Here is a 144179-nt window from a genome sequence, read left to right as displayed (position 1 = left end):
TTGGAAAGGTTTAAGACATATAGATTAGAGATGAGCGAGTATACTCGCTAAGGCACATTACTCGAGTGAGTAGTGCCTTAGCCGAGTATCTCCCCGCTCGTCTCTAAAGATTCGGGGGCAGGCGCCGGTGACAGGTGAGTTGCGGCGGGGAGCAGGGGGGAGAGAGGGAGAGAGAGATCTCCCCTCTGTTCCTCCCCGCTCTCCCCCGCCGGCCCCCGAATCTTTAGAGACGAGCGGGTAGATACTCGGCTAAGGCACTACTCGCTCGAGTAATGTGCCTTAGTGAGTATACTCGCTCATCTCTAATATAGATGCCATCATGGCATGGGGGGCTCTCCTGCAAAAATAAGCAGTGGCTCCTGCTCTCTTAGGCCTCATGTCCACGGGCACACACGGCTTCCCCGTGCAGAATCCTGCAGCGGATTCCACCCGGCCCGCAGACATAAGGCCAGAAAATACATTATACTTACCTGTCCAGGCGCTGTGGGGCTCTCCTACGTGCAGGCCAGATCTTCTTTCTTCTGCATGGCAGACGAGTTCATGCATCGTGCCGTCTTTTTTATTTTTTAAACTCCTGCTTTCCCACGGTTCGCAGCACGGACGCGGTGACAGCTGCGTCCATGCTGCGAATCCTGACGGCTTCCATTGGCTTCATTGACATAACTGCCATCAGATTTGTGGAATCCACTTGGAAAAGCCGAAGGGCCATAGCAGGGAGCATCAAAGTTGCTGAGGAGCTGTTGGTGCTGCCTGGGACAGAGAGAAAGGCAGCTGGCAAAGCAGAGGGAGCTTGGAGTATTGTGCAGAGGACCCAGAGCCTGCATCCTGCGACTAGAGTCAAGCTGGAAAGAACAATGGTACCTGACAAGGAGCTGAGGACAGCCGTAGTCGAGTTGCGCTCCTCTTGCACATTGGAGTGTAAGTGAGGCTGGCCTCAGTAAACACCAGTGTACCTAGTAGGCCTGCAGTAGGCAATAATAAATCATGAAAGGGGCAGTGTACTTTGTGCATGAGATTATTGGAGTTCGAAATCATATTTCAGAGACTGTAACTGGGATTTGGGGAGCAAATTTGGAATTCGAACCAGGATTCATCCACTGAGATACTGTTTAAGGCTTCATTTACATGAGCGTATATTGGCCGTGCTTTCACGCCTGGACGATATATGCTGCCCTTCTGATGCATTGGTTTACAATGCCTCAGTTCAGATGGGCGTATTCCTGTGGCGTAAAAGCGCCTGGCTGGCCAAGATAGCGCATAGGAGCGCATTTTGGCCAGGAGCTTTTACGTCAGCCAGGAAAGATAGTTCAGGAACTATCTTCCTGGCCGGAATACGGCAGCGGCTCCCATAGACTCCTATGAGAGCCTATGGGAGCTGCCAGAGAAGGGATGTAGGAGGGAGTTTAGCAGCGTGTCTGCTATAGTTCCACCCCCTTCCCTCCTTCTCTCCGCCCCTTCCGCCGACAAGGGACGGAGAGGGAGCGGGAGCTTAGCACACTAGCTCTCGCCCCCTTCCTTTCCTGAGAGCCGGTGAGGAGGCGGAAAGGAGGAGGCAGTTTAGAAGAGCTAACCAGGGTCGACTGAATGGCCGCACAAACGGCAGATTTGTGCGCCTGTTCATGCCATTTTCGGTCACGCTGTGGCCATGACACAGCCTACTGAAAATAGCTACACTCGTGTGAAAGAGCCCTAAAGTAGAGATTGTGCAGACTTGCATCCCTATTTAGCCATGGTATCGAAAGAGTTAATGCATTAGAGGTCATAGAACATCAAAGTGTTAATTCTGATGTTTTACAAAATTTCATTCAACTATTTCACTCTTTTTTTCCGCATTCATAAATAAATATTCTTACATTTTGTTACTCCATCTGCTGCATCATATCCTGAACTTTGGATCTCAATACAACCACCCACAGTAGTTGCTATAAGGGTTCTATCATGAAAAGCTTTATCATGTATCAGTGACTGCTTCTCATCTTTATTGGAAGGTGAATGGTCACAGCTTTTATTAGAAATATTATTCATTAAATACAAGCTCAGTTTTACTATAACAGCAAAATAGCGGCCTTTCCCGTGCCCATAATGAAACATCCCCTTAAACTTCACCCACTGTGCTCAATCCACCAATCACAGCCTACTGTCCAACCCAAAATTAACCTCTGCCTGCCCAGTCATGTAAAGACCACACTATGCCCAACTTGTACCTCACTCCATGCTCATGTTATACTACTAAGTATTACTCATAGTGGCAGACCATGCGGCTGCTATAGCGCATCTGGGGCAAGAGGAGGCCCAGACCATGTTGGCTGCCTCCCTTATTGGGTGGTGAGAACTTGGACAGTGATCCTCTATCCATGGTTCCTACAAACAAGAATCTGGCAAATTGGCTAAGGATCATTGCAAGAGATGGGAGGCAAACAAGCAGCAATAAGTTTTCCTGTCCCAACTAGTTATGGATGTGGAGAGATTACCCAGCATCATCTTAATATTTGCCCCCTTATCTATTCTTCATTTACACCTGCAGCTGCATTAAAGGGGTTGTCTGGTTACTGGACAACACCCCTTTAATAGAGCTGCCTATGGTAAAATAACAAACAAGCAAAATAGCCAGGGTCTGAGTTATCAGTGCCATGTCAGCTCTGTAATACATCCTGCAAGTGATGGCGCTGGCACAACTCCTATGCCCATGCCATCACTGTGTCGTACTAGTATGTCAGTTTGCAGAAATGACTTGCTAATTATGATGTGATAATATGTCACAAGGTAAGAGGGGATTAAAATGAATTACATAAATTTTGTATGTAATGGACAGATATAGAGAAGGGTATCCAGAATATGGGGTCCTGGAGGTCACAGCGCATGAGTTGGTCACGTCCGGTCTAGCAGTGACACAATACTGCTGTGATCACTGAGCAAAAGGAAGCAGAAATGGTCTTAGGAAACAGCAGTCCAGTGAGATCAGCAGTCGTGGGGGCGATAAAACCCAACCTGCAGCTATCAGGATCTTCTCTACTATTTGCACCTTAAAGTCCCAAAGCTTTCTTTACTGTTGTATCCAGCTGTCTCACATGGGTGACAATGATTGCAGCCATTATAGTGACCAACTTTCCATTAGCCCCAAATGCACAAAAACCTGTACTGTTGTGCTCCTCCTATCCCTAGTGCTATGCCTTTGTCAGTCTTCACTGTGCTTCTGTTATTCTATTCATAAGCCAGGAGATCAGAATGAACGGGGCTATAGGTCTCTCTTAGAAAGTGGATTGCAACACTTCATGGAATGTTGGGAGAATAGGTAACATTGCGATCATCATCTGTGCGGTATCCCTTTTGGTAGTGCTTTCTACTATAGGGTAATAGGAATAAAGTGATGAGGATCTATTCTCTGTGATCATGTGTTGTTCGGTCATTTTCCATGCCAAGAAGGGTAAGGCTACGTAGGAGGGAATCGCTGTGAATTTTACCTGTAGATCTGTGGAAGTAAAAAAACATACCATCACTGGCGTAACTATAGGGGATGCAGAGGATGCGGCCACTGGCATAACTATAGGGGATGCAGGGGATGCGGTTGCACCCGGGCCCAGGAGCCTTAGGGGGCCCATAAGGCCTCTCTTCTCTATATAGGGAGCGCAGTAATATGAATAAAACATTATAGTTGGGGGCCCTGTTACAGGTTTTGCATTGGGGCCCAGGAGCTTCAAGATACGCCTCTGCATACCATAGTAACATAGTATATAAAGCATGTGAAGGACATATGTCCATCAAGCCTATTACCCCCCAATGTTGATCCAGAGGAAGGCTAAAAAAAACCCTAATGAGGTAGAATACAGTAGCAGCAGGCATGTGGATGAGATTTTACACATGCTTATGCTGCAGGCATATTACTCAAGGAAATTCACTTGTGGAGCGGATTTTAACCCTTTCCAATCCAATTTGTATCCTGGTTTTCCTAGGGGGCTTACTCTTTTTCTGCCGTTATACAATGGCGCTATCTGCTGGCTGAACCCAGTACTGCATGAGGTGAAACGTTGGATAGACTCCGACAGCAGAGAGGCTGGCAATATACAGTAAGAAAACGCCGACGGACGTCTTCCAAAATCGGAGCTGTACAGCCTTAAAGGAGATGTCCCGCGCCGAAACGGGGTTTTTTTTTTTTAAACCCCCCCCCCCGTTCGGCGCGAGACAACCCCGATGCAGGGGTTAAAAAAACCACCCGCACAGCGCTTACCTGAATCCCGGCGGTCCGGCGTCTTCATACTCACCTGCTGAAGATGGCCGCCGGGATCCTCTGTCTTCATGGACCGCAGGGCTTCTGTGCGGTCCATTGCCGATTCCAGCCTCCTGATTGGCTGGAATCGGCACGTGACGGGGCGGAGCTACACAGAGCCCCATAGAGAAGAGGAGAAGACCCGGACTGCGCAAGCGCGGCTAATTTGGCCATCGGAGGGCGAAAATTAGTCGGCACCATGGAGACGAGGACGCTAGCAACGGAGCAGGTAAGTATAAAACTTTTTATAACTTCTGTATGGCTCATAATTAATGCACAATGTACATTACAAAGTGCATTATTATGGCCATACAGAAGTGTATAGACCCACTTGCTGCCTCGGGACATCTCCTTTAAATCATAATGTCTTAAGACGTCAGACAGTGGATTGGAAAGGGTTAAAATATACAGTAAATCAATTTCTAATGTGTATTTTCACTATGAATTTTTTCCCCCTTTGCAAGGGAATTAGTCATTTCCTATTTTTGTGCGCATTGGCGCAGCAAGGGTCCCTGTAGAAGTCTATGGGAAGTGTACAAAGCTGCACACTTAATGCATGCGCAAATGCAAAATTACATGAAAAGACATCTGGACCTCATTAGGCTAAATAGTCTGTTAAGGCCTAATTCACACGGGCGGATTTTTGCTGCGGAATCCAGAGCAGACGTTTGCTTTCAGATTCCGCAGCAATAACCCTCCATGGCATGCGGTGCAGAAAAGAATCTTCATGCACACGAGCGCAAACCAATTGCGGTTTCTGCTGGAGGATGAAGAAACGCAGCATGCGCCATTTTCCTGCATATTTCGTGTGGACGGCTTGCATTGAAATTAATGGAAGCCTTACGACCAGTAGCCCATCCGCAATTGACATATCGGACGGGCCGTGGATTCCGCAGCACACAATCTCCGCAGCTTGTGGTCGAAAGTTGGTAAAATCTTCATCCACTCGCCTGCTATTTCCAGCGCAATTCCACAGGTAAAAAACCCACAGCATTTCCGTCCCACGTGAATTTGTCCTCAAAGTCCAAAGGTATCTTTGCATCCTTTTGGGTTTTCACTTTTTAGAGTCAATCTTTTATGGTAATTTTGATGTAAAGATATATATTTTTATGCTACAGTTGTTTTTTGTGTGCTATTTCTGGGCATCAAATACAAATATATTACCGAAAGTCACATCATTAAAGGAACTGTAGTTTTCTGCTTATAGGCCCCCTGCACATGGGGCGGAAATTCCGCGGCGGGATTTCCCGCAGAATTTCTGCCCGTGGCCGCTGCCATAGGATTGCATTAGAAAACGCAATGCTAGGCAGACGGCCGCGATTTGTCTACGTGAAATCGCACGCGGAAATAAATCGCAGCATATTCTATTTCCGTGCGGGTCCTGCAGAGGCCCGCACAGAAATGTCACTCCCAGGCCACCGGCTCCACTCTGTGCATCTGATGGCTGGATGGCAGCCGGCACATCACAGAGCCAGAGCCGTGGGAGCAGGTGAGACCCACACTGGTCCCTGCAGGGGCGCAGGTCGGATCCCGCTGCGAGAATTGTCGTAGCAGGATCCGACCCGGCCGTCTACAGGCGGCCTATTTGTAGTTATTGATCTGGGAGGATGATACAAAATGAAACACTAGCCAAACTTTTCAATGAAACAGTGCCCCCAGTGGCCAGATTTATATGGGAAATAATAAGCATGTCCTTTATTCTTAAATTAATTTACACTGCATTGTAATTGATGAGATCAGGAAATCTGTTGTCTGCATTGTCAACTGTACTGTGAGCTGCGGTGTGCACCGCTTGGCAGAGGCTGCCCTTTTTGTACCTGCTTTAACCTGACCCTAATGGTATAGACGAAATGGGCCATAAACCAGTTCCATATTTGCTGTCAGATGGAATTATCTCACACTACTGCCTTCGTTCCAGCTACTGTTACTGATCTACCCTCTGCATCAGGGTCAACCAGGATGTGGAGTGACACATGCACAGTGCCCAAAGCATCTTGGCCAGTCACGATAGGGGGCACCATACTAAAACCTTCTATGTTGTTTCACTTTGTTTCCAGTTATATAAAAAAAAAATATTATCATTTGTATTGCTCCAACTTATTCCACAGAGCTTTCAGGTAATTTATTTGTTAACCCCCTCCAAGCTGGGTACTTATTTTACTGACCTCAGAGGAATGGACAGCTGAGTCAACCTTGAGCTGGCTACCAGAACCATGTGGGTATTTAACCTGCAACCTTCAGGTTGTGAGTGAGAGCTTACCACTCTGCACGACACAAGGCTTTTATGCTCTGTAAATTGCTGGTATTTCTGTTCATTGCTCTCTACTCATATTAGACCTAGCGCCCCCATCCCATCCAGTATAAGGGTGTCTACCCACTAGGGATATTTTTTCTAGCAATGCGAGATCGAGTGGGTAGGCGCCCTAACATTGGAGCCTACCTGCATTCTGCTGGTGTTTTGCAGATGAATGGAATCTGCCGATTTCAGCAGGAGTGGAGTACAGATGCCCCACGATTCTCCCCCAATGGCAGATCTTGGGGATATTAACCCCTTCCCGCCACCGGACGTAAGGTTACGTCATGGCAGGATGGTACTTAAGGCAACATTACATAACCTTATGTCATGTGGATCTCGTGGGATCTGAAGAGATCCCGCGGCATTCGGCAGCGGGAGTCAGCTATTACTGATAGTCGGCCTCCTGCTGCAACAGCGGGGTGCATCGGACCAGCGACCACCGCTGTTAAGCCTTTACACGCTGCAATCTATATAGCAATGTATGTAATCGCAGAGGGACGATGGGTTGTCATGGCAACAGGATGCCAGCTACAGGCATCCTGGTTTGACAATGCCTATGATCGCTATAACCAGCGATAAGGCATTGCAGGGCATACGTACTGCAATGTCTTACCATAGCGATCATAGGTGTTATGGTACAAGTTCCCTACAGGGACATAAATTGTGCAAAAAACTAAAGAAATAGTGTAAAAAAAACATAAAAAAATCTTTTTGCTAATTTTCCCCTATTTGTATGAAATAATTAAACATTTAAGCAAAACCCCACATATGTGGTATGTAACGACCTGTACAATAATTTGAGCACACTAATTATCCTGCGCAGCAAAAGACGTAAAAAAAAACGTAGGCAAAATTCATTTTACTTCTAAAAAGCGCAATAAAAAAAAATCAAAACAGCTATATGTAAACCCAAAATAGTACAAATAAAAACTACAGGTCGTGATGCAAAAAAGAAGGCCACGCAGAGCCACATCCATGGAAAAAAAGATATATTATGCGACTTTGAATGTAACGATGCAAAAATAATTATAATTTCCTAAAAAAAGGGTTTTTATTGTGCAAATTTGGAAAAACCTAACAAAATTATAATGTTTTTGGGATCGTTGTAATCGTACGGACCCACAGAAAAAAAATGTGTTGTGTCATTTATGCTGTTTGATTGACGCTGTAAAACAATAAAAATAAAACACAATGGTATTATTGATGTGTTTTCTCTCCTTGCTCTCAAAAAATACATAATAAACGTTTTACAATACATTATACATTATATGCACCCAAAAATGGTACTAATAAAAACTATACTTCACGACGCAAAAAACAAGCCCTTATACGGCCGTGTCGATGGAAAAATAAAAAAGTTATGGCTCTTGAAATATGGAAATGAAAATCCCCCAAAAATCATTGTGTCCTTAAGCCCAAAATAGGCCATGTCCGTAAGGGGTTAAGGATCAGGCAGTTGGCTTTCAACTCTCCTGTCCTTCTTGTTCTCAGCCGCTACCAGAAATGCCTAGTAGAAATTTTCTTCCCCTCTCCAACTCTCAAGCTGAGCATGTAATGTGTATGGGGGGACCAGGAGAGTAGTGTTGCTCATCGTGTTTAGCCAGGCCGATTTTTGCTAAATCGGATTGGATCATCCCAAAATATTGTCTGTCTTTTGAGTAGAGAGGACAGATGTATTAGCTGTGCACTGCTGCCTTGCAGTACTGGAGTTCCAGGTTTGAATCTGACCTTGATAGGGAATTGACCTTGAGACCTCTCCACTTCAAAACAACAGTGCTAACCACTGGGCCACAACCACCACCTGCATTGATGTTCAAGAAGGTCAAATTAGAGAACCCAATTTACTCTTATTGATTTTAATTGAAGTCGTAAATGGAATTCCCGATCTACAATTATTTTTTAAAATCAGGTCAGTCACTCCCTAATAGATTATTTCAAAAATTGCTCGACACGACAGGAAAAATAGCTATTGGATGAAAGAGCATTCTTGTACATGTTTTTAGTACATCTTAAATGACAGAGGCATAACTCTGATGACCTTGATGACCTTGAGCCCCAGTGCAAAATCCATTACACGTAGCGTCTTCTTATGTGGCACATGGGTCACCTAAAGCAACAGAGCCTGGGTGCAACTGCTACTTCTCCACCCCCTATGGCTATGCCCCTCATCCCAATGGAGTGTTCCTATATTCTTGAACCCTACAATAGACTCTACAAGAGCAAATAAAATGGGGTAATAGCTTTTAACAGAATTTCTTCCTTTGTTTGAGACAATGCCCCCTTCCATCATTAGTGTATATGTGAATCATGATACATCCCAGCTGACAGTATACATTTCACCAAGGGGTTCAGTTACAGTATAACTTACTAAAAACTGATTAACAAGTCCCTATCCACACTTGGCATAACTAATGAAACGGAACAGTGTAATGGATTCCTGTAAGCTAGTGCCATTGTGGGCAGAGCCTATTATATGCAAGTGAAACTAAAGAAGTTGTCAGTGTCATTACTTCCACCCACAGTTTATCTAATCTAGCCAGGTGACCTTTGATCAGAGTTATCTTCATGTGTTCCGTAGTATGTACAAAGATTTTATTCCCTGGCTTGACACGCCATGTTACAGAATGTATTAGGGAAGTACATAAACAGCAATGTCATAGGGAAACATAAAGGGGTTTCATGTATTGTACTATCCCTGTACATATGCCCTGTTGGGATATATGGATATAATGTGCTCTCTGGTAGTATTTGTGACTGGCCCATTGGTGGCAAGCCCAATGGCATCTGACCCTGAGGTATTTATAGGGCAGCATATGTGGCTGCTACACCCTATTCGGGGATTGCTGAGTAAAAAAGTAATGAGAAAAAGGTACTAGGCTTAAGGGAGCTATGCCAAGATGCATAACCCTTTTAAGAATACGGGCTTGCCCCAAGTCCCGCTCTTGGCACCCCAGCAATAGTTGATCATGACCAGGAAAGCTGAGGCCAGCCTCGTGTTTCCCCTGCGGGGTCCATTGCAGGAGAAATGTAGTATTATAGCATGACAGAAGATGCCGCTTTTACTGAGTGGCTCTTCGTTCTGGGACATAGAGGGGGATCCCATGCGGAGGATGTTCATATGCCTTAGTAGGGCATAGGAAAAGGGGATGATATCTTAGCACAACCTCTTTAATTCTGCTGGCCACGTTATTTCCACTGAATGTGAGAAGGGTGGTGGGCACTTATAATATTTTTGTGCTGTGCCAGCAAATGTGTTAAATTGGCTCCATACCACCTGTGTTCTGCAGGGATCTGAAGTTATAACCTGCCCCAGTTTCAGTAAGCATGTAGCTTTAAGTAATGTCTAGAGGCTAAAGAGATGTAAATCCAGCCCTGAATGTAGGTTATGTATTGCACTAGGACCAAGCAGGCATAATCGCATGTACCACGTAGTCTGTGCCACTCGTATGTCATGTTTATCCCCTTCAAAGAATAAACCAAAACTTTGAGGATCAAAACAATCATAGCTACAAGGTTAATAGTGTCCGTGTGGAATAATGAACTGTCCTTGCAGCGATTCCGAAGCTTAGCATCAAATGGCACTTATTTAGTACATGCTCTCACATACAAGTCCTTGAAGGGCGTTTATAAACCTTCTTGGGAATCTATTATTGTAGCTTAGTTTTTAAATGATTTTCAGTTGAATATAAGAGTCATTTTTCCTTCATAACTTTTATGTTATCAGTTCTATTTGTAATTATTAAATGCTAATAGGACATTTATCAATTATTCCATCTTAATTACCCAGCAATAACTATCTTATTGTATTTTAATTAAATTCTTAATTGTTGCTGAGAGTTCCAACAGTTCTGTGTTATAATCTTCAGGTTTCATTAGCTGAAGCATTAGCCTTTGGTAAAAAGGGCATGATTTGAAGATGTGTGCCGCAAAAAAAATTGGGTTGGATTATATTTGCTAAAAATAATTGAGTATGAGGGAAAAAAAATAAAGAAACTGTATTCCTAGAGAGGGGAGATATCTCTCGGGAGCAGAGAAGCAAGGAAAAGCAAGGGAATTTCATTAAAATCTTCGAAGTGAAACATAACTTTGCAAAGCCACAGATTGTACCCCATGAAGGGGATTAGTTGGAGGTATATATTGAAATGTTAGCAAACCTATCTTCTTGGTAAGCTTTGCTGACTTAGAAGCAACGTCAATGATTTTTCTTATTTGCAGGTCGTGATGTGGTTTAGTCCAGAACACCAAAATTTAGGTTTTAGGCACTTACATGGGGTCCACTTCTGCAACTGCAAAGTAAGCTATTAAGTTGGTGCCCCTTAGATATTCCATCTGCCATCGATCAACGCTAGGTTCAGGTTTTTAGAAACCTACTGTATACTGCTGTATTATTGCATTCAACAAATAAAGAGTATGCAGTAAGCTATTTAGCTCCCTCTAGTGGCAGTTGCAGGCAGACAGAATATTTTAAATCTGCATCTATGCACATGATCTAGAGCTGTGTATCAGAAAAACAAAGCTTTTACCACCATAAAAATATACAAGATAATAAGTCAGCACAGAAACAAGGGGTGGACATTAATTTCAAAGGATGGATTTGTTCATTCAGCCGCCAAGGAGGATGCAGACATGTGTAGAACATCTTCATAAATTCTACATAAGGTAGTATAAATGGAGATCTATGCAGGGAAGTATGTAGAACTCATGGGGTCCCATAGCGAAACTCAGAATTGTCTCCTCTCCTTGCCCTCCAATAAAATATATATATATATATATATATATATATATATATATATAAAATGCTGCAAAGTATGACTTTTATTCAGAAATAGAAGGCATCTGATTGACTCCAGATCTATTATGCAGCAGGACATACAGCCAATGTCATTAAGAACTATCTTCAGTGTAAAGAAGAACAAGGAGTCCTAGAAGGGATGATATGGCTTCCTCAAAGGCCTGATCTCATCATCATCCCGTCTGTCTAGGATTAAATGAAGAGACAGAAGAATTTGAGAAAGCCGAAATCCGCAGAAGAGCTCTGGTTAGTTCTCCAAGATCTTTGGAATAACTTCCCTGCCGAGTTCCTTCAAAAACTGTGTAAGTGTACCTAGAAGAACTGATGCTGTTTTGAAGACAAAGGGCGGCCACAGCCCAGGCCATTATGAGGACTTCAGTTTTCAACAATTTGTTTCCTATTATGATGTTACCCCAATGAACCTCTCAGTATCCCCCATAGTATATGTGTACCCTTGGGGGCGCCACAAAGTAACAGTGCGCCTTCTGTGGCCCTACTAAGTAATAATACTTTTTCTATGGTCCAACTTAGTCTTCATAATCCCTCTATGGCACCCAGAGTGTCCACTCTGTGCCCCAATTAGTAATAGTGCCTTCCCCTGGGCCCTAAAACTCAGACAGGCAGTACAACAATCTTTACTCTGTGTGCTCTTTGTTACCCAATTGCAGATTCTGTTAATCTACAAACCACCAACAGAATACAGATAAGCGCTGTCTACTGTTCTCAGAGTACACAGTAAATGCCAGAGGTAGAGGAGGAGTTGGGCAGCACAGGATATGTGGCATTAAGAGGTCCTTGATGAGCTAAGATAGTTGCACTGTCAGAGTTTCAGGAGCAGCTGCCTGACGAGAAGGACGGTGGGACGTCCAGCCCTGTGCCCCACAGCACCATTAGCCCCATAGCAGTTGCATGATCTACTGCCACTGGCGGCATGCCGCTGTCTATGAATACCAGTACAAATTTTTGGCCTGGGAAACCTTATCCATTTTATTACCCTGGACAACTGTCGGACACAGATGTCCCCGCAAAAATCGCTCCTATGCTTTTAGACAGGAGCGATCATCGCTTAGTGAATGGAGGCGGTGCGGGCCGGAGATCATTCCAACCTGCCCACCTTCATTCACAGTAAACAGGCAGTTGGCAGTTGTTCATAGATGAGCACATAATTTTCATGCATACAGGAACTGAAGACTGAACAATAAGCGAATGAGTTATCCTTCATCGTTCAGTCGATGTAAGCATTTACAGAATCGTCCAGATTACCACGATCCAGTGAGAATCTAAACATTTATCGATCGATATAAAAAGGCCCTAAGTCCATCTTAACTTAAATTAAACTCAATGCATAGGTAAGAAAAATTGACTTGATTCCTATTAGAACTCCCATATGTTGCTGCTTGGTTGAGGTGTGTATATTGGTCTTTCATGCTGTCACGTCTGTCTCCTGAGACCTGTGATGCTACAGGAGCTCTGGAGTTTTCCTGCTCAGGTGTTGTGCTGGCTGTGCGTGTGTGTGTCAGCCAATCACTCTCTGTCAGTACATATATAGTGGTCTTCCCAGGTGTTGGTGTGTTCAGCTGTCTCTGTTCTCATTCTCTCTCTGTGTGTTGTGTGAGCAGGCCCTATGTGTGGTGGCTGCAAGAAAGGTTTGTGTCTGTTTGGTTGTGTCGCTGCACTTCTAGTTAGTATAGGGACTAGCAGTATAGCCAGGAGCAATGAAGTGGCCCGCTAGCTTCCATATTTTGATCAAAATGTCAACTAATACCTGGTATTTATAGCATTAACATCTGCTACTAATGTTTGCATTTTGGCTGCTGTATGGTGTGATTCCGGCTCTGTGTGTCTTCTTTTTCTCTCCATTTGTCCCTATCAGTGGTGGCATCTGTATGTGTCCTATCCTGGGTGCGTGGTTTCTAGGAGCAGCAAGGACCTAGATCCAAAGACCGCTGGGCCACCCTTTATTGGAGCGATGTCCCCACTCAGGTAGGTTTGTGTCACTAACCTTGAGTAGTAGATAGGAAGAGGTGCAAATCTATTGTAGCCCACCTGGTGTTCCCCATTCTTTCTTGGTCACGTTCGTGTGGGTCCGGTGCTTATTTGCCCACATGAACATAACACATGCCTAATGGTACCAACAGCCGCTTAGACACCAAGTAGTTTGACATGAAGGTCACAAAGTGTTGAACACTTAAGGATAGGCCATCAATTTGGTAAATAGTCCTGTAGAACCTCTTTAAGTCCCCGCCAGGAAAGCATATAATAATATGATGTGCTAGGACACTCACACTCAGAAAGTCCATGTAACTATTATAGTACCAAAGGCAAGGCAAACCTTTGATAAAAAAATTTTTTGCCACTGGAGAAATCAACGGGATGTAGAGAATTTACAATTCGACAAGGAAAACCATAACATTTAGCACATATTGTAGCTGGATAACGATATACTTGGTTTTTCGAGTAGTGGGGTATTTTAATATTCTGTATACAACTCAGGAATAATTTAGTCATTTAGTCTGACCATAAGGAAAACGTCTTCCATATGACCAAATAACTGTTTATTAATTAAACAGATGGTGTGTGAGTCAGCCTGGAAGTCTTAGTCACCTCAGGCCCAGATGTAATGAGGTTGGATATATGATACTCAGCCAGTGACAATCACCCAGCACATTTCAACACTGTTACATTATTCTTCTTCCCCATATCCATGATACCATCTTCACCGAAACCAGGAGAGAAAGGGTCAAATATCCAACAAACAGCTATATAAAAGCTAAAGGTAATGTGATATTTATTCTGAAGCACAGACACATTTTCACCGATTGATACAATGATTGTATATCCGAGTTTATTTTTAATCTCCTATTTCAAGGCAGCACTTACAATGGTTGTTAAATACATCATTCAGATTCCTATGTGCCGATATTCCAGTAGGATCGCACCTGGTTCATTTTTTCACACTGTGCCTAAAAGATCAAAATTGTTTTTGACCCACTCACTCTCTGCCTCCAAGGCCCTTGCATTTCTCTAATGTTTCGATGGGTTATAATAGTAGGCAGCGTTCTACTTCAATGGCCTTGGAGACTGATCCAATCTATGAAGATTCTAACAGTTGGTGGCCTGGGGAGTCCAGTTCATAGTCTGGCTCAAGTGTCTTCACATGGAAGCAAATATTTTGGTTTTTGTTGTCTTTTCCACTGAACAATCACTGGATTAGGAACACCTACTCAACAACAGGTGGTCCACCATTTCGGGTGAGCACGGCTTTCAGACATTAAAAAACAGATTCCACAAGGTGGCAAACATTACTCATACTCAAGTCGACCCATACCCAGTAGCTCTATTAGTTGGTGTACATTTTGCAAATAAGTGGGGGTAGAGCTCTCAGCTCTGTCCTGCATATCCCAAACATATTTCTGGTGAGTTTGGGGGCCAAAGCTGTGTGGAGAATTCATTGCCGTGTTCCTCCAACCACTCCCTAGTGATCTGAGCTCAATGACACGGAGCAGTGTCCTGTTGAAAAATGGGACTGTGGTCGGGGAAGACTTCCTGAAGATATGGGTGCAGATGGTCATTTAACAGGTCCCTGTAGTATTCACCATTCAAGGATTGTGGTATGATGAACAATGGTCCTACACTATGCCAGGAAAATGCTCCCCAGAGCATGACACCACCAATACCGACCAGTTGGACCTTCTGCCATGTGTTCAAGGTCCATTGACGTCTTCCCTGGGCCCATGTGAGTCGTTTTTGTAGGCGACATGTGGTCATTAGAGGCACCCTTGTTGGTCTTTGGCTATTGAACCCTGTCGTTGCTGAGATACCAGATATCCACTATGTGTGGAGTACCGTTGTGTGATCTTCTGTTGGATGTCTGTCAAGGTTCAGCTAGTCTTGATACACTCTTGATATCATGGTTCAGGAACAGCCAACAAATGTGACTATTTCAGAAATATTGGCACCACACTGCTGGGTGCAAACAATCTGCCCACAGTCAATGTTACTTAAGTCACCACATTTACCCATGCCAGCAATATGTTGCCTTCTGCTACACAGAGGAGAGATCTCAAGAACAGATTGTGACGTGGCCATTATGTGGTACTCCGTGACTGATATAATTTTTAGATACATTTATTAATACTAAACTCTGAAAATGGCACAAATTTTGGTAAAAACGTTTGGGGTATATTTACTTACGCGCATTTGCCCTGTGCTTTTGCTGAAAGGGCATTGCATTTTTGCATGCGGAAGTGTGTTTTTTTTCCCCATACTTTCTGTACACGCACGTTGTGTGCAATTGTGTGCGCAAAAAAACGCAACGATGCTCTTAGCCAGTGGTGGCGAACCTATGGCTGCTGTGGGGTGTCACTATTACCACTGGGACCGTTGTGAGATGTCACTATTGCCACTGGGGCCACTGTGGGATGACACTATTACTGCTGAAGCCGCTGTGGGATGTAAATATTACCGCTGGGGCTGCTGTGGGATGTCACTATTACCGCTGGGGCTAATGTGGGATGTCACTATTACCGCTGGGACCGCCGTGGGGGTCACTATTACCGCTGAAGTATGTTTATACAAGGCAGAAATACTGCAGAATGTCCTCAGAAGAAATTTCCGTGACAAATTCTGCAGAATTTCCGCATCCAAAAAGCAGTCAAAATCTGTACCCTGTCTATTTTGAAACAGCACTTTCCTTTTTAGAATGACGGAGATAAAAATCATACGTCGTGATAAGCCCCGCCCCCTGACGTGTTGGCACTGTGCTTTAAATAAGTGGGTTTTGGATTGCAGTTTGGGCACTTGGTCTCTAAAAGGTTCGCCATCACTGGTCTAAGCCATTGAAACGGGCTATTAGATTAATACGTTCAATATGTGTTATTTCCCTTAGGAAATAACGCACGGGTGTATTTGCGTGTGCCATACTGAGTGAATGGAACCCATTGATTTCAATGGCTTTGCTCACATGCGTGTTTTTTCTAATATTAAAATCGCATCGCACAAAAATCGCAGAAGCGCAAACTTGCGATTTTTGTGCGATGCGATTTTAACATTAGAAAGTCCCATTGACATTTGCAGTTAAAAAATGCAGCCATATCGCAGCGTTAAAAAAACCCTAGTGGGTAAAAGCCCTTAAAGTGCCTAGAAAAGAGGGTTTGACCAGACAGTAGGTGGAAAATTAACTACGGCCCGTATTTGAATATACTTTCCATCGGCGCACAATGCACCCAATATATAGAGAGGAGTTCACCTTTTTCATATATTAGGCATATCGCGGCTCCTCGATCACAGGAATCTGTAACTGACATACACTTCATCCTATGGACTTTTAGAAAGGATTTCATAAAGCCGTATATGAAATTTACATGGATCCTGGAATTCTTTATTTTCTGGATGTCTATCATGATGCGCCAAATCTATCACACTGCTGTGATGAATTTGGCACACCTTCTATCTGTCTCCTCTAGGTGTATTTTAATTTTAGGCAGTTTTAATAAATCTGCCCCTGTGTATAAACAGTATGCACTTAGCTCCCCCTAGTGGTGGCTGCAGGTAGCCAGCATCATAACTACATCTGCTGTGTACAGGAGAGTTGGAGCTCCGACCCCTATAAAGTATACTGTAAATTCATCAACAGATTTTTGGACTTGGAGTCTTTCACCGGCACTCATTACGGACAATTTATCTGCCGTTGTACAAAGACCTTACGGGTTCTTTCACACGCAACTGTGTTGCAGAATATGCCGTCTCTGCATTCCGCACCAGAATCTATACGGCTGACTGCAGATTTTGATGTGGAATTGCCATCAGGATTCCGCTATTTTCAATTCTGCAGTGTTTTGCAAGAAAAACACATCACTGCAACATGCAAATTTTATGCGTGTTTTTCAAGCGCGTGAATATCGCATGTTGCTTCAATAGGAAGAAAAGGAAAATCACATCTACATGCAAGTGCGATGGGATTTTTTTAGTTGTTGCCATACGAAATAGTGGACGATTCTGAAACAGAATTGCCCAAAAGTAGGACATGCAGCGATTCTTCCATCTTGTACCATCGGTCCGAGAATAACGTCACTTGTGTGGATAAAAACACATTGAAAGTAATGTGAACTTTTCACGCGTGATATCTGACCATATTGCAATCATTCAGATATCGCACGTGACAATGGCCTGACTGAATGCAGCCTTAAGAGCTTCAATACACGGGCACATGCGCAGATATGCTCGCTGCTGTGTATTTGTGCATGAACAAGTCAAAAAAGCAGGAAGGTAGGTCGTGCCCTATCTTTTCTCGTCTACAGGCGAGAAAAATAGGGCAAGGCCTATTTTTTCTTGCATGTATTAAGATCGTGTGAGAATCACGCTAATCAATGGTTTCGTTAACATTTTGCGAGCAGGACGATCCCAACCCTCGGCCATCTGTTTAGGCCCTTAGGCTACCTACACGCAGGGGCGAGCGTGATATTGCGCTCCCCAACGTGCATTTTCCTGCTGATGCGAGGTGTTTTTCTGGCAAATGCACCTCCCATCACTTCTGGGAAGAAGCGATCCTCCAGCGCTGGTTGCCATTACTTCTGTGTGTCTTTTTACATTCACACAGCAGCGCCCCGTGTGAATAGCATTAAATACGCCAATTAAGATGAGAACTCAATCAGGTCAAAAATAACTCATGCGAATATACAGTGCGTATAGGCGAACGTATAAATGCATACAGTTGTGTGAAGGAGCCCCCAGACCGATATCACATATGCAAACCTGAAATGTTTTCTGTAAATGTGATGCGTTTTGCAAACGCATCAGTACAACATGCGATTTTCATGCGTGTTTGTATGTTGTTTCAATAGGAAAAAGTTAAATTGCATCACACTTGCATGAAAACTGCATCTACATTAAAGATGAGCCAGCATACTTGCTAAGGCAAACTACTCGAGCGAGTAGTGCCTTATTCGAGTACCTGCCCGCTCGTCTCAAAAGATTCGGCTGCCAGCGCGGGTGAGCGGTGAGTTGCGGGAGTGAGCACCGAATCAGCGACGTGTGAATGCACCCTAAGGCCTCATGTCCACGGGGAAAATCAGGCCCGCTCCGGATTCTCCATGGAGAATCTGCAGCGGGTCCCTCCTGCCCCGCGGACATGAGCGCTGAAAATCAGAATAAATCAGAATAAACCTACCTCTCGCACGCTCCGGATACTTCCTTCGCTGCGGCGTCATCTTCTCTGCGTCGCGGCCGGATCTTCATTCTTCGGCTCGGCGGATGTGCATGATGACGTCGGTGACGTGCCCGCGCATGCGCCGTCCCGAAGCAAAATGATCCGGCCGCGACTGAGAGAAGATGATGCGGCGGCGAAGAGAAGAAACGGAGCGGGTGAGTAAAATCTGATTTTTGTCTCCCGCGGATCCGGACGGCTTCCATAGGCTTCAATAGAAGCCCGCGGGAGCCGTCCCCGCGGGAGACCCGCATGAAAATGGAGCATGGTCCAGATTTTTTCATGCTCCATTTTTTTTTAAATCACTTTTATTGACCATCCGTGGGTATTTATCTACCCCGCGGGTGATCAATGCATCCCTATGGGGTGCGGATCCGCGGGCGGGAGAAGAGTTAAAATCTGCTGCGGATTTTAATTCTTCTTTTGCCCGTGGACATGAGCCCTAAGGCTCTGTTCACACTTGCATTTGGGGCTTCCTCTCAACATTCCTTTTATTTTTTAAGGCAATAGTACAATCCTTGCTTTCAAAAATACTAAAACCCTGGCAGAACCCACTGAAGTCAATGGGGTCCATCAGCACTCGCTGGCATCACTGTCGTAACTCCATTATAAAGACCAGTCATGATGCTACTATGACTTGAGTAGGTTTAGGCGTTTTGGGATTTCTGGCCGTATTGGATTAATGATGCAATCCTAAAGTATAACGATGCACAACTTCTTATCCATCAGTGACCAAAAGTGCCTGGATATCATGATGTAGAGTATATAGGAAAGCCGCCTGAGCGCGCCCCCTAGAGATCAGACGTGACCTTCTCCAGTGTCTCCATCTAATGAAGGTGTCATTAACAGGTTGGGTGATGTCTCCTGGAAGCTATTTGCATGTTGCCGTTCCTTCTCCCACATGCATAATGAATGGGATACAAAGACACAGATTAACGAGGGGGATGTCAGAAGGCGGCTCTGCTGGGACTTATGATCAGCAATAAGAAACATTGTTACCATGACTGCAAGCAGTGACCTGTGAACCCACTGACAGCGCCAGGCACAAAGGAAACACAATCATCTCCTTCTACAGGGACCACATTGTTGCTTTATAGGATATTCTGTATATATGGCATCTGCGTGTTTTATATCCCGCATTTACAGGAGCTGCCTCATGCCAGGCTGAAGCCACACTCCAAATATTACATAAACATTTACGGTTGGAGAATTGCTCGGCAAGTGAAAACTATTGTCCTGTTATTTCCATTCTGGGCTCCCTGGTGGGCTCTTTAATAGGCTTGCTGGCATGTCTGATCTGCATTGAAAAACATCTTCCAAGAATCACAGCTTTATCTCAAGAAGCTTTTTTTTTCTCTCCAGAAGCTTTTATTTTTCTTTTCAGTTTTTCAACAAGTTCTTAAGTTCTTAGAAAAATTACACTCATTGTCAAAAACAATCAAGCCCCTAGAAGGGATTGCCGGAATCGAGAGAAACTTTATTTGTGTGACTGTAACGTTGATATAAGTGAGCGGTTACAATATCAGAGCACAAGGATCATTTATTTTGGACAACTGCACCCTTGTAGGGAGGTTCAAGTACCCTGTTGTACCGCCTCTAGCTTGGATACAAGATATGATACTGGCGGGCATAGAGGCTCTAGTACCCCGTTGTACCGCCTCTAGCTTGGATACAAGATGTGATACAGTTGGTCATAGAGGCTCTAGTACCCCGTTGTACCGCCTCTATCTTGGATACAAGATGTGATACAAGCAGGCATGGAGGCTATAGTGCCCTGTTGTTCTGCCTCTAGCTTGGATACAAGATGTGATACAGTCAGGCATAGAGGCTCTAGTACCCCGTTGTACTGCCTCTAGCTTGGATACAAGATGTGATACGGGTGGGCATGAAGGCTACAGTGCACTGTTGTACTGCCTCTAGCTTGGATACAAGATGTGATACAGGAGGGCATGGAGGCTCTAGTAGATTGTTGTACCCTCTCTAGCTTGGATACAAGATATGATACGGGTGGGCATGACGGCTCTAGTACTCTGTTGTACCGCCTCTAGCTTGGATACAAGATGTGATACCGGCAGACATGGAGGATCTAGAACCCTGTTTTACCACCTCTAGCTTGGATACAAGATGTGATATGGGTGGGTATGGAGGCTCTGGTACCCTGTTGTACTACCTCTAGCTTGGATACAGGATGTGATATGGGCGGGCATGGAGAACTACAGGAGACCTTTCCTGTAACTGAGCCTCTAGATTATTCAAACTCGTAGGCTTACAAAGTTTGCATCCCGGATAGTCGCATACATGTTCCATTGGTGATAAATCTGGTGACTGGATGGCTATGGAAGTGTGGCAATGTTGTGGGGACATTCCTGTGACCCCCATGTGTGTGCGGCCGAGCATTGTCCTGGTGGAAAATACCTCTTGGAAGCCGCCATGAGAGGAACACATGTGGCTGCAGGATGTCCTGAACATATCACTGAGCTGTCATTGTCCCTCGCACCACTACTAGGGGTGACCAACAGTCGTATGTGATGGTCCTCCACAGCAAAGGCATCCTGCACCCAGTCGCCTTGTTTGCCTGCTCTCATGTATCCAACACCCCTCAACAGTCTGGAAAGAGCGGCCCAGATGATGGACAATTCGTTGATACGACAGTCCAGCTTTTCATATCCCAATAATGCATCCCTCTCAGACTCTGGTAACAGGGTAAATCTCTTCTCTGCATCGTAGAGACGTCTAGAAGAGTGATTACATGTAACTGTCGTCCCGTGTAAACATGGGACCCAACAAGGCAACTGAGCGAGAATCACCCATTTATTGGACTCGCATGATTTTTAGCTCAGAAAAAAACAATCAACTATCAGGCCGTGTAAACTGGCAGGCATTCATCTATAAATGACTGCCTGCTTACACTGAATGAAGGTGGGCAGCCAGAAGAGATCTCCAGAACGCTCCACATTCATTCAGTGAACAATCATCACTCCTGTGTGAAAGCACAAGAGTGATAAACTTAAGCGCCCAACAGTCATCCCATGTAAAGGGAACCAAAAAGTCCATGTACATAGCATTGCACATAACCTGTATGGGGACAGAAAGCACATACAGAATGGGAGGAATTGAGCTAAGCAGCACATATGAAAAAAAAGACTTGGGTATACTAATAGATCATAGACTGAACATGAGTCAACAATGTGATGCAGCAGCCAAAAAGGCAAACACAATTCTGGGATGTATTAAAGGGGTTGTCCCGAGAAAGCAAGTGGGGGTAAGCACTTCTGTATGGCCATATTAATGCACTTTGTAATATACATCGTGCATTAAATATGAGCCATACAGAAGTTATTCACTTACCTGCTCCGTTGCTGGCATCCCCGTCTCCATGGTGCCGTCTAATTTCAGCGTCTAATCTCCCGATTAGACGCGCTTGTGCAGAAGGGTCTTCTCCCTTCTCTTGGGTCTCGGCACGAGCGACGTTCTGGCTCCGCCCCTTCTACGCGTCATCACGTAGCTCCGCCCCGTCACGTGTGCCGATTCCAGCCAATCAGGAGGCTGGAATCTGCAATGGACCGCACAGAGCCCACGGTGCACCATGGGAGAAGACCCGCGGTGCATCGTGGGTGAAGATCCCGGCGGCCATCTTGGTAAGGTAAGTAAGAAGTCGCCGCAGAGCAGGGGTTCGGGTAAGTACTAAACTATTTTTTTTTTTACCCATCCCTTGTGTTTGCCTCGCGCCGAACGGGGGGCCTATTGAAAAAAAAAAAAAAAAAAGCCGTTTCGGCGCGGGACAACCCCTTTAAGAGAAGCATAGAGTCTAGATCACATGAGGTAATTATCCCCCTCTACTCTTCCTTCATCAGACCTCATCTTGAATACTGTGTCCAGTTCTGGGCACCGCACTTTAAAAAAGACATAGACAAACTGGTGTAAGTTCAGAGAAGAGTTACCAAGATGGTGAGCGGTCTGCAAATCATGTCCTATGGGGATTGGTTAAAGGATCTGAGAATGTTTAGCTTGCAAAAAAAGGCTGAGAGGAGACTTAATAGCTGTCTACAAATATCTGAAGGGCTGTCACAGTGCAGAGGGATCAGCCCTACTCTCATCTGCACAAGTAAAGACTAGAAGCAATGGGATGAAACGGAAAGGGAGGACATACAGGATAGATATTAGATGGTGAGGGTGATAAATGAGTGGAACAGGTTGCCACGGGAGGTGGTGAGTTCTCCTTCAATGGAAGTCTTCAAACAAAGTCTGGATAAATATCCGTCTGGGATGATTTAGTATTCCTGCATTGAGCAGGGGGTTGGACACGATGACCCTGGAGGTCCCTTCCAACTCTACCATTCTATGATTCTATGCTAGTGACTGGAGGCTGAGTGGGTCGGGGATCATTACGGCATGCGTGCCTCCATTCACAGTAAACAGGCAGTCGTTCATAAGTGATACTGCCTGTTTACACTGATTCATCATTTGGTTTTCTGCATGCAGAAGGCTAGTCAATAGCCGAAACGCGTTGCATGTTTTAATAAATCTTCTTTGAGGACACCATCGGGACTGGACCACTGTTCTTCCACTACCTAGCGACCTATATATATACAACGTTGGCTTGGACTAGGGGTGCACTCATCAGAGGCACACCTGTAAAGTCCTACATTATTCCTACTGGAAGTTTTTTGTTCACTGGAGCGCTGGGCCTTTTTTATAGCTCATGTACTGTATCTTTCCCCTTCCGATATACATGTATATTCGCAGTTCCCATATGACGCTTTCCTAGATGCGGATGTCGTAAGGATCAGTGATCCCTGGACTACCCACAATATACTACCATTTGGATGCACCTGAGCTCCCTGTCCCCAAGGGAGACTCCGGTACACTAGGAATTGGATTCCTATACAGAATAATTCACGGCCTACCTGGATCTTTGACATACCGGTTTTCCCTAGGGAAACCCAGGTATGTCAGGGTGAGTTAATAACAATTTATTCCCCCTACCAGTACATCTTTAATACATCTCCCTACTCTGGAGCGCTGTCTTCTGATTTTCTTTCCCATACTAGTTCCACTCAAGGACGAGTTTCTGCATAGAAAAATAGTTACTTTTGTGTCGCTGCGTTCAAAGAGCCACAAGTTTTTGTATATTTCCAATGATGCAACCATAAGTCGGTTTGTGATTTTGTGGGACCTATCATTTCAACTATACATTTGAAGTAATTCCACCGCTGTTTTTTGTGGCGTTCCTTTTTTGACATCGTTCCACCATGCAGTTTAAATAACATGTTACATTAATTATGGGTCAGTAGAGTTACAACAATACTATCTACATGTATTCGGCCAAGTAAAAGCATTTTTTATGCGGAAAATGGCTTTATTCTGTTTTATGTGAATTTTTTTTTCTTAATTAACTTTATTACATTTTATATATTTTTTAGATCCCACTGGGGTGCTTCACAATGCAATGCTCCAATAGCTGACATAAAGCTTTGGTAAGCTGCGTAAAAAACTGTCGCAGCCTACCGCTGCATTTACACGGCTAATTCTATCGTATGAGTTTTGTGCATTGCGAGATAGAAATAGAACCTATTATTTGCAATAGTTGTATTTACATGTGCGATTTTTCTCTTGTAACATGTCTTATTTTTGGGTGATATCGCCCATTAATTCCTATCAAGGCAAAAATTGCATTGCGTGTGCAAGTGCAATGCAAGTTTTACCATTACAAGTACTGAAGCAACATGCAAGTTTTTTTCTCACACATATAAAGTTCACATTTATAGCAATGCGATGCATTTTTCTTGCAAACTACATTTCACTTGCAGAAAAATTGCATGTTTGCAAGCTTCATATTGAACTCACCCATGTGCTTACAGCCTGAGGGCTCCTTCACACGGGCGCTACGATTTACGGCCACAGTGCGGCCGAAAATCACATGAACGAGAGGCAGCCATGACCAAGTCACGGCTGCATCTTCCATTTTAACGCCCTCCCACCTCCCTTTTCCAGCAGCTCTCATAGGCTCCTATAGGAGTCTATGGGACCAACCGGCGTATTCCGGCCGGAAGATAGGCCCAGACCTATCTTTTCCCGCCAGTGTAAAAGTGGTCAGCCGGAATGCACTGGAAAATCGCCCATTTGAACAGATGCATTGGAATTCAACGTATCAGATGGCCGCGATTTTCGGCCAGCGTTTTATCACGGCAAAATTGCCGCAATAAAACGCTCGTGTGAAGACAGCCTAATAGACATACAGCCATGGCAGGCCTGGAGCCTTTGTTAATTGCCTGACTGCCATAGTAACCCATTGGTATCTCATGAATGCGTCGCAGGGGGGCCAATGAGGAGATAGAGGGAGCACCCTCGTTCTACCTAACCGTCTAGATGCCACAGTCGCTAGTGAATTAGATGTCTGCTGTTGCAGCAGGATTCTGCTGTGATCACACAGCACAGCTCATATGTCTGTGTGATCATAATGACATACATGTATGGCATTCTGCTGCAACTATAACCCACAGATAGTACCAATTAAAAGTTTTAGAACACCTCAATTTCTCCATTTTCAATTGACATTTATACAGTTTAATTCTCAAATGTACTTTGAAATGAAAGTGTAGAACAAATAAACTAAGATGAATAAAAGTAGTGGATTAACTGTGTTTTACCAAATAAATCTAGATTTTTAATTCTCGAAAGTCGCCCCTTCTAGCTGAAATAACAGCTTTACACCATTGAGCTGTAAAGTTCAGATATTGTACAGTTGCGTACAGGTATTGTTCAGAAATTTCTTCCCACCATTGTTGCAGAAGTTCCCACAAATGTGCTGCACTTATAGGTTGCTTTGCTTTCACCCTTCTGTCCAGTTCATTCCAAACAAACTCAATGTCTGGAGACTGTGCAGGCCGTTCCATTCTTTGAAGCCTATCGGTTTCTTCTTGTTTTCTGAAAGAGACCCAATCACCTACTTTAGACTAATAAGATAAGCTTATGGGCTAGTAGAATTTTATACCATTCCTTTAAAACAAGTAGAACACCTCTGCTCTTTAGCAACATTTTTTGTAGTTCTACAGCTGTTTCCTGGAGCAGGTCTGTGCTTGAGTGTTGTGTTCTCCTGGCAAAATTTATGACATTGCTTCTAAAACAAGCAGTACACCCATTGTCTTTCCTGGTGCAATTTTTGATTTTGGAGATCCTTTGTGGGCCTTCTTTTGTTTCATTGATTCCCCTGTGCTGCAATTGACTCCTAAACCATTGTATACTATTTTTACCAATTTTTGGGAGGAGCATAGTGTTCCCCAGATGTGTGGCTGCATTCCTATGCAATTTGGGGGTGGGGGGTGGATGGTTGGCTCCATTGGGGACCTCCTAGAGGGCAAATTAGTGCACCTGATTTTTACTCCCATTGACTTTAATGGGAGTTGGAATCGACTATCCCGATACGGGAACAAACAGATTATTCCACTAATTGGGCATCACGACTTTTCATGTACTAATATAAAGACATATATTAACTTTTCTTTTCACTTGTGTAAGTTCTGCGTATAGCCTAATCCATGTACATTTATAGTCAATGGCCCTTTAAGTAAGTGATCTTCAAGGCAAATAAAATGAATTAGGATATTTAATAGAATCTGGCACAAGTCAAATGTGTAGAATAGCGTTACAACACAGAGTCCTTGTTCTGTATGAGGTAGCAAAGCTTTATATAAAGTGCACTGCTTTGTATAGATGTCATCCGCCTAGATATAATGATTATGGCATTTATACAGTGAGATGTGCTAGTACATCATTAAACGTGGAATGGGAAAATTGTGCAGATTTCTCTCAACCATGGGCAGGCTCGGACTGAATCTGCTGGTAGGCCTCTGAGCATTGTGCCCACCCCGAAGCTGTACATGGCACAGGACACTCATTGCACTACATACAGATGTACAGCAGAAGCATACAATCAACCCATATGCCCATACAATCAACGGGGTATTTTATTTAACAAACTACATAGTTTATTATTATATAGACCCACAGGCTGGTGAAGTGCACATGTAGAGCAGCGGCAGGCTGGTGGCATGGACATTGAAGCGCGGTGGCAGGTTGGTGGAGAGAATATTGAAGCGCAGCGGCAGGTTGATGGAGTGGACATTTAGGTGCAGCGGCAAGCCGACAAGTATTCTCCCTTCCTGGGTCATACCTGCCCTCCTCATCATCAATCATCTTGCACATTTTTGCCGAAGCATGTATCCCCAACTCACAGAGCCAAGAGGGCCCCTAGTCCATCATGACAAGGCCCAAGCTGCAGAATTTACTGTGGATTCTGGTGCAAATCTGCAGCAAATTTCAGCCTTTCAATTTGAATTCAATCGAAAGGGTGAAATCTGCTGCAGACCTGCACCAATATCTGCGACATGTGAACACATCCTTTGGATAAGTTCACACACAGAGGCCAAAGCGCAGCTGCAATGAAGCTGAGAAACAGCGCCGACATGCGGCTTTACTGCAAATTGACACTTTTTTCAAATTGTGTGTTAATGGCCACATAGTTTTGTGGGTAAATCTACTTGCCAGCAGAGAATTCAGACATGCTGTGGCTTGTACCAGAGGTGTAAATAGAAGCTTCTGGGCCCCAATGGAAAATCTGTAACAGGGCCCCCAAATATAATGCATTATTCATAGTACTGGGCTCCCTGTATAGAGACGAGAGGCCTTATGGGCCCCATAAGGCTCCTGGGCCCGGGTGTAACTACATCTTCTGCATCCCCTACAGTTACGCCATTAGCCCCTACATGTGCAGGGCCCCATATCCCAAAACCTTACAGAAAGGCGAAAAGGACATTTAAACAACTTTTTTTTCCCATTAAGCAACACCCCTAACCATGCCTAGACCCTGTGCATCCACACCAAATCATGGGTTCCTTATGTAATATATAAGAGTAAGCCCACACAGGGCAGAATGGCTGCAGATTGTATTTGGGCAGCGTTACAGTACCTGATAAGTGAACAACATTTCAGAAATCTCATCTAGATGCTGTGAACTTTTTCCTTGTGGAAATTGACATACGGGGCAGATTTTAAAATCTGCAGCGTGTCAATTTTTTTAGCAGATTTTTACTGCAAATTTAACTCTTTTCATTGTAATAGGGTTAAAATATGTGGTGAATCTCTGCCAAAATTCATGTTTCACAAGTGGATTGTGTTGTAAATTTGTCTTGTAACTTCAATTGTAAGCCTATTTTCTAGAGATGAGCGAGCGTACTCGGTTCGGGTGTTTTTGCACTCGAGCACCGCTTTTTCCGAGTAACTGACTACTCGGACGAAAAGATTCGGGGGGCGGCGTGGTGGAGCGGGGGGTAGCAGTGGGGAACAGGGGGAAGCTCTCTCTCCCCCCCTTCCCACTCCCCTCTGCAACCCCCCGCTCCCCCCCGGCGCCCCCCGAATCTTTTCGTCCGAGTAGTCAGTTACTCGGAAAAAGCGGTGCTCGAGTGCAAAAACACCCGAACCGAGTACGCTCACTCATCTCTACTCTTTTCTCTTAACACTTTTACTTTCAGCACCAGTTTCATCTCAGGTTTCTGTTTTCTATGCAGAAAACAGCACAGGATGAAGACCTGGACGGAGGCTCCAGGGACTGTGTTTTTTTTTATCCTGCTACAATGACTGACAGAGACGGAAAATATGCAATACCAAAAGGTCTCCTTTTCTAACATAGAACACTATGGTTCCATCCAGCTTTCTGCCCCGGTAGAGTTTTCCGCAAAGAAAATGGAAACCCAAGACAGAAGTAAAAGCACAATGTGAAAGTAGCCTAGCACCATGTGCGTGCAGTGCCGATTCTCCACCCCAACTCAGGATGACTGAGTCAGGACACTTCAGGATGGAGCAGAAGCACTAACTGCCCCTGCCTTACTCAAGACCGCAACAATGTAGGAGGAGGGCAAGGCAGATTTATAGAAGCATAGCTGTGATGAGGAGAGGATCGGGAGTATTGGGCAATTAGCAGACTGCCCAGGATAGCAGCCGAAAACCAGAACTGTCACACTGCATAGTTGTGAGACACTTACTCAAAGCACATACATGCTCATAGCATACACTCACATTGTGTGCAGGGCTCAACTTCTGGAGATCTCAGTCTGGAGTCTACCCAAGGGCATAGCTAGGGGGACAGGTGGGACATGTGCCCCAAGCGCAATGAGTAGGGAGTGGCACCAGACCAGCCTACAAAGGAAGAATCAAGACCTTTAATATAATGATCATTTGCATGTATAGGAGAATTTGAAGGCCTTTGATGATGTCATGAGCATGCAATCAGTCACTTGAGTAAGAAGAGTCAGACCCCAGGCTGTGCTGCTATCCAGGGAATTTATTTTACAGTACAGGAAATGAAGAGACTCATGAGCAGGTAAGTGAGATCTATCCCTGTGTAGGGCACATAGGAGAACACTATCACTGTGGAGGGGGCATGAGTCTTGGGGTTTGTGCCGTTGATCTCTTAAGACCCTAGTAACACCACTGGCTGTTGGTGCTGCACCAATGGGTCACTTAAGACCGTGTTCACATGCTATCTTTCACTGTGGATTTGAAGTGGAATCTGGGCCAATTCCACATCTTAAGTCTCTCACCAGTTTTTTTTTTTCGTGCAAGAAATTTTTATAAAATTTTCCAACATGCAAAATAATATAGCATCCATAAAAGAAATTGGGATAAAAGGGGATAAGACTTGGTAATTGTGAGCATTATTAATAATAATAATAATCTTTATTTGTATAGCGCCATCATATTCCGCAGCGCTTGCATTACTTATCATTATAATTTTTGCAGTAATCAAGGGTATGACACAACAAGACAAACTTCCCAAGGAGCATCATATTTGGCAGACAGACAAATGGGCACCACCAGACTTGAACACAGACCAAGGAGGACCACATTCAGGAAAGAACACAAGGGGGTGGATTAGGAGAGGAGAGAGTGAAGGCCCGAGTCCGAGCCCACTCTTTTTCCGCACCCCCCCCCCCCCCCCGCCACTCTTCTCCACCTCAAGGGGAGCCCGACTCCAGCCACCTTCCAAGATTGTCTGAGGACCTGAAAGCAACCCATGCCTGCCAAGCACAATACTGTTTTTTCCCAGGCCTCCGGCTCCTCCACCCCCAGCTCCTCAAAGTGCATAAGTGTGTGGAGCTCTTCCACCCACGTTATCCAAGTCAGAACGCCACAGCCTCAGGATAATCTTCTTGACTGCAATAACAAAGAATGGATGTAGATTATTTTTTGTTGATCTCAATGAGCCGGGGAACATAGATAGAAGAGCCATTTCTGGGGACAGAGTCACCTTCGTATAGCTAATATGGGGTTATATAAATCCACCACCTCCTTCCAAAGGCTCGACACCAGAGGGCAGCCCCACCAGATATGCGTCATAGTACCTCTGCTGCCATTACATTTCCAGCAGGTAGCGGGAACCTGGGGGAACATCCTCTGAAGCCGATCTGGAGTTCTGTACCATCTAGACAATATTCTGAAATTCAGGTTTTGGACCCTACCCACCGAGGAGAGCTTGTGAGTCAGGAGCCATGCTCTGTTCCAGTCCTTGGGGGGAAAGCTCCTGCCCAATTCCCTCTCCCAGGTCCCCATATAAATAGGGTCCTTGCTCTCCTTCTCCCGAGACAACAGCAAGCCGTAGAGTCTGATAATCATATGTCGGGGAAGTGAGGGGGTAAGGCACAATCGCTCAAACTCTGTGGGAGGCCAACCTCATTCACCCATGGCATCAGTGAGTAAACAAAACCTCGCAACTGGAAATATTGCAACCCCATTCCCGGTTGAACCTCGCTGTCACCCAGGATCTTCTGCATCGACTTCAGGCCTGATTGTGACACAACGTCACCTAATCTTGGGATTGGGTTATCCAGAAGTGCCGATATAGATGAGCCTCTGAAAGTAGCTTCGAACTGACCGTTGAAGTCTAGAGGCGTGAATGGGTCCGGAACCCTCACTAGGCCACTAGGAACTGCAAAGCGTACCCAATTTTTAATAAGTTTGACACAGAATTGGGATTCAATAAGGGCTTTAATCTGTTTAGGAGGAACCCAGAAGGCAGTCTGAACATACCCTGCCACCCCCTCAAGCTCTGTCTCCACCCAGGCCTGCCAAGTACAATACTGTTTTTTTTTCCCAGGCCTCCAGCTCCTCAAAGTGCATAAGTGTGTGGAGCTCTTCCACCCACAATATCCGGTTCGGAACGCCACAGCCTCAGGCTAATCCTCCTGACTGCAATAACAAAGAATCAGAGTAGATTTTTTTTCGTTGCCCTCAGTGAGCCAGGGAACATAGATAGAAGAGCCAATTCCGGGGATGGCGTTACCCTCGTATAACTAATATGGGGTTATATAACTCCACCACCTCCTTCCAAAGGCTCGACACCAGAGGGCAGCCCCACCAGATATGCATCATAGTACCTCTGCCATTACATTTCCAGCAGGTAGCGGAAACCTGGGGGAACATCCTCTGAAGCCGATCTGGAGTTCTGTACCATCTAGACAATATTCTGAAAATCAGGTTTTGGACCCTACCCACCGAGGAGAGCTTGTGAGTCAGGAGCCATACTCTGTTCCAGTCCTTGGGGGAGAAGCTCCTGTCCAATTCCCTCTCCCAGGTCCCCACATAAATAGGGTCCTTGCTCTCCTTCTCCCGAGACAACAGGAAGCCGTAGAATCTGGAAATCATATGTCTGGGAAGTGAGGGTGTAAGGCACAATCGCTCAAACTCTGTGGGAGGCCAACCTCATTCACCCATGGCATCAGTGAGTAAACAAAACCTCGCAACTGGAAATATTGCAACAACATTCCCGGTTGAACCTCGCTGTCACCCAGGATTTTCTGCATCGACTTCACACCTGATTATGTCGATATAGATGAGCCTCTGAAAGTAGCCTCGAACTGAGGGTTGAAGACTAGAGGCATAAGTGGGCCCAGAACCCTCACTAGGCCCCTAGGAACTGCACAGCTTACCCAGTTTTTAATAAGTTGGACACAGAATGGGGAGTCAATAGGTAGGGCTTTATTCTGTGTAGGAGGAACCCAGAAGGCAGTCTGAACATACCCTACCACCCCCTCAAGCTCTGCCTCCACCCAAAGCTTTGATGATTTATGTTTTAGAAGATCCAGCACACAGTTGGAGATACTGGCCCTGTAGTAAAGAGAAAAGTCGGGGAGACCCAAGCCAGCTCTGTCTTTTCTTCTTGTGAGGAGCGAGAAATGCATACATGATCTGTGCCCTCTCCACACAAACGCTGAGATTAGGGATCTAAATCTTTTCAAGTAGGGTCTTGGAAGCCTGATCGGGATAATTTGACGTAGGTAGAGGAATATAGGCAACGAGTCCATTTTGACCACATTGACCCTTGCACTCCAAGATAGGAAGAGTGGACCCCACTTTCTCAGCTCTTCCTCTAGTCCCACCGCGAAGGGGAGAAAATTGAGTCTAAATGTCTGAGAGGCATCTGCTGGGAGATAGATACTTTACACTTGCGGAGCGCCAACAAACAGGGAATGGCCTCTCCAGGTGTGACACCTCGGCCTGCGAGAGAGTGATATTTAAGACCTCGGATTTTTGGGCATTGGCCTTATAATTGCTGACCCTACTGAATCTCTCAAACTTCTCGAGGAGGACCGGCAGACCAATTTAAGGGTTGGACAAATAGAGTAGCAGGTCGTCTATGAAGAGAGCCATTTTGTGCTCCCGATTCCCAATTTGGATTTCCTTAATAGAACCGTTACTGCGAATAGCATTGCCAGTGCCTGTATAACCAGAACATATAGAAATGGGGAAAGCAGGCACCCTTGTCTCGTTCTGTGTCATACCTGGAAAGCCCCAGAAAGTGCCCCGTTGACCCGCACTTTAGCGGATGGATCATAGTATAGTGCTAGTATCCATTGTATCATCCGTACCCCAAACCTATGCTGTCTTATGTGGCAGAGAGGAAGAGCCAGCTCACTCGATCAAATGCTTTTTCGGCGTCAATCGCCAGCAGACACAAGCTGGTTCTCAAGCGCTTAGCCCTGTCCATAAGTGACAGCGTCTTGATAGTGTTGTCCCTTGCCTCTCTGCCAGGGATGAAGCCCACCTGCTCCCCATGAATCAGCCATGGTATAATATTTTGAAATCTGTTGGCTATGAGCTTGGTAAACATTTTAATATCTAAATTGATCAATGAGATAAGTCTAAAATTCCCGCAGACTGAGGTGTCCGTGCCCGGGTTGAGAATCACTGTGATATGGCCCTGTAATGCCTGTGGGGGAAAAGGTTGGCCCTGACTAATTGCGTTAAACACCACCAACATGAGAGGGGACAGTTCTTTCTTAAATAGCTTGAAGAACCTAGCCTTGAACCCGTTTGGTCCGGAGCTCTTGCCCACTTTCAGTTTTTGAACTACCTCGGACAGTTCCTGAGATGTGAAATCTAGTTCCAGATCTTCCCTCTCCATGTCCATTTCTGAGGAGTGTTGTCGGCAAGATAGGCCTTCATCTCTGACTCATTGCCTGGGCCCTGTGTTGTGGCTCCAGAGTCAATATTATACAATTTACTGTAAAAGACCTTGAATTCCTCTAAACTATCCTCCGTTGAGTGCACCACATGCCCCCGGCACGAGTGAACTTTAGGGATATGTGTCAGTGGAGTCCTAGGATGTAAGGTTCTAGCAAGCCAGCTGCCACATTTATTGCCAAACTCGAATGAGCCTCTCCTAAGTTTATCTCTGTATGTCAAAGATCTCTGATTGAGAATAGTCAGAATCTGCTGTCGGAGAGAAGAGATTTGGGCCTTAAGGGTGTCAGATTGCTGGCTCTTATTAGCCGTCTCCTTAATGGTGAGTTCTGATAAGAGGGCGGTCAGAGTCATTGACCTTTCCTTTTTAAGTCACGTTCCGTGTGATATCAATACACACATTTTAGGGTTTTCTCTCACCAGTTTTAACGGGAATCTGTACTGTAGTGTATAATGGCATGGATTTTTTTCCCCGTGGTATTGAAAGTCATGTGTGGAAGAAAAAGAAGTGACTTCAAGGGGTTTTGTCATTAGGAAAAAAAATCAACTTACCTATTCCTCCCCATGTAGCCTTCTTCAATCATCTTCTCCTCACCAATCTGCTCCTGGCTCCTACAGTCCCCCGGGTCACCTCACCTCCAGCCCGCCGGCCGGATCTCCTCCCTATATTGGAGCATCCATCTTCGACAGTCTCCTAGCGACAGGTCACTGTACGTTATGTCACTGGTGCCTAGCAGGGAATGCTGGGATATTGCAGAGACTGCACATGCGCGTTGCCTCCCCGCGAGTGTTCATATACTATTGTCGCGAGACAGCGCGCATGTGCAGTCTCTGCAATAGCGTGGCATAGGAGTTAGCATTCTCTGCTAGGCAGTGAGTGTTATGTCACTAGTGATCTGCAGGAAGGAGAATGCTGGCAATGTACGCATTGTCACCGAAAGAAGAAGAATCGTCCGGCAAGAAGTGACATTACCCGGGGGGAACGGAGGAACCAGGAGAACATCGACGAGGAGAAGATGCAGTAAAAAGACTGACGGGGAAGGAATTTTGTTTTTCCCATTGACTGTGCTAAATCTACATGTGGATTTGTGGCTCTAACAAGCAAGAATCCGTATTAGAAATCTGTGGCAACCACGCAGGTTTCTGATATGGACAGCCTGAAAGAGCCAGCAATGCAGCAAAAAAAATACAGATGCAATGTCACCGGCCGCCATAAAAAGAAGTTGGACAGAGGAGCCCAAACTGAATTTTTACAGCAGGGTCTGTGAGCCTTTAGCTACATGCCTGAGCTTAGAATAAGGACACAGTACAGCTGAGATGCCGAGATATTGTTTGGCGCTGTTTCAAATGGATTTATGAATGGCTGCACAATTTTGCTGGTAAACAGCCGCTTTATCTGCAAACTTGCACAACCAATAGGAATCAATTTACAAACTGTGCCAACAAGTGATTTAGCTAATTCTTCATCCAAGCTGCCTAAAAGCCATAATGTGAAATGTTACCCTCAGATGTCGACATCTGGAGCAAAATAATAATAAAAAAGTTAAGTTACATTAATTCATTCATTTTGGGAGAGGAAGAGGGGGGGGGGGGGGTCCGGTCGGCTGGTGACTCTGGTCCCCTCTTCTCTGATGACAGGACACTTATACACATTGTTCTAGACTCGGACGCTGTCTGTTCCCATGCTGAATTACAGATTTAAATATATGTGTTCCCATATTTGTTACATGCCTGACAAAGGGCGGTAACCCGACACATTAACAATGCAAAGCAGACTATTGTGACCATCTGGATTATGTCAACAAACCTTCTGAGCCTTTATAAAAGAATTCTAGTGTCTTCCGTCCAATTCTGTGCTTCTGGATCTGGCAGAGTCCGGGACGGAGGATGCCTTCACATCTGCGGAGGGGGATTCAGTTTTCTTGCTCCATTTGAGGAGCAGGAAAGGGGAATCCCCTGGCTGAATGGGTCCATCTTATGATGGAGCGTTTGGTTTCCACTCAGCTGCCCGGCATTTTATCAGAAGTAAATGCGCTGCATGTAGCGGTATTTCTTCCAGTATTTTGTGCCGGATCTGCGATGGAACTTCCGACCAGATGTTCCTACGCAAATTTGAAGGCAGCCTTACCTGCAGGAGGGAGTGCTACCAAACACATAGTAAAAAAAATTAGAATACTTTTAAGGGGTGTCTCCGGCCAGCTTTATGTTACGCCTATCTGCTCATGGTTAATTTGGCCAGCACACCTTGTTCTGTCCAGACAGGCCAGGGTTAACATCTCCTGTGCCTTCCATTCAGGTTAATTACCCTGCTATGTGTCTGAGATGTGTGCTGGTGATTGACAGGTCTATCTTCCTATCGGCTCCTCCCGCCTTCTTATAATATCCAGCTCTGGCTGCCTGGGAGTAGCCGATTATTGTTCAGTCTGGTCCTGGACTTTGATTATTGTTCATGTTCAGTTTGCAGTGTCCTCTGAGTAGTCTAGTGGCTCTGACCTGCTGAGTGTCGGTCCTGTACTTTGTGGTGCTTTTCAGTGTCCGCTGTGCAGCCCAGCTACTCTCACCTGCTGGTAGCCTGGCCCTGGTACCTCGTGCCTTTCCCTCTGTGTGCTAGCCAGTCTGCCTTTGTGTTTATCCTGCTTCTGTCGGCTTGTCCGCTAGCCATCGCTATTATCAGCCAGGGTTTTCTTGTCTGCCTCGTTTGTATCCTGCTTCATGCAGCTTGTCCGTTTGACCTTGCTATAGTCTGCTTTCCTTTCTGTTATCAGCCAGGGGTTCCAGTCTGCCTCTGGTTGCATTCTGTTTCTGTCAGCTTGTCTGCTAGACCTCGCTGTTGTCAGCCAGGCTTTACCATCTGCCTCTGTCCTGTTTGTACTGTTCGTGTTGGTTTTGTCATCTGCCTTTCCTGTCGGTGTTAGTGTGTAGTATTCTCTTGCATAGGTATGGCGGTCCCTGCCTGTCCCCTCCACCCCCTCAGGAAGTGTAGGGTCAGAGTTGGCGGCCTGGACGTGTCCACCATCAGGGCTATCTCCAGGAAGGGACAGTGGTGTGGGTGAAGATCAGTGAGCCCCACGCCATATGTACCTAGGCATCCCACTAGTATTGTAACACTTTAAGGCTTTTGTATATGTTAAAGTCATTTATACAGACCTACAGATTCCCTATTGGTTCATACTACAGGCCCTTGAGCACTCAGTGTTTAGCTATATAGCGACAATACTTCTGGGAAATTCAAGGGGTTGCTCAGTTGTAAACCACTGATGACTATCTTCAGAATAGGCAATCAATAGTAGATTGGTAGGGGTCCCAGGAGGTGGACCCCTGCCAATCAGCTGTTTGCTGGACCAATGTGATTGTGCACGGATTTCTGCAGGGAGCAGGCAGCTCTGTTCTCACTGCAGTGGCCAGACTTGATATTACAGGCAAAGTTTCTATTGAAGCGAATGGCCTGTAATACCAAGCCTGGCCACTGCATAGAAAACAGAGTTGTGTGCTTCCTGCAGAAATCAGCTTAGGGCAGGGCCAGCAAATATCTGATCTGTGGGGATCCCAGATGGAAGACCCTAGCCAATCCACCATTGATGACCTATCCGGAGGATAGGCCATCAGTAGTTTATAACTGCACAATCCATTTAGTGTTCTGCAATATGGCATAGCATGTAATAAATAAAGAAAACATCCTTACTGCTCTGTATAAAGAGGTCCACAGATCTACAGTTCAAGCACTTTACAGGGCTGTTTAAACAGTTTTGTGGACCTTGACCAAAGTTTCACAAGTTTAACTCCTAATGCAGTGTGAGAAGAGAATCTGAATCTGTAACTAAAGACTGCTGAATATTCAAACAAGCCATTATTCGAATACAAATAAACCCATAAAACAGCCCCTGAAGTGCCAACTAACCTGCTTGTTGTTGGTTTTCAAGTAGCTATTTTTTTTTGACATGGCACAGGGTAAAACATAAGTATAAACTACAAGAATGCAGTGAAGATTTATTACACAGAAGTTAGATTTTACATTTGCTGACTATATTAGCCCATTTTATTTCCATACTTTTTTACATCATAATTAAAATTCTTCTGAATCAGGCAAATACACACTAAATGGGATGTAAATGATTTGCAGACTGAGTAGATATATGGCATGTGTGTCCTATGTATTTGTAGCGCAGTTTTTTTTAGATTACAGTTTACGCTTATCTGTAAGGTATTGGCTCCCTCTAGTGAGCGATTTGAGGACTGCAGCTAGAGACAAGGGAACGTTTTCTGAAATTAGTCGAATAAGAACATTGTTTGCTGCCAACGTGTACCGCAGAATGGGAGTTAGGGAACCCTCATCCGTCGGAAGTGTATGGTGGAAACTGGTTGTAAAAAACAATCCCTCCCCTAGAAGTTATTGGAATCAAATGAAACTTTCTATGAGTGATTGTAACTTTAATATAAGAAAGTGATTACAATATCAGAGCAAATGGAGCATTTATTTATCCCTTGAAGGGAGGCTCTAGTACACTGTTGGGTCGCCTCTAGCTTGGATACAAGATGTGATACAGGCGGGCATGAAGGCTCTAGTACCCTGTTGTACCTCCTCTAGCTTGGATACAAGATGTGATACAGGAGGGCATGGAGGCTCTAGTACCCTGTTGTACCGCCTCTAGCTTGGATACAAGATGTGATACAGGAGGGCATGGAGGCTCTAGTACCCTGTTGTACCGCCTCTAGCTTGGATACAAGATGTGATAGGGGCGGGCATGGAGGCCCTAGTACCCTGTTGTACCGCCTATAGCTTGGATACAAGATGTGATACAGGCAGGCATGAAGGCCCTAGTACCCTGTTGTACCGCCTATAGCTTGGATACAAGATGTGATACAGTGGGCATAGAGGAACATGTGAGAGGAACACATGTGGCTGCAGGATGTCCTGAACATATAGCTGAGCTGTCATTGTCCCTCGTCCCACTACTAGGAGTAAACAACTGTCGTATACAATGTCCCCTTAGACCATCACACTAGCAGCGGTGGCAGTGTGCCGCTCCACAGCAATGGGAGGATTGAGGCGGTCACCCCGAGGTCCATAGACACGAACACGGCCTTCGGCAGTGCCCAAGCTAGACCTGGATTCATCGCTGACAAACCCAGTTCCACCTTGAAGCAGTCCAATTTTATCTTTCACAGCACGACTGCAAACAGATGTGATGTTGGGTGTCAAAGGCAGTAGACGTAATGAGCACCGTGTGACCAGATGTCTTTCAGCCAAGCATCAGGAAATGGTTCCAACAGACACAGGGGCTTGTCGAGCAATCAGACTATCCTCTGTACTGGTGGTCTGAGGAGAACATCCTAGGTTTGCAAGCCTCACACATCCACTAGTGCCAATGTCTCCTAACAGTCTGGTCAGACCAGCCCGCGGGGGGGGGGGGGGCAATTTATCTATACAACCGTCCAGCTTCTCACATCCCAATAATGCGCCCCTCTCAGACTCTGGTAACGGGGTGAAATCTCTTCTCTGCGTCGTAGAGGCGTCTAGTGGCCAACGAGTTCTACACAAGGAGCCTCCGTGAGCCTTTCTACAGGCAAAGGGGGAACTACTTTTAGGGCTTCAAGTCCGTTCATCTAATCACACCACAACTCTAATCATCTGCCTGAGATGGAACTGCATGCCAGTTTTGCAGCAAAACTACAACTTCTTCAAGTTATACTGATATATCAAATTCATTTAGTTGGCTATCACATCACAAACATGATTATCCAGCATTACATCCCCCATAATCAGTAGAAGACAACCACTCTGTAAACTACTGCTCATTAATAGACTCTCTGGTCCTAAAGTAGCCAGTATAAAACCTTCAAGTACAATGTGGAGGAGGCTGTAATGTCAGAAGAGCACAGATCTCATTCCCTGCATGGGCAGCTGACCAGTGACGGACAAGTGTATGCTGGCCACATATCTGTATTACGGATGCAGCAGTGTCCAGGCCAGTCCGCACGTATCCTGACCGAACTCAGAGTGCCCTAGATTCCTATGATGCTCAGAATTCGGCTCAGGCCAGGGACAACAGTCTGTATTGCAGATGCAGAAATGCAGCCGGAATACACTTAATCTGTCACCAGCCTGAGGACTCATTCACACGGCTGTATGCGTAAAACGCTGTCATGCGCAGTACAACTAGTTTTTTTTTTCTTTTAATTCCACACTCTGTCTCTTAGCAGCGTTGCGTATTAAAACGCCATACTTACGCAATGTATTGCATATGTGCAGCGTTTTATACGCACCCATAGAGAACTGTACGCACGTAATATGCAGTAAAGTAATATCTTCTGAATGATAAGAGATGCGAGTAGGAAACTTTGTAAACACTTGTTGTGAAAGTTTTGAACTATATTTTATGCAGTAGTGTCGTGTGCATAGCAAGAAGTACATGTGCAAAAGATGCATTGCAGTGAAATTTTACTAACAGGGTCCCAGATGCTGAGCATGCAGCTTTGTCATAATTAACCTTTGTAACATTTTACTCAGAGAGATATCACACAGGTTGTAGACTTTGAATTGTCGACTTTGTGGGGGATGTCTCATTTGTATAACCTCTTGCATTAGGGTAATAAACCAGAAGAGATTGGAAACATCACTTGAGTGTTTCTTGTTGTATTCTTCTCCAATGCATCAAATAATAATAATTAGGCATACCTGATTGATAAGGCAACGATACCCCTTGAGGATCACCTAAATTATGTGATTACTTCAACTTTGCTGGGAGCCAACTTGGATTCAGACCAAGAAACTTTGATGGAAAGTAGGTTGTGGGATGCATGATTTAAGGGTAGAATTTCATCAGAAATTGATAGGTGCAGTCATTTTTTCAATATCTGCTACTACTTTTGAGTTATGGATGTTGTCATGTTATGTTGAATCATGTGACATGGAAAACACTAAATCGCATGCCTTTTCAGGTACCATAAGATGTCATTAACAATCCAGGATGGAATTGATTGAGATCCTCCTGATGGTCGTTTACAGAAGTTCACGTGAGACTTTCGATCAAGAACACCCAGGAAAACAATTGAGTGCCCAAACCTGATTCAGACATTCAGGGAAGCTGGCAGTGCCCGGGACAAACCAAGAACTGGTCATCTGAGCAGTGTTTCCGATCCCTAGGTGTTGACAGCTGTGCTAGCTGTTTTCACAAAGAGTCCACAGAAAAGAAGCAAAGAACTGTCAAAGGATTGGGAACACTGCTTGGCCAACCAGTGCTCCATTTGTCCGGAAGATTACCAGTTCCCCTGAACCTCAGAATCAGTTTTGCTCACAGTATGTGCACTCACTGGCATCTTCCTGAATGTTCTTGATTTGAAGTTTCGTCCACTCTACGTGATTATCTGTCACTGACCATCAGGATGATTTCAGTTCCGGCCTGGATTATTAACGGTATCTACTGGTACCCAGAAAGACGTGAGACTAATGTTTTTTTTACCACATAATTCAACATAACTTTAATAACCCCTTAGCGGTACAGGACATATATTTACATCCTGCAGCATCAGGGTATCTATAAAGAGAGATCGCAGGGCAATTTCTCTTCATGCAACACGGGCACCGACTGTTACTTACAGCCAACACCCAGCGGCAACAGCTCCAATAAGCCGTGCAGCTCATTGGAGCTGTTAACCTATTAAATGCCCTAAACATTGAAATCACAGGGAGCTGTGCAGGTGTCATGGCAGCCGGGGGCCTTCTGAAAGGCCTATCAAGCCATGTCCGTGGGGTGGCTGGGTAGACTGCCTGCCCGATCGCAGTATGATGTAATGCTATGACCTTGATTTTCGAATCATCCAGTATATTACACCATATCTGCATTAACCTGTCAAGTCATGCCTCAACAGAACGATTGGAGGAAAAATAACATTCCAGTTTATTCCCTTTGCATTGTGTGACCCCATCTGCCCAAAGACAAGTAAGATACTTATAGATGTATATACTTATTAGATGATCATCAGGGATCCAGAAGGCTGTTGGCATGATTGGGTGGCAGTCTTAATGTTAATGTATGCCCACAAAAACACCCATCGCTGTCTTGTCAGTATCGGACTTAAATAAGTTGAGCCCACAAGAGGAAGGTCCACATCTACTTTTAATTTCTTTGTAACTTCTAATATTATCAGGTCTTCTCTTTCAGAAGTATGAAGAAATGAAAAAAATGGGTAGCGCTCCAAGAAATGGGTAGAGAGTGTGGTATTATATATTCAGTATAGAAAGCTGTGCAGAGAAGACTCACCCCGTGACGCCGGGCCTGTGTAATGGGCTCCGGTACGTCAAGATCCGGAATGGCACATCAACCCACAGTATGGAGGAAGCTTCCTTACACTGGTCATAAGAGACATCTTGAAGAGAGCATCATGGTTGTTCCCAGAGGCGAAAAATACACCACGGGATAAGCAAAGCAAATAAGTAGGGTACAGAAAATTAACCAGTGCTCCAGTGTTTTGGAAAGTAGCAAGCAGAGGATATGATGATGTATATAGTATAATCAGATTTTACAATACAACACTTACTTCACAGGGGTGCTTATTGGAAAGCACCCCTGGGTCCAAGGAAGCAGGTAGAATTCAAAGCGATGTATTCAAAAAAACTTTATTGCGACGCGTTTCGGCCGAGCTGTGATGCTTGAGAAAGGCTGACAGCTCGGCCGAAACGCGTCGCAAATAAAGATTTCGGAATACATCGCTTTGAATTCTACCTGCTTCCTTGGACCCAGGGGTGCTTTCCAATAAGCACCCCTGTGAAGTAAGTGTTGTATATAGTATAATCAGATTTTACAATACATCATCATATCCTCTGCTTGCTACTTTCCAAAACACTGGAGCGCTGGTTAATTTTCTGTACCCTACTTATTTGCTTTCAGAAGTATGAGGTTATGAAAGTGGTATGCACCCATGTATCAACCTCATATGGGATTTTCTTCTACTGGACTTAAAGGGTTCTGTTGTGGCTGGGCCTCTCTATCTTGTCAGAACCTGAGATGTCATAGAGCCTTCTGATGGGACTATGTAACACCTTATTTTACCCCTGCTTCCACCTGCATAGCGACTTGTGCACACTCAAGTGAATGGTGGAGAAGATTTGGTGGACCATCATGACATCTAGATTTTGAGTTTAGTTGCACCTCATCATTTAATGACACAAGAAAAAAAATTAATGTGCTTTCACAACTTGTTGACTTGTACAATGTCCTGTTCTTGTACCAATGATGGGTACCATAGCACAACCTTTGAGGTCATGCCCAATTAGTTATAATCTGTGTCACAATCTATAGAGTTCTGAAATGTCATCCGACTGAGTTACAAATGTGCGAGTCAAATATACATTCCTTTAAAACATTATTACATTCACTGCTATACATTGTACCAAAGGATGACTCTTACAAGGCATTATGAGGACCTTTTCCAACATCTGACCTTCATAGGTTCCTCAGAAAATGAATTGTTAGTTGGTTGGATGATAACAACAAGTTCCAGGTAGTCCCTCTAATAACAATTGTTTATTTTACAGAAGGCACAGACTATAATTGTGTAGGGTGATGATATCTCCTATCTTGAGGTATAGAACAAATCTATTTGGCCTGACCAAATCAGGAGGCAGTAGACATCTGTAGGAAGGAACATGACATTTGGTATAAACCTGATGTGATCTCCCTCCATCAGCAGTACAGTTAAGATTTTACTACTTCTTGCTCTTCAACGGTGACAACTCTACTGGATTTTGGATTCATTGTGAACTTTTGAGGTCCTCCTTGAGTTGCTACCAAACCATGTATTCCAGCCTCATACTCCCGTGCCTTTGTACGCAGGGTGGCAATACTGCAGTTTTTTTTGGTTTCTACTTGGTTTGAAGCTTCTTTCATGTGGATCAGGGGGTAAAATACTTTGTTTTTGATACATTTTGTGTCCCCTGATGGTTTCTCTTCTGGTCTTTTATCAGTTTTACAATCTGATCCATTCTTATCGTTTAGTTGGACTTGATAATTCTGCATCTTCATTTGCCGTTTCATCTTTGCTCGCCTGTTCTGAAACCACACCTGGTGAAGAAAATGTAAAACTCTGTCACCTATGGAATCTACGCTGGAAATAATATCTGCAGGATATTTCTAGGAGTAAATGCTGTAGAGGTCTAAGCAATATGGGTGGTTGTTAGAAACTCCCGAATTTACAGTAGCTGGGATGAATTTGGACAATAAGCTTTGTTGGAAGGGTCCTCTGATACTGTAAGTTGATCCCAGTTCTGCCGCTGCTGCTCGGATTCCCAACTGTAAACTATGGGTGAAACACAGAGCCGCTATAATCATAGGACAAACGGTGAAACTGCACCAAGACCCCTGTTAGCATTCGGGCCCCTGGCACCACTCTCAATTGTATAAGCATTCTCGGGATGCAGATACGGTTGAAAAAAGTTTTGAGGAGCATAAAAAATGCTAAACAAGTTACACTCACCTCTTTTATGTTCTAATCTCCACGGTATCTGCTTACTTCCAGCTTCAGTGATCACGTACCTCTTTAAGCATGTGACCACTGTGGCCAAGTGCTTAGACAGGCATGTGACCGTTGGACCCAGAAGTGAGTGGACACTGCAAGCAGTCACACAGAAGAGTGCAGTCTACTGGGTTAGGCAAGTATTAGTGTTCTTTCTTCTTTACCACAAACACGTTTGGAGACTGACTGAAGGGCATGCTGATAGTGGACAGGGGCCATTATATTACTCATGTACTTGGTCCACTTGGGTATTAAAATGGTCCTAGGAGAACAAAGTATGAAGTTCTCAATTTCTCTGCAGTGGTACGACAGCAAAAATGAAGAAGCATTGCACAATAACCATTTAAATCAATTGGCTGTCCATGTAATTCACAGATGTGATTCGTCCACCAGAGAATGAGATATTCTTTGTATTTATTTTCTTCAAATTATCTTTTACGCTAGGGCTAAACTGTGACTTTGGCTGTGACACAGTTTGTGTAAAGACTGCAGTGCGGCCCAGCAACATCGCAACATAATAAAAGTCAATGCAGTCCCGTTGCAGCTTGTAAATTGCCACAACTCACAGAGCCCAAGAAATGCAGGGTTTTTGAATTTGTATCTACATTATTTACAGGAAAATACCAGGAGGCTGTATTATATGCAGAGAGAAATAGGGAGGCAGTACTCTATGGGTCTACACCCAGCACAAATGATCATGATCACAATTGCAGGTATGTGATAGGGTATTATAATGAGTCAATGCATCTGCTCAGGAGAAATGTAAAGTGCTGGAACTTAGGAATGAATTTTTGAGAGGGGTAAACTTGGGATAAACTGAAAACCATAAAAAGAGATTTAGATAGAGGAAAAAGTGAGGAGGTAAAGTCACCTTGCTGCTCATACTAGTAATAGATATTTTTTTTCTAGAAATAATGCCACTCTTGTCCATGGGCTGTGTCTGGTATTGCATTTCAGTTCTACAAAAATGAATACTGCAATACTAAATATAGCCATACTCAAGATTGGCACCGTTTCTGGATGAAGGCGAAGGAAAGACGAAGGAAAGACGAAGGAAAGACTAAGAAAAGACAAAGGAAAGACTAAGAAAAGACAAAGGAAAGACGAAGGAAAGACGAAGGAAAGACAAAGGAAAGACAAAGGAAAGACAAAGACAAAGACGAAGACAAAGACGTAGGAAAGACGAAGACAAGGATGTAGGAAAGACGAAGACAAAGACGTAGGAAAGATGAGGACAAAGGAAAGACGAGAACGAAGGAAAGGCAAACACGAAGGAAAGACAAAGACGAAGGAAAAGCAAAGACGGAGACGAAGGAAAGACGGAGACGAAGGAAAGACGGAGACGAAGGAAAGACGGAGACGAAGGAAAGACGGAGACGAAGGAAAGACGGAGACGAAGGAAAGACGGAGACGAGGAAGAAGGAAAGACAAAGATGTAGGAAGGACAAAGAAAAGATGAAGACGAAGGAAAGGTGAAGATGAAGAAAAGACGAAGACGAAGGAAAGACCAAGGCGAAGGAGAGATGAAAACAAAGGAGAGGCAAAGAAGAGACAAAGGAAAGGCAAAGACGACAGAAAGTCGAAGGAAAGGTGACAAAGAAAAGCAGACAGACTCCTAATATTAGAAGCTCCTTAAATCTGCTTTTGGTAAAGTTGGGCGATATGGTGCAGATATTGCTACTTTTCATAATATATTTACTACACTTTCCCAGACTCCTGAATGGCAAATATAGCTGGTTATGCAGCACTGCATCCCCCTCCTCCACTCCTGTATCACCGAGTAGATTTTACAATATTAAAATTTGCTGCTCTTATGCCCTCGAACTGTTCTGCTCACCGCAGGCAATGATGTTATTGCTCCCTCTCCTCACAGAGGGTTAGTGATATTGATGAGACAACAGAGAACGCCCTGCTACTTATTACCAGCTGCTATGCCCACCTCACCTGTACTCTAGTTTCTAACAGGTCCAGCTTCAGCGCCAGTGCCTCCCTCATGAAGATGTCTGGGTAATGATTGCTCTGGAACACCTTTTCCAATTCTTCAAGTTGCCAGCTGCTGTAATTAGCTCGAGATCTCCGCTGCTTCATACAATGACTTCTATCTAATGGGGGCAAATATAAAGATGACTGAAGACGAGGAGTCCCACCGAGATGACAAGATCAAGACATGAAGAAGGAAGAATACACAATGCACATCAATAGTGTCCTCGTGTAATGGTCCTATGGTGTGGGCACTGCTGGTACTTTCTGCCATGTCTACATGGGTGCCATATTGCCCGCAGCTAGGATAAGATTTACAATAATGAGATGGGGGTGCTTAAAAAGTTTTTCAACCCTTTCAGTTACTTTCAAAAACGACATCTATCTGATAGCAAACATGAAAACAAAATTTGTAGATCCAGACATGTACCCCGGCTCTCCTTCACAAGGAATCGATCATGTTTTTATGTTTGTAATTATTGTATTTTCTTTTCGGGTGAGGGGGTGTAACAACTTGGGGGTTGTTAGCTCATCGGACCGCCATTTTTCCTCCATCAAAGGGATGGTCGCACACCAGTAAACCACATCTAGGCCAGAAAGTTAAGTAAAACTTGAGAACTTCATCCTTGCATTGTGGTAAATCAAACAGTAAATCTCCCCCATAGTATCAAAACTACATAAAAGAAAGATGTGTGAAGTTTAGAGATGAGCAAGTATACTCGCTAAGGGCAATTGCTCGAGCGAGCATTGCCTTTAGCGAGTATCTCCCCCGCTCGAGACGGAAGGTTCGGGTGCCGGCGCGGCGGAGCGGTGAGTAGCGGCAGTCAGCAGTCCGCCCTGCTCTCCCCAGCAGCTCCCTGCCCACTGCCGGCACCCGAACCTTCCATCTCGAGCGGGGAGATACTTGCTAAAGGCAATGCTCGCTCGAGCAATTGCCTTTAGCGAGTATACTCGCTCATCTCTAGTGAAGTTAATACGGCGGGGCTGGGAAGCCGGCCAGCTCCATACATAGCTTGTGTCAGCTGTATTTGACAGCTATCACTTGGCCACAACAGCCTCAACTGAAGTTCATGCCTATCATGGCTGTTAACCCTTAAAATGCCATTATCAATTCTGACAGTGGCATTTAAAGGCCTCATTTAAATGCCCCAATTGGCATGCAGAGGTCCCAAACATCCCCCTCGGTGATTACATTACAAGATGCCATCTAGGTGTCATGGCAGCCAGGTGGCGTTCTGGAAGCCCCAAGGGTTGGCATGTGTTTCTGCCTATTAAAACAGGTCTGTAGCCTGTCTTTAAGGGATTTTCTGGGGAAAATACTATTGATGACCTATCCTCAGGATAGGTCATCCATAGTTGCTCAGCTAGGGTCCGTCGCTCGGGACCCTGACCGATCAGCTGATTGTGGCGCTGTCAGCGCACAATTACACAGGAGTCGGAAGAGAAGCAGCAGAAGTCTCTGCACTGACCTCTGTGGCCAGCGCTTGTAACTGCAAGCGCGACTCTCATTGAAATCAACGTGAGCTGTGCCTGCAGTTACAAGCGCCGACCACAACACAGAGGTCACAGCAGAGACTTCCGCTGCTTTGGCTCCGACCCCTGTGTCAGCGGGCACACAATCAGCTGATCGCTCAGGACCCTAGCTGATCAACTATTGATGACCTATCCTGAGGAGACGTCATTAATAGTATTCTCCCTGCGAAAACTGCCTGCAGAAATATAATACACTGCAATACTAAAGGTCGCATTTAAAAAGCAACCTGTTACTTGACAGGAGTATTTTATCTAGGGAATAAGATAGATACCCATAAAGAGTTAACCTAGTCTCGCCCCTAGAATGACATTACTACTTACACATTTTTTGGGCACTGATGCCATATTATTCATCCCCACAATTTATTTTACGTATTCACGTGACAGAAAACGCTTCTGTATGACTTTGGAGGTATACGGAGGTACAGTATGGTCCCATAGAAGTCTATGAATGTCGTATTACAGCTCAGTACTAGGCAGAGCTTCTATGGAGCCATAATACCCTCATGTGCATAAGCCCTAAATCTGAGTTCAGGGGCTCTACCCTGCCCCTATTACCCTTCTATTGGCATAGCGGTTCTCCAACGTCCCAAAATTAACGCATCAACCCGTTCGGAGCGCCATGAGAAATCTTATTTAATTCTTTTTACTGAAGTTTGCTGAATTTTGTTCATTGGTTTCCCAGTCAGTCCGGATCTATATTGCAATAAAAAAAAAAAAGTGCCCCCTGCCCCGACCTTATATAAGCATTTAAACTTTCATAGGGCATAAGCCATTCCCGTCAAACGCACTCGTAAATTGTACCTTACAGACGTAACGCTCATTGTAGCATTAAACAATTCCAGCAATTAATATTTAATGCCAATAATCTTGTCTGCTCGCAGCCTGGCAATAAAAAGTCACATGAAGATTGAAAAACTTGATTTATAGGAAGTTTTCTCAGAATATATTTAGGCAGAGGCGTCAACCTGAACGGGAAAAGTTATAGCACTGATATACGGTTACTATGCCTGGAGGAGCAGCTCTACTGCGGTACATGATGCTGCGTTCAGGGCTTACAGTATATGAGAAGCTACAATACAGAGAAGACGGCCGTTGCATCCGCGATTCCGGGGCCTCGGTTATGGAAATTGCTGCAGATAAGAATAAAGTGGAGCAACTGATAACCTTTCGCCACTTGTGTGCACCCAGAGACCGGGTTCACACTAGCGTATGCCTATTTGTGCGCACATGAGCATTGCATTTTTGCAGAACGGACTACACATTTTTGTGTGCGCATCAGCGTATTTTACTGTACTTTTTGTGCCCGCAACGCATGTTTATTTGCAGGCAGCAAACAAAAACGCACCAGTTGAAATGGCTAATTAGTCTTAACCCTCTCAAATCCAATTTTGGATTCAGGGTTTCCTAAAAGGCTTTCTCTTTTTGCTGTTATACAACAGTGCGATCTGCTGGCTAAAGCCAGTGTGTGCGTGCCAGAGAGACTCTGACAGCTGCTAATAGACGGTAAGAATACCCTGTCGGACGTCTTCAGACATTGGAGCTGTAAAGCTTCAATCTGAATGTGGGAAGATGTCAGACAGTGGATTGGAAAGGGTTAATGAGTTCCAGATGTGTTCTTTTTCCTGCGCAATTACATAGTGTTTTTTCATGAATGTCTTTGCATATCATGAACGCCTTTGCACTCTGCCCCAATTGACTTCTATGGGTACCTTTGGGGCACAAATACATAGAAAAATAGAACATGTTCCTTAATACGCAAAGAATAGAACACATTGATTTCAATGGGTTAGTTTACATATTCTCCCGTGCACAAAATTTTTTTTAAAAAGTAGCATGCTCTAGTTTCCTGCATATTTGCGCAGGAAAGGTCCCCATAGAAGGGGGCTGTGCAAATGTGCACGCAATACGCAAGAAGATGCGTGAAACAATGCATAATTCCGCTGGAAAGAGAACATATCTGGAACTCGGTAATGCTAATTATCCATTTCAATCGGTATGCCTTGCGTGCACAAAAAGTATGGTAAAATACGCAGGCACAAAAGAACATTGTTCATTCTGTTCATTCTGCAAAAAATGCTATGCTCATGTGCACGCAAATATGCATACGCTGGTGTGTCGCCAGCCTTAAAGTGGATGTGTTAGAACTGTAAGGGGGAAGCACTGTTCTTTTCTCCCCCTTATCAAGTGAAGCGCCACAGTTCCTTGTATCAGTGACCCATTGGCTACATTAAGTCCCGCCCACTTCAACCCACCCCATCCAAGATATTTGGGCTGGACAGCCCAGGGAAGGGATGCCTCTCCCTGGAAAGTTTCCAAATGTTCCAGGGCCATGTATAGAGACCAGTTAGTTGCTGTGTCATGAGGAGAGTGCAGGATAGTGACTATGGGGTGTATGATTGAGCTGCTGCAGGAGAATTACTGTTTGGAACAAGAGAGAACTGGAACATGATAGCCTGCAGGAAACCAGCTAAAACAGAAAGCTGGAGAGAAGGGCTGCTCTGAGGAATCTGAGAATCCTGAACCTAGGACCAGAAGTTGTTGTCTGGAGTGTGGAGGAGAGGTTGGACAGCTGTCACAGACTACAGAAACACTGATATTCTGGGTGCAACAGTCTGCAAGCAAGAATAAGAGTGAGGATGTCAAGGACAGTTATCTCGTGGAGGAATACTCTCAATTCTACAATAGCCAAACTAGAGAAAGCCAGTACCACCACACAACTACTGTAAGTGAGGCCGGCCTTGTTGAAAATCGATCGGTAAAAAATGTGTTAGGAAGCCAGCAGGCCTGCTGTATGTTGGGGATGACTTGGGTGCAAATTGTAGGGTCAGCAGGAATTTACCAAGGGCTTGATCGGTAGAAGTGGACTTCCAACCGAGGTTAAAGGGGTTGTCCCGCGAAAGCAAGTGGGGTTCAGCACTTCTGTATGGCCATATTAATGCACTTTGTAATGTACATCGTGCATTAATTATGAGCCATACAGAAGTTATTCACTTACCTGTTCCGTTGCTAGCATCCCCGTCACCATGGTGCCGTCTAATTTCAGCGTCTAATCGCCCGATTAGACGCGCTTGCGCAGTCCGGTCTTCTCCCTGGTGAATGGGGCCGCTCGTGCCGGAGAGCTGGTCCTCGTAGCTCCGCCCCATCATGTGTGCCGATTCCAGCCAATCAGGAGGCTGGAATCGGCAATGGACCGCACAGAGCCCACGGTGCACCATGGGAGGAGACCCGCGGTGCATCGTGGGTGAAGATCCCGGCGGCCATCTTGCTAAGGTAAGAAAGAAGTCGGGTAAGTACTAAACTGTTTTTTTTTTTTTAACCCATCCCTTGTGTTTGTCTCCCGCCGAACGGGGGGGCCTATTGAAAAAAAAAAAACCCGTTTCGGCGTGGGACAACCCCTTTAAGCCTGGACACATATGCCTTCATAGTTGAGTAAACTGTTTTTAGATACTAAAAGACATGGAAGATTCTCTCGTCAGGAAAATTATCTGGATTTCCAAAGACTCGTGGTCAAGGAACACTTTCGATTCCAAACTAATTGAACCAGAGGAAGTTAGTACCACCACACAGCTACAGTAAGTGAGAATCCTGTTAACAGAATTGCAGACTACGGTAAAATTTATTGTTTCAGTTATTATTGTGTGCTGCTGGCATTGCATTCACACTATATAATTTGTGAATTATTGTTGTTTCCTAGTGTGTCTAGAGTAATATTCTTAAGCCATAGCTAGTTGTAGTTAGGATTAAGCAACAGCACTGTGAAAGTTTCCAATTTTTGTAACTCATATGCATTGTATCCTGGAACTTGTCACATATGACCTGCAACAGAACATTAAATTGTTCCCCCTGCAATCACCACTAGAGGGAGCTTTGGAGAATACTACATATTGTGGTATTGACCATTGTGCAGTCATTTCCTCGGCTCCATCTAGTGGTGGCTGCAGGTAGCCAGAATGTTAGATTTTAAAGTTACGACTATGTGCAGAGGATTTGTAGCTGCAACGGTTATAAACATGGAATGTTGGAAAATTAATCAGCACTCAATATTGGGCATTATTAGAATAGCACAATAAAGTGGTTTTTAAAGGAGAACCTTTTATTTCGCCTCCCTTTTTGATTACATGTACCATCATTTTTAGACTATAAGATGCATATTTTAGTAAGGAAAAAACAAAACACTTTGTTGTCTCTTACAGTCCAAAGTCAGCTTTATAAACACTATGGCCATCACCCACCTTATGCCTTGTGATCTCCCTACCTTGAGAATCTTAAGGGGTGTATTGTGCCTCCCAGAGTTTGCCTCCCAGCCTACTTCAACCCAAGAAGCCTTGGCCTCAAGTAGGGTTGCGACTCCCAACGTAGTACATGCTCCACCCACAGCCTGAGTGCATGTGAATGAACTACGCGACCAGCTACCTCCAAACCGTGGCAACAGCTACCTCTTCTTAAAGGTGTCACACTGATCTTCTGAGGGGCATATCTCTAGCCTCAGCGCCATATGAGTGCCACAGCCTACTTGATCTGTAAATCTGTGGTCGAAACTTTCACCGGCCACACTATGCAATCACCAGCACCACTGGATCTCATGAACGTGCCCCCTATTCATTTACACTGGAGGTCTGCCAGGAAAGAAGACATTACACAAAAGTTAATTATGCAGCCCTCATAGGCATCACCAGCAGTCCACCCCAAAAGATCCCTCAAAGGTCTCTTCTCTAACTTCTTCTCTTGAATTGTGTTGTCCTGAAAAACCCACTGCCTGACTGACAATTTGACATAAATCTCAATTTTCCATTGGATGGGACTGCATGGAATTTGGACCATCTCAACCATTTCATAGCTACAGAGTCCCTTTAAGAGGACCTGCCATGTCCTTGTGTCAGCAGGGCAACTCCGTAGCTTTGCAGCCACCACAGACATGCCCGTTCTTCTTTAAATGCAACCAAAGTTGGCGCACTTATATGCACCACCAGGGAAGTTCTATTTCGTATAAACAATTCTCCCTATTGTCTATAACCTGAGTGCTTACTATATTTCAAAAAATACAAGTACTTACCTGGCAGATGACTAGGTCTTGTGTGGTAAGAGAACAGCATGGCATCCTTATGTATTCCAGAATGGCCACAGGGCTGGAACAGTTGAAATCCCCAAATAGGAGATGGGAAGAAGATGTTGGAAAACCTGTTGGGCAAGATCTGACTGTAGATATGTGCCGCCAGTGGTGGAGGAGCAATTTGGTGGCCAGGACTAAACATGTTAGAGCCTAGAGAGGAGATGAATGGCATAGATAATTAGACAAATACATAAGCACTATACATCATTGTATAGAGCAAAATGTAAAAATAAGAAAAGGTAAAACTTGGACTCCACATTTCTAGATCCGAAGGAGATGTAGCAATTGGTTAATAATCACAAATCATAAGTGTTCTCTGCAGCATATAGGCAATGGAGGTCACAGAAAATGTAGCCATCATCATCACCGTGGCCTGGTGTTGGGGGACCAAGGAATCTTGACAATAAACCACAAGGGGGAGATTACTGAAGATGGATTTATACATCTCCAATTGAACTCAATACTAGCTATATAAATCCATGTGCAGTATTGCTCCCCCTAGTGGTAGATGCAGGCAGAAAGAATTTTATCATTGGGCTTTACTGATATTGAAAAAACTCATTCTAAGGGTACTTTTACAAGGGCCAATAGTAGTCTGATTAATCACTCAAATAACTGTAATCCCCTGTAAACATGGGACCAGATGGGGCAAGTCAGTGAGGATTGCTCACTCATTGTTGCTCGGTTTGTAGCCGAGCTAAAACCAGGTGACTACCAGTCCATGTTAAACAGGCAGTCATTCATCTATGACTGCCTGTTTACTGTGAATAAAGGCGGGTGGCTGGAAGAGATCTCCAATGCGCCCAGTCTCTATTCAGTGAGTGATCATCACTCCTGTTTGAACGTACAGGAGCGATAATCGCTGGGACGGCCTCTACAGTCATCCTGTGTAAAACTACCCTAAGTTGTTCCAAATGTTAAAATGAAAATTCCAGTTGACTTACCTCTTACATTTAGCAATGTTCTCTCATGAATGGTCACTGGGGATGACACCTTACCACCGCTGGTTTCAAATGGCTGCCATAGTCACGTACCACTACAAAAAGCCATCGCTATGCAGTGGCAAAGTGCTAGGGACCCAAATGACCAGGGCCCAATTAAAATATGTACATTAGATTTTTTTTTTTTTTTTTTTACAGTTGAAGCAACTTAAAAGTTTCCCAGAGCTAAACTATTGATGACCTATTCTCAGGATAGATCATCAATAATTAATTGGGGTATGGGTGTCCACTACTCAAGATCCCTGCTGATCAGCTGATTGAAGTGACAGCGGCATCCGGTGAGCACCATGGCCACATCAGTCCATACCAGGCACAGCTCTGTACATTGTATGGTAACACAATCCTATTCTCTTGAATGGCACTGAGCTGCTCTCAGGACATGGGACCAATAAACATCATAATGTCATGTGCCTGAGAAGAGGCCATAGCGCTGAACTGAGAGCCATGACTTCTTCAACCAGCTGATAAGCAGGGGTCCCAAGCAGTGGACCCTGCCAAGGAGCTATCGATGACCTATCCTGAGGATAGGTCATCAATAGTTTAGTTCTGAAAAACCCCTTTAGAGATGCACTAGTTTAATGGGATGAGAGATATTTGGAGATCACTATAAGAAAACCACAGCTCCTATGCTATTTACAAATGGAGAAATTTCTGGGTCGTGAACTGTACATCCCTGGATAGTGTCATCACTAGATGCGACAGCATTGCATCCTTTTGGCATAGGTCTAGTCAACATTCTTTTTTTTCTGTATGCAATATTTTTGAACTATATGGCAATGTCTACCAGACTAACAAATACTATCCTACCAAAAGTATTTGGTCCCCCCTAACAGTAGAATGGGTCATGTCTTATTAGCAGGTCAAGTCCTAAACTATGCTACATAAGATGCAGAGTCTTGGAGGTGTCAGCCATAGTTGCTGACAACTACTGAACGCTATTGGATAAACGAGTTATGCATGAGCCCATCTACAATAGTGCAAGGAGCGTCATCATTGGACAGTTGAGCAATGGAAGAAGGTTCTACAGAGTGATGAATCATGTTACTCTATCTTCAGATCAGATGGACATACCTGGGTGTTGAGGAGCCCGGGGAACTCCTTCTGCCTGAGTGTGTTGTGCCAACAGTTAAGTACAAAAGATATTCCAAGGTAAATTAAATCACAGTTCTCCAAAAAGGATGGGAGTCACCTGGTATAACCAGTCTACTAGTAAAAGGCAGGCTGTTACATCTAAATCCAAGCTAGCTCCAAACTAGAAAGGCACCAGATTGCCAGAATGGTCCCCTCATCATTCAAGACATCCAAACTAAAAGGCCCTTTTAGACACAACGATTTTCGCTCTAAAATCGCTCAAAGCCGTCTTTTGAGTGATAATCGTTGTCTATCTGCATTGACATTGTGCAGTTTTCGTTAGACCATCGCTGATCTTTAAGCATGCTGAAAGATCAGCGATTAATTATCAGGAATTCACAGCGGGTACAGCTGATACTATTGTTTCAGCTGTATCCTGTTCCTTGAAGACAGGCGGGGTATTAAGTACAGAGCGGTCCAGCTGTGTTCTTCATACCTCGCTTGGAGCGCTCTGCTGTATAACAGCCGGGCGCTCTGAGCAGAGAACAGCTGGATGCAGAAGACAAGCGGCCCCGCTTGTCTTCTGCATCCCCCGCTTGGAGCGCAAGGTGATTGCTCAACATTTGATCGATCACCTTGCGCTCTCAAAGTGATGGAAGTATTTTCATATTAACAGTCAACAGGTAAAAATAGTGGAGATTCTGTTATGGTCTGCAGATGTTTTACATGCCTGACCTTGGTCCGTTGGTAACAAGAACCATGAACATGGAGGTGACCCTGCCATTCTAGACAATAATGTGCTGCTGACAACATGGTAATACTCTGGGAATGGTCAGCCATACTTCCAACAAGACAACGAGGCTTGTCTCAAACCAATGCTGTTTTACGCTGGTTTGAGGACATGGATCTTCCACAATTGGACAGGCTGCACAGAGTCCCGACCTGAACGTCTTTGGGACAAACTGGAATGTCGGGTCAGTAAATATGAACGTCCATATTCTTTAAGAGAACTCAGCAGAGGTTTGCAGGATGAATGGAGAGAAATACCAGCTGAGGTGTAACAGTACGCCATGGAGAGTATCCAATGTCATTAGGACCAACGCAGCCTCACTGAGTATTAACATATGGAAATAAATGACTTTTGATTCTTGTACAGGTGTCCAATTACTTTTGGTAGGATAGTGTATGCAAAACAATACATATTTCAATATATTTCCAGGTGAGTAACATGTCTACACAGTAGTATTCTTCACGCCCTTCCATCAGAGCTATATGTCCAATGGAAGGCATTAACTATGAACAGAACCTTATAGATGTATTCCTCCCCTTTTAGAAGCATTGCTTCATAGTTGTAATACAATTACACCTTAAGTCTCCTCACTCACCTTCTAGGTGCTCTCCTTAAGGAGGGACGATATCCCTCCTAATTGCACCATATGGCATGGCACCATAGAGGGCGCCTACATCTCCATAATACGAAAACACAGGGACTTTAGAAGCTGCCATGAAAGAAAATCGAACTCAATCACAGCAAAACACCACCAGATACTAACCATGTGACGAGTTGGAGCATAAAGAGGGTCTTATGCTGCAACGATATGCAAGGACTTCTGCAGGACCCTTTAAAAAATTTGTCATCTAGCAAAGTGTACCCTCACCTGTTTGCAGTCCTATAGATGTCCCACCGTTGGCTCAAGATAGAATGAGTCTTCCAATCAGTTTCCAGCCTGTATCCTGCGCAGAGTGTTTGACTGTACAGCTGCGAATTCCATACACATCCTCCCATTCAACAACATAGAAGTTCTAGCTCGAGAGCCGGGATGTCATCAGAGAGACACCTGATGCAGGTGTGAACTCTACCAGCCGCCTAATACCTGGGGTATTCCTTCCAAGAAACGGTTTCTGTTCAATCATTCGCTGGCAAGCAAGAAGCTGTTTCTCAAAAACTTCAAAGAGACTCTTCAGTCAATTAGAGGGAAGTGTGATTGAGAAGCAAGATTAAATTACTAAGTAAATATTCATCCTTAATGCATCTGCGGCATTGACCCAGAAATAAGCCGTCACCGAGAAGATGAGCTCAGTAAATGTACTGCAAATGGGTGGAACTATGATGCCAAGATATATACTGTATATAATAATGTATATTAGAATTAAACGGAGGTAATGAGCCCCAATGCAAAATCCATAACAGGGTCCTCCACCTACCGTGTGCCATTTAGAATACTGGTTTCTTCTTATGTGGTGCAGGGGCCATATATAACACCGCCATACTATGTAAGACCATAAAAAAACCATAGAAGGTGGCACAGGATAGGGGTTTTCTTTTGAGTTTTTATTCAATCCCTGTGCCATGCTCCGCACCCTTAGGTACCGGGTGTTACATTGACCCATCTGATCAACTGCAGGGAAGGCTCAATCCCCATATAGCCTAGTAGCATGCAGAAAGCCAGATTGCAATCTGGGTTGAGGCGAGTGGCTGCACATATTGCTCCCTCATATTGCAATCAGGCTGTCTGCATGCTACTAGGGGATATGGTGATTGAACCAGCCTTGCAGTATCAGGTGATGCGTATTCGGCTTCTTTTTCTGTGAGTTATGTCTTTGTACATTTTTTCCCTCACCTCTGTGATTTTACATTGACCGATAACTTAAAGGGGTGTTCTATCTGGGGTTTTCATGGCCGAGATGGGAAAACCCTGCTCCTCTGCTTTCTATCACCTGTCAGAAATAGCCGAACACTTCCACGTAACGCTGTTTGAATAGCTCTTATTGAAGTAAATGAGAGCTATGGAAACAGTGTAGCGCAGTGCGTTATGGAAACAGTATAGGCATTGTGCTATGCTGATTCCATAGCTCCCATTCACTTTAATAGGAGCTACACAAACAATGCTGCGCTGAAGTGCTTGGCTGTTTTCGTAGTTACTGGCTAGATGGCCAGTAATTAGAGCAGTTGATTCCCATCTCGGCTATGAAAAGTCACGATGGGACTACCCCTTTAAAGGTGGTTGTCAGAGATGAGAAAAAGAAAAAACCTCTTCCAGCAATAGCGCCACTGTGGTCCATGGGTTGTATCTGCTGTTGCAGCTCAGACCCTTTTAAGGGATTTCCGCAATACCAAGCAGCCCATAGACAAGGTTGATGCTGTATGAAGAAGAAAGTAGTGATTAGAGATGAGCGAGTATACTCGCTCAAGGCAATTGCTCGAGCGAGCATTGCCTTTAGCGAGTATCTCCCCCGATCGAGACAGCAGGTTCGGGTGCCGGCGGTGGGGGAGCGGTGAGTAGCGGCAGTAAGCAGGAGGGAGCGGGGGGGGGGGGGGGGGGGGAAGAGGGAGAGAGAGATCTCCCCTCCGTTCCGCCCCGCTCTCCCCCGCAGCTCCCTGCCTGCTGCCGGAACCCGAACCTTCAGTCTCGAGCGGGGAGATACTCGCTAAAGGCAATGCTCGCTCGAGCATACTCACTCATCTGTAGTGGTGATGTTTTGTTAAAATATCACCGCCATCAGGAGAGTAAAGGAAGCAGATCTCAAATTGCGATTAGAAAGAAAGACTTTTCATCCCCACCCACCCATGGCTGCCCCCTGGTGAGTGTTGCACTTTGTATGAGTGGGCATGGGGAGTAACGAGTGCCTCCAGCAGCCTCTATGTAGATTTCATGTGGAATTGAAAATTACTTAATTGTACCGTCAAATCTGCAACACAATTTGCAGGTAGACCTGTGTGTTTTGTAGCAGAATTCCACAGTGGCGATTAAGCTGCTTCTTTTAGTGCAGATTGCAGGCAAATTCCGCAAATCTCAAAGCACCTTTAGGCTGATATTCCGCTTGTCAATGTGCATTTTACCAGCAGATGCAAGGCGTTTTTCAGGCAAAATCACCTTGCATCGCTTCTGTGAAATTCCGATTCGCTCTCATGTATTTCACGTGCGATAGAGGATTAGAAGGATTTCCCATTGATTTCAAAGGGAAACCTCGCATCGCATTTGCACGCACATCGCACTGCATCCGAGTGCCATGCAATGTATTTGACGTCTTTAAAACGTATCCACTTTGCCTGCGCTATTATGCCCTCCAAATTTCCCATACGGAAATCCGTGGTAGAAAATCAGCAGTGTAGATGCCACGTACTGACATAACCTACAACTACTTCCATAGGACAGATGCACTACACATAACTCGAGTTTCTAGTTACTACAGCTGGCCAGAAGAACTCAGACATTACATAATACACCGCAGTACAAGAGTCACCATGTAGTAATGTAATGTGTTCCATCCACCTGTCATCAGTCTAGATCACAGATCAATTTGTTGTCCGCACTCACGGACTCTTAATGTCATTCCATAATAACCGGATAGACGGATTAGAGGATTACAGGCTCGCTACTACCACCAACTTCTCTTACTATTATGAAGGGTCGGAATTCATCCTAACAAACCAGTTTTCCGTTTATCCCATAACAGAGTTGTCCTGGGATTGTAGGAACAAAACATAGGAAGCCGAATCTCCTGCGGACGATGGGGGAGACCATAGGAGAGATGATCACCTCTATAGACTAATTTCTGAAATGTAAGAAGCAGCACTGATGCCACCCAGTTTGTCCTCATACTAATCAATTGGCGTCTCTGCACTCCTTCAGCGTACTGGGCGGTCACCGGCGCGAACCAAGGGCGCGTTACATGGCCAAATAATCACTCAAAAGAACAAATTCCAACAGGGTAATGAGAGATAAGTCAGTCGTAGAGATAATTACAGTTCACCGAAAAATAGTCGCTGGTTGATCAAAAACTCGTCTGGTGCAAAGTCACAGTTAGTTCTTCTTGAGTGACTTACGAACAAATTTGCATGTCGAACCCCTCTATGAAGGATATCTTGTCGGGCTACTAATGAACAACATCGCTGTGCGTAAAAGTACATGAATAACTAACATTCAGATGCTTCCGCGATCTAACTGAAGAATAGTTGCTCTGCGTAAGGCTAGTTTCACACGGGCGAGTGCGATATCACCACGAGGCGTCGCGGCAATATCGAATGTTTGTACTTGAGATGTTTGAGGGCCACTTGCGATTTTCTCATGCGAAAGACAATAGGAGTTGCCAATGTTAAAAATGCATCACATAAACATCACACGTTTGTGCGCCGCGATATTCGGGAGGTTCAATTGGGACACATGGGCGCGGGAAAAAAGGCTTATTGCAGCAAGATAGCACGTGCCGCGATTTTTTTTCACACTACATTGCATGAGTGAAAGCATTGCATATATGAAGGAAGACATTGAACAATATGGGCTTTGTATTACAGCGATTTCACGCTCTCGCATCGCCGGATAATCGCGTGATTTTATTGCCTGTGTTCAACTGGCCTAAAGGCACTTGAAAGAGACCCTCCAGTTCGGAACAAGCAAAGATGGCCACTTCTCCGACTACCTGATATACGCTGGGCATAGTATACATTGGTGGTCTAAGACACTACACGCTGTTCTGACTCGCGGATACGGCTCACAGGGACGGCGCTGGTCAATCAAAGCAGGGGTAATGTCTTCTACTAGTGATGCTTACTAATATACAGAGTACACCAGGTAGTTAGGAGTGGTGTGGTCCATTTTGTTTGTGCAGGACTGGAGGGTTGCTTGCAAGGGGAACCCATCAACTCCGAAGAGGGAGGGAAGGAAGGAAAGGAAAGGAAAGGAAAGAAACGACAAGAAAGGAAAGGAAGGAAAAGAAAGAAAAGAGCAGAAACAAAAATCTGACTTTTCAGAGTGTTGTGGCCCCCATAAAAGTGTATATTATAACCTGCATACAATGGTCTGAAAAGAGGCAGATTTTGAGACCATGCATGGACTCTGGGAGACACCATGGGAACCAGGTGAGTGCAAAAAAATTACATCCCGGTTTCATGTCACCTCCCCAAACAGCACCATAACTTAGTCTCTTTAAAGGGACACTGTCACCTCTGAGCAGCGCCATAAACTGTCACTTTCTTTTTAACCCTATAAGCTAAGCTCATGGGTTTATGCTAATGCATTGAGCAGTGCTGCTAAATAGTCCGCCCATTCTAATTCTAGAACGGGCGGACTACTAAGTAGCGCAGCTCAATTCATTCAGCTGTGGCTGGGACGGGAGTATAACACTTACATTCACCTACATTCAGACCATAAGCTTAGCTTTTAGGGCTAAAAGTAGGTGACCGATTCCCTTTACGTCATATGGCAAAAATGAAAACAACTCTAATCTGAGGACCCCAGCAAACATCACCCTTTATCACAGCTTCCTGAAACTCAGTAAGTATGTCATAGGGCATAGAATAAACTATAGCCACATTTGACATGGAAAGTAATTACTGATTTCCTATACATTAGAGATCCTAGCACAAGGGCAGCCAGTAGACTTCGTGGGGTTGCTGGGAGTTGTAGTTTGCAGATCACCTGTATAAAATTAATAAAAAGGTTTCAAGGGTTTGGATAACATTAGAAGAAAAGTTTTAAAAAAAAACCAAAACAAACAGCGCCACTATTGTGTACAGCCTGCGTCGGGTATTGCAGCTCAGCCTCATTCACATGAATGAGGTGGAGTTGTAATAGACAGACTTTGGACAAGAGTGGCGCCATTAACAGAAAAAAAAAAAACTATATGTTTTCCTAATGACAACTCCTCTAACTTTCCAGACAGCACTAATAGTCTCTGATCTCCTAAACATAAAGTGATGCCGTTTTATTCTCTGAGAAGCAGAATAAATGACTGAATGACTATTCCACTGAATTGCACTAATACATGAGAAAAAAGGGAAATGCCTCTGCCAGGATTACCTCCAGAGGAGCTTTGAAGCCAGATCACCTTCTCAAAGAGGAGAAAATTCCTTCTCTCTGGAACTCAGCGGAAAGCATGACAATCCAAATCACTTACAAATAGCAGGTAATTGAATTAGCTCCACTCACCTGCATGCATTACATTACCAGCTGTCCACCAGGCTAATTCACCCAGAACCGCTCTGCCCGCAGCCTGAGAGCTGCTTCACCCAAAACCCACCTGAACTGCAGATGGTTTTAGATTAAATTAAAAAAAACCTGATTATTTATATATCTGTATTGACTATTTACTAATAACAAGACTCAAAAAGAGTCTCATGCAGAAAGCAGCAAAATAGAAGCATACCCACACTAGAACAGCTCAGTGAATAAATACAGCACCAAAACCAAGCTCATAACATAAATACAGCAGCAGAACCAAGCACATAACATAAATACAGCACCAGAACCAAGCTCAAAACATAAATATAGCAGCTGAACAAAGCTCAAAACATAAATACAGCAGCTGAACAAAGCTCAAAACATAAAATATAGCACCAGAACAAAGCCCGTAACATAAATATAGCACCAGAACCAAGCTCAGAACATAAATATAGCAGCTGAACAAAGCTCAAAACATAAATACAGCAGCTGAACAAAGCTCAAAACATAAAATATAGCACCAGAACAAAGCCCGTAACATAAATATAGCACCAGAACCAAGCTCAGAACATAAATACAGCACCAGAACAAAGCCCGTCACATAAATATAGCACCAGAACCAAGCTCAGAACATAAATACAGCACCAGAACAAAGCCCGTAACATAAATATAGCACCAGAACCAAGCTAAAAAAACCTAAATATAGCACCAGAACCAACCAATTGTATGTTTGTCAGCTGACCAAGTGCTTTATAACATGGCCCAGTGATTAGGCTAACGAACATTCTTCCCGAATTATCGAGACGTGTAAAGGGCCCTTTAGTTATGGGGTCACTTTCTGATTGGCATTGGAAGGGCAATGCTAGAATTTGAAGGCAGGGGGCAAAGGTTTTTTAACTTATTGGGGAAGGGGGGGGGTGGGGGTCAATTTATTTGCCGATCTAGAGCAACAACAAATTGTACAATGCTGCTCACAAAATGTAATCCGTTACCCTGCCCTCAGTCATGCCCTCAATCTAATGTCCTTATCCTAGGCTTAAATAAAGCTAGATCCAACGTCATAGATTAAAAAAAGGATATTATATATCGCTATGTAGCTCTTTATACAGGCTGATGGGGCGAATGATCACATTTTCACGTGTGTGTTCCCATGCACTGCCCAGTATAAAGGTGACCAGTGATCGAGGGAATAAGAAAAAAAAAAGATTTTCCTTTTTGTTGCAACTTTTACATGAGCGCAAAAATGACAATTTGTTGGCAGCACATCTGGGGAGGTAATGTAAACTGGTTTATCCGAACGATTGCAAGAACGATTCTCCATGCGGACAACTCCATAATAATTGCAGCATTGCTCAAACTGTTTTTTTTTTTACTTGTTTTTATTACTATTTTCCACATGTTTAAACATTACAACATCTTGTAGATACAGTAAATATGTATAGTGTAACAATATATTCCAGCTGACAAACATTCAATACACACAATTTCCTGCAGGAGTTCGAGTATCTTGTTGGTGTATAGTGATTTGCGATCATTAGTCCGTGCACGAATCCCTGTATGCATTATCTGCATAGTCAAAACCAGAAGGATTCAGCAAGTTGGATGTGTAAATGCATACCATTGTGTACACTTTTCTCCCCCCTAGCTCACTAACTTCAATATATTTCAATTCAGCTGTAATCAACAGAAAATGAAAAAAAAGGGAAAGAAGAGTAACAAAAAAGGTAGAAACCATGTATATGACATTTCTTTCCATAGGTGATTTTTGTATTGATATCAAATAGGTGATTATTGTATTGATATCATCTTGTATCCCCCCCCACCTCCCCACTCCCTCCTCCCCCCATGGACTTTCTGCTATTTTCAAAAATTGGAATTAGAACTTACGACACTCCAAAGTCCAAATTTATAGCAATCCATTCATGTTTGCCCACCTCCTTCTCCATGTGCTATGGGAGTATAGGTTTATATTAGTCTATTTTAAGTCTTCCCAGGCGGTTGGTGTCTGTTTGGGTACAGTACCATGAAGTATTTCTAAACGGCGTCACACAAGCTACAATCTCGTCTGGGTCTAAAAACTTTTCCATAAAAACTTGCCACTTTGCAGAGAACCTTGGCGCTTGAGATTCTGCACACCTCTCCACTTCCAATCTCTCCATTTTTAGTAGATATTTTAATTGCTTTAGTATATCGAGAGATGTCGGAGGGGTTGCTTGTAGCCAGTTTGATAGGAGGCACCTTTTGCTTATTATCAGGATAGTATGGATTCTCTTAGTATGTTTACCGTAATTGGGTAGAGAGTCTAACACATAAGCCTGTGGGGTCAAAGGAATAGATGTTTCCCCTATCTCCTGTATCAACGATTGGACCTGTTTCCAATACTTTTTTATTTTAGCGCAGTACCAAAGACCATGCAGAAGATCAGACTTTGACTGCAAGCGCCTAGGACACGTTTGTAACCTGTCAGGGTTTCCAGGATGCGGTGGAATGTTAAAGCAATATATCGCGCCATGAATTATTTTGAAGGTTTCCCGCCATCTTTCGTTTGTTATAGCTTTTCTTACTTCATCCCAACTTTGAGCAATTTTTTGGGCTATTTCTGGGTCCTGTAATTCCCATGCCCATCTTCTGAATATTTAATCGTTATCTATTAATGACCACCCTTAGCTGAAATGATGATAAAGGTCAGATATGGAATTTCTCAGTGGAGGGTTCCTTATAAGTAGATCAATTGGGTTAATTATCGCTTCTTTAGTGATATCATTTAACCTTGTGCATACGAATCCCCGTATTTGTGTGTATGGTAGAAAATCTGCTGAAGATAGATTATACATTTCTTGCATCTCCGTGAATGTTTTATACCTAGGCTCCTTGTGATGAAGGAGATGTTGGACCCTTCTAATACCTCTACTACGCCACATTTCAAACATCTTATTTGTCCGCCCTTCTCTAAATTCCGGGTATCCCCACAAATCCATGTGTTTTGATATCTTGAACGGTAGTTTATAGGCATTGCGTGCAATTTTCCACACTTTTTTTTTTGCACAGATTCCGCACCTAAATCTGTGGTGAAATCCATACCATTAAGTTCAATGGGATTCCACACCAAAATTCATATGTTGTAGATGAAAAAATATATAAATGCAGCCGCCATGTTTATTCTTGAACCTTCGCCAGGGAATTTAAACAGATTTTGGATTTCAAACCGCGTGGACGAGATCTAAGAGTGGTTCACAAGGTGTAATTTTCGCAGCCGAAAAGTTCGTTCTGAAAATATACACCTCTATGAATGCCCACAGGTAGGGCTAGAAAAATCTGCAAAAACATACATGGTTTGAACGTCCACATGGATCTTTCCAAAGCGCGTGGCAAATTTTTGATGTGAAATTTCAACACGGACCTCAAGAATATGTGAAGTTGCGCCATATTTTTATACCATTCATCAATCCACCCTAAATGGCGAGTGACTGTGTGAACGGCCACCCTCATGCCACAAAGAACCATTCTTTTGCTTTGGAAGGGTTCCCAGAAGTTAGACCTGAACATCAGATACATCATACTACAGTGTGCCCTACAGGATTGGTATTGCTCATTCGTAACATGTGTACAATAAAGTTATGTTATCTATCTTGTATAGCGCACACACTTAAAAAAGACAAAACAAAAAACCCCCCAAAAAACACTATGCGAGAATTGCTGATTTTGATCAACCCATCTTCCAGAAAACAGAATAAAGAGAACAAAAAGTTATATTAATGCCAGAATTGTATCAAAACAAACGTCAGGAGAAACTGGATAGCAAATTTTGTGGTGCTTTCTCTCTTATGACCTCTCTTATGGATCTGCAATCCAAAAGCCCAATAGCGCTCCTTCCCTTCTGAGCCCTCCCATGTGCCCAGACAGCAGATTATGTCCACATAAAGGCCACCTCCATACCTCCAGAGAACTTGGACAGTAAATTGTAGGGGAATTTTTTTTCTCCCATCACCCCCTGTGAAAATGAAAAATTTGGAACCAAACCCACATGTATTTAGGAAAAATTGCAATTTTTTTCAAAGCCCAATTTTAAAACACCTGTGGGGGTTAAGATTCTCAGTGTAGCCTTTTATGAATTCCTTGAGGGGTATAGTTTCCGAAACAAGGTCTATTGAGGGGCGTTTCTTATTTCTTGGCACCTCAAGACTTCTGCAAACCTGAAATGGTGCCTGGAAAATGGACCAATAATAGGAACGACCCAAAATTCACAAGGTGCTCCAGTGGTGCAAAACTTCAGTCCTCAATGGAGCCCAACAGGTCATATTTTCAGGATTTCCTCAGTATTGCACAGGTGATATTATTGTCAGTGTGTCACACATTGCCACAGGTGTTCTTACTATAGCATATCCTGAAAACATGACCCAGTTCTGTTCAACATTTTTATAAATGATCTAGAGGAGGGAATTGATGGGAAACTGATCAAATTTGCCGACGACACAAAGCTAGAAGGGATAGCTAACGCTAAAAAAGATCGAGAAAAGCTTGCACAGTGGGCGGCGACTAACAGAATGGTATTTAACAAGGAGAAATGCAAAGTCCTACATCTGGGCAAGAAAAATGAAGAAAGCACCTACAGAATGGGAGGAATTGGGCTAAGCAGCAGCACATGTGAAAAAGACTTGGGTATACTAATAGATCATAGACTGAACATGAGTCAACAATGTGATGCAGCAGCCAAAAGAGCAAACGCAATTCTGGGATGTATTAAGAGAAGCATAGAGTCTAGATCATGTGAGGTAATTATCCCCCTCTACTCTTCCTTAGTCAGACCTCATCTGGAATACTCTGTCCAGTTCTGGGCATCCCACTTTAAAAAAGGCATCAACAAACTGGAGCAAGTTCAGAGAAGAGTTACCAAGATGGTGAGCAGTCTACAAATCATGTCCTATGAGGAATAGTTAAAGGATCTGGGAATGTTTAGCTTGCAAAAAGAAGGCTGAGAGGAGACTTAATAGCTGTCTATAAATATCTGAAGGGTTGTCACAGTGCAGCGGGATCAGCCCTATTCTCATTTGTACAAGGAAAGACTAGAAGCAATGGGATGAAACTGAAAGGGAGGAGACACAAATTAGATATTAGAAAACACTTCTCTAATATCTAACACTTTTTGCAAGCGCAATAATCAGGCTGAGTTTTTCGGCCCAAAATCATGCTCGCCCGTGTGAATGTAGCCCAAACGTTACTTAACCACTTTGTGTGGTGTATTCATTGCACAAGCAGAAAATTCAAAGTTTGAAAATTACTAACTTCTCTAAACTTTCTGCAGATTGAAGCCTCATGTCCACGGGGAAAATCAGATCCGCTGCGGATTTGGGCTGCGGATGCACTGTAATTGTCTTTTATTTTTCATGCGGGAGATCAATGTAGCTATGTGCTCTATGAGCTCCCGCACGCGTGATCCGCACTAAAATGGAGCATGACCATTTTTTTTCATGCTCCAGAAATTTTTTAATTACCATCCGCGGGTATTTATCTACCCGCGGGTGGTCAATGCATTCCTATAGGGCGCGGATCCGCGGGGGGAAAAACGCTCCGGATTTTAATTCTTATTTTCCCCGTGGACATGAGGCCTGAGTTTTCTCTCTTGATATTTCAACCATAATTGATCACTAGCATAAAGCACAACGTGTCACATAAAACAGAACCTCAGAATCACTTCGATAATAACCTGGGGATGATTTTACTTAATCTATAAAGGGACACATCATATTTGAAAAATGGGGCTGTGTCCACAAGGACAAAACTGACTGCAGCTGGAAGGGATTAAAAAAAGCGTTCTCTTTGCACGCCCCTTAATGTAGATTTTCTGGCAAATGATTTGGCTTTCATTGAGTGAAGTCGCTGGCACATTCCTCATTGCTGCCTCACCTTCTAAAGATTTTAGCAGTTTTGGAAGAAAACACCTGAAAAGCCAAACCCTAACCAGCCCAGGAACATTAGCCAGCATTGTTGTATGGGGATAGGATGCACCAGGGTATTCCCATGGTATCACAATCTGCAACTGTATCTCATCTCCTGCCAGATGGAGGGCTCGGTTCTGGGTCGCTGGCAGAGTGGAGGAAGAGAGAACTGAAACTTCTCTTCATGGTAAGAAGCCACAAACTAACAAAATAGTCCTTGTCTAGAAGAAAGTGTTCACCTCTCAGACTTCAAAGCCAACCACAGATACTGGTTGACTTTGAAGGATTTCTAGGGGGGGTGGGGGCTCAATTCAAGAGGAGTTCAGCAACAAAAACACATTTACACAACATTGTAGACTGAGATTAAACACAAAACACTTCAAAGTGTGAGTTCACATTACACCAACTTTTCAGGATCTATTTAGTTGTCTCATCCATCCCTTTTCCATGTGGACATCATAGGAAGGTCCCCCAACTAGAGATCACCCGAGCAGCTCTCTCTCTGGCGGGACCCATTCTCCCACACAGAGGCGTAACCTGAAGAGGATGCTGGACCCCCAATTATAAAGCTTCATTGATAGACTTGGTTTGCAATATGGGGAAGAGAGACTTAATGGATCCCCTAGGGCTCCTGCGCCCAGGTGCGACCGCACGCCCATGCTTCCACATATTACATCAGTGGTTTCCAATCTGTAGCTTTTTGGCTGTTGAAAGTACAACTGCATGATGGGAGTTGTAGTTTTACAAGAGTTGGAGAGACACTGGTCAGAGATCACTGCTCTACCATCTCAATCATTTATTTGAAAAGCCGCATATAATATTGCAGCGCCCACTACAGGTACATACCTGTAGCAGCCGCTGTTGGGGAAAATAAGCGGCTAATAGCAATCAATGAACAGATTGACTCTGAGGCGCTCTTAGGCTGGGTTCACATGGGATCCTCCGCACCGAACGTCCACATGCATTTTTAAAACGGAGACTAAGCAGCAAAGTGGATGAGATTTGCAAAAATGCCGGTCACACGCTGCGGACATGCGGCGCGGAATTCAATTTTGGCCCTGTTTCCACTGCAGACTCTCTTCTCTCTATGGGGAGAGATTTCAACTGCGGAATACAGGCTGAAATCTGCTTCAAAACCTGCGCCAAATGGCATGGTTTTTGAAGCAGTCTTCCCGCTGCAAACATTCCGCGAGATTGATTGGTTCTTGTGTGAACCCGGCCTTAGGACCTTTTAGATAAGCAGATTCTCGTTTGAATGAGCGAGGGACGTCACTGCTAGCTCATTTGCCCTCATGCAGTCCCTTTAGACAGACAGATACATTGCTGGCTCTTTCAAACAAGAATTGTTCAGTCCTTGTATCCGCCTATACAGTGAACGTAAAAGACTGAATGTGCGCTGTTTAAACTGAATGATAAGTGAGCGAGCAAACAATGATTTTTACGCCTGCAAAAAATTAACATCAAGTGAACGATTTTTGTTCGGGTCCAACCCCCTGCTCAATGCGGGATCACTAAATCATCCCAGACAATCTGTCCAGCCTTTCTTTGAACACTTCCACTAAAGGAAAACTCACCACCTCCTGTGGTAACTTGTTCCACTCATTGATCACCCTCACTGTCTAATATCTAATCTGTGTCTCCTCCCTTTCAGTTTCATCCCATTGCTTCTAGTCTTTCCTTGTACAAATGAGAATAGGGCTGATCCCTCTGCACTGTGACAGCCCTTCAGATATTTGTAGACAGCTGTTAAGTCTCTTCTGAGCCTGCTTTTTTGGAGGCTAAACATTCCCAGATGCTTTAACCGTTCCTCATAAGACATGATTTGCAGACCGCTTACCATTAGAGATGAGCGAGCACACTCGGATAAATCAGTTATGCTGCATAAACGATGGACGATGAGCAGATTGCTGATCGCTCAGTATAAATAGCAGCCGTTCAGTACTGAACAACCACTGTTTTATGTCAATGGCCTCCTGCCGCCGTGCTGAGAGCAAACGATACTAGCTCTCATGCAGTAGCACAAGAGCGAGTATGAGCGGGGATGAGTGTCGGGCATCGTTTGCTTGACACTCGTCCCGTCTAAATGGGCCTTAAGACAGACAAATCATGGTATTAAAAAGATTACTAATTGCAGGATTAGGTACAATAGGCAATCTATGTGGGATCTGTAGGGGGTCTTACCCCCAACCCTCCCCTATATCAATCACCAAAACAAAGGGGTTGCAGTGCTCATGTCTGGTGCTGCAGCCCCTTTGGATAGAATATGGATAGGTGATAAAACCTGTTTCTCCACTTATCCAGTCCTAAATGTGTGACCAGTGTAGAAAGAAATAAGGCTAGTACCCATTGTCCCTGCTAATCCAGCACAGCAGCCCCTTTCACCACCACACAGAATAAGCTGATTGTGGTCACATGCAGAACGAATGGCACGTGACCACTACCAGCTTCTTCTGGGTTTGGATTGGCAGAGACTGGGGTATCTGCACTGGATGGGGGAATGGCACCAAAAGGGGAAAGGGGGTATTTGGCTTTTTTCTTTATAGGCTTCTTCAGTATGGCATGATCAGTTGCGTTTAGTCAATCATACCATACACTTGTAATGATGGCTGTGGTTGGTCAAGGTTGTCCAATGACCACAGTCTGCGATCATTTGTCGCGCAGGACTATTCATGTTAATTTTGCAGCCGATGGTCATCTAAAATGGCCAAAAACAGCCATTTCGGGTGACCATTCTCTCAAGTGTATGACCATCTTAAAAACTACTTAGGCTGTTCAAAGAAATGACATTTTATTTTAGTAGCTTAGGATAGGCCATCAATAGTTGATCGGCAGGGGTTAGCTGCTTGGTATCCCTGCTCATCCTCTGGCCTGCCAAAAGGGCAACGGGGCCAGATGTCATCATCGGTGGTCTGGATCCTATTACACTTTCAGCTCTGACCACAACGAGGAGGCCGAAATGTAATAGGAGGTAGCGCGCCTACTGATTTCAATGGGAATTAAGCTATCTATTACACTTCTGGCCCTGGCTACCAATGAAAAGTCTGGCCTGCTGAACTGCCAGCAGGCCAGAGGATCAACCGATTGGCAGGGAACCTGAACGGCGGACCCCTGCCGATCAACTATTCATGACCCATCCTGAGGATAGGTCATCAATAAAAAATGCTTGGAATAACCCTTTATTCTTATGTATATGACTGCTACAGACGTCAAGTGGTCAGCAGATCTCACCAGATCTAGCTGGATCTGATAATGTTCTGCAGATAAATATTTCATACTCATGGCCAGCATAAGGGCAATTGTGAAAATATGAACTCCTTCCAAATAGCCAACCCCATATCTGCCTAACAAGATCATAGGAGGGTGCTTATAATACTGTTCCCTAATATTATCCTAAGTAACTCCAATCCAGAACAGCACTATCAGTAAAAGGCGAGGATAGTAGGTCAATGGCCATGCAAGTTGGTAATGGTTACAACATGTCAAATACTGATTTGATCACGCTCAGATTTTAATAATGTTACTGTCACTTTAAGCTCTGCAATAATTCTAGAATTGGAATAACGCGGTCTATGGTCGTTGCTGCCTGGTGAACCGCTCTAATTCAAGTCAGTTGAGCGGCACATCGCTCTGTGGTCAGCACTGTTGCCTTTTAACATAACCGGGGTCCTGGGTTACAATCCAATGACTGTGATGTCTGCATAACGTCTGAGCTCCTTGAAGCTTGCATGAGATTCCAGGTTGTGAAATTGTGGTATGTTCTAGAGATAGGTCTTTGGGGACAGTGCTGATCCTCAGGGCTGTGGTTATATAAATGCGAGTTAACACTCATGATCCAATGAAGTTTTTTTTAATATTAAAAAAAATGTACATGACAATAAGAAGTTTTGACATCGCACTATTCTTCTCCATTTTGAAAAAAAGTCCTAGAAGTGATTTTAGACCATGGCCTCCATGTGAAGGAGCTTCAAAGCTTCAGAGATCTGAGGGCTGGTGTCCATCTGTCCATACATCCCCACCAGGAAGGCTCTGTGCAGAAGGATAGCGGCATGCTCTGCGGAGACAGGACAAGAGATAGAGACAAATATAAGTGCATGCTATCTGGAACCATTGCCAGCAGGTTAAGCACGCTCTTGAGACGTTGCTGTGTCAAAATGGGTTTCCCCATTTGATTTCCCTGTCCTGGATTTTATTATTTCACCCCCTAGGGACCATCTGATATCCAGCTTCTATGCTTTCCTCTCTCAAAAGACAAGGGAACGGGCTCTTACTCCTCTTCAAATGGGAGGTGGATAACGGTGTAATGAGGATTAGGACAGGGCCATCGCGTTCCCTACGGAGGCATCTTAAAATACAATGAAGGACTCATTCAGCTGTATATTTTACATAAGGCTTGCTATACCAGCTTAGTAGGTTTTGGCCCGATTACATAGATGAATATCCTAAGTGTCACACTAGGTACTTTGTTTCACCTCCTCTGGCCCTGTCCAAAGGTGTATGGTTTCTGGAAGCAGGTCATTAAACTCCTAAATGATGAAATGGGTTCCTCTATGGTTAAAGGCCTCTCTTGACTGATTCTTGGTTGTACTATGCTAGAAAGTAATTGCCCGTCATTGGTTGGCAAGCTACTTCCCCCCGATTTCAGGATGGCTATTGGCAGTGAATAGTATGTTACCACAAGAAATGACTGCATCAATGCAGAAACGGTCCTATCAAATTCACTAGAATCTGGGATAGATGGTTGTAATCCCTTATGACGGCAGATCTCCTCCCCAACAACCCCCTAATGTAGTGGCCTTATTACTACAGCAGTGATGCTTCTCTGCCACATATTAGATTACACTTCCCTCTATTCCAGATTTTACGCACATACACTTATCTCAGACAAAATCTCTGCTTGTGAACTTTGAAATTGGCGGGAGTTGCACAATTACTCATGTATGTGGGACTTGTTGGGCTTTTGCTCACCCACAGTACAGGGTGCTAGATTACAGAGGTATTAGAGGCTTTTACTATTGATGACCTTCCCCTCGGGATAGGTCATCAATACTTGATTGGTGGGGGTCTGTCGCTCGAGATCCCTACCAATCAGCTGATTTTCTGGCCTGCATTTAGTGGACCAGGGCTGGACAACATTGCCATCGGTGGTCAGGGCTGGATGTGTAGTAAAGCTATCGCACTTCTCCTTCGCAGCTCCGGAACTTGTTTGTAGTCTTCAGCCAGCACTTCCTGGTTAGGTGGTTCAAAAATCCCACCTCCAGGAAGTGCTGGCTCTGATTGGTTCTCGAGCGCCGCGGCTCAGCCAATCACTGCAGCGCTCAATAAACCAATCACAGCCATTCCATGTGATGACTGAGATTGGTTCTCAAGTGCCGCGGTTCAGCCAATCAGAGCCAGCTGTTCCTGGAGGTGGGATTTTTGAACCCCCTGACCAGAAAGCATTGGCCGAAGACTACAAAATAGTGCCACAGAAATGCTGGAGAAGTGCCGCGGAGTGGACAGCACCTGTTGGTTAATGTATTAGGGCTTATTTTTAGGCACAAACAGTAGGACTTCCTACTGTAAAAGTTGAAATGCACTGTATGAAAACCGCGATTTCGTGCGATGCAACAGAAAGAAAGGCTCCATAGGGAAACATGGGCTACAAAACATCGCAAATCGTGGCTTTATAGAGCATGCCGCAATTTTTTTTTTTCTTTTAATCTAGCAGCCTACAAGACATCGCTAATGTGAAGGAACTCTTAGGAAAGCATGGGCTTCACATACATGCGAATCGTAGCATTGTCAAGAGAAAATTGTGCGATTTTGTCGCCCATGTGAAAGCAGCCTTACACTCCCAGCTCCTCATTGTGGTCAGAGACGGAAGGGTAACGGGCAGCTTTTGCTCACAGTGATTCAATGCGAGCGAAGCCTATATTACACTTGTCCATGACCACTGCTGGCAATATATGTACTCTGACAGCGGGAATCCTGACCATCGGACCCCCACTGTTCAACTATTTAACAATCTACCTGCAGGGGAGGTCATTAATAGTAAATGTCACCTGTAGTACCCCATTCAAGAGCTTATTCTCTTATTCTCCCCATGATTCCATTATCGGTACAAAACCACAACATTTTACTTCTCAGACATGAAAATGGCTTTTTGCTCAGTTAATAGAGGATTATTAGCAAAACTCACCTTGGCACAGCAACGTGTACTCGGGCAGATTCCTCAGCGCCGTCTGCACCACCTCGAAATCTCTGCTGCCCAAACAATACATGAAGGTAGGTAGGAAGTCTACAGCAATACTGCACACAGAAGAGGAAAGAGGCGTAGGAATTAGATGAGGGAATACACACAGGGTGAAGGCAACATTGCCGAGTATTGCTGTATCTCCCCAAGTCCTGCTCATGTTATATGGTGTGAACACGGAGCTAAAAGCTGTATGAGAAACAGGACATCCACAATGCAGAAACCCTCAAAAAGCTGTTATCAGACTGCGGGCCCTCCAGAAGTTTAGCCTGAAGACGTACCAAGGTCTACCCCGACGGTTAAAGGGGTTGTCCCGCGCCGAAACGTTTTTTTTTTTAATTCAATAGGCCCCCCATTCGGCGCGAGACAAACCCAATGCATGTGTTTAAAAAAAAAACCCGTTTAGTACTTACCCGAATCCCCGCACTGCGGCGACTTCTTACTTACCTTAGCAAGATGGCCGCCGGGATCTTCACCCACGATGCACCGCGGGTCTTCTCCCATGGTGCACCGTGGGCTCTGTGCGGTCCATTGCCGATTCCAGCCTCCTGATTGGCTGGAATTGGCACACGTGACGGGGCGGAGCTACGCGATGACGCGTAGAAGGGGCGGAGCCAGAACTCCGCTTGTGCCGAGACCCAAGAGAAGGGAGAAGACCCTTCTGCGCAAGCGTGTCTAATCAGGAGATTAGACGCTGAAATTAGACGGCACCATGGAGACGGGGACGCCAGCAACGGAGCAGGTAAGTGAATAACTTCTGTATGGCTCATATTTAATGCACGATGTATATTAGAAAGTGCATTAATATGGCCATACAGAAGTGTATAACCCCACTTGCTGCCGCGAGACAACCCCTTTAAGCAGAGCCATGTTATAGATGCTTCACTACTAGAATATAAATAGGGCTGCGTTAATCTCATGACACTCCAAGAGGGTATAAGAGGGCAAGGAGCTCCGCAGCCCCATTGGGGCTACATGGGAAGCAGAACTAGGTTTAACCCTTTCCAATCCTCTGTCTGATGTCTTCAGACATTCTGATTGAAGGCTGTACAGCTCTGATGTCGGAAGACATCCGGCAGGGTATTCTTACTGTATATTACTGGCCGCTCTGTTGTCAGGGGTCTCTTTGGCATGCAGATGGCGTCATTGTATAAATGTCAGAAAGAGAAAGCCCCCCTAGGAAACCCTGAATTAAAAATTGGACTACAAAGGGTTAAGCTGCTCTGCAGAGGAATGGAGTAAGGCATTGACCCTTACCAGATGGTGCAGGACACCCGCCTTGCTCCATGACTTCTACCCAGAATGCTCTCATGCTTGCTGAGGTTGTGGAACAACCCGTGGTAGCCACACTCATATTTGGTGTAAATGTGAAAAAAGGTCTCCTTTTTGGTAAGCTATTAATTCTCTCTACAGGAAGGTTTGTTGCAATGACCTCCAGTGGTCCCCAGAGATGTCCTTGCTCTCCATTATCCCAGGGTCTCCTATGATTTTTCCTTCACGCAGCTTGCCTCGTTATCCCACACCATTGTAAATCCCCTCAAGTCCCTAGTTACAGGGGTGGCACGACACACTCTCCGAGATATATAGATTAGAAGATATGATAGCTCAAGATCAAGACCGATGCTACAAATTCTTACAGCTTTGGTCCCCTGGGATATAGTTTCAGGATTCCTGGGGACTCTCGACATAGCCAAGTAGTCGGTGATTCATGCTTGGATGTCATTTCTCTCCCACTATCCAGCCCCCAACCTTTCCCTTTCTTTCCATAGAGGATGTAAAGTTTACTCTGGTTGAATTTTTCACAATCAAAGTGCCGCCTTCTACATTTTATCTCTAGTTACTTGTCGCATTGAAGTGCAAATTTAATATTTTGTTATGTTATGCCTTGTGGGTTTCCCTGCTTAAGAGGGATTCCAGCGGATAACATGACTTATCCATTATAAGTGGGGGGTGTAACCACTAGATTTCTATGGAGCAGCAGACAAGCATCTCCTCCGTTGTCCCACAGAACTTTATGAGAGCTGAGAGCACCTGGATCCCCACCGATACAAAATTTTATCAGCTAGACTATCCCTTTAAAGTGTACCTGAGTTTTCCAAAAAATATTCCAAAAGCAGCCCAGGTCTTCATTGGATGCTGTCTGCACCCAGCTTGAGCTCTTTCAGTTCAGTTTTCCATGTAGATTTACCTATTTTTGTGCTGCCCTGCTATTTGCAATCCCCTTACAGCTGGGAGGCGCACCCTAAGCAGCCATTCTGCCAGTACTGTGCTGGCTGGGACTTCCTCTCCTATACTGCCTTGCCTAGCCCTGCTCTAATCAGCTACAAGCAGCCTCCGATTGTCTGTCCCTCTCTTGCATGTAGCAACTATCAGTGTCCCCATGTCCCTGTTACTAGAGAAGTTAAAGGGGTTGTCCCGCGGCAGCAAGTGGGTCTATACACTTCTGTATGGCCATATTAATGCACTTTGTAATGTACATTGTGCATTAATTATGAGCCATACAGAAGTTATAAAAAGTTTTATACTTACCTGCTCCGTTGCTGGCGTCCTCGTCTCCATGGTGCCGACTAATTTTCGCCCTCCGATGGCCAAATTAGCCGCGCTTGCGCAGTCCGGGTCTTCTGCTTTCTTCTATGGAGCCTTTCGTGCAGGATGCCGGCTCCGTGTAGCTCCGCCCCGTCACGTGCCGATTCCAGCCAATCAGGAGGCTGGAATCAGCAATGGACCGCACAGAAGAGCTGCGGTCCACGGAGGAAGAGGATTCCGGCGGCCATCTTCACAGGTAAGTATAGAAGTCACCGGAGCGCGGGGATTAAGGTAAGCGCTCCGGTAAGCTTTCTGTACGTCCCTGCATCGGGGTTGTCTCGCGCCGAACGGGGGGGGGTTGAAAAAAAAAAAAAAACGTTTCGGCGCGGGACAACCCCTTTAAATACCTTACAACAGGTAGTGGATTTCAAAGCTGCTGGAAGGGAGACCCCTAGTGGCAGATATTTCAAACTTGACTTTTATTGGTAAAACTGAAAAGTGTTTTATGTAAGTGTATTACAAGATTGAGGATACCTACACGGGCTGTTAGCCAAGCATCAGTTGTGTCAACAGTTAGTGTCCATGTAAGCTTTTGAATCAGACAAGCATCGGAAAGCAACACACTCATGTGTATCATTTTTGGCAGCATGGTCTAATTCTATCACACAGATTCCCCATTTATAAGCTGTATGTGAAAAATAAAATGTCAACCTGCCTCCAACGGATCAATGAAGGCAAACGTTGTAGAAGGGTTCTCTAAAGAGCAGCACTTGCTCAAGATTCACGTGGGTACACCAGTTTTTGAACATTGCACCATTTTTTTCTGATGCCTCAAAATCTTGTCAAATAAAAAACGTGCCTTTTTGTGTTTCCAATTGCAAAGCTTCAATTTCAACATTTTGATGATTACTATGCTGATCACATATGTAACTGGAGCCGAGGCTCCTGTACAAACCAGGATAAATACAAAGCAAAAGCTACCTCCAAAAACAAAGCTAAGCGACTCACCTGGGATTACACTGAATGGCGCGCAAGGCCAAGGTGAAGGCCTGATTGCGACACGATTCCTCTGTGGAGCTCATAAGCCTCTGAAAATCACTCTGTGAAAAGGAGAAAGAAGAGACATGCGACTCTCACTAGATCTTCAATAAAGGAAGCGTGGAGTGGAGAATATTGATTCGGCCTCACGCTGAGTTCATAAGATCACAGACAAGCCGACCCGCGTCCTGCTCCCCTGTTACACGGTATTGGCATAGCACAAGATGGCAGCGTACCCAGCTGTGTAAATAAGAGGAACCAAACCCGCCAGGAATATTGGAAGGTTTAGGAAAGGACGCACTGCTCACTTCACAGGCAGGCAGGCTGCTTTTCTTGCCTTTACACACCAACTGCAAATCTGCTGTGCGACTTTCATGGACAGTAAATCAATTAAATATCCTCAGTCTGGATTTTTTTTCTTTGTACAATCCAAGGAGTTCATAAACATTGCTGTTCTTCGTCAGAAACAGCAAACAGCGCCACACGTGTCCTCAGGTTGTGTCCGATATTGCCACTTGGATCCATTGAAGTAAATGTGGCTAAATTGCAGTAGCGCACACAGCCTATGAACAAGAGTAGCGCCATTTCTGCAAAAAGAGAAGCTATGTTTGCCTAATTCTGAAGAACCTTTTTAGGCTAGGGGTATACTGCAACACAAGTCACACAACCCGAGATAGCAGAATAGCCTTGTAACTAGAGATGAGCGAGTATAGTCGCTAAGGCATATTACTCGAGCGAGTAGTGCCTTATGCGAGTACCTGCCCGCTCGTCTCTAAAGATTCGGGTGCCAGCGGGGGAGAGCAGTGAGTTGCAGGAGTGAGCAGGGAGGAGCGGGGGGGGGGGTAGAGGGAGAGAGAGAGATCTCCTCCCCGCTCCCCGCAGGGTAGTAGAGACGAGCAGGCAGGTACTCGCATAAGGCACTAGTTTGCCTTAGCGAATACGCTCGCTCATCTCTACTCATTACCTCACAATCTAATGCGGTCATGCTGCAGCTCGCAAGTTGCCTCCACCACAACTCACAGAGCGCAAGTCATCCACAAAGAAGGATTTCTTGCAGTCTTCGGGTCACGGCAACTTGCAGCACATTGATTTCTTAAATTAAGAGCTCGAAAGGCTACATTGCGACGTGGTCATGGCCAAAGTTGCCATGGAGCCCTTTCATTAACCTTAAAGCGACCCTCTGGGCCTGGACAGACAAAGATGACCACACAGCTTCTCAGACTACGGAATACTAATTCACAGTGTACATCACGTAGTCAATGACACTAGACACCCGATTTGATTACCCAGTGCTGCCCAAGTGAGCATCACTGGCCAGTCAGAGCAGCCTGTAGTGTCTGACTACCTGATGTATACTACACTACTGTGCACTGGTAGTCAGAGTAGCTGTTCGACTAAATTTGTTAGTCCAGGCCCGGAGGATCACTTTAAAGGGGTTGTCACATGAAGACATCACTTTTTTTTTTTTTTAGCACATGCAGCCATTTTTAACCTCACAGCATTGCTGTCAGAGAAAAAAGTCGTTCATGATAATAATCCCATCCAACAGAATGGAGTTCATATACGTGTGGGTTCTCGCACTTGTGTGCATGTAGCCTTAAGGGATTAAGTCAGGCGCAGAGTGCCATACTAATGTGCCCAGCATGCTGTGCAGCAGGCATATAAGACTTTTGTGGAGGGGGCCTTTCTGCCTATTTTCAGAGGGGGTATAGTACTATAGCGTGCAATGGGGTCCTAAAATGTTATCTCGACTGCTTTATAGCAAACAGCCCTAGCCACACTTGTAGTAGGTAACACCGGTATAATCACTTGGATACGGTTTTGAAGATTAAAAGCGTGAGTTTTGTCAGATAAATAGGCGAAAAGTGTCAAATCCTATAGTGTGACGGCACGTTTATCTGCACCGTTCGCAGATGGAGGGTTTGGACGGACTGTACTCACAGCAAAGAAGGCGAGGATTTCAGGCCTACGCATGGACATTTCATCTATGTCGCTCAGGACCTGCAGGATGTCTGCAAGAAAAGGAAACAAGTCCAACAGACATCAACTTAAATCCATCACAAGCGGACGCTGGAGAGCAGCCGGGTCAGCGTGACACAATCAGCGGCGGGCACAGAACACAGTCTTTCAATCAAGCAATTCATTTTGCAGAGAGAATGAAGTGTGATGACAGATCGGCATGGATCCTGGGAGAAAGGGCCCAGCTGCCAGCGCCGCACGACTCGCGCTGCCTCGGGCAATGCTTTGGCTTTCAAGAACTGATCAGATTGCAGGCAGCCTAAGCCGTGGACAGAAAATTACCAGCAGTGTAACCGAGGTGCAGTAAATAAATAAGAAGGGGGGAAAAAAAATCAAAACTCAATAGATCTTGATCGCTTGTGGGATTTCTTTAATTATATTTGGCTCTTTCTAAACTCTCTAATAAATTCAGACTATGGCGTTCTTCCAGAAAGGTTTGGATACATCAGAAGTGTATCCAGGCTGTGTGTGACAAGCCGCAGCAATGTATAACCAGATACATCTTCAAACCAATCTGTGCTCAAGCGGATTATGAAAGGCAACGGCTGACGGAAACAAGGGCCCCATCCGTCTCTCAAGACCACCACGTCTTAAGGTGTAGTTCACCTTTAACACCACAGCATGACACAAACCTAAAGGGTTGGTACCAAGGTTACAAGTTATCCCCGATCCACAGAATCGTGGATAACTTGCTAATCGGTGGGGGTCTCACTGCTGATTTCGAGAAGAGGGGTCATGTGTCTCCTCATTGCATGGTTGCTGCACCCCCTACAGAGGGGACGACTGAATGGAGTGCTGGTTCAGCAAGCGTACTAACGCTCCATTCATTTTAAATGAGACTGTGGAGTAGGAAGGATTCGGAAATTTGTGTCAGTCCCATTGAAATGAATGAAGTGACGACTGTACATGATCAGCCAGCGCTCCATTCATTCTGATGTCACCGCAGGCAAAAGAGCCACCCCTGCAGTGACGGGCAGAGGGAGACATGGGACCCCCATGCTCCAGATTGTAAGAGAACTCCACCAATCAGATAGATCTACCCTTTAATGTGGGTAGGGGATAACTTGTAATGCCGGTATAACCCATTTAACACAACAGCATAACACAAACGTAAAGGTCTTTTATGTAGTCCCATGATTGGGCAAAAACGTACTTAAGACAATCGTTTGGTGGCAATCACCTGATCAACGAGCAAATGTTTGTTCTTTGGGAATCTCATTTTTAATGTGGCACCAAAAAAATTCATCTGTCGGCAAAACATGTCCCTGTGTGAAGGAGGGGGGGGGGGGCGGGGGAACAATAGTATGAGTGATCATTTATCCCTCAAATTCTGATTCAGCGTCTGTGGAAGACTGCATAATCATTGGCGATCTATTTGACCAGCACTCGTTACGCGGCTCATATAGAACAGTGTAAAAGCACTCTTAGGCTGGCTTCACACGGGGCGGATTTGCCGCAGAAACTCCGCGTGGAATTTCACTGCGGCAAATCCGCCTGCGGTTGCTAATCCTGGGATCAGCCAGCCATGTGGAAGAGACTTGTCAAAAATCTCGTCCACACGAGACAGCCTATCAGTCGTGGCAAAGCCGGCATTAGCCGATGATGCGGCACGGATTTCCCAGCCGCAGCATGCCTATTTTTTTTCCCATTGCGGCCGCGCTTTTCTCTATGGGAGCGCTGGTTGCAATCGAAAAGTGTGCGGCCAAGCTTCTCCAAAATCTGCGGCCAAGTGCCGCGGGTTTTGAAGCTGCGCTTTCCCGGTGGAAATCTCACTGTTTTTCACTGTGGCAAAACCGTAAGATTTCCAGCAGGATTCCGCCCTTGTGACCCCAGCCTTAAGCTGTCCAACCTGCCAATTTTAGGGGTATTGCCTAAGAATCAAATATGAATGGGGCCTGACACAAGTTGGATTTTAGCAAGTCAACCCTTTGTTCCTGCGACATATGTTGCTTCCAGGCGTCTTACAATTGCTTCTTCCCATTATAACAAACATGCATTCTCAGCCAAGCCAAACAGGAAAGTCTGTGAAGTCCACCCTAAATATGTATGCCAGTCCAACATCTATCTTCTTTGTATGGCTAGCCTTTTAGGAAACCCGTCTCATCCCATAAACTAAGGTTACGGGTTTATAGGAGGGGGACCGCCTGATCCGATGAAGAAAGGTTTATATTCACATTCCTTCGCTGTCCAAACGCAAAGATGCCGCTAGGTGCGTTGAGCTGGCTCCTCCTTTCATTCCATACGCTCGCGCACACATTGCCCATAACGAGCGGACATTATACGCACGAGCATGCAAGGAAGAGGGGTCCACTTAATGCACCAAGCAGCGACCGCGCAGGCGGGTAGCAAGGGAATAGAGGAGGCATGTGAAAATAAAGAAATCACACTGCCAGACTCCGCCTCTCTTCTATCACTCAATAACCTTAGTTTACGGGGCTCATAGGACATGACATGTTGTATTTAAAAGGGGTTTTGTCCTTACATCAAAAACTCGTCCACCTGCTTGGATAGACATAAAAGTAGAAAAAAAAGGGGGCGTTACTCACCTGTCCTGGAGCCATGGGACGCAGCTAAGAGCCGCCACCAGTATCCGCGGCGACTTCTGGGTTGACGGCCTGGCAGAAGTCAGGTGTCGTCTGCTGCCAATCAGAGGCTGCAGTGTAACTGTACACGACACTGTACATGCTCCTGGTAAACATGCACGGTGACGCTGCAGGCTCTGATTGGCTGCAGACAATGCCCGACTTCCGCCAGGCCATCTACCCAGAAGTCGACGCCGATACTAGCGGCGGCTCTCAGCTACGTCCCAGGGCACCAGGACAGGAGAGTATCCCCCCTCCTTTTTTTCACTTTAGGCCAGACTGAGCAGGTGGACGAGGTTTTGTTTAATGGCAAAACCCCTTTAAGGCTTCGCTCTCCGACAGCATATTTCACTAAGTTATGGATTTTGTCTAGGGGCTCCATCGCACATACCAAAACAGTAATTGAGATGGAAGCATACAATATTATTAGTTAAAAGGACATCATTTTGGTGTTCCTTTCACAAGGATCCAGTTCGCTTCAGCTATATTTGGAGTATAGAATAGCATAGTCGACTACGCAAATGCCTCCATACATGCAAGCACAGACGGACGTGAGGGGAAGTGAAAACTGCTCTGCTTATTTCTAACAGACGGGTAAAGTAATAAGCTGCAGTGTACTGTTGGGTCTGTTTTGCAATCTGCAGCTTACTAGCTGCTGTAATACTGCAATTCACATGCGTGTCCCAGCGGCTGCAATGACAAGTCTAGCTGCAAACCTGAGAAGTCACAGGGTGCAAATCACAGCTTTGGAAAAGGCATTAGTAAAACAAACGGTTTCACCATATACTAAAACCTTCGGCTCCAGGTGGAACTTCACTACACAACAAAACCGGAGTCTTACCTTCTACCGTTTGACTACGCGAAATTCTTTTGAGGTAAGGAGCCATCTCAGCAGCGGTCAGTGGTGTGAACATGGACACACTGACCAAGGGAAGGGAGCTGGAAGCAGGTTCATCTGTAGCAAAGCAGAAAAAAATACTAAGAACCTGGCATTTCTCTAAGCCATCAAAGGATGATGTCACTTGACTTCAGATAGGAAACCCCAATGATGTCATCGACTGAGGCTTCCTTTGTTCCTGGACAAGCCTGTGTCAGCTGAAGGAACAGTTGTTCCTAATCACTGCCCAGCGTAAGTATGCCCAATGACTGAACGGCAAAAGATAAAATGTTCATTTGTCATTCATCACATCTTTTATGCAGGCGTAAGAATTGTCGTTGGGGTGTATTCACACAGCAATGTTCAAACCGATTCCAAGATGGACAGAACTCTTATGGGAAAAGAACCCATTCATATGAGTGATCTTTCACACTGTGACCAATAGTTCTTGCTTGATAAATCCCTGCAAGTCCTATTTTTGGGCGCTTCTTCTTCAAGAATCTGCCATTATTTTCTATGGGAGAATTTTAAAACAGTGCTCCAAGCACTCGTATGCCATGCGATTTGCAAGCAAGTGTGATCCTTCTTTAAAGCACACCACATAGAATTTTTTTTATATATATACACACGTTAATAAACGCACGTAAATCTGATACAAAAAGTGCATTTAGTGCACAAAAAAATCCTAAAAAAATGTAAACTAATAAAACTCGCAGGGAAGTCTCAGCAAAAATGGACAGTTTTCCGACGACCTGCATCCCACTCATTCGTGTGAGTACAGCCTTAAGTCAGTGATACTTCCTCTAGTGTGAACAGGGATGTGCTGCCAACAATGGTGTATATCGGTACATTGTACAAACTGCCATAATTAATGTAGCATCTGAGTGTAAAACCAACGAGCACCGATCGATTTGCTATACCATCCACTAACGCTTGTTGTGGGCCTGAGAAATGTGCCTGAGTAAAAGGACCCTTAGACAGGACCTCCGAGCTGTCCAGTGACCTTGGCTGATTGTTAAGGCTTTGCATCTGGATAACTTATGTATAGTAGCATGTAATAAAGCTTTTTTGTGCCACTGTGGACAAAGGGTTACTGTAATAAATAATCATGGCCATTTAAACTATGTCCCCATGATGATGGATGGCCGACACCTCTGTGAGAGGCGAAAATTAATTGTGAAAAATGCAGGTTACAAACCTTCTTTCTCTTCATCTGAAGTCTTCTCTAAAGTTCCACCTCTGCTGGGCAAGCTGAGACCGGCCAGGAGAGACTTGAGAGTTGTGAGGTCATTGTTCTCAGATGACAGACCGCTGGAAGAAGGAGATATGAAGAAGTGTAAACCTGAGAGAACAGTAATCAATCACCCTATTACTGCTAGCTTTGATTACACAAAAGAGGAGGGGGAGGGGATAGCAACCAAGTAATACAACATGGATGATCTTGCTTGCCCCTTTAAAAAACAAACAAAACACCACAACACCCTAAAGTAGTGGTTCAGTAATCTGCGGTTCTCCTGCTGGTGTATTACAACTTCAATCTTGCCCTGAAAGCCATTAAGCTTCATGGTTACTGGAGGACCATCGCCATAAAAGTATCTGCCAATCTTCAAGTCATATTAATTATTATTTGTTTTAAGCGCCATTAATTAACTCTAGGGTGCCGTAATATGAAAAAAGGATGTAAAGTACATAACAGAAGACAAAAAGACAAAGTGCAATAAACACAAGATGAAGCCGAGACAGACAGACAAGCCTTGGGTTTTCAACCCAATGGTATACGTCAAGAGTATACCTGTGATGTATGTCACTGTATTCCCAACAGGATAGGGAAGTTGTTTATGGTTTAAGGGGGGCCGAACTGCTGTGAACTGCACAGATCCCAAGAAAGGAGGTCCATTTGGTCCCCAAGTGAACAGAAAGGAAAATCACGCAGGCGTGTGATTTTCACTGCTCCATTCACGTCAATGACAGCACCGGAGACTGCCGAAGTGCTTGAACTTGTAATCTCTGGCACAGTCACTGAAGTGAATGGAGCAGCAGTGTATCTGTGCGGCCTCCACTCTATTCACTCCGGGTCAACTGGACCAACACATTCTCAGGAACGGTGAAAGTCCCAGCGCTCCGACCCCCACCGATCATGAAGTTATTCCCTAATCCATAAATAGGGGATAACATTAAAGGGGTTGTGTCAAGTTCTAAATGACTGGGAAGGAGGAAAGAGTTATGCTTTGTGCTTTTACCCCTTGAACAACAGCATAAAAGTATAGTACAATCACCTTTCAATACAGTGAGGGGGGAGTTTAAATAGAATGGCATTTTATATGCTGACAAAGTAAAGAATGTCCCACCTCCTAATACATTTGGTGCAAGAGTGTGAAATATAAGCCAGCTGTGAACTGGTAGAGCCTTCCACTATAAGCCAGTTCTTGGCTGAAGTTATAGTAAAGCCAACAGGCTGTGCAGGCAAGTGGCGAGTAGGATACAAAAAAGGTCACTAAATTTTTGCATGAGTGTGACCAGAAAACTGGGGTAAAAGGCCAAAAAGTTTCTCCATTATGTTTCAAGGATCCAGTGACATTGATGTTCATCTAGAAGAACCAAAACACACTGACAGAATATATAATCTATGCAGACATACATTACACCCCAGGCAATTCTTTCCATCACTTACTGAAGGGGATCTGAATGTTTCTGCAGGAAGGACACAGCTGCCTGAGCGTCACACGTGATGTACTTGTGAATGAACTGGACAAACTTACTGATGAAGCCACCAAGCTGCCGCGAGTATTTTCTGTAGTTCTAAAACAAAAAGATAGCGTATCATTTCATCAGCTCATCCTCATTACATCTGCAGGACGGGCTGGTATCAGTCATACCTGCAAAAGTTTGATGAAGGAGATAAGACAGTCCCACAAGGCTTCTTGATATTCACTGTGGAAAACTTGGGGCTGAAGGAGCTCCAAAATGCCCAAGACGTGAGTGAAGAAGGCAAGATGGTTTTGTTGACGAAACTCGTGGAAATTGAGGTGCACGCGGCCGTGTAGCAGAGCTGCAATCATCGGCAAATGTCTAAAAGGAGAAGAGTAATGCACAAATGGGTATTTGAGTGTGTATTGTATTTATATATATATATATATATATATATATATATATATATATATATATATATATATATATGGAACCTGTACCTATCCTATAAAGCATCATAAACTTAGTTTATAGCGCTTATTGGAAGGGACAGGTTCCATTTAATAATCTACAAATAATCTAGTGTGCAGCTGATGGAAAGGAAGAATGATCACAATTACAGTGTACCTTAGGAGGAAGATGGGATGTGCGACAGCGAGCTTGCGGCAGGCCATATTGGCATCGGACATACGGCTCTCCTTGCAGTCACTGGTGTCAGCCAGGAGTGTAATGAAGCGATGTATAAGACTGTCCATCTGACAGGAACAATGGTGGGAAAGCAAGAAGATTAACCTGCTAGAACTTCTCAGAGTAATGTAGGTAGAACATGAGCACTACAGACTGGAAACAATCAGGGAGTTATCTGGTAACTTGTATAGTAGCAACGTGCAAGTGCTTTATGTTTGGCCAGCATATAAAATGACACTTCATTGCTTGTCCCTACGCTCCATGCTGATAATATAGGAGTTATGGCAACATTTAGAATTAAAGTGACTCACCCGTTCCAGGACAAGATGTTGCCCCAGGACCGGAGATGGTAGATTATCTGCAGTTCTTCTCTGTTGTCCCTCCGATCTGATTATTCTGGGTTCCGGTTTCAGTCATCCAAGATGGCTGACAAAATCTTCACGCCACCTAATCCCCACAGTGCAATGGTGGTGCTAGACTACCCATACCTTATGCCTGCTTTCTGATTAGCCAGAGGGCTCACATGATCAGCAATGGCCACTCAGAGAACAGTGCACAGTGTGCATTGAGTGGGTAGAAAATTACTGCAGCCATATAGGACGGCTGAAAGTTGCGCCCAATACCAGCAGATTGAAGGGGCGGCAGAGAAGAACAACAGCAGGTAATATACCCCCCCTCCTCCTCTTGTCCCAGGACAGAACTTTGTCTCGAAACCAGAAGTTTGCTTTAACATAAAATGCTACATTTAGGTTTATGTACCGCCGTATACATCTGTCATACACAGCAGTACCCATCAACAAAATGTTTTTTGTTATAACTAGATATAAATGTGTAAAGTGAAGTTTATATAGAAATGATAGACAGTAATAAACAGAAAATACTAGAACAGTCATGTAAACTGCTGAAAATGACGGAGCCATGTATACAGCAAAGGCTCAGCAAGCCATATTCTAGCATTGCCCTGAAGAGCGATGTGGGATCGGACATTTGGGTGCAGACGTGACCAAAGACCAACATCTCATTGGAATCTTGCAACTGAATGGGATTGTGTTGTTACCTGAAGAGCAGGTGACATTACTGTATACATGTCCAAACGACCTAGTAGGCACTGCCACTGCACCCACAACATCAGCAATAGGCTCTAATAGACAGCTGGCTCCTACCAGAACGGCTGGGTTTGCGGATAGCTGCAAGCAGTCAAACCCCTTAGATGCCCCAGTCTATGGCAACCAGATGACGACAGAACAATGGGACTCCCTCTGTGGGCCCCAAAATACGAACATGAGGTGTTGATATATTACTAAGGGTCTCAAGTCTGCTATGGATGAAAGTCTATTAAGCCATGCCAGAGGCAGATTCCACATGAACGCTTTAACAAACAGCATTTTTTAAAAATTTGCCTTTGAGTTTATCGAAGCTTTTTAAGAGCTATAATTTTATTTTTCTATCAAAGTAAGCCATAGAAGGGCTTGTTTTGTAGAACAAGCTGCACTTTTTAATAGTACTATTTGATATATCATATGATGTATTTAATAAAAACATTTTTACGTGGGGTGAAATGGGGAAAACACAATTGTGCCTTTACTTTTTGAGTTTTGCATTTACAGCATTCAGGGTGCAGGAACGGTGAAATGCTAACGTTTTCTCTGGGGTCATTTTAAATGTGGCGATAACAATTAATAGTATTACTAAGCCCCCATCTAGCTGCGTTGTAGTGCGGTCAGCATTGACTGCGATATCCAAGCAGTTAAACAGCAACAATCGAGGCTTATGCAAGTAGCAACCACCTGTTAGAAACAGCTGACACCCGCTGGGCGTGGAGTGGGCTCTATTGTCACTAAAGAGTTAAAGGGGTTGTCCCGTGATAGCAAGTGGGGTTAAGCACTTCTGTATGGCCATATTAATGCACTTCGTAATATACATCGTGCATTAAATATTGGCCATACAGAAGTTATACACTTACCCCCTCCGGTGTTGGCGTCCCCGTCTCCAAAGCCGCCTTCTCCCTGGATTAGACGCGCTTGCGCTGAAGGGGCCGCTCCGGCGTGCTCGCGCCGCACAGGTCTTCTGCGCATGCGCAGAAGACCTCTGCAGCGCGAGCACGCCGGAGCCGGACAGAAGAGGGCAGACTGCGCAAGCGCGTCTAATCCAGGGAGAAGGCGGCTTTGGTCGGCGCCATGGAGACGGGGACGCCAGCAACGGAGGGGGTAAGTGTATAACTTCTGTATGGCCAATATTTAATGCACGATGTATATTACAAAGTGCATTAATATGGCCATACAGAAGTGCTTAACCCCACTTGCTATCGCGAGACAACCCCTTTAAGTATGCTAAATATTCAAAAGAATTAAAGAAGCAAACGACTGTAGCTTCTAATGGGACAAAAATTAAAGGAAAAAAAAAGTTGGAATTAAGATGTATAAAATTTTAGAACAAGTGGCCTGCGATATAGAAATGAATGGGAATCCTACCTGTAATACCAAGCTGGGCCACTGCAGTGGAATGGAGCTGTGCTTTTCCTGCACACATCAGCTCTGTGAATGAGCACACCATTACAGACCCCCACCAATCTACCATTGATGGCCTATGCAGGGGTGGCCAACTCAATTTTCACCGAGGGCCATATCAGCCTTATGGTTGCCTTCAAAGGGCAGATTGCAATTGTATAGTAAGGTGTTGTTCATGAGTGTACCTGCGCAGCGTATTATGCTGTGTGTAATACACAGTGGATAGAAGCCATTGATTTCAATGGGCTTGTTCACAGGAATGTAATTTTTAACGTGATGTGTGCTCATGTGAAAAAAAAAAAAAAAAAAAAAGTGGCATGACCTATTCTGGTGCGTATTACACACTGAAATGAGCCACTGAAGTGAATGGGAGGGTGTATATTAGTGCACTATTTAAATGAGCATGTCTGTTTTTTTGCAAGGGCAAATACGCAGTGTATTGGCGCACACAAGAACCCACTCGAGCAAGCAAAAAATGTGCAAAAGCGATTTTTAGCTGCACAAATATGCAACGTATTTGCACGACTGAAATGCACTTGTGCCCGTGTGAATGAACCCCAACAGTGAGCCCCATGGCGGCCCCAGGAAGAAGAAACAGTGAGCCCCATGAACAAAAAACAGTGAGCCCCATGGCAGCGTCAGGAAGAACAAACAGTGAGCTTCATGGCAGCCCCAGGAAAAAAAACTGTGAGCCTTATGGCAGCCCCAGGAAAAAAAACAGTGAGCCCCATGGCAGCCCCAGGGAGAAAAAAAAACAGTGAGCCCCATGGAAGCCCCAGGAAGAACAGTGAGCACAATGGCAGCCCCAGGGAAAAAAAAAAAGTGAGCCCCATGGCAGCCCCAGGGAAAAAAAACAAACGGAGCCCCATGAGAAACAGTGAGCCCCATAGTAATAGTGACCCCTATTATTGGCCCAGTAGTAGTGACCACTCCATAGGAGTCCCAATCGTAATAGAAACCCCCCCCCCTTCGGCCTCTGGCCGTGGAGCATCCCTACAGCCTTCCTCCAACAGCCCCTGTTGAGTCTGTGACCGCTGACCTCTCACCTCGGTGTCTGTGCTGCATACAGGACGACACAGGCAGACGCCGGCGAAGGCAGTGGACAGGTCAGCGATTACAGACTCTGCACCGACGACAAAACTGCACTTGGGAAAGACTGTTTAAGGTTTTAAGAAGTTTATTATAGTTGTAATTGCAATTACTGTAGTTCCACATTAATAATACGTCATCGCACAGGATACTACTGTTCAATTTAACATACCATGTACTTAACGATTTTTATTCCTGTACTGTACATGATTTAGGATAAATGACACGAAGTTAAAGAAGACCTGCACTTGGGGTGAGTAATATTCCTGTTAGATTTGTTGCACAGCTGGTGGACCACATAAAATGAGGCGGCGAGCTGGATTTGGCCCGCAGACCTAGTGTCTGACATGTGTAGGCTATGCCGAGAGTAGGTGATCAGTAATTAAAAGGCTAAACAACCCTTCTAAGTATTAAGCAGTGAATGACGAGCATGTCTTACAGATAAATCACCTGTGAACTAGTACCTTCCAGACTAGAAGGAAAGCGGTTCCTTACCTTACAGGTGCTGCTGTCCGCGATGCCTTCAGTGGTCAGTAAGATCTCCGGTACGGGAGTGATCATCTCTGGAAGCTGCAGATAAAGCTGCAGAAGGAAGTCTCGGCAATGCTTCCCCAAAGAGCTGGAGAGATAAACACTGCATTAGAGGATTTGTCCTGACCTTTAAGATCACGCTTGTAATAACGGAGAATCTATTGAGAGGGATCAGGTAACAAATGTGTTTACTTAACTTCACAATCCAAAGAAAATCTTACAGAGCTTTGATGAAGCAGACTGATAAGACTCGGAGAAGAAGGACCGGCCTAGTGATTATACTCCGGGTTACGGAGGGTGATGCAACATCAAGACTGCAGCCTCTCACCTGTTTCCCCATCGCTTTATGCAGTTTGACAAATGCTCCATAACCTTCCTGATGCTCTCTTGGTTTCCATGGCAACAATTAATTAGTAGCGGTAGACGAGACTGGATCAGTGGGCAGGAGGTTTCCTCAGACCCCTGGCTCCTGGTTTCTGACTCTGTTATAATAAGGTCCACAAGGCAAATGAGCTCAGATGCTTTCAGCTGCAGCACAAACTCCTCACGACCCTTCTGTAGGAGCGAAATACGTATATTAAAACAGAAGAAAAATACTAAAAAAGTGGTGAATGCAGAAAGTTTAGCAGTATTGTACCTGTGGGGTGCGCTGGTCTCTTCCTTGCCATATACGTGGGATATGAACACAAGCCCATAGGAAGTCCAGAGAGGCTGATGGGTCAAACCTGAGTACAGAGAATCAGGTTTATGTTAGTCTCATTACATAACCACTATTGTGGTACAGCCCTGCACCAACTGATGTGAATGAAGGTACCTATACACTGGACGATTTTTGCCAGAAACAGCAAATTTGGGCGATAAAGATCCTGGGTACATGTGGCCACAGACCGGGCACTGATTGAGAGATTGCTCACCTGTCGGAGCCTTGCTAAAAACCAACCGGTGTCAGGCTGTGTAAATAGGAACCGCTCAATGTTTGAGTGACTCCTGCTTACTGTGAATGGAGGTGGGCTGCCGGAACGATCCCCGACCCACTGCGCCTCCGTTCACTTGAACGACTATCACTTCTGTCCAAGCACAGGAGCGATAGTCAGGTGGTAGTCTGTGGTATGGCTGTTGGGCGGTCTAGTGTAAAGATACCTTTAACTAAAGGGGGCAGGGTTTTAATGATCTGTCCTCTGATTATAATGTACAAGTAGCCTCTGCTGCTGCCTACAAGCAATGCTCTGCGTCTGATCTGAGGTCTGTGGAAGGTAATGAAGCAAAGAGCTCTCTCACTGTAGGGCTCATTCACACGAGCCTATGCCATTTTGATCTGTAAAAAAATGCCTCCCATCTCCTGATACCATGAGAAAAAAAAAACAAAAACAAAAACAAAAACAAAAAACACATACAATCACGTATTCACAAAAACACATCTCAATGGTGGTGTAGGAGGTCTGTATTATGCCCATAGAGAATAGGGATGGAAAATACGCCCCTGTGAATGGGCTCTTGGGGTTTCAGTTTTCGTGTTCTGTCATGGGAGCAAGAAAGAAAATCCCTTAAAGGGGTTGTCCCGCGGCAGCAAGTGGGTCTATACACTTCTGTATGGCCATATTAATGCACTTTGTAATGTACATTAATTATGAGCCATACAGAAGTTATCAAAAGTTTTATACTTACCTGCTCCGTTGCTGGCGTCCTCGTCTCCATGGTGCCGACTAATTTTCGGCCTCCGATGGCCAAATTAGCCGCGCTTGCGCAGTCCGGGTCTTCTGCTTTCTTCAATGGAGCCTCTCGTGCAGGATGCCGGCTCCGTGTAGCTCCGCCCCGTCACGTGCCGATTCCAGCCAATCAGGAGGCTGGAATCGGCAATGGACCGCACAGAAGAGCTGCGGTCCATGGAGGAAGAAGATCCCGGCGGCCATCTTCACCGGTAAGTATAGAAGTCACCGGAGCGCGGGGATTCAGGTAAGCGCTGTGCTGTTTTTTTTTTAAGTCCCTGCATCGGGGTTGTCTCGCGCCGAACGGGGGGGGGTTGAAAAAAAAAAACAACGTTTCGGCGCGGGACAACCCCTTTAAATCCCTTTCCATCACAAAATGAAAATGGACAGCAGCCAACAGTCCCATTGACTGAGTCCAATCTTTCCGTTAGTTTGCATTTTTACACTGTCTGTGCTGTCTGCTCTGTAAATAAGCTTATGAAGATGCCCGTTTGGAGTTGAAACGCGTTACTAGTTCTGCATCATCTCCTTCACTTTCTTGGGTAATTTCTAATCTTTTGCATCAGCAGCGCCCGGAATAGAGTGGTAGGTACCTGCATAGCGGACGTTCCCCTGCAAAACATTTACCTCTGTTCTCGATGCTTGCTCAGTAGGATGCTAATGCACTGATGCAAAGTGCTCCAGTTAGACTGATGGGTTAGTAGAGCCAGAAGGTAGGGCCGGAAGGAAGGAGACTGCGACCCTGACGAAGGAGATTTTACCTGTAAGACATGATACAGAAAATGAAACTGATGGAAGACAAAGTATTTCAAGGAAACACATTGATCATATATCTATAGGCATTGTGCCTGAGAACCTGGCCTCAAAGTGAAAGAGAATTGGGAACATTTTCCATTGTAGTCTATGGTGAATTATTGAAAAAGCCGAACCAGCACTTCACTGTAATGTGATGTGATATTCCATACATATATGTTATAAATGTCAATAGTTGGAATACCCCTTTAAGGGCTTAATGACTAAAATGTTACAGCATTATAAGAAGTGAGCAAAACTGGGAATCTCTGTCTCACCAGCAAATCTCCTATTACATCTATGGTCCATGAACAGTGTCTCCAATTGCCACTGAAGTTTTAGCTACATAAAACCCCTTTAAATCCCTTGACTACACAGATCGTATAGTTATGTCCTGTGCACCGGCTCCAGATCCCTCTACATACAACACGAGTGCCAGCTGTCTCTTATAGCTGACACCTGCGGGCAAAAGCTGTGATCAGCGTGAACGCCGACTGCAACTTAAGCCTTTAGATGCCGCAGTTTATTTTGACAACTGCATTTAAATCTCCCAATTAAAGTTCTGGGGGCCCAAAAGGTTCCCCTGTGATGAGCATGCGAGGTGCCGTTCGGTTGATATGGCAGCTTGGGATCTTCTGAAGGCCCCCCAGTGCTGCCATGGCAGATTGTCTCTCAAGCCTTGCCTGTGGCATGGCTTCGTAGAATGTCTGTCAGATTGCGAAATAATGTAATACTATGGTATTACATCATACTGCATGTGCGGCCAAACAATCGCAAGTTCAAGTCTCCTTTGGGAACTTAAAATAAATAAAAGTTTAATACCCTCCCCTTTTCATAGAATAAAAAAAATTGAAATAAAAAACAAAAAGACACACATTTAGTATCGTTATGTCCATAAACGTCTGATCTATCAAAGTAATGAATTGTTTGATGAGCATGGTGAAAAAATAAATAAACAAACAAAAAAAAAACAAAACACACAACGCCAGGATTGCGCCTTTTTGGTCACCCAGTCTTGAAATGTGTTTTTTTTTTTTTTAATTCAAAGTGATTAAAAAGTTGTATGTACTCCAAAATGGTACAAATACAAAAATACAGGACGTCCCACATAAAAAGGACCTCGCACAACTATGTTGACAGAAAAATAAAAATGTTATGGCTCTCAAAAAATAATTTTTTCCCAAAAATATTTTATTTTTTTAAAAGTAGTACAGCAAACAAAAAAACAAAACAAAAACACATTTTTGCATTATATATACATATACACACACACATACACACGTGTGTTTCCCTGATAGTAAGACCTCCCCTGAAAATAAGCCCTAGCTAGGCTACATGTTAAAAAAAACAAAACACAATGCTCACCTACCGCCGGCGTTCCAGTCCTCGCGCCGGTCTCAGTCGCTGCTGCAGCTCACCGCATCCTCCTTCAAGTCGACAGAGCAGTTCTTCCTGGAAGCAGGGCTTGCATGTCCCGCTTCCAGGGAGCCAATGCTCTGATTGGTTAATGCAGCGCAGAGTCGGCCAATCACAGCCATTCAATGATGTCATTGAATGGCTGTGATTGGTTAATCGAATGCTGGCTCTCATTGGCTGACGTGACGCTTGATTAACCAAATCAGAGCCTTAGCTTCCTGGAGGTGGGGTATTCAAGTCCCGCTTCCAGGGAGAACTGCTCTGTCAGCTTGAAGGAGAACGCAGCAGCCTGCAGAAGCGACAGACCAGCGTGAGAAGTGGAAAGTCGGCGGTAGGTATTATTCGACACCCCCCAAAAATAAGACACTGTGCCTCTTGAGCCAAAAATTAAGACACGGTCTTATTTTCGGGGAAACACAGTATTATATAATTTGGTATCTATGCAATCGTACTGACCCACAAAATGCAGTTATGTCATTTTTGTCGCAGTGTGTGCACCATAAAAACAAGACACCCTCAAAGATGGCTAAATTGCATTTTATTTCCATTTCACTCTTAGAAATGGTTAAACATTTTTCAGTACAGTATATTGTACATTAGTAGTACAATTGAGAAATACAACTAGTCTCCCAACAAAGCCCACAAACAGCTACGCTGATTGATAAATGAAAGTTATGACTTTTTGAAAGTGGAGATAAAAAAAATAAAATAAATAAAAGTGTGAGCCTTAAGGGGTTAATAGCTGCATCATGTCAGGTATATACTGTATGGACTTCTAGGCTAGGTAGCTGTACATAAATTGCACTGATGCAAGTACGTAGGCTTTTAAAGGGCTTGTCCAGTTTAGAAACTCCATTTTCATAGATTTCATTAGGAAAATCTCTGTTAGTATTAACATTGTAGAGATGCTCATTTCTTGACCAGAGTGAAGGGTGTTTACAGGAGGGTCTCACGATCTGGAGGACTTGTTATTTCACGTATTACAAAGACAACCCACTGACATGAAGGTACACTGTAATGCTTCATTTCCCCTTTGGAGGCACTGCAAGGAGGTTGATCACTTGCTACCAGGCTGTCCCACACATTACAATGGATTGCTGGAGGTCCCAGCAGGGGGACACGCTGTGATCAGCTTATTGTGAAGGCAATCTGCTAACAAGTAGAAACGGCGAAGCCTTTTAAACAAGCAACGGTCTACTTTCTCCTACAGATAATACTTTATGCCGTCTGATGTAATAGTGAGGACAGGAACATCATACCTTGTTCCAGGAAAATAAAAGCCGCTGTTGCAGGTCAGGACAACTGCTAATGACCTCAGGATCCAGGAGATCCAGCCAGTCAATGAGAAGACCAGACGAGGGTTTGGCACGAGATGCTTCAGAGCTGAAAAACACAAGAAAACAACATCCAGCCTTTGTAATTAACTGTTCACAAACTTCCGCTCTAGTGAGCTGGTTCTCTTTGGGGAACATTAAATTCCTTTTGTGTCACAGAGGATACTGCGCTTTGATAAACTCACCTAAAACAGACGTCCGGTTACAACCTAACAAATCATATATGAAGATGGGTAATACTTACCGGCCATTTGTTTTCCTCTTGCTTATAGGGCAGTTATGATTAGTGAATTGCTGCATTGTCTATTAAAGTTTGAAACAAATGCTGGCTGCTGCTCTGTCCACCATGCTTTACTCTACAGCTTTATTTGATCAGATTAGCTGCTCCGAGAGAGGGCATGCCAGCCGATTGCCCGTTGCGTCAGTCCCCCCACTGCTGTCAAATGATAACCCTGTGACAACAGGTACACATGACTACCTGCCACAAATCACTGGCTCCCTTTAGACAGTGATCAGTTTTGGCGGTCACATGTCCTGCTGTTGGGATATCATCGCTGTTACAATTGGAAGTGAAGATGAGCGGAGGAACAGGTACCAACATAATGGGGGGCCAGGTGAGGTGCATATGGTTTTTTTAACCAGGTGAGCTGGTTAAAATATTTCTCCCTCAATAGGACGCAACACCGTGGGACCTTTTCATAACCGTGAGGAACACGACACTAAAGAGCCACCTACCTGCAACTTTCACTTCCCTTCTTCCCGGGTGCCTCTTCCTGTTCTTGCAGTAGAAGAGAGCTCACCACAGCAACAGGGCCAGTGGCAGTAAAGCGTGATGTGGTTTCTATAGTTACGGTCAGCAGGACAGTCAGAAATTCTTCCAAATAGGGAGATTTTGCTTCAATCAGTCCTTGGAGAACTAAGAAAAAAGTGATAAGATGTGAAGAAATCAACAAGTAGTATCTCTGGGGAAAATCCCATTCCTAAATAACTGAATCATCATCTGCACAGAATACATTCTGCATCGCTATCGCCTTCATGTAAGAAGCTATGTGGGACAGCTTTGTAAGGGATTGACTCAGGATAGACACTGGTGGCAGATTGCTAGGATATACCATCAATGACATATTAGGGGGTCTCGATTACAATGTCTCAATTCAGCTAACACTCAATTCCCAGTCTTCATTGTTGACTCAGCGGATCATAAAAAGTGGCAGCAGAGTTAGGAAAGTATACTCTTAGCCAAAGGAAAAAAAAGAAATCCCGCCCCTGGAAGTTGGTTTTGCTGCAAAACTCGTCCTGCAGTTCCATCTCAGACAGATATGGAGATGATTAGGGTTGTGGGGTGATTAGATGAACGGTCTTGTCACCCGAGGCCCTAAAAGTGGTTCCAACCTTGGCCTATAAGGCGGCTCTCTCAGCGGCCCCTTGTGTGCAGTGACCTCTTCTTCCGCTTGTGTAGAGCTTGTTGACCGCTAGACACCTCTACGATTCAAAGAGAATTCCTCCAGTTAAGGCTAGTTCCACACAGCTGAGCACAATATCAGGCTCGGGAACGTGTGATGTACCTGCGTATGCAGGCATTTATATCAAAAACGCCTCCCATCACTTCAGTACTGTTGCGATCCTCTGGCACGGCTGAAAGCTGAGCCAGAGTATCAGCAAGTGTTACCCATTGTTTTCAATAGGAAACCTCACATGCACACCACAGGCCGTGCAATGAGTTTTCTGGCCTCAACGAAAACAATGCGCAAGGCTTTCCGAGGGAACACCCAAAAATAGGATGTACAGCAGGATACCATACAGAACTTGTATGCCTCCATGCCTACCTGTATCACATCTTGTATCTAAACTAGGGGAAGTACAACAGGGTACTAGAGCCTCCATGTCTGCCCGTATCACATCTTGTATCTAAACTAGGGGCAGTACAACAGGGTAGTAGAGCATCCATGCCCGCCAGTATCACATCTTGTATCCAAGCTAGAGGCTGTACAACAGGGTACTAGAGCCTTCCTTCAAAGGGTCAGTTTTCCCCAATAAATCCTCCTTTTGCTCTGATCCTGTAATCACTTATATCAATGTTACAATCACACAGAGAAAATTTCATTTAATTCCGACAACTTCTTCTAGGGAAGGGATTGTTACACTGTTATTTCTGCTCAACTTTCCTCCAGAGGGTTCCTGATCCTTCTAGAGAAATCCCAACACAAAGTTATAGCTGCTCCCTTACTGCGCTGCCAGGATTTTTCCATATATCCCTAAAAACTTATTGGTCTACTGTTATATAAGGTTTTACACACTTCCTTTATTCAGTTGAATGATATGGGTCACGGCGGTATGTATATAGGCGATATTTGGTTGAAACGTCCAGAACTGAGCAACAACGCTTAGATTTCCTCCAAGCTGCTATTTTGGAAAAGGTACATGTAAGCTGCCTCCATTATACCAGATATGGATGGTACTGCAAGGAAGCATCGGATCACATACAATAATCAAAACTCACCTTTACCGATCAGTTCAGGTTCCACATTGCATTTATCTCCAGATTTCAGCGTAGTAATGACCGCACATAGTGTGGAATTGACCATATCAGGTTTCTGACAAAACGCCAATGCTTCTGCCAAATGCAAAAATCCACTGCGCACTGCCAAAAAATAAAGGACAGCACTGGTTGAAAAGAATTTTAGTTATAAAAAATCAGGAGTGACTGAGCGCGAATATATGTAAAGCTTACAAAGTCACTTGACACTCTACATTAACCCTTTCCAATCCACTGTCTGACATCTGAAGACATTATGACTTAAGGCTGTATAGCTCCGATGTTGGAAGACGTCCGTCGGGGTTCTCTTACTGTATATTGACAGCCTCTCTGCTGTCGGAGCCTATCCAACATGTCACTTCATGCAGTACTGGCTTTAGCCAGCATATAGCGCTGTTGGAAGACATCCGTCGGGGTTCTCTTACTGTATATTGCCAGCCTCTCTGCTGTCAGAGCCTATCCAACATGTCACTTCATGCAGTACTGGCTTTAGCCAGCATATTGCGCTGTTGTATAACGGCAGAAAAAGAGTAAGCCCCCTAGGAAAAACAGGATCCAAATTGGATTGGAAAGGGTTAAAAGAGGTTCAATCAGAAATAACCTATTTTCTGAAGGCAGTGCCCGAGGTAAAGAGCTGACCGGCCTGGGTCACACACCCGGCAAACATGACCTTCCATGTAATCACCTAGCTTGAGTCTCAGAATTGGAGTTGAAGGTGCAAAGTTCTAGATCACAAAAGGAGGACCTGAAAGGAGAATCTGTCCTATGATTCCCCAATAAAGTATATGAACGCTGCTGCTTTTTGGCACAAGCCTTTTAAAAAGGGATTGTCTCATGAAGACGACCCCTGCCCATACTCTCTATTGGGTAATGTGGTGATCCTGACCCCTTTCTAACCCAGAATGAGGAATCACGCTGTACCAGCAACTCCCTGTCTGGGTATCTCAAGCTGTCCTAATATTACATACACGGCCATTCATCTGACAATACAGTTGCAGGGGAAATATGCATGGATGATGATTTTAACTGGCGATTAGTTGATGTGATAACCCTATTTAAAAGGGGTATTTCCATCTTAACCATTCAGGGTATGTCCATAGGATATAACAGATGCGGGTCCACACCTATCGCCAGAATCTGCATTTTAAGGAATTTGGTTTCAGGCCATAGACCAGGTATAATAAATCTTGTATTGATCTCAATAAATAAGCATAGTACCATCACTGATCCGGTGCTTTGATGAATACTGTGTTGCAAACGACTTGAGCTGAGCTTTCAGGGGCCCGTCCTCCACACCGGGACTGTCCAGCCATTGTAACATCTGCATGAGCACTTTAAAGAAGAGTGATGAGAAGGCTGTATCCTGGGGCACGCAGCGCTGGAAGACAAATTGCACGTGTCCAATGACGGCCTAGTTTTTCCCCCCTTTATTAAAGTTTGTAGAAACAGATATGTCCAACCCGTAAGATCATCCAGAAAGCACTCTGCCACTTGCATACATGTGGCACATTTAATTGCTCACCTGATATTGATACAATTGTCTCATAAGCGGGCAAGAGATGAAATGATTTCTGTGCATAGCTAAAACTAGGGCCCCGCTGTGGGGAGAGCTGAGGAGGGCTGCCACCGCCTGCAGCAGACGCACTGCAATACCCGTCAGCTGAGTGTTCCCTTGCCGGATACGAGCCAGCTCCTGACCTAGCGCATGCTGCAGGGCCAGGGAGATGGGTCTTGGATTGGAGTTCTGCCATCTGGGGTCTGGATTGAGAGGGAAAAGCTGAAAGGGAACAATTAGTCACATCCTGCTAATCGTGTATTGTATCAAAAACACAGTTTATTGAAACATTAATTGCCTGCACAGACTAATAACGGTTATGTCATTATGTGTGGGAACGCAGAGGAAATTGCTAAAGCCGATGACAAAAACAGGCATCCCATGGAATAAAGCACAGTTTATTTTTTCTCTCCAAGCTTCTTCTTGTCTCAATAGGGTCAAACAGAGGTACGGTATGAGGCCGCAGGTTTTACCACCTTATGGCTCCATGCAAATCGGAACTAACAGAGCCACAATATGGTTGTGTGCAAGAGACTTGGCTTTACACAGGACGACTGCTGGCTCCTCTCTCCAAAGACCAAAGAACAGGCATCGCATCTAAAAAAGTTATAACTAGAGATGAGCGAGCACCAAAACGCCTGGGTGCTCGTTATTCGACCCGAGATTTTTGTAATGTTCGAGAGCTCTGTTTGAGTAGCGAACCCCATTGAAGTCAATGGGAGACTCGAGTATTTTTCCATGGACCCACACAGTTTTGGTCTCTCTCTCACTTCCCCACCAGACACTGCTGTAGACATGCACAAGCTTGGCACGTCACAGCTAGAAGTGGTAAAGCGGGGAAGGGCCATAAAATGTTCTCGAACATGGCGTGGTGCTCGCTCAACGAGCGCCATCGAGTATGCTACTGCTCGGACGAGCATGTTCGCTCATCTCTAGTTATAGCTGATGGAACGCAGGGATGAAAAACGGATAACGAAAACCGGAAAAATAGCCAGTAGTTAAACATTTAAGCAAGTATTCGAGGCGACTAGTCATGCAATAGTTGTCTAGTGTAAAGCCATCCGAACACATTTGCGAATAATTAGAGAAATCATAAATTGGGCACCTGCAGAGCCAATCTCATCAATGGTAATTAAATAAAAATGTAAGCTGGCTAAACATTTAGATCTTTGCTAGTAAAACCCAGATCCACATCATAATGTCTGCAGCGTGCAAGTAGGAGAAGATCACTAACCCCATCTCTTCATAATACTTCTCAGGCTACATGATGACTTGGGTGAAAACAACTGCGGTGTAGCCCTGCAATATAAAGTCAATGCAGTTGGCATTGCGGCTCACCGGTGGGGACAACAGCGGCCCTATGATCACAAGAATTTTTAGTTTGGATTTCTTGTGACTGTTGGGTCACAGTAACCTGCGGGTCGTATTGACTGCATATATACTTTGTGATATAAAAAGGCTACATTGCAATCGTTGGATGTGTGCCCTGTGTTACGGCCAAAGTCGCCATGTTGCTCTGGTCTAAAGGTTTACCTGAGATCATTTAAAGTGAAGGGGAGAATGTCCTAGAAAGCACAGAAAGACATCAACACTACCTGTGTATGCTGAAACACTACATACACTGACGCTTAAGAGAAAACACTCCCAATTTCCTGCCATATTAGCCTTTCAAACTTTTGTGCACAATTTCAGCTGTCAGCGACATCTTTCTTTCCACCTCCTTCCTGGAGTCACACTACTCTGCACCTTCTCAGACTTCTTCTATTGGGGGTCTCACCACAACTAGTCAAAGTTCTTGCCAGAATTAAAAATATGACACAATGTATCTGTCCTGAACCCAGTAAGTATATACACAGCAAAAGATTGCTTCAGCCAGAAAAAGGTAACTTCTGATCACTTGTGCCAAGCTTGCCTCCCCAGCTGCATCTCACCAACCAGGGGGCACCTAACAGATTGAGAGGTGCTGCACTGTCAGACCACGGTAGACCCACAACACAAAACCCTCTTATACAATAGTGTCTGGCCTTCTTATATAGATATTAAGCCGTTCTGTATCACTTACCTGCAGAAACCTTCCAGCCAAGTCATCTTCTGGTCCCAGTACGGGGATCTGAGTGAGACCTCTTGGCCGCACCTGTCCTTGGGGTACTTCAGTGCTGGGTTTTCGTTTTACTACGTCTGCACTCTCTGAAGCATCAAAGAAAAGAGAAGATAAGCACTGGCCATATCCTGCAAGCATCGTGATGTGAACATAGAAAATGTATTTTCTAGGTGACATGGATGGGATTTCAGCATTCACAGGTGATTTACATTTTGCGGGTACATGTTAGAGAGTTTAACCTTACAGGGAAGCAACTTGCTCCCGTCGTACAGGTTGTAGTCAATGCTCTGCATTGTTACATAGTATGTAAGACCGAATGAAGACAATATCCATCTAGTCCAGCCTGTTTATCCTCCTATGTTGTTGATCCACAGGAAGGCAAAAAACTCCAAGAGGCAGAAGCCAATTAGCCCTTCTGGCAATCAGACTAATCCCTGGATCGACCCCCAATAGTTCCTACCTGCCTGTATACCATGAATAAACACTTAACCTAAGATTTATATCCTGTAATATCCTTCCTCGCCAGAAAGACATCCAGTCCCCTTTTAAACTCCTCTATGGAGTTTGCCATCACCACGTCCTCAGGCAGAGTTCCACAGTCTCACTGCTCTTACAGTAAAGAACCCTTTTCTGTGTTGGTGATGAAACCTGCTTTCCTCTAAACGTAACTGATGCCCTCTTGTTACCATCGCAGTCCTGGGTATACACAGATCCTGGGAGAGATCCTTGTATTGTCCCCTCATGTATTTATACAGTTATTTGGTCACCCCTTAGCCATCTTTTTTCCAGGGTAAATAATCCCAATCTTCTCTTATACTTCCTGGAAATATATGAATTCGCACTGCCACTGTGGATATCACTGTGTAGGGTCACACTGTATTGGCAAGTGGAATGGTATTTGATGAGTTGTCAATTACCATATTTCTAGGAAGAATAACACTGCAGAGTTCTAAGAAACATTGCTCCAAAATGGTTAGATCCTGGGGAAGGCAGATATTTTCCTAAAACATGTTGGGAGAGCTGGCAGGTCCTCTCTAAGCATATAAGAGATGCAAAAGGAAGGAAGGGGGAAAGGAAGAAATTGGGAGGCAACAGAAGGAGATAAATACTTGCACCGCTTTACAAAGGATTGCTTATAGCGACCCTCCAGTCCCAGGAACTAGAAGAGAAGCGGGGAGGGGAGAGATAGTGAGGGAAATTATATTACTTGGTACTCTCTGCAATGTTCCAAGATGGATACAGTTCTCCCATTACTGCTGTAGTCAGATACTGCATGCAGCTCTTTGACCAGCGGGCGACACTCACATGACCAGCACTGGTGAACCAGAACATTGTATATATAGTGCCTTAGGGTACTTTTACACAGGCTGAAAGTCGCCCAAATGAACGATTATGGGCGGCTGTCAGCCTGTACAAACACGACACCCGGGTACTGAGCGAGAAATTGCTTAGCAGTTGCTAGTCGTTCCGTTTCAGCTCACTGAAACAGAACTAGTAAGAGACTTCTCACTCAGTATAAACTGCCTGTTTGCAATGAATGGAGGTGGCCGGCCAGAAGAGATCTCCAGCGCGCTCTGCCTCCATTCATTCATCAACTATCGCTCATGTGACAAAACAGAAGTGATCATTATCCTGCCTAAAACCACCAATTACCACGGCCATCTTAGAAAGACGCCAGAGATTTTTTTTTCGGAACGAGCAAATTTGTAGCAGGAGGGAAGAATGGACGACAGCAGGTAATGTAATTCCCTCCCTCCTAACCTCCCTAGAGAAACTCTGTTCCAGGTCTGGCTGGTCGCTTTAAGACATGAAGAGCGATTACTCTATTACAGACAGTATGCTTCCTCTTTATGTTAATAGATCTTTATCCACCTCTTCTTGGGGGTATCGAAGCAGTCAGCAGACTATGAAACGTTTGGCCGCCTGTTGCACCTCGCTCATGCTGAACCTCCACCAGATGGGCCATGTAATCTGAAAAAAAGGGGACAGATTTATTTTTACTTTGCCACTTACATAAAGTCTGACATTGTCTTTAAGGCCTCATGCACACGGGCGGATTTGATTTGCGGAACCTGTGTGGGAGATCCCCAGATCAATCAGCACATGCGGGAAGAAATCGCAGCATGCTCTATTTTTCTGCAGATCTCAGAGGGATGGCTTCTATTGAAGTCAATGGAAGCCGTCCGGTCCACGGCACACCTGCAGCTATCACTGCAGGAGATTAAAAAAAAAAACAAACAAAAAAAAGCAGCACTGCACATGTGCCGGGCGCGTTGGCCGGTGAGCCAGAACGCACCCGCCATGCTGAAGAAAGAAGACTCGGCCGCGACGGAGGAGACCCACGCTGGATCCGGAGAGGTAAGAACCTGTCTTTTAATGCTCAGGTTTGCAGGCACGGGTGGATTTCGCTGCGATATTCAGCAGTGGTATCCGCCCGAGAGCATGAGGCCTAATCCAACAAATATCATATAACCTTGTGCCAAAATACAAACACTAATAAAGAACCCCACCCAGTGTAGACTCCAGTACTCACTCTTATCCATGATGTTTTGCTCCAGGGACTGAGGCTCATGGGACACAGCCTGGTCCAGATATTGCAGGAGTTTACTCATACTAGAGACGGGGATCCCAAAAGACTGGACGAAAAGCAACAACTGCTGTGGCTCCAAATCTTGCAATGCTAAAAGTATATGCATAGTTAATAAAAACAGTTCTATATAGAGCTTGTAAAATAAAGAGTACTTGTAGCTCTTCTGACATGTCAGCAGAAGTCTATGTATTGTGCCATTTCTGTGTTATTCCTTCTGTAAAAGTACAATTGGGTGTTACCGCTGTCAATGTGGCATGTCCCTACAGAGTCTGACACTTGGTTTAGTGCTTATAGTATCAGACTGCATAGGGGCACATTATTGACAAAGGCAAGGGTAAATATGTAGAGATGAGCGATTATACTCGCTACGGCATATTACTCGAGCGAGTAGTGCCTTAGCCAAGTATCTCCCCGCTCGTCTCTAAAGATTCGGGGGCCGGCGGGGGAGAGCAAGAAGGAACGGAGGGGAGATCTCTCTCCCCCTCGCTCCACGCCGCAACTCACCTGTCACCCGCGCCGCCCCCGAATCTTTAGAGACGAGCGGGGAGATACTCGGCTAAGGCACTACTCGCTCGAGTAATGTGCCTTAGCGAGTATACTCGCTCATCTCTAGTAATATGCAGTTAACTTAGTCATGCAATTCCAGAAGGATTAACAGTAGAACACACAATGTTGGGTTCCAATATATGCTTTTTTATGTATATGCTAGCACTTGGGGTCTTAATTACAGCAATAGATGTTGTTTTGAGTATATAAAATGATTGTATTAAAGATCACAACCCTACAATGTTTTATGCTCTTCTCACAAAAGTGTAGATATTAGCCCAACAATGCATGATTTATTTTTATTGTGTCCACTTTGCATCATATGTATCCAAACATTTTACAGCACGCATTGTAGGGTTAAATAAATGCAATGCCCAGCTCTCAACAGAATTCAGTTTTTAAGTCCAGTGAAAGAAGAGCTGCTGATACACATTCATGTTTTTGCTGGCAGGACAATCTAAAGTGTATGGGTGACTGCAGGACCTGCTGACCTTTCCCAATTTGGATAGAGGAGGACTGGCTGAGTTGGATTTTTTGAGGCCATTGTTTGCATTCCCAGTGGCCTCCAATACCAACAATTTCTCTCTAAGGTTGGGTTCACACTGGGCGGATTTACTGCGAAATTTCCATCCAGAATTTCGCTACCGCAAATCCCGCGGTTGGCCAGCCATGTGGACGAGATTTCTCAGAAATCTCGTCGTCCACACGGGACAGCGAATCCGCAGTGGCAAAGCCGGCGCTGCGGCGCGGATTTGTCGGCCGCAGCATGTTCATTTTTTTTCTACTTCCGCTGCGGCTGTGCTCTCCTCTATGGGAGCGCTGGCCACAGCGGAAGAGCGTGCGGCCGGGCCGCTTCAAAGCCCGCGGCTAAGTGCTGCAGGATTTGAAGCAACACTTTTCCCAACGGAAGTCTCGCGGTTTTTCGCTGCGGCCAAACCGCGAGATTTCCGCCGGGATTTCGGCGTGTGTGTACCCAGCGTAAGTGTATTTGCAAGTGAGGACACCATATATAGTCTTAATGCTGCGTTAAGACTTAACAGTTATAGTTCAAAAAAATTGTTCAAACAAGTGAAAGTGAACAAAAACCCATTCGGTTTGAACGTGAGCCATGGATCGAACGATCGTTCTTCGATCCAGCTCAAAAATCACTGTTGGCTGGTTCACTTATCGTTGTGTTAAAACGCTCCCTACTCAGTGTTACACATAGGAATGTGGAACAATGAACGGGAAGAGAACAATTCTCAACGATGAACTGCCCATCTAAACGAGTGTGAACGAGTTAGCGGTAGCATCACTTGCTCATTTAAACGAGAATCGGCTCATCTACAAAAGAATATAAAATTATAAGAATATAAAAATTACTTTTTGACCTTGTTTCCTTTCAAGTATTATTAACCCACCAGAATCAACAAGACGAGGAACCTCTGAACGAATCATCCGGAGTTTTAACCAATCAGGAAGCAATAACGCTTCTTCTGAAGTGTCCACCAAGAAAGCTGTAGGCAGAGGCTTCTTCTCAGGAAACCAAATGTCCAGCAAAGCAAAGAAGTCACTAGGGCCTATATAAAAAAGGCAGTGTAAATATTCATGCAAAGCTAATCTAAACATATCCTATAAGGAACTAGATGAAAAACTCTTACCGCGAGGAGGTCCAAGGGTCAGCAGAATGACTATGGCGTGGACAATCAGAATATGCATTGTAGCAGTTTCCCCAGTGGTCCAACGTAAGAAAATTTGATCCTGTGAGTCAGACTGAGCAAAAGATATTAAAAAAAGATACAAAATAGTACAATAAAGCTTTGCAACAAAAAGGTCTTGAATGCCAAGTTATTTTTGAATAATCTGCTAGCGACTGATAATTTACACTATAAAACCCATCACATATAGCTAGGCTGAGGAGCTCAAGTCTTGATACAAGTGCGGTCCCAGTGGTATGACTCAAATTAATCACACTTTTATGGCATATATCTTAATAATCTGAGCTGGGTATACCCCTTTAACTGCTAGCAGACAGACATGTCCTCTTCTTAGGAGGGTTTCCTAACAGCAATGACTGGACAGCGTCGAAAAGTACAAGAGCACTGCCCATCAACAAGGGGCATGGTAACAGCCAGTTGTCGAATTATTCACTTATTTCCAGGACAAAGAAAACTTGAGATAAACATAAAAAATAATAAATGGCAATCTACACACCCAGCTATAACCCTCATCTCCTTCCTTGGTTTTTCGCATGCGTTTGACATAGCGCGAGAAAATGGAGAGCAGGGCGGCCAGAACTGCATTGGATTCCGAGCAGTAAGACAGTTTGGAGAAAAGATGACCCATTATCGTGGAGCGCTCCACTGTCAGACGTGCCACATCCTGCAACAGAGGGAGGAGAGATGTAGTCCATGACCATTTAGCATCCTAAGCAAAGGCAAGGCTTTCAGTCGGTACAGAACTGCTATAAACCAATGTTATTGGGGTCCGCTGTAGTTACCCCGGCCGGGGCACCACTGTGTTGGGAAAACTACTGAAGGGGTTGCAGCACTGCATTAACTGTGGCCCTTTTATTCTCAGGATTGGTGGGGGACCCAGAGGATGAACCCTCACTGATCATAAAGTGATGCATTATGCCATTCATTAATGAGCTGGGAAATTTAAAGTTAGCTCAAAGTATCATTAATAGGGATGTCCAGGGTTAGAAAAACATGGCTGCCATTTCTTGCAAACACAGCAGCAACCTTGTCCATAGGGTTGTGTGTAATATCACAGTTCAGCTTCATTGAAGTAAAAAGGGAGGCAAGTTGCAATACCAGATACAACCTATGAACATGGGTGGCACTAGAAGACAGTTTAGAAGAAAGCAGCCATGTTTTTCTAACCCTCTATAACCCCTTTAATCTAATTTTACCCCTACGACTCCTTTACCATTAGATTACTTAAAGAAGCAGTCCAGGGTTAGAAAACATGTCTGTTTTCTTCTAAACTTGTCCACAGCTCCCAATCATTTCAAATGGACCTGAGCTGCAATACCACACACAGCCCTACGGACAAGGGTGGTGCTGTCTGTGAAAGAAAGCAGCCATGTTTTGCTAACCCTGGACAACCCCCTTAACGTGGCCATAGAAAGGAGTTAGAAGCAGGTTGATGGGTAAACCACCATTGAACCAACTATCGCCTAATAAATACCGTGTTTCCCCGAAAATAAGACAGTATCTTATATTAATTTTTGTTCAAAAAGGTTTAACTTTTTTACATGTATAGCTGCCTGGACACTATTTAAATTGACTTTTTAAATTAACTGTTAGCAGGGCTTAATTTTGGAGTAGGGCTTATATTTCAAGCATCCTCAAAAAGCCTGAAAAATCATTTTGCATCCTCAAAAATTCTGGAAATTCATGCTATGTCTTATTTTCAGGGAAACAGGGTAATTGGACTCACCCATACACGTTTTGGTCTTTAATGGCCACAATAGTTATTAAAACAGGCCATACATGTTTAACACCATTGGGTGACGGACAAACTATCTGAAAACATTTTTTCAAAGAATCATCATACGTGGATGAAAGATCTTTCGCCTGACTATGAGACGCGGCCAACTTCTTTACACACAGTGACAGTCTGTGATCAGTAGGCTAAAACAATCAGTCATTGTTAAATTTCATCTGATGAATAATTGTTTTGGTTGAAATCGTCGATTTTCATCAACTTTAGACTAATATATGGTCAGCTTTAAGGGCCCTGCACATGGTCCGATCGGACAAGAACCTTCATGTCCAAACATTCATTTACTCAGATGATTTGCCCATGTAAAAGGACATTTAACCTGTAAAATCAAATCGCCCCTCACCAGTGCAAGTTCATTATGTTGTCCTTGATCTTCAATTGGTGCATGCTGGGACAGATAGACTAGGTAGGCACTAATGGTTTTTAAGTCAGTCTCCACATGAATAGCCTAAACAGAACAAAGTAAATGAGAGAATCGCTTATCATATTAGTGAATTCCATTGACGGATTCCACAACACATCTAGATACCTGTTGTAAAGCCACAGCTGTGGTCCCCTTAACACTGTCAAATAGTGGAAGTTTAGGCAAATCTCTAAGCAGCCACTGATATCCAGGAATCAGCTCAGAATCCGAAGAATCGTCATCCATTGAGAGATCCTTCTCATCTAGGTCTTGTAGACCTCTAGACATTAGCACCATGGACAGACCCTGGGAAAACGTGAAAAACCATCAGAACCCAGGCAGCTTGTCAATATCAGGGGCCCTTTAAGAATTTAGAATTGGAAAGGTTTAATGATATATGCAAAATAATGGGATGTTCCACTTACCTTCATAGCCAGGACTCGCGAGGAGACCTGCGGGGAGCTGAGGCGTCGCAGGAAATAATCCAGCACCTCACATGTTGTTTGCTCATCGGCTTTTGGTCCAAGAAGTAAATCCTGAAGACGGCTAAGAAGCTGCCTCTGTTTCTGCTGCCTCTAAAAATTGAATATACACCAAAAATATCATGAATAAAGATAACAGACGTTTAAATGGGCAGTAGAAATGACCATCTCGTGAGATTTTAAAAACCACAAGGGCGCACCTTCTACATTTGGCGGAAAAGGTTTCACCAGGTAATGAGCCTGGATTTTTTACTGTAAGAGCAGTGAGACTGTGGGAGACTCATGAGGTTGTGATGTTTGACTGGAGATGGGACGTAGATCCAAGGATTTAGACTGCTTTCACACAGGCGACGGTTTTCTTACAATGCGTGTATGTGAATCCCGTGCTTTCTAATGGATTATTTCACATTTGCGATGTTTTGTAGGCTGGTACATTACAAGAAGAAAAAAAAAATTTTTTTTAAATCGCGGCATGCTTTATACAGCCACGATTTGCAATGTAGCCAATGTTTTCCTATGGTGCCTTCCTTTGTGTTGCATAGTATGAAAACGCGGTTTTCGTGTGGAGCGCTGCCGGTTTTACAGTAGGAACGGTTTGAGCCCTAAATAAAAAAATTTAAAAAAACCCTAGCTGCAATAAGGAATTTTAAAAAATACTGAATACATTACCCAACAGGCGCTGTCCGCTCCACCGCACTTCTTCACAGCTCCGGCAGTTGTGGTCTTCAGCCAGCACTTCCTGGAGGCAGGGTTTTTGAAACCCCGCACCAGGAAGCACTGGCTGATGGCTACAAATAAGTGCCGCAGCTGTGAAGAAGTGCGGCGTGATTTTTATTTTTTTTTACGCAGATGGGGCTTATTTTTAGGGTAGGGCTTATATTTCAAAGGGTATAAAGAACAGGCTAGAAAGGCAAAACAGGAAAGTACTCTGGGTTTCTACTGGCAAAGAAGGCAAACCACGATCATGGGTGAGCAAACACTGAAAAAGAAAACCTGCCTGAACCAAGGCTGTATACTAGAAATCTCAGAATCCGCCTGAGAACAGATGTGGGTGCTGCTGGAATTTACAGCACGATCTGGATCAAGTATGTATATACTGCCTTGGGCCCCTTTCTGAAGAGCTGTTTTAAGAAGGGAAAATCCTTGAGATGGGAAGCCGGTTGTGTCTGCCAGCCTATAGTGTTGCAGAACGAGCGTGCCGACAGGAAGTCCCGCCCACTGAGGCTGGAAGCTTAATTAGAGGAGCTGGTCAGACCAGAGGGAGCCCTGTCTCTGCCATTTAACCCATCAGAGGCTCGCATTAGCGAATTGCCCATCAGTGTCCTGAGGGCCCAGAAGCCAGAATGCGAACCAGCAGTGCTGAGCCAGTCAAAGTCTCTGGGCGCAGCACTAAAGATCACAGAATACCCAGTGGGTGTAGAGCCAGAAGGGTGCAGAGCCCTCCACCCAGCACAGGTGCGTGCGAGCAGGAGCTCAGAAGCCGTAAAGAAATGGTGTCCACGACCAGCAAGAGAGTTGGTATAGTTGGTGGACCATGAGGGCAGAAGAGGGAAGGGGACAGGAAAAGCGGGGGGGAAAAAATGAAGGATGAATGATTCCTCCTAATAGAACATTGTGTTTTGTTTTTGGTATTAATGGCTGTATGCGAAGTGCCACGGCTAACCTGCTGTTTCTTGGCTCTCTGTTCTTTGCTCTCATTCTCTTCATCATCGTCCCCCGTTCCAGACTCATCAGCAGCGTCATGCAGGAGGAATTCACAGAGGCATTGTACAGGCAGCACATCCAAGGAGCCTTCACTAGATTGCACCAAGTCTGCCAGCCAGGGCATAGACTGCGATGATGCCTGAAATGAACAGTTTATGATACATCTAAACACATCCAAAAGCAGAATACCACCGTACACATCATTTTGCATAGTGAAACCAGTCACAGACATGGCATTTTTCTTGACAGACTGTGGATGCATGAACAATTAAATGTCTATACGGACAGTCCAACTGCCCAAGGTTTGGTTTTTAACAGATTGCTTGTGCCCCCCCTAGACTGCAGGTACCACCAGCAGCCACTTATCTTCACTATGCATAGAAATAGCATTGCCCTTGCAAATAATCATGTTTATGGGGAAGATGGTATGATTTCAGTCTACCAAACGATTGTTCAGGCAGCCGCCCAGCATTTCTATCTCTACGGCTCTTCTAAGATATTTGAGATAGACTGTAAAACTGGATTTACATTATATCCTCAACCAACCTGTCTTTGTATGATATTCAGAAGGAAGTCAGGATTGCGACTATGACAAAGCAAGTGACCGAGACGTAAAGACTGGTTCAAAGATTTGACCTGCTCTATAGCATTGGGTGGTGGCCGACGAGGAGGTCCCCTAAAAGAAAGGTGGAATACATTACTCAATACAATCAGCAGAGTACAGACTGTAAAAGCTTACTTAAAAGCTCTATGAACAAAATCCAAGACAAGTATAATATATACTAGAAGGAAACCGCTCCGCTGCAACAATGCAGAACACCTACTGTGGATCCAAGCTGGTCAGCTGTGAGAGGAGCAGACTGTTACTCTCGGTTATAGTCTGCTTGGTGGAAGCCGCGGCCAGGTGACTCTCAAAGGCCAGAATTTCCTGCTTCTCCCTTTGAGAAATTTGCAGTTCTCGGTTGATGATCTCCGTCCTCGTCTCTTCATCCGTTACCGTGCATGGTGGGAAAGAGTAATTGCTGCAGAAGTACAAAAATAAACACAACGTGAAAAGTGGATACAAGAAGGCACAAGGGATAGTCACGTACTGCAGTCATTACACTTTGTAAGGGTTTCTAAGCCAGGATGTGAATATAAGTTGCCCTAGAAAAACCCCCATTATTTTTGCTTAGCAAACTTTTTGTCAATGTGTGCCGAAAAATCTGCAGAGCGCCCAAAAACACGCGGACGCTGTCCCACCTCCACAGATCAACACAATCTACACACTGCATTTATACATTCTTTTATTGCCACTTTACTTTGTCATAACCATCTCCATCAGCATCTTTAATGTTGGATACTCGTCCCACGCAGCCAAACCTAAAGAAGAGAATGGAAATAAAGTAACAAAGTATAATAGGCATATAAAAAGCAAAAACACAATTCCTTTTTTGCCCTTGCAGTAAAAAAAATTTCAGCACAAACATTGGGGACACAGCTGAATACGTGGGCAAAGCTTTTGTTTAGTGTCCACCTCCTAGTAGCAGCAGAGTGCCACTTGCTCCTACCAGCTATACCCCTTCTGCAGGCAGGGAGCTAAATCCGTTGGTATGCAAGAAGTAGGAGAAGCAGAGTAAGATGAAAATAGTGAAAAATGATTAAAACTTTAAGCAGTACGTGGGACACCTGGAACAAAAGCTCCAACAAGGACAACAGTCTCGGAGAGTCATAAGGACCAACGTGGGTAGGTGCTGTGTCCCCCAATGAGGAAAAGATTTCAGGTCAAGCGCAAAAAATGTATGTTTTCTCGGTCTTTGTCTATGGGGGGGGGGGGGGGGGGCACAGCTTAAAACCGTAGGATTTTCTAGGCCAGTTCCCATGTGTGGGAAAATTAGTTAATAAATTATGCGATCAGTTATATAGCCATCTGCAAAACGCACTGACAGAAAGAGGAGTCAGCAGATGCAAACTTTGTAAAACTTTGCAAAAGTGTGCAGAAAGGCGCACATGGTGGCCTTGCAATTTGTAGAGCGGAAGTGTTGCTGCACGTTGCCCAAGGTACACCCACAGCCCAAGTCGAATGCAGAGCACTGCAGAAGGAAGATTTCAACCCTTTGCATGGTACGCGTCTACCACGGCTGACCTGATCCAGCGTGAAATAACAGCTTTAAAAGCTGCAAGGCCCCTAGCCTTCAGCATATTCTGGATGACTGGTTCCGTAAAACCACGGGTACTCAGGATCGCTGCTTTAACCGCCACGCCGTTATACGAAGAGTGGCTAGACTCATATGGTAAAGGGGTACTGGTAAAAGTAGATCGTCTCAAAGGGGGAGGCACCACGAAAAGTTGACGAGTAGGTCTACCAGAGTCACATACCAGGCATGTTAAGGCCCGTCCGGAGCCACCAGGACCACTTTTCGAGTTTGATCTTTTTGAAGAGTCAAGGGATGAGAGGGAATGGGGGAAGGTTATGAGGGCGTCCAACACTAAGCCTGTGGGTCTTGTGACCTGGACCCCGAACATTGGTAGCTTGCGATTGATTCTGGATGCCATCATGTCCACCTGATCTGTAGCAAAGGTCTTAAAACACGTCAGGATGGAGTTCCCATTCTTTCAGGTCGACTTTCTCACTGCTCAGGAAATCGATTATTCAGTTGACAATGCCTGCTATATGAGATTTCCAACCATGCTAGGATTTTTTTCACTTCTATGACTGCTGTAGTGCAGGTCCCACCCTGATGATTTATGTATGTGACCATCATAGTGTTGTCCATCTGGGAAACCTATAAGTTGCAATGCGAAATGATGGAGTGACAGAAGTATGGCCCAAAGCTTCAACACATTAATCCTGGGTGATGTGGAAACTCTCCAGAGTGGCCGAGCAAGAATGCCCCATCACCAGCATGTCATCAAGATTGGAGATAGCCACAATCACCTTGGAGTACAGAAGAGCCATTGGGAATAAAACGGTTGTTTCTTCTGAGCAGCCCTTGCTCGTCTAAACTTGTTCTGTGGTAGGTGGGAGCTCTTACCATCCGAGGTCTCTAAGATGATCTCGTCCAATGGAGCGCTGAAGAGGCAGAAACCGACACAAAAGGACCTTTCAGACGATGAGGTAACCGGGAGAGTCTAGTGCCAGCCTTGTATTCCCAGTTAAGAAAGGAAGCCCTAGTTAAAAACCAGCAAAGGAAGACGTCCGCCTCCTACGGACACCAAGCTAAAACGGAATTAGCCCAGTGCCTGCAGGAGGGGTATAGCTGGTAGGAAGAGCTAACGCTCTTTTGCTAGTACCAACAGTAATACCCACAATCTTCAGCTGAGTTCCCCAATGACACGGACAAGAAATACACACACACACACACACACACACACACACCTCCATAATAATGGCATTGCTTACCAATATTTTCAGGGTTAAAGGCAGCTACAACAAGTAGAAGTGGCCAGGCCTTCCAGTAGAGAGTTGAAATAGCCAAATTAGGAGGTTGATATCTATAAAAGTCAGACGTAATACATATTTAAAAAAAAACAAAAAAAACTCCACATTACTCGTTAGCAATTACTAGTATTGTCTGTGACACTATTTAACCCCTTAAGGACCGCCCCCTTTTTATAGATTTTCATTTTTTTCTCGCAACTTTAGAGGGTTTCTGGAACTAAACTGTTTATGATCCATCCTCAGGAAAGGGTAGCTACCTCCAACAGGTGGCACTAGCAAGACAATTTCCTTCCTTCCAGAGAAGCTAATTTGCAAAGTAGATGCAGAGCAAAAACTTACAATAAAGCTTTAACTTAAGCCTACATCTGATAGATATAGAGAAGAAGGATTTGAACAGAAATCTAAAAGGCAACCTCAATGGAGAAAAACTGCAGCGTGAAATTCATACCCTTGAGGAAGCTGAATGTTTTCTGGATGGTGGTAGGTGCAGAGGTTTAATACAGCATCAAGGAGCTGAATCCTTTCTATTTTGAGGACTTCCAAGTCTGCAAAGAAAATAAGAATGAAAAACAATAATTGTGTGTTTTATATATCAAAGGGGTTTTCCAGTGAAATACTATTAAAAGACAAATAGTTGATCGGTTGGGGTCTGCAGCTCAGGACACAGAGGTCGGAGCAGAAACCTCCCTGCCGAAATCTGTGTAGTGGCCGGCGTTGTAACTGCAGACACGGCTCTCATGGATTTCAATGAGAGACATTCCTGCAGTTACAAGTGCCGGCCACTACATGGGAGGCCGGCGCTGAGACTTCCGCTCTGACCTCTGTGTTATTGTGGTGCTGACAGCATGCGTCTGCTCAGTTGATCGGTCGCGGTCCCAAGCAGCAGACCCCACATGATCAACTATTGATGACCTATCCTGATGATAGGTCTTTAACAGCATTTCACCGGAAAACCCATTTAACAACATTGTACACCTAAGACTAATATTTACATAAAACCATCCATGGGAAAACCTATATAAATCACAGTGCTGCTGTACAAGTTGGCTATCCCAAATAGGGTGGTACAATTGTACAATGCCCTCATTATTTCTTTAAAAATAAATGCCCTCTAGATGGTATACCATCAGCCTGCACCGCTGCTGCCCTTTTCACTAAGTGATCAGCAAGCTCCATGGCATCTGCTGGACCAAGAGGCAAATCACGTGAAAGACCAATGACCAGGATACGCATCAAGGTGTCTTCTAAAAGCGGCACTTCAGAGCAGAGGCGAAGGAAGAAGCTTAAATGGACAAAAAGAAAAAGCAACTAGTCAGCGTCAGCAGAACGAGAAAGCGCAGACGTAGATAGATACTGGATATTTACAGTCATCTTTGATCCACTTATAAAATTAGGCTCATGAGAACTTTGCACAAATATTTAAAGTTTAAAAAAAAGAGAAGAGAAGAAGAGTATGTACCAATTTCCAAACTGTTTTGTAAAAACTTCTATGTAGCACAAACCAAAGAGTTTTTACTAGAGATGAGCGAACCTACTCGTTTCGAGTAATTACTCGATCGAGCACCGCGATTTTCGAGTACTTCCGTACTCGGGTGAAAAGATTCGGGGTGTGACGGGGGGCGGGGGGAGGCGTGGCGGAGCGGGGGGCAGCAGCGGGGAACAGGGGGGAGCCCTCTCTCTCTCCCTCTCCCACCCATTCCCCGCTGCAACCCCCCACTCACCCACAGCGCCCCCCGAATCTTTTCGCCCGAGTATGGAAGTACTCGAAAATCGCGGCGCTCGGGCAAAAAAGGGGCGTGGCCGAGTACGCTCGCTCATCTCTAGTTTTTACCAATTCTGGACCTAAATTTGTCTTTTCTTCAGTATGAAGACACAATAGAGGAGATCAATAAAACTGTAGGATCTTCAAAATAGTACATAAGGTGCAATATATTTGGCGCAAATCACTGGGCATCGGACTAGTCGCATTGTTGTGACACCTTCTGGCTAATGTAACATGCACCAATAATTAGTGTCGCCACCTAGTGGCAGAAGCTATACCCAAGGTTTGCGGTGTCCCCCATTTTACAGATGAGAAAGAAGCACTTTCAGTGCAGTGTACTAGCGACACCACTTCATTTTAGCTACTGATTGCCCTTCCCCCGATAAGATAATGACATGCACTAGTAATATGCCACCAATATTTGTGCCCAGAACCTGTCATACTTCCATTTACTTGCTACTCCCCCTGGAAATGTATGCATATGGCTGCATTCAGACAGCCCGTATGCATGTTATGCCCGAGAATCTTGGGAATAACATGAAGGTCTGATTCTCCTGGGATATAGACAGAAATAGGACATGCTGTGATTTTTTTTAAAAAGATGCTGTCTGACGAAAACAAGTTCTATATCTCTGGAACCCTGACTGAGGCTGAGATATATGTGATGCCGGGTGTCCGATATATCCCATGATGAAGGCAGTTGCCCTGCTGCTCCATTCAGTTCAATGGGACCACTAGAGATAACGTTGAAGTACTAAAATTGGACAAGAATAGCACATCCTGCAGTTTAGCAGTGTGCAAAACCGTAAGTATGAATAGCCCCACTGACTACTATGGGTCTGCGTGCCATCCGTGTGGCACCCGCTGGACACACAGACATAAAATGTGGTCGCACGAATAAGCTCTAAAGGGTATTGCACGATAGGAGGAGCCAACACTTTTCTGTACTTAGTGTTAGTTTGCTAGAGGCAGCGGTCTGTACCCACAGTGCCCGTCTCCCCCAATGACATGAAGAAGAAAAGTGTACATTAAACTTGTTTGGTCCCTTTTTGTGCCGCGTTTAATCTCTGCTAATGAGAAACTAAGTAAAGAGCCATTTACACAAGACGAGTGTCAGGCAAACGATGCCCGACACTCGTCCCTGTGTGTCCGCACTCCCGGGCTCCTGCACGGAATCTAGCAGAGCTGGCTCGCACATGGAGCGGCCACGCCCCCCTCCATTAAGATACACAGCGGCCGTTCGCTACTGAACAGCTGCTGTTTAAACTGAACGATGAGCTCCTCACTGATCTTCTATGCTGCATAAACGATGGACAATCAGCTCATCGTGCAGTTTAAACTACGTTGTGTTATCTTAATGGAGAGGGGCGGAGGAGAGAGGAGAGAAATCTCCTGCACTGCCCCACCCCCCTGCTGGCAGCTCCATGTGAGCCAGCTCTGCTAGCTCCAATGCAGGAGCACGAAGACACAAGGACAAGCGTCGGGCATCGTTTGCCTGACACCCGTCCTGTGTAAATGGGCCTTAACAGAGGTAGTCGGACTGTACACTGTGCACTTAACAGCTTATCTTTGAGCCACGTACATACTAGGCGATACGCAGTCTAAGATGCCATACATAATTACATACTTGCGGTCGCTTTCTGGTGGCCAGTTGTCCCACTTGTAGTAAGTTTCCGGTTGTTCAGTGAAGAGTACTTTGTGCAGGCTGCAGAGGAAAACGCAAAGGAATAAGAAGAAGTAAATAAGCAAGTAATAAAAGAAGAAGCTGCACCAATTTAAAATAAAATCACTTTTTAAAACTAGACTCCGTACTCATCAGGAAAGGTTTCCAGCTCCGAATACTGCTAAGGATGGGACCATAACTAAGGGTCCTTTTCACAGTTTGGGCGTTTTATGAGCAACAATCATTGAAATCCATAAGGCCACGGTCACACAGGGCAGATTCCCGACGGAAATGTTGCGGTTTGGCGGCTTTGAAGCAGCCCGGCCGCTCGCTCTTCCACTGAGGCCGGCGCTTCCATAAAGGAGAGCGTGGCCGCAGCGAAGAAAAAACCCAAACAAATAAATAGATATGTTGCGTTCGGCAAATCCGCGCCGCAGCAGCGGCCTTTGCCGACTTAGCCGCAGCAGATTTGCTGTCCCGTGTGGACGAGATTTCTGAGAAATCTCGTCCATATGGCTGGCTAATCTCGGGATTAGCGACCGCAGGCGGATTTGCCGCGATGAAACTCCGCACGGAATTTCCGCGGCAAATCCGCCCCGTATGCACCCAGCCTTATGGTTTACTGGCTTTTTATACACACAGATTCAGAGGATTGCTCACATGGGGAGACAGGCTGCAGAGAACGGATTATTCTGGCTCATCTGATGAACAAGCATTTGCTCATTTGTCAACTGATCCCTGACTGGCCTATTTACACGGGGCATTGATCTGGTAAATGAGCGCTCCCAATCATGGGCCGATGTAAATCTTATGGCCCTTTTACATGGTTGTTATAGTTTTAGTAGTGGCATCCATAAAAATGTGTGTACACCCCTCTCAGTAAAAGGTGTATACTGTATTAAGTGGGTAAATACTCTTAGTTACAGTGTACATAGTATATACAGTGTACACAGTACCCAGATGGAAAGTTGGGTAATAGTGCGTTGTCCAATTATTAGATGTAAATAAAGACAATCTTCAGAGTGTCGGTGCTCTGCATTGATATATGGCACCGTTTAAGTAGTCATAGACGCTAGACTGATGTTGTTAACCCTGCTAGATAGATATGGACTAGAGAATTAATCAGATAGAAAGATGTTTGTGAGACATAGCCTCCGGCCTTGATGGTCTTTATTGACATCTAGGAAAACGGGAACAATACTGGAGTACTAAAACAGATACTATATATCTGTGCATACCACAGGTGTTTGTCCTAGTCCTGTGTTCTGTCATACCCACTTCTGATACCCTATATATCAGCAAATCTCGTTTTAGGTTTCATGTTCGTGCCCCACTATCTATAGGTTTTTAGTTATTTAAATAAAGATTAAAACTTTTTAATAAGTCCTAACTGTGAAGGGCTTAATTTCAATCTTACATTTGTCCACGGATTTTCATTGTAAGGCTACATTTACAGGTGAGCGTGATATGGGGCCGAAAAACTCAGTCCCATATCGCGCTTGCCAATGTGTGTTTTTGATTTACAAAATGCCTTGCATCGCTTTTGCGAGATTGCAATCCTCAGGTGAATGTTTCATGAGCGTCAGAGTATCACTTGTGTTTCCCATTGATTTCAATGGAAGTCGTCACATTGCACTCGTGTGCACATCGCACGGTGTGAGAGTGCCAAGCGATGTCTTTCAAGATCCCATTGTAAACAACGTCGAAAGCCAAAAGATAGAACATTCTGCAATTGTTATCCTTACAGCATCGCTGCAAGGAAAGGAAGGGGGGGGGGAAAATCACTCACATAAATAAAGCCATTTGAAAGAATGGAGTTCATGTTTGTGCGAGTCTTGTTCGTCTCGCAACGCACACAACTCATGCGAGATTCTCATCCGTGAGGATGTAGCCCAAGAGTGTAATTGCACAGAGGATTTTTACACGCAATTTCTGTGCGTTATAGGATGCACACAAATCCCAGTGAAAAGAACCCATTATTTTAAATGGGTGTACTTATAGGGGAAATTATCTCGCAGGGTCGCTGAGAGAGAAGAGGAAGGAAAAAAAAAAAAAACACACAGCATTTTTGGGTGATTCTGCTTAAAAAATTTCCCATTATTCCCTATGGCAGCAGGAGGAAAAAAAACAAAAAAACATTACATTTGCATGTAACTGAGAGCTTCACGAAAGTTCGATTTTTGTATTTCCACTAATACGCGATTTGCACTCACGTGAAAGTCGTATGTACAGCGATGAAATGCATTTTTCTCACTAAACGCACTGCAATCATAGGCAAAAAAAAAATGCAGGTTTGCAAGTGCGATACCAGTCTGAGTTTTTCGGACAGATATTGCCCTCGCCTGTTTAACTGCTGCCTCAATAAGGGCAAGAAGTAATCAGAATATAATTGTAAGACATTCCCTTCAGATAAGAGGAGGTCATGAGACCTAAATGTCTACCATCATGGCAGACAATGTTGACTGCACCATACAGATCACCTAAGGCCTCTTTCCCACGGACGGAAATCCGCTGCGTTGCCCGCAGCTATTAGGTTCTATTGAACCTAATAGCTCAGGGCTCACGGTGCGGAATTCCGCACCGTGAAATCACCCGCCCTCACCCGTGGCATGCTCTATTTGCCGCGGGTGTACGCGCGCACGGCTTCCATTGCAGTCAATGGCAGCCGCCCGTCACGCTATCTTCCGCTGTAGCACAGCGGAAGACAGCGTGAAACCGCTTCCCCGCCTACCGCCGCTGTGTCATATGACACGGCCGGCCGCGTCATGTGACGCGGTGGGCGTGTCACATGACGCTGCGGCGCGTCATGCAGGAGCGAGGACGCCAGATCCACAGGTAAGTTTGGGGTCTCTGGGGGGCGCCGTGCCGGGCTCCGCCGCGAGCCCGTCACGGCCGTGTGCAGACAGCCTAATAGAGATATTGTAAGGTATTTGGAAATAGGTTTCCTAAATTCTATTAGATTGTTAATAGGGAGCCTATGCTCAGGAGTGTCAAGTATTAGCCGAAGCTACGAAGTGTGCCTCTCTCTCTGGAGGACATTGCACATTTGTACACTGCATAATACAGCCTGCTGTTTTCAATGCTAACTGTGAAATACGTCATTTCTCCAGTAGGGGCACTGCAGGACAAGTGAACACTTGCTGTTAGCGAAGGTTATGGCACTCAGCAGCAAAACTTATAAATGACCAGTCTAACAAACAGTGACAATCACAATAGGATATAGACATTACCAGTGCACGTAATCCTTAGGAGAAAGCTTGCTGATAGATGGCACCACCGTGTGAAGCCACCACACTGCATCTCGCTGAATTGCAGCAATCTGGTTCTGAAACGAGCGCAGGACCTCCAAACCTATTAATATACACAACAGTCACAAAAAAAATAATAAGCATACACAAAGTAATAAAAGGTTTACAAAAAATAAGGTGAAGGTGCTAAAAACATGTAAAACAGACTTACAATAATAAAAGGAAAGGAGAGTAAATATGGGGGAGTTGGTCTCCCGTTTCTAGGTACTGAAGACGTATCCACAGGATAGGTCAACAATAGCAGATCTGTGAGGGTCTGTCACTTGGGACCCCCAGCATCAGTTGTTGCTCTGCGCCAGTGGCTTTGTGTATGGAGTGATTTTGCTGCAGGAAGCAGACAGTACTCTACATTGTGCAGTAGGTGGAGTCAGCCTGCAGTACCAATACAGACCATTGCGCAATGTACGGAGCTGCCCGCTTCCCGTGTCAACACAGCGCTGTACACAGACCCCGGCCCAGGAAAACAGCTGATTCCCAGAGGCCTCACATGGTAGATCCCCACCAATCAGCTATTGATGGCCTATCCTGAGGATAGGTCATCAATACCTAGAAACGGGATAACCCCTTCAAGGTATTTGGGGACTCACTCTTTTTCTCTCCTTTGTCCCAAGCAACGCCAGCTTCTTTGACCTGAACAGTAATCCCCAACATCATAGACACAGCGAGGAGATCTGTTACATGGATCACAAAACGTTCCTTCAAAGAGAAAGTGAATGTTAATGGAGCACTGTGCATACCATACATACCATCACATCTAGCTTTTCTACAATTTTAGTGAAGAGGGCATACACAATTTGCCTCTTTATGTTAAAGAACGCGCCCCTTATAATCAAGAAATACTTAAAAGTTTTCCCATGAATCATTTTTATAACAAAGTCTTGAGAAACTTAATAGCTGATTTAAAGTAATAATTGATATTTCTAGCATAAAAATAAAATTTCATTATTGTCTGCTTGTATGTTTCTCACTTGGTGCTACTGCTTTAGTCTGTGCTGCTGGGGGTGAGCTCTGGATAGGATCAGTCTCCTACCCCCTCTGGCAGCAGACAATATAATCTCTTTTTACATTCTATGGGGGAGTTATCTCAGCTACACTGTCACATACTGCAGAGGCTGCTCCTTACTGACAAGCAGAAAGATATTTCTATTGGCTGCTCTGTAGTAAACAGAGGAGCACGATACAGAGATGCCGTGGCAACCGCACAAATCCCGCGATCTTATCACGGAGGGCAGTGTGGGGCCCCCGAACGTTGGGTGCAACAGACACCAGTCTGCAACAGCTCCGATAAGCCACGTCGCTCATTGGAGCAGTTTCCTCTTTAAATACTGTCAATTCTGACAGCAGCATTTAAAGGGCTAACAGCTCCGATGGACATGCACGGCTTATCGTATCTGTTACAAGCGGGTATCGGCTGTAAGAAACAGCCTGCAGCTGTGTTGTATGGAGAGGGAATGACCCACGATCTCCCTTCATACAAGCATTTGTTCAGACATACGAAAAAATGCACTTACGAACAGCTTCCTGAAACGGAACCTGTTCAAAAGTAAGAGACTTTCGGTACTTTCCTTTTCACAATGGAGAAGAAAAAAAAAACTTTTAGTTCACTAAGTGGGCTTGAACTTGGGATCATTTTTTCACTTATACCACATACTACAATACATCATTTCTGCAGTATACAGTTACAGCCAAAAAAGTTTTGAGACTGACACAAGTTTTGATTGTCACAAAGTGCAGAAGTCCTGAAAAAAAAAGGGGGGGTTCAACAATGTAAAAAATTGAGTTTATGCCCAATCTTGTTGTATTGGTCAATAAAAGATTAAAAACGTATGAATTGCTCAGAATTGTAGTCCGATGTTTCTATGGTATTCTGAAGTACATCGAAAATCACTGAAGCAAGAAACTTTGTAAAGAACCAAAAGTTGTGTCAGTCTGAAAACCTTTGGCCAAGACCGTTTGGTATTTCTGCGGACAATCTATTAAGATGTGCCGCAGGCAGTAATAGATGGCAGCTCTGGTGGCCTTTGGCAACCATGACACTTGGACACCTCGCAATCTCACCACAGAGTAAGTATGGAGGGGAGGCTGTTGTGGCCCAGTGTCAGCTATCAAAGACAGCTGACATCAGCTGTGCATTAAGCGGACTCTACTACCAAGCCCATGCTATATTAACCTACACAAATCAGACAGACATGTAGGTCCTGTAGCATGAAGGCGTTGTCCAGGAAATTACTATTGATGCCTTATCGTTAGTCAGATGCCCGGCACTTGGAATCCCCACCAATCAGCTGCTTACTGGGCCTGTTGTCATTGAAGACAGAATTGGAAGTAGATAACTCCGTCCGTAGTTCAGTGGCCCAGGTTGGTATTGCAGGTGCAGCTCCCAATGAATTCAATAAGAGCTGAGACTGTAATACCAAACTAAGCCATTGCACTATGGACAGAGCTGCCTGCTTTCAGCTGCACCCACAATGACAGATATACAGCCCAATGACAGCCCCATATCAACTGATCGGCAAGGATCCCAAAAGGCAAAACCCTACCAATTAACCATTGATGACATATTCTGAAGGCAAGTCAATTCAAGGAAAACCCCTCCATTGGTGGAACAACCTATTTAAACACAACGGTAGAGATGAGCTCCTTTTACTACAGTTATTACTGCAGACTGGGTAATGTCAAGCTACAAGATGCGCAGCCACACAGAAACAATAGTGTAGATAGAAATGTGACGTCCTACGGCCCTGGTCCGTTTCTAAAGTGCAACAGAAAGATATATATTTAGTGTTTTAATTGCTCAACATTTGGATGATCTCAGCCGTCAGCGAATGAAAACTTTCCTATAGATCCAGTGCATGAAAGTCTTGTAACAGTAACAGACGTAGACACAGTTGTATCCAGTCGATCCGCTGCATGCTAAACAAGCTGGATAGAGGCTGATACAATGTAGCAAACAAAACGGGAGGTTTGTACTGCTCATTTATTTACATCACAAAGGACTGCCTAGATGGGATGCTCTGCTGGGAAAGTAATCAAGGGCCACTCAAGGAAAACACATTTTTCCATGCCTGCCCCCACCCCTCACATGACTGCCCGTCACACTCTGGAGGGCTCCTCTGTATATTCTAACCTCTCTTATACCCAATGTTTTACTTTCATATTCAATCATAACCATGATGCATCAGCATATTTGCTGAGACTATACCATTTTTTCTTGCTGGGGGGACATTTTAATTATCATTACCTTCTATATTCACCTAAATAAACTACAGACCATATGTAAACAGCCAGAGGATGAGCGATCTCCTCTAATATAGCTGTGACAGAAGCAGTGTGATCATCATCAGTAACTAGGCAATTTCTGTGGCAGACTGAGAATCTGGACCAGAAAATAAATCCATAACCCCAAGTAGATCCGTGGTCATCAGCATTGAGATCACATAACCATCTGAGACAGAAAGTAATAACTAACCGAGACAGAAAGTAATAACTAACCAAGGTAACAATAACCCACTTATATATACACTGAGGGACAAAAGTTGTGTCCTTTTAACCCTTTCAGGACCGTAAAGGATTTAATCGAATTTGTGGGCAGTTAAACTATGGGACACATGTTCCTGAAAAAGTTAAGCCATGTTCACACTGAAAAACCGGACAACCCCGCTTCAGTAGCACTGCCTACATTAAAACAATATATATTTCCTCCTCCGTCGGGATCAAATGCTGCAGCCTCTGATTGGCATGTTCACGGACTCCTGACATCATGGCACTTAGGATGTGAGCGTCAATGTCAGTAGAACGAGCAGGGATGCTGCAGCGGTCACCCGATTTTCTGTGACCTCATCTGGCACAACAAACACTGCGACCACAGCAGGGCGGGATCCTGGCAGATGCGGAGGGGTAAATATACTTCAGTTTTTGTTTCTATGCAGGCTCCATTTTTCAAAGGAACTTTCTAAAATGTAAGAAACAATTCGATTGGTTGCCATGAGCAAGTCATCATTTCCTTTGTAGAGGTTTTGCTAATGTAGCATAGATGGATGACGTATGCATTGAAAAAGATTTGTGTAGTCCTAAATCTACATTTTAGAGGCATCCTACCTGCCTGCAGATTATGGTGAATGGATGTAATGTGGTACAGGGGCTTTGTACTATTGATAATATCCTCAGGGCAGGACACCAATAGCAAAATCAGCGGGCATCCGCCACTTGACATTCTCAGTGATCAGCTGATTCCCAGTGCCACTGTCACTATGGAGAGAGCAGGAAGCAGATCACACTGACCAGAGTGCAGTGGCCTAGGGTGGTATTGCAGGAGCAGCTCCCATTAATTTCAGCAATTTCTGCTTCCTTCACTGTTTGTAGTGTCAAAACCCCAGGAATCAGCTGATCGGTAGGGATCTCGAGCCACAGATACCCGATGATCTATTATTGCTGACCTATCCTGAGGATAGATCATCAGTAGTACAAAGCGACAAATGATGCCATGAACTGAGCTTGGCAATTACAGGGCACCAGCAGATCAGTCCACACCAGGACTCAGTTCTGTATCTACGCTGTCTCCCTGAAAATAAGACCTACCCTGATTTTTTGAGATTTTGGGGGAGGTTTGAAATATAAGCCCTACCCCGAAAACAAGCCCTAGCTGCATTACATATTTAAAAAAAAAAAAAAAAGAATACTTACCTAGCAGGCTTAGTCCGGGTTCTCCTGCTGTTGTCCAGGGCTCCGCCGCACGTCCTGCAATCCTCGTTTGCCCACAGAAGATCACTTCCTAGTTATGGGATTCATAAATCCTGCCTCCGGGAAGTCATGGCTCTGATCATCTGAGCAGCGCTCGAGAATCAATCAATACAGTGCTTGATGAACCAATGCAATGGCTGTGATTGGTTCATCGAGCGCTGCCTTGATTAGCTGAGCATTGGTCAAAGAACCGATCACGTTGTGGAGGCGGGTTTTATGAATTGGCCAATGTTGCAGCTCAGCACATCGGAGCTGCAGAGAGCAGCGGAAGGGACCAGGACAGAGCCTGCTAGGCAAGTATAAGACATCCCCCCAAAATAAGACCTAGTGTCTCTTTTGGGGCAAAAAGTACTATAAATCAGGGTCTTATTTTCATGGAAACACGGTAGCAGCAATACATACTGATCATGTCCAATGAACTGTCTCATAGTTTGTCCTTTGTACAGGGATTCTGTACTGTCAGGACAGAAGAGATATAGATAATCTGCAATTTAACCCACTGGTTGCCTTCCTGTGAACTCTTCTAGCAAGCTATTGATAATAGCAAGTGCCGATTGTATGATCCTTAGGAAGGCTGGTCTCCCTGGGAATGCAAGTTGTGATGCACATCCCAGCTCAGATGTCTAGTCCAAGTTTTTCAGCATCATAGTGATAGATGTGTTATATATATTACCTTAAACTCCATTTCAGTGTACGGAGCCTCCTTCCTTTCTTGCATTAGTCCGAGGCAGAACGCCTGGAAATTTATCTCGTGTTTTGTCTGTTTGATGATTTCCCGAAGCAGAGCACGCGAAGCCCGGAGATAATCCTCCTTATTAGTAAGCAAGTCTTGGAAAACCATAGCTAGAAACTGAAGGGAAAAAACATCATGAGAATTCTGCCTAATGCCAACAGTTACTTGTGTCCTGCAGGTTACAAACTGAAATCAATGATGTGAAGAATTGCTGGGAGAAACACACCCATTTTTTTCTTCTATGTGATAATATAAAGTTCTATTGCTTAAACCCCCAAGAACCACCCATGTGTGTCTTACGGCACTGTACAGCAAGCACAGGCATTCTATGCTGCCCTGGATCAGATGCTCCGCTGCCTAATAACAGTTCAACAGCTGGGCTTGGAGGAACCTAGGATTGGCTATTTAATCTTTGTATTACCATGGTCAAGTGTGACCATGGCAAGATCAAAGTGTCTTCTCCATTGGATCAGGTCACTGGGTTTCAAAGTGACATGATAGGGGACTGGAGGATCCCTTATGCAGTCAGCCCTGTGAGCCAGAAAGGATGTCAGGGCAGTCTGTAAGCTTACCATGCTGTGAGGGTACACCAAGTGTTAAGGTGCATTTAGACACAAAGATGATCACTCAAAAGATGGCTTTTAAGCAATCATTTTTGCATAAACTACTACTTGGTACTAAAGCCTATTACTACCAATTAGTAGCGTGTGAGCAATCAGCAGCTGTATTCAGGGAACAGACGCCCATGCACAGGAACAGATTCTCACCAAGGGCGAATATATATGCCCTGGGAAAAGAAAAGGTTAATAGCTGATTGGCAGAGGTCTGCAACTCTGATCCCCGCCGATCAGCTATTGAGGACCTATTCTGAGGATAGGCCATCAGTTTTATTAGAACTGGACAACCCCTTTAAAAAGGCATTTAACAGATTAAAAAAAAACATTTATTCTTAGGTATCCCAATGATCACAATGCGAGAAATTAATTAAACTGATCCCTGCGAAACGCAAGACAGTCAAAAAAAAACAAAAAAACGCTTCTTTCTACATTTGAGACACAAATCCCCCTCCCCCCCCCAAAAAAAAAAATTACAATCGTATAATTGACCGTTCTTATATGCACCCTCCAAACAGTCCCTTCAAAAAATACAATTTCTGCTGCAAGAAACAAGATATGTCAATGTATAAAAATAAACTTATGACTGCCAAAATGAAGAGGTGCCAAGGAGAACAAAACAAGCAAAAAAAACGTTTTAGGTAGCCATGAAGGCCAGCGATAAAGGGGTTAATAAATCCATGTGGTTACCTTTGGCGCCTGCTCGGAGCTGTGCTGTAGCACAGTGTACAAGACTTGCATGTTGTTTGGATTTCTGGCGTTTGAGAGTTCGTTAAAAATCACAAACTTTACCATGGTGCCGAGATTATCTCTGTGCGCATTCAGGAGCTCCCTGTGGTAACACAAAAGCATACAGCAATATCAGCTATTATTGTACGTTTCGGGAGGTTTATTAGAATCAATCCACGTTCTTAGATAATCATGGCATTAGCGAGAGTCCTGAGTGACTTCAATGTTTCTCTAGGAAGAAAAAAGGAACCTTAGTAGGGTCCACAATTCTCTTTCCCATAGAAATGGTTGTTGAATTGTGGGAACGCTGAGATTTTCCCGTAAACTGGGTGACTCGTTGTTGCTATGGAGCCCTAGCTCAGGTTTCCGACTACAACACTATTCACAACCTGTTTTTACACACATTAAGGGATGTACATTGAGAATATAATCTGACGTATACCCCCAAGGTGCCCATAGTACGGTATGTCAAATGTGTGTCTTTTTGGCATACTTCATTCCCTTTATATCTTACTACATACAGTGAGATGTATACCCTGCATAGAAGGCTACAACAATAAAGGAAATTGTCAGCATACTTTTGCCCTGTTAACACAATATACTTTTACATTTGCCCCTTATTCCTCAGGTGGTCATGTGATCTCACTTCTGGCCAGGTCAGATCTACTTGGGTTTGTGTGTGAAGGTTCTAGTCAATTGCTCAGTTTGTGCGATGAACCTACTACAGAAACTGCCTGGGACAAATACAGACACTCCTATCAAAGTTCCTAATGATTAAGAGACTCCTGTCACACAGCTATAAAAAGAAGAGATCACAAGCACATCCTCCTGACTGTATACTTACGGTCTGTAGCTTAGTTACGTCAATATGGAAAATAATGATAAACTGTCCTCTCAATAGGCAGAAATGGTATAGCCTTTAACTAATGCATCATAGGATTGGTTGAATGTGAAAGCAAAATTTTCACATCAAGATGGCACCTGATAAGCAAACATGGGCTGCACTGCAGGGAAGTGGCTGCAACAAACAGAGGAAGCCTTCAGAGTTTGACAGGCAATCAGGTGAGGGGGCAGAGATGGAAAAAATGGTTTTTCGCTGGAGTGTTTTTTTTATTTACCTTTATTTTTTCCAACTCAAGCACCCATCCTAATATACTGTGTCAAAAGAATTTCCGGCACTACATACTAATTAGCTGTGGACTGTCCGATGGGTGGTTCCCCTCCAACAGTGGTCTGGGCTCTCTCCCTCTTCCCCTTCTTCACTGATTGACAGCATATATTCCCCCTACAGCCCGCCTGTGGCCGATGAGGGATCAGGTGCACGCGCTGTGACTCACACTCAGGCAGGAATGATGTCGCATACAAGTGCCGTCCCCAGGGCGGCACAAGTGAAATGCACATCTCCGGTGTCCAGAGCCGGAGAGGTCAATGGGCAAAGAAGGGGGCCTTTTGAAGTGCAAGATTAAGAGAAAGAGCCTGGACGACTTTCAGAGCTGAACCGCTCATCGGACGGTCCGTGGCTAATAACCATATGGCGCTGGAGACCGTTCTGGGGCGATATCCAAGGATGGGAGGCAGAGTTAGAAAAAATAATGGTACTGTTTGATTCCACATTAAGTTGCATATGTGAAAGTTTACAGCATTGACATTGCAAAAATATGCTGACAGACTTCCTTTAAGGCCCAATGTCCACGGGCGGATTTGATTTGTGAAACCCGCACTGGAGATACGCAAATCAAGCTGCTCAGAGGAATGCAATAGCACCCGCAAAACAATTTTAAGCATGCAGATGTGAAATCGTAGCACGCTTTAATTTTCTGCAGATTCCGCGGGGCAGCTTTCGTTGAAGTCAATGGAAGCCGTCCTATCCGCGGCACAGCCACAGCTGTCACTGTGGATGTGCCGCGGATCCATGGGAAAGCAGGAGATTAAAAAAATAATAATAATATATTGCACTGTGCAATCGGCCGGCACATCACCAGCGCGTCCAGACGCATCCGCCGTGCTGAAGAAAGAAGATCTGACCGGCACGGAGAAGACCCGCATTGGATCTGGACAGGGAAGAAAATGTATTTTCTGGTCCTTGTCTGCAGGCAGCGGGATTCAGCAGTGGAATCCGTACATGCAAGTGGACATTGGGCCAAAGATATGCTTCTGGCATATAGCTCTGAGGTAGGCTGAAAACAAGATGTGTCCAGGGCCTTACACTGGGCATTGTAATCAATATATAGGATCACTGCAATAACTAAGCATCACAGAATATTTGTAGAAACATGAAACATTCATCTTCATGCTACTTATATTCACAAGGAAAAATAAATTATTAATACAGCTGAGTGTTTGCCTCCCACAAGCCTTTAATTCTGCACTTGTGGACAGTGAAACAGACCCAACTTACCGCACAGACAGCATGTAATGATTGAGGAGAACTTTGGGCTTTAGGCGAATTTTAATCAGGTTTGAAATAACTTCCATGTCCTCAGAGCCGTGCGTGTTACAGTTCATGCAGACAGACATAAGCAGGTCCTGGGCAGGCCGAGTCAGCTGATTATTTCAAGACGACAGGAAAGAGACAGATATTATAGGAGAGACCACAAGTAGACCCATAAGTAAGAAGCTCTTGGAAGACAAAAGTTTCATCATCACCTCTAGAGATAAATTTAAATTCCACGTTTTCAGACAGAATGCATCTACTACTTTCTCAAAACATCTGCTGGTCTTGCCAGTTCACTGTAATTTGTGAGCGTACCTTTGGGTTCTGCAGCCACATCTCCAGTCTCTGCACTGCCATTAGTCGCACTTCTTTATATCCACAAGTAGCAGTAAGCAAACGGAGGAGATTTCTGGAGACATTATCCATGGGCTGCCGACGATTGAGCTGATCTCTTAACATATCTAGTACATACTCCTCCACGCCCTCGGCCAATTCTTCATACCTACGGAACAATCAGGTATACGGAAGTTAAGCAGAAACCTAATGCATTTCCACCTAAAGGTGGCCATACACCTTAAACAGCTGCTGGATGAATGCTCATTTGCTCACCACCTATTCATTGCCACTTCCCAATATACAATCAGCTGGGCATTTAAGTGTTTTTAATAAGGAGACAGAAATACGCTAAGAGTCGTGGCATCCCCCTTACACATTACAAGGTCAGACAGTCCCACCAAAACCAGCAGGTTCAGCTGAGGTTCTTCTAACGTGTATGGTCACCTTTAAAGGTGCCTGCAGCCACATAAAAAGTGGGAAAATATATTGCTCCATTTGCTCAATTTCTCTCCTCCAATAATGGAGCAGCGAGACCGAAACCCTGAACTGAGCCCTAACGCAGATGTGAAATCAGCCCAACATAAAGCTACAGTACATTGACAAGTAAAAAAACGTGAATTCAAACAAAACCCATAATAAGAGATAACATACCGTGGCATTAACTGTCCTTCCTGCTCGGGGCTCATTTTTTCTTCTGCAATGAGCAGTTCTGACTGACTGTCCTCCTCCTCTGCCATAGATGGGTGAGGACTGTTGCCTGAAATGAATGGAAATACAAGATTCAGTGTTTTCTCAAACTCATTGAGAAAGTGATGTAAAGGTATAAATGATGTACAAACTGAAGATTTAAACAGTGGAAAAGTGGACCAATGTACGATTTATACAATCAGTACCAGCGCTCAGGTCCCCGGCTATTCGACCACCTTCTTGTAGTGCCATGTTCTTTGGGGGCATTCTTGTGCAGAAAGCAGTCTGAATGTTGTCAACAAAGGTCTTACAGTGAGGGCTGTCCACCCAAATCCTCTCTCCTAAAGAGTCTTCTATATACACCTAAAAGAGATCAATAAACCAACAAAAAGGCTGAAGTAAAGCAGTGCCCTACTGTAAAGGATATTCAACCATTAAAAGAATTGCTCACACCAAAAAAGTTTCTTACACAATTTCCCTCCACCAACAAAGAACTTCCCTGTACACGATGCCCCATTTTAACTTTTGTCCAATTTGGCTTAAATACCAAATATTCATCTCTCACTCTCCACAGTCCAATATGAAATAATAACCTTCTTTGTTGTAAACCTACTACAAAGAGGGAGCATTCTTACCTTAACAAAAATTTCTGGCCAGTTCTCGTCTTCTTCATAAGCCGCCATAAGGAGGTTGCACGCTAGGACAGATACCAGGCTGTTTCCTTTGGCTTTGAAATTTATCGAGGCATCTCTCCGGAGCAAGCTGCACAGGGCCTGCAAGAGAGGATTACATTAAAGGGGTTTACCAAAATCATAAGCTATCCCCCCATAGGATAGGGGATAACTTTCTGATCAGTGGGGGTCTCACTGCCGAGACTCCTGCCAATCTCAAGAATGGGGCTCCCGTGTCTTCAGTCATCCTCACTGCAGGCTAACTGCACCCCCCGCAGTGAGGAGAGAACCCAATATAAACAGCAGCGCATTGCTACAATATGGGAAAACTACAATTACATCACCTGTTCTGTCCCATGATGCATCACATGACCCCTCAAGTAGTCAGCAGGGGAACGAACCCACAGGCCCTTTGAGCTTTAAAGCACCTTCAATATCGGGATTGGTGGGATATGGCAATTTTTTAGAAAAAAAAAAAAGTACAAAACTTGTTTCAAAAGTTTTTGTTTAACACAAGAGGAAGGAAAATAGTCTTACCTCAATGACGCCTTCGGTTGCAAATATATTTGGTTTCATTTTTGCCAAAAACATCAGACTCAGGTACAATGTGGGGTCTGGCTTTGCACGGTTCATCTTTAACTGCTTTACTGCCCCACAGAGCACTCCTTCAATCCTATCGTCATTTCCTTCTTGTTCTGAAGCTTCAACATCATCCAGCAACGAAGCGGGGACAACTAAAAAAAAATTATAGACGTTAGGAAACTAAAGTATCTTCATTTAAACTGAACAGCATACCAGCTGCAGGGGGTAATTAAAAGGGTTTCTGTGGACTTTAAAAAGTCTCTGCAGTCATGTGAGCAGATCATAACCATGTCCCTGCCCGGCTGCAAGGTGGCACTTGATGAGACATAAGATCTCATGTAGAGATGAGCGATGAGCTCATGTAGTAGACTCGCTAAGGCACATTACTCGAGCGAGTAGTACCTTAGCCAAGTATCTCCCCGCTCGTCTCTAAAGATTCGGAGGCCGGCGGGGGAGAGCGGGGAGGAACGGAGGGGAGATCTCCCTCTCTCTCTCTCTCTCTCTCTCTCCCCCCGCAACTCACCTGTCACCCGCGCCGGCCCCCAAATCTTTAGAGACGAGCGGGGAGATACTCGGCTAAGGCACTACTCGCTCGAGTAATGTGCCTTAGCGAGTATACTCACTCATCTCTAATCTCATGTCTTTATCACAGCAGTGAATATTTTGCTACATCTATGAGGTTACAAAATTAAATGAGTTCTCTCAAGAGCTAAAGTTATCCCTTATTCACAGGATAGGGTATAAATTCATGATCAGAGGAGGGGGGGGGGGGGGGTCTCACGTCCGAGATCCCGCCGATCCAAAAAATGGGGGGGAAATTGAATGGAAGTTGGTAGTTGCAGCTGCTAAAGATAGCCCTGGTACAAAAGCTTGGTAATTTTCGTTAGCCCCATTGAAATGCATGGTGCAGTCGCAGTGCAGGCTTGGCCATCACCCCATTCAATGTGGAGTCACTGCAGGTCGGAGAAGCACCCACGCAGTGATGAGAAGAGAGGGACATAGGACCCTCATTCTCAGGATCACTAGAATCTCAGGGCTTAGACCTCTACAGATTATAAGTCATCTGCTTTACTGTAGATAGGGAATAACTTTATATATTGGGATAACCCCTTTAAGAGCGTTGTCAGCTTTCTGCTGAAATTTTATAAATGTCATACACTGACAAGTAATGGCAAAAGAGATGCTAAAATAGTTTCAGACTTACCTTGCCCTACACAGTAAAGCACCCTACTCTATCGCTTACCAATATTAACAAACCAAAGAGTCCACAGCTTCCCAAAAGATGGTTGGAGATGGTTGGAGGATTCTTCTGCGGAGGCGCTAAAAGCATTCAAGTGCAGATGCAACCAGCAGAATTTCCTGCATTGATGCTGAACACTTAATTCTCTATGTGTGTACTGCGAAGTCAGCTCAATACACCGAATGGCAACTTCTTCGGAAGACATTGAAGGAACATCGAGTCGGGTAAACATAAAAATCTCACTAGTGGGCCCTGTCCTATGAGCCCATAAAAACAGTTTATGGGCTCACAGAAGATGACAGGTACCGGTTACACTAAAAACACACAGGACATCTACAGCAACTACAGATTAGCACCTTCAATCGGGACAACAGATGGCTCTTTGATGGACGGGGAGATAGCCCTCTTCTCAGCAACTGCAGCCTCAGCCAATCGGCCCAATGCACTCAATGGAGGAGTGGAAGAAAGTTTAGGGCGTTTGGTGAGTCCGGTCAGTGTTGAAGTGCTAGCTAAAGACGATGAGGCCTCACGCTTCCTCTCAGAGGTCAGTCCAGGAGCAGGTGGCTTCAGAAGATTGCTGGGGGCTTTAGACTCACTAGCTTGGCCCTTGTTGCCTAGAGCAATGAAATCCCCTGGAGGAGGATGACCTGAAAGTAAACAGCAAAAACAAATTCAATACATACACCAAACTTCAAGACAAACATAATGCGATTTGCCAGCATTTATGCATTCGAGTTTACATGCAAGGGTGGTGCTTGATTCGCACATAGCCATTTTAACCCTTTCCAATCCACTGTCTGACGTCTAAAGACATTATGATTGAAGGCTGTACAGCTCCAATGTCGGAAGACGTCCGGCAGGGTATTATTACTGTAGATTACTGGCCACTCTGTTAGCGGGGGCCTCTCCAGCATGACACATACCGCAGTACTGGCTCTAGCCAGCAGATGGTGCCATTGTATAATGGCAGAAAGAGAGAGACCCCAAGGAAACCCTGAATCCAAAATTGGATTGAAAAGGGTTAAGAGTGCTTTCATGCGTCACCAATTTGCTACAGAATTTGTTGCGAATTGTGATGCAGATCTGCAACAAATGTGACCCCTTCAATTTGAATTTAATTGAAAGGGTGAAATCTGCGACAAATCAGAAGTGTGAACGCACCCTAAAGGGAACCTGTCACTGCATAAAGCGTTTTACAAGTGAAGGGCAAAACTGGTTGCTAAAGTGTAAAGTAGGCACTGAGCAACATCTTGTCACACCTCGCTCCTTTGTAAGCCCCTTCTGCCCATCAAGAGAGCCAAGTGGGGTATACGACCACCTTAAACCAGAGAGGATGCTGCTTCTAAGTAGTCATGGAGCAGAGGGGCTTGCTTCTTTTGGACCCCAAACTGGCATTTCATGGCTGCCATTTAGTAGGTGCAGTTGCATTCAACAGTTTGGTTTTGATAAGACATGTACAGATGCTTTAAAGTGACTCATTGGTTTTGGGACAAAATCTTGCCCTGGGATCACAGGAGGCAGTTATACTTCTTGCTAGTATTCTGTGCAAATACCCCTCCAATTCGCAAATTCTGGGTCCCGTTTTCTTCCAATTAAGATAGCCAATGCAGTCTTCAGACTACCTAATTCACACAGTGCATCGGTAGCACTATACCTGCTGCATGACTGATTGACTAGCACTGCTCGTGTGACCAGTGTGTATTGGGTAGCCAGAAAATTACAGTTGCCAACTTAAGATGGCTGAAAACAGGATCCTGAAACAGTGAATTGGAGGGACATCAACAGAGACGAACAGCAGCAGGTAATATACCCGACAATCCAGTTCCGGGACAGATATTCCTCCCGAATCCAGAGGGTTGCTTTAGTGTATACAGCGCGTTGGACCTCTGGCCTTCAGAACTGCAGCAATTCAACAAAGGGGCTCAGATTCCACAAGGTGCTGAAATCCTTCTGCAAGAATATTGGCCCAGGCAGACAGGAAGCTACTTGTAATTGCTGCAAATTAGATGGAGGTACTGTCTGGTCTGACCAGCAGACAGGAAGGGGTCATCGATTCATGCTGCGCGTGCCAATCAGCACGGTGCAACAGAAATCTGGATCCCTCTGACCAAGTGATCTTTTTCCACTGCTCAGTCACCCAATTTTAGAGCCGTTTTGCCCCCTGGAGTCTCGCTTTTCTGTTCCTCCTATACAGCAATGGTACTGGAACTGGTCGCCTGCTGTTATAGCCCATCCGTGCAAGGGATCAATGAGCTGTGTACTTGGACATATTAGCTGAAGCACCAGCATTGTATTTGGCTGCAGTGTACTAGACTGTGACCCGCCTGTTTGTCAGAACGATTCCAGACATGCTCTGACAGCTTCCATCAACAAGTTGATTACATCTCCAGCAACCCCCGTTTACATGTAGAAGACTTTCTGCAGTAAATGGGCTATAACTAACCGGCGGGTTTACTGCGGATCTGCTGTGAAAATTCCTCAACAAATCGCAGCATTACCGCAATGTGTGAACGCACCCCTAAATGAACTCTGACAGGTTCTCTTCTAGAAAGAGAGGGTTTTACAATCTGGACAGCAGTGAAATACCTGATGATTTCCCGGCAGCGCTGGGCCGGCGCACAGCAGTCGCTTTGGGGCGATTCATCTTTACCCTATGGAAAATAAAGCACAATGTATACAAATGGATTAAAAAAGGTAGATTATGCAACTAGAGAACGATGATACTTTTTCCAAATCACAGAGCATAACGAAGCATGAAATGTTATCTTACCCCAAGGGCACCTACAACTTTGATTAGTAAGAACACCACACAAGTTTTACTGACTGATTATAAAACGCTGAACTATCACTTAGCATGGAATGCCTTAAAGTCTTAGCCTCAAAGTCTTAAAGGCATATTCGCAGAACTAACATTTATCACTTATTTGCAGGATAAGTGGCTGATTGCTGAGGGTCCCAGTTATCACAAGAACAGGGTCCCACGTCACTATTTGATCCTCACTACCCTCTTCATGAGCTTGAATGGAGCAGCACCATCAAATCAATGGGACTACTAGTGGAAGCCTGACTTCTCTTCAACAGCCCCACGTGGAACAGTCAGCATACAGCGATACACTGTGCGGCACACCAATAGTTATGTAATTTTCTACACCACACGTCGCACATTATTTCACCTTCCCCCTGCGTTCTGTAACATGTTGTCTTAGTGACTGTGCCCATCGCACAAGAATAACTCAACCCTGATGTCCTGCGATGGTCCCACGAGATCTGGTTTCCCATGAAGAAACACGGTGGTCACCTTACAGTAGGCGCACGTTTTATGTGATAAAATGTCCCAATGTAGACAACGAAAATAACCAGACCTTCAATATCTTCAATCATAGGATGGAGAGACGACAAGCAGGAAGCTCTGAAAGACGTCCACATTCTGTGAACCTGAAAGAGAGAACAAATAGGGTACAGAAGTATCAGAAATGGCTCCTTAATGCCTTCTATCGCTGTAGTCCAACATTCCCTAGTCTGCGGCTTCTCCAGATGTTGCAAACCCACAGCTCCCAATATATCCAGTCAGCGGGCATTCTGGGGGTTGTAGTTCTTCGGCAGCTACAGAACACCTTGGTGGCCATAATCAGCACTGCGTTTCCAGCATAGAAACCAGGAGAGGCAGCATACGTCCAGAAGCGGTGGAAGAGCCGACAGCAGTCACCGCCCGCCACTACAGTCCTGGTTTCTATCTTTTCACACTCCGAGCATGCTCTAAATGCAATGATGAACAAGCCAACTGCTATATAGTCGGGTTGTCTGCATAAGAGTTTACTTACTAGATGGGTGGAGGAGAACTATAAGGGGAACTCCTGGGGGTAAAGGAGAAGAAGACAACTGACAAAGCCAAAGACATCCTCTAATTACTATCACTTTCATCACGCTCTGATCATAGCAAAACATTAGCGTAATTAAAGATTTGTTACTGCCTATTGAACTTCTCAGTTAATCAATAACAAAATATTGTGCACCCTGTCCAATATAGCCCCGCAAAGCGCCTGCTCATTTTATAATTTTATTCTCTGTTCACACAGAAAGCCAAATCCAAAAATTCTATTGGATTCCTGCTACTAGATGTTATCTAACCCCATTGAAAGGGGGGTTATGTATACCAGGACAGACATATCACCCATCCATACAGCCCATTTACACGGGATGATTATCGTTCAGATGCCCGTGCTCTGCAGGAATTTCAGTGACAATACTGTGCAACAAGTTTTAAAAAAATTTTTCGTAACAAAGTTATTACCGTATATACTCGAGTATAAGCAGAGTTTTTCAGCACAAAAAAAAATGTGCTAAAAAAGCCCCCCCTCGGCTTATACTCGAGTGAGGTAGAAAAAAAAAAAACCCAATACTCAACTCCCAGCCAGCGTCTGTGACCCCGGTGGTGCGGCAAGCTGCTTGAGAATTCTCCCCGCTGTCATCTCCCTGCTCGGCTTTGAATTCCCCCGCCATCAGCGCTGTGTAACTAAGCACTGTGATTGGATCGAGCCAATTACAGGCGGCACTCGATCATTCACAGCCACTCAGGGAATGACATCACTGAATGGTTGTGATTGGTTTATCGAGCGGCGTATGTGATTGGCTGGCGCTCGATCCAATCACAGCACTTATTTAGAGCGCTGACGGCAGAGGAATTCAAAGCCAAGCAGGGAGATGACAGCAGGGAGAATTCTCAAGCAGCTTGCCACACCGCCGAGGAGACCATCGCGCCAAGGAGACCATCGCGCCGGGGGCACAGACGCCGGCTTTGAGGTGAGTATTGCAGGTTCTTTTATACCTAGTATATACTCGGTATAACTCGGCTTATACTCGAGTCAATAGGTTTTCCCAGTTTTTTGTGGTAAAGCTTATTGACTCGGCTTATACTCGGGTATATACTGTAATATGTTTCTGTAAAGTAAAACCTGATTACACTGGTAAAACTGAATAATAGCAGTATGTCTCATTTTCAAGTTATTTAACCCCTTAGTGACCAAGGGGTTAAATAACGTGAAAAATGAGATGTGCTACAATTGCTAGGACAATCGAGAGACGACACCCTGCCAGATGGCGGAGGCCCCCTGGTCGTCCGCGGCGCTCGTGGGAGCAACACATAGGCAACAGTACCTTCTCCGACATCAACACTGAATGAAACAATGCTCTCGGTCATGGTCATTCTAGATCGGCGCTACGGACCCTGGTCGTCCAAGCGAGATAACTAACTAACTTAGTGACCAAGCTTTTTTTTTTTTTTCGTTTAAAAAAAAATGTAACTCCTTCGTTTATCGACGTCGCTTTATGAGGGCTTGTTTTTTATGGGACAAGTTGTATTTTTCCATGGTACTGTTTAATGTACCATATAATGTACTGAAAACAGTGCTAAGTGGAGTAGAATGGAAAAAAAATCCACCATCTTTCATTGCGTCTTGTTTCTACGGTGCACAAACTGCAACAAAAATGACATGATAACTTTATTCTATGGGTCAGTACGATTACTACAATACCAAACTTATGCAGTGGGGTTTTTTTTTGCTGTACTACTTATTTTTAGACATTTTATTTATTTTTTTATTATTTTCTGCCGCCATCTTCTGCGCGCAATAACTTATTTTTCCATCCACATAGTTGTGAAAGGGCTCATTTCTTGCAGGACGTCCTATATTTGCATTAGTACCATTTTGGAACAGATACAAATTCTGATCACTTTTTATTGTATTTTTTCTTGGAGAATGACCAAAAAAAAGCGCATTTCAGGAGGTCTTAATGTTTTTAATTTTTTTTTCAGACAACGTTCACCGTGCAGGGTAAATAATGCATTGCTTTGATAGATCGGACTTTCACAGACGCAGCGATACGAAACATGTATTTTTTTTTATGATTTTGATTCTTTTATTTAGTCTAACCAATGACCTGTAAAAACACAGTTCCTCGGCCCGCTCCACCCTCATGCCAGCAGAAGGAGCATCACTGGGAGGAGCACATGGGCATCATTTGCCCAACATCTCGTCCTGTGTTAATGGGCCAATAGGATAGGTGTTACAAGGTGGCATCCCGAACGCCGCACCAATCGCGGTACAGTGCTCCCATTGATTTTAATAGGGCTTCGCAGACCTGCGCGGTTCTAAGCAGCGGTTAACTGAATGCACGTGTGAGAGTGGCCTTATTGGATAACCAGAAAAAAGATACTTGTGGGCTTCGGGGGCATTCAGGCTCCGGCACTATTTTGGTGTACATGGCACACATTCTAACAGATGTTTGATGCAGATTCGCTGCAGTGTAAGGACGATTTTTGCTGGCGATACACGAGCGGATTATGTGTCTGTGATACTGAGACATGTGCCAGCATCGCAGGAATCTGTGTTACTCCAGGACACTCATCCGCATTACAGAAGCGCAAACACAGCCATAGTCCGCTCACGGCCCCCCCTCACACAGGCGTATGCATATCTGTGCACGGCTGAGCCCTACACCTTTGCAGGCTGAACAATGCTTTTTTGTGCGTGCATTGACATATTTTACTGTACTTTTTGTGCCCACAAGACACGTTCATTTGCATGTGGCAAACAGGGACACCAATTAAAATGGCTAATTAATCTTACAGCGCAGTTAGAGTTCCTCCTACCATATGGAGCGCGCATTTGTGCATCCACATTGACTTCTATGGGGACTTTGGGTGCGTAAATGTGCAGGAAAATAGAGCGTGCTGCTTTTTTTTTTTTTTTGCACAATCAAAACGTACAGGAAAAATACATGCATGTGAGCAAACCCATTGAAATCAACAGGTTCTATTCTCCACGTATTGCATGCGCAAATTTGCCTGTTTGAAGAGGGCCTAAGGGTCCTTTTACGCGACCCACTAAATCACTCAAATTCCTGCATCCAAAGGGAATCTTAACCATTATCGTCCAGTGTAAAGGCACGCCCCGACTGGAAGATGGATGAGAAGTCATTTGCTTCCTGCTCATCATTCATTTTCAGCACGCAGAAAACCAGACGACAGATCAGTCCGTGTAAACAGACACACGGTCACTCATGAACAACTGCCTGCTTACTGTGAACAGAGGCCCGCGCCATCTTGAGTTGCTCCTCCCCCATTCACTGAGCGCAGATCGTAGCTGTGTAAAAGAATAAAACGGTATCACTGGGACGCCCTGGTAGGCATCTGCACCCACCAGGCGAGGTCCACGCAGGGCTGATGCGCAGCGGATCAGCCGTGGAAGGCCTGCCTCCGCACCTGCAGCATTTGGGGCAGGGTTTTATTGCGTATTTCTGGGCAGACTTAACCCCCTCATTGAGGAGAGGTGACTTCTGTAGCGGGAACTGCAATAAAATTGAGACACGGCATCCTCAGGCCGCTCTCACACTGACCGCTTTGCACGTCCCGAGCGCCGGGCTAACACGGTACAACGCCACCGCTGATTTCAACGGAGCTTCGCAGACCTGCATGTGAACGTGGCATTTCTAATGCAGCAATTTGAGCGCTGTCTTCTCTACTTTTGCGCCTTTTTAATGCGCCTCAGAGTTATTGGTTGGGGGGGGGGCGCTAAAAAGCGCTGTCAAACGCTGCGCCATGCATTCAAAAACAGCTAAAACACGGTGATTTCAAGCGGCGCTTTCCGAACACACGTGTGAGAGCGGCCTCAGTGCGCACGAGGGGGTAATGAATGGAGAAGACGTCTCAAAGCAAGTACAAAAGGAAGAACGGCGGACATGAGGAGCCAACGGCAGCGAACCATGGACGTGACAACTAATCAGAGGCGGCTTCTCTGCCCCTACTAAAGAACTGGCAGCTGAGACAGGATAGAGTTCCTTCTCCCAGAACACATCTATACCGTCAGCTGGAGACAGTCTGTTGTCATGGATACAACACTCTCTGGTATAAGGACCGTGAATGACCCCCTCATGAGACCATCCCACGCCATGCCTGACACAGTTGGCAGTGTACACATCCCGCTAACCCCCGCCCGTCACCTGCTGCACGGCGGTCCGCTCAGCACAATAACACCATTCTGCGCCGGCTCCTCTCTACTTCCGGGTGACGCGGTCTGATGACGTCTACGAACGTGGAGAGGTGCAGAACGCAACCACGCCCCCTGGAGCAGAGAACGCGCCTCATTGGTCGTGTACGAGGAGGGGCGGAGCAGGACAGTCTCCTACACGTCCATGCAGTGTGAGGGATAATTCCGCCCTCGGTGTACACAATGCAGTATAACAGCAGTATACAGTATATACTCTCTGTGGCTCTAGTAATACTCCAGCACGTGCTTGAACTAGCTCAGCAATGTACACTGTGCCACCTCACATGGTACTTCCCAGAATAGGGGGGTCCCAAAGTGTAGCTGCTGGAGTGGAGGTGACTGTGGGGCTGCCAGGGCTAGCTGTACACTTACATAGGAGTTAATAAGGCGGTAGTGCATGACTATACCCACCCCCATAGTCATGTCACTATTAGGCTGTGTTCTCACATGGCGGATTTGCCGAGGAAATTACGTGCGGAATTTCACCGCGGCAAATCCGCCTGCGGCCGCTAATCCCGGGATTAGCCAGCCATGTGGAGGAGATTTCTCAGAAATCTGGTCCACATGGGAGGGCAAATCCACTGCGGCTAAGACAAACGCAAGTGTGCAGGAGCCCTTAGGGGACACTTGGAAGCCCTGTTCTCCTGACCGTTGGGAGTCCTGTGGTCGGACCGCCACCCACAACACCCACTATACTGCGGATGGGCAATAAGGCCCTTTTACATGGGCGATAACATTCAAATGAGGGAATATGAACAATAATCGTTCAGTGTAAACGCGAACAATAACTCATTGACATTCCTTTTATACAAGTACGAGGTGATATACTGCCGCGTTGCACGGCGATTCTACGTGTGACAGTCCTGGAATACACAAGGTGCACCACAGAAATGAGCCCCGCATCACACTGTTATGAAAGCTGTCCCAAAGAAAGTCTGTGCTGCCCATAGCAACCAATCACAGCGCAGCTTTCCTTTTACCTCAGCAGTATAAGAAATGAAAGCTGAGCTGTGATTGGTTGCTATGGGCAACAAAAGGTTTTGGGCTGATTTGAGTGAAATGTTGCGTGAGCGTTCTTCAGCACCAGGTGACGAGTGCTGGCAGAATTAAAAATCGAAAACTCATGGACTTCCACTGTAATTTTTGTTGCCAATAGCAGCCAATCACAGCTCAGCTTTCATTTCTTATACTGCTGAGGTAAAATGAAAGCTGCGTTGTGATTGGTTGCTATGGGCAGCACAGACTTTCTATTGAACAGCTTTCATAGGAGTGCAGTGCTGGGCTCATTGTTGTGGCCCACTTTGTGTATTCCAGGAACGCTATATATAAAATCGCCGTGCAACGCAGGGTATATTACCTAGTAATAGGTGAGAAAAAGTGGTATGACTCACTCGGGCGCGTCCGGATCTCCTATACAGGATAGTCTGGCGCACCTCAATCCAGCTGGGCTGTAGTAATCAATGTGATTCCAATAGGTCCATCAATCCTGGCCCGTCGGGCATACAATCACAGGGGGAGCGCCATTGGGGGTTCCGAGGTATCGGATAACATGTAAATAATAGATAGGGATGAGCGAGTATACTCACTAAGGCACTACTCATTCGAGTAATGTGCTTTAGCCGAGTATCTCCCCGCTCGTCCCTGAAGATTCGGGGATCGGCGCAGAGCGGGGAGCAGCGGAGGAGAGCGGGGAGGAACGGAGGGGAGATCTCCCTCTCCCTCTCTCCCGCCCGCTCTCCCCTGCTCCTCGCCCCCGAATCTTTAGGGACAAGCGGGGAGATACTCAGCTAAGGCACATTACTCGAGCTAGTAGTGCTTTAGCAAGTATACTAGCTCATCCCTAATAATAGACCATATAATGGTCAAACCATATAAACCAATCAAAGAAAAAAATCTATGACCTGTGGGACTTACTTTACAGGAGGGTCTCAGAAAGAGTAGACCCCCAAATCCAGGAAGGCGTTAACCCTTTCCAATCCACTGTCTGACGTCTAAAGACATTCTGATTGAAGGCTGTACAGCTCCGATGTCGGAAGGCGTCCTGCAGGGTATTCTTACTGTACATTACTGGCCGCTCTGTTTTTGTGGGCCTCTCCAGCATGTTCCATACCGCAGTACTGGCTCTAGCCAGCAGATGGCACCATTGTATAATGTCAGAAAGAGAAAGCCCCCTAGGAAACCCCGAATCCAAAATTGGTTTGGAATGGGTTAATTCTCTCCAAAGAAATACTCCCAGAAAAGAATTCAGCAATGAATCCAATGGTAGCAGGTAGAGATAGCCAGTAGGTATTATTCATGTATTTATCAATAGACATAAACAGCTCCGGCTATATAACATGGCCATGTAACAATATATATAGGGGAAATAGGCAACGCGTTTCGGCCCTATAAAGGGCCTTTTTGAATCTTCAACTTTTTACAAAGCAGTAACACATAAAAATAATCTCTAAGCATCACATCGTCATAATGGTACTGACCCGTAGAAGGATGTTATGTCATTTTTACTGCAACACAAAACCCCCTGAAAAATGGCCCATTTGTAGTTTTTTGGCATTTCGCCTGACCTAAATGTTTTTTTAAAGCTTTGAAATACATAATAATCTTTATTTATATAGCTCCAACAT

General features: G+C 44.7%; 2 protein-coding genes across 3 annotated transcripts; both read right to left on the bottom strand.

Annotated features, from left to right (window-relative positions):
- Positions 1-41959: 41959 nt before the first annotated feature.
- On the bottom strand, positions 41960-56190 carry LOC136577575 (uncharacterized). 2 transcript variants are annotated; one of them, XM_066577501.1, is made up of 5 exons: positions 55942-56190; positions 55669-55782; positions 52155-52361; positions 45530-45687; positions 41960-43134 (listed from the first exon to the last, which is right to left on the bottom strand). In XM_066577501.1, exons 3-5 carry the CDS (start codon positions 52351-52353, stop codon positions 42769-42771), a joined length of 723 nt encoding a protein of 240 aa, XP_066433598.1. In that variant the 5' UTR covers positions 52354-52361; positions 55669-55782; positions 55942-56190; the 3' UTR covers positions 41960-42768. The 2 variants fall into 2 exon arrangements, with proteins under 2 accessions (XP_066433598.1, XP_066433597.1); XM_066577500.1 differs by lacking the exon at positions 55669-55782.
- A 14801-nt stretch (positions 56191-70991) lies between these two features.
- INTS1 (integrator complex subunit 1) lies at positions 70992-141587 on the bottom strand. Its single transcript, XM_066576322.1, has 49 exons — positions 141509-141587; positions 136873-136945; positions 136097-136161; positions 133867-134157; positions 132226-132422; positions 131653-131790; positions 131224-131380; positions 130982-131087; positions 130310-130496; positions 129959-130104; positions 127522-127663; positions 126158-126334; positions 121332-121440; positions 120667-120787; positions 117401-117478; positions 115136-115293; positions 114460-114556; positions 113973-114064; positions 111892-111952; positions 111415-111612; positions 111137-111266; positions 110550-110729; positions 108830-108979; positions 108531-108710; positions 108345-108449; positions 106706-106873; positions 106153-106264; positions 105913-106071; positions 103910-104056; positions 103249-103347; positions 101338-101462; positions 99243-99497; positions 98939-99098; positions 97685-97825; positions 95920-96100; positions 95110-95233; positions 92270-92403; positions 90574-90661; positions 90265-90491; positions 89901-90024; positions 85750-85877; positions 85311-85503; positions 85106-85233; positions 83633-83745; positions 82399-82512; positions 78898-78968; positions 76927-77018; positions 73339-73448; positions 70992-71211 (listed from the first exon to the last, which is right to left on the bottom strand). Exons 3-49 carry the CDS (start codon positions 136152-136154, stop codon positions 71096-71098), a joined length of 6567 nt encoding a protein of 2188 aa, XP_066432419.1. The 5' UTR covers positions 136155-136161; positions 136873-136945; positions 141509-141587; the 3' UTR covers positions 70992-71095.
- Between the last annotated feature and the right edge of the window lie 2592 nt (positions 141588-144179).

This window comes from Eleutherodactylus coqui, chromosome 8, assembly GCF_035609145.1.
Source record: "Eleutherodactylus coqui strain aEleCoq1 chromosome 8, aEleCoq1.hap1, whole genome shotgun sequence".
NCBI classification, from domain to species: domain Eukaryota; kingdom Metazoa; phylum Chordata; class Amphibia; order Anura; family Eleutherodactylidae; genus Eleutherodactylus; species Eleutherodactylus coqui.
Note: the sequence above shows the minus strand (reverse complement) of the source record. Positions and strands in the feature narration are given on the sequence as shown.

Bases quoted from the DNA above. Each gene is read 5' to 3' on its own strand.
- INTS1 (XM_066576322.1), bottom strand. From the start codon at position 136,154: ATGAATCGCCCCAAAGCGACTGCTGTGCGCCGGCCCAGCGCTGCCGGG. The intron at 85,234-85,310 runs GTATGACTGATA...TTTTTGTTTTAG, and splicing joins CCTTCATCAAACTTTTGCAG to AACTACAGAAAATACTCGCG. The intron at 78,969-82,398 runs GTAAGACTCCGG...CTTTTCTTGCAG, and splicing joins GCGTAGTCAAACGGTAGAAG to ACATCCTGCAGGTCCTGAGC.
- LOC136577575 (XM_066577501.1), bottom strand. From the start codon at position 52,353: ATGTTTAGTCCTGGCCACCAAATTGCTCCTCCACCACTGGCGGCACAT. The intron at 45,688-52,154 runs GTAAGTACTTGT...TGCCCCCATTAG, and splicing joins AAGACCTAGTCATCTGCCAG to ATAGAAGTCATTGTATGAAG. The intron at 43,135-45,529 runs GTGAGGTGGGCA...TTTCTTCACCAG, and splicing joins TGTTAGAAACTAGAGTACAG to GTGTGGTTTCAGAACAGGCG.